Below are 138,228 nucleotides of genomic sequence, written 5' to 3'. Positions count from 1 at the left end.
CTCCTCTGGTAAGTAGCATTAGTTTCACTCCCTTTCTATTACTTTGCATTCTGCTGTATTTGATATAATTATGAGGGTCTTTTAAGAGACTTTTATTATAAAGTTTTTTTGGTTTTTTTTTTTGGTCTTATAAGGATTTGTCTAACATGCATTGCATGTGTTGAGATCAGAGTAGCCTATTAACTCATCATACACAGAATGATATGTATTTCATAAATATTATGAACATGAGGAAATGTGCAGAGAACTTGTTCTAAGCTTCTGGATTTTCTTTTCTTATGTCCTGGTCTGGGTCAGAAAAAGATGTAAAAGCACTACTTAATTTGTCTCTAATATTTTCTCTGTAGTTAGAGTACAGGGAGAAATACCTTCAGGGGCCCATTTCACAAAGCCCACTTTAAATAAGTTAGCATTCCTGACGTAAAATTTAACAAATGCAATAACAGTTCATTTGTTTTATGCTTAATTTCAACAATATTTTCTGTCAACTCAAACTTAGATTCTCAAACTATGATTAATTCTCATGAAATCATGATGTTTATGTCAAAAAGGCAAAGGCTAAACATTGGATAATTAAGTAATAAGGTGGTAAATACAAAAAGCCTCACATTAAACAAATGAACTGCTATTGCATTTGCTAGGTTTTATGTCAAGAATCCTAACTTAAATAAACGTGCCTTGTGAAATAAGCCCCTGAAAGCATTCCCCTCTGTAGTATTGCATGTTAAAGGAGAAAAGCACTACATTGTTTTATGCTGTTTTAAAGTCTTACATAGTGTGTACCTGTTTATCATCTATAAACGAAATTCAATCTGGGATGTAAAAGAAAGCAATGATTCTTATTTACTTTCTTCCCTAAATATGACATATAATGTTTATACCTACTACCTTGTTGCTCCACATATTTATAGTACGATAATAGAACCTATTCGACATTTCAGTGTAATTTTGCTAGACTATCTTGATCTTCAACCCCATTTTACCCCTAAATATTTACACAGCACTCGTAGTTTGTACTTCATACTGTTACGTCCCTAGGATGTATGTTTTGTTTTGCTTGCTTCTCTTTCGTTCTATCGCTCTCTCACTCTTGTTTATTAGGAACCTGCCTACTCATGCATGTGATTGGCTGGAGTCCTGTAATGATGCTTACTGTGATTGCATGAGGTACTTCTTTGACAGCTGCACCTGACGTCCTCGAGGCTTTCCTCCATGGTGGCTTGGGACGACTGTTTTTAGATCAGAACTGCAGCTCAGCAAGATGTTTGTTTTATGGCTAGTATATTGTCTGTCTTTGTCCGAAATGTATTAGCTCAGCTCTACCCCTTGTTCTCTGCCCAAGTACCTATACTGTTTAGCAGTAAGCTCATGATCTTCCTCTGTAACTTTCACTCTTATGCCGACCAGGGTGTAGGAGTGGCTGCCATTTTTTTTTTTACTTTTAAATGTTTTCTATTGTTTTTGATATAGTCTGGGAGTTAGGTAGATGGTGTGTATTTGTGTTTCTTTATTTTGGCATAGGTAAGTTAGTTCTCTAAATCCCTAGCTAGCCTGGTTATGTTTGTTGTGCATACTCACTCTGTGTTGTGCAAACAAAAGAATTAACATGGCTTGATGTGTTTAAATGTCAACTGGGTCTCTTTTGTCTTTTTTATGTTATGACCATCACAAACCCCTAGACAGGTCATAACAGTACTTAGCCAGTTAATGCCTAGAACATGTCAAGTCAGGTCACCTTCATTTCTATAGCACATTTAAAAGACAACAAGTGTCAGCCAAAGTGCTGCACAATAATATTAATTCAAAATAACCACTACTAACTAATCAAAACTACACAATCCATTCAACAAGGAAAATAACATGCACACAAAACTAATCAAATAAAAACTATAAAACAAAAGAAGAACTACACTGACAGGACACAGCAAACCAAGATAGAACAGATACTGAAAGCATATTCATTAAAAGGACTCGATTGCCTGAGAAAATAAATGGGTGTTTAAATTTGACTTGAAAAACGTCTGTGGTGGGGGATTCATTTATGAAAAGCTGAAGGTTGTTCCAGAGTTTTTGGGGCAGCTACAGAAAAGGCCCAGCCACCTTTGAACCTCAGCCCAAGATCGTGGAATGGCTAAGAGCAACTGGTTAGAAGATCATGGGGCTTGTGAGGTCAAATATAAACAGAGGAGGTCAGGGATATAGCTTGGAGCCAAGCCATGCAAAACTTTAAAAATAAATAATAAAACTTTAAATTCAATTCTGTATTTTACTGGTAACCAGTTCAATGACCCCGTAGTACCAGTCAGGAGCCTGTGGCTGCATTTTGGACCAGCTGTAGACATAACAAGCTTAACTGACAAGTTCCCAAATACAGCGAGTTGCAATAGTCAGTACGAGAGGAAATAAAGGCATGTTTCCAAGTCCTTAAAAGACATGTTGCTTTTCATTTTTGCTATACTCCTAAGTTGAAAGAAGTTGCCTCTCGCAACAGCATTTATTTGCCTCTCAAACTTAAGAACAAAATCAAATACCACCAAGATTTTTTTACATGGCTATCTACATAAGATAATAATGGCCCCAGATCATTAGCTATAGCTCTGGGCAGATCAACATTTCTGAAAATAATAATATCTGTTTTGTCTTGGTTTAGATTAAGAAAGTTCTTAGACATCTATCAGTTTATATCTCTCAGACAATCAAAAATGAGGCACAGAGAACCATTTTCACCTGGGTTAAGCAAGAGGTAGAGCAGTGGGTGAGAACAAAATAGGACCTAAGACAGGGCCCTGAGACACCCCACAAGTAATCGGCACTGAGGAGGAGGAAAAGTGAGGCAAACCTCTTCGGTGCAGTACTCTGGATGCCAACACCACACTTCAGAAAATAATGTGATTGACAGTGTCAAAGGATCTAAAAAAATTAAAATAGCACACTTTCCAAAGGTGTGCTCTAAAACCTGACTGAAATGTATCTTGGATATTATGTATGTCTGAAAATGAAGAAATTTGAAAAAAGGCAATCTTCTCCAAAACTTTTGACAAGAACGGTAACTTGAGGACCAATGGATCCAAGCCAGACATTTTTAAAATAACAGCACATTTTTAAGACATGATGTGGAAGTTGTAGGCCTCATACACATAACTAAATCAGTTTGATAAGACATTGATAAGACACAGGCTCAAATTCACTAAGGAAAACAGAACATGTAGGTGAATCAGAGGGGTCATGGGCCAAAGATGAGATATGTGATCTTATATTGTCAATTTTGTGGATAAAACATAATCTTCAATTTTGTAATGTAATGGTAATGTAATGGTAAAATGTAGTAGGTTATGTGTACTAAAAAGAAATTTATGACTACAAGAATGTTTGGCAGTTTTGCAAAGTATTTTGTCATAGCAGCTTTCACCATGCACTGACAGTTAGGTAGACATTCTCTGAAAATCTGTTGAGAAACTCTTTTTTCCATTTCCATTGGAGTGTCATTACTGAACCATGGCTGAGACCTTATTTTGGAGTAATTAAATCAATAACATCAGCACATGTAGAATTGAATAAAGCAGTCAGCTCATCAGCTCTAGTGCCTTGAAGAGGATTCTCAATAGTACAAACTAGGGGAGAATTTACATAGACAGCTGAAAACTGCATGAAAGAAGACAAACATGCATCTACTGTCTCTAAATTGCACACCGAGAAACCAAGTGACAAAACAAGGTCTAAAGTATGTCCATGCTCATGTGTGGGGCCAGTATCAGGCTCAGTCAGACTGAAAGAGTCAATAAGCTGTAAAAATTATTCTACTAAAGGCTTGAATGGACAGCTGACATGAATGTTAAAATCACTAAGAACTAAATAAAATAACTAATAAAAAGTAAGAAAAAAATCCTGAAAAAAAATTATTATTGCTTTTAGGGGTTCTGGACACTAGAACACAAAGCACAGAACATGACAACTCCACTTTACACAGCTGCACTTTAAAGCTTAAAAACTCTCCCACAGCTAACAAATAGCATTTAAAAATGATCTCTAAAAAATAGTTGCAAGGCCTCCCCCTTGGCCAGTGGTTCTATGTGTATTAAAAAGGTACAATCACTTGAAGAAAACTTAACAAGCAGGCTTGAATCCCCAGAAGTTAAAGAGAGTACTAAAGTCCACTACAGTAAAATTACTTAATGCATTACTTAACACAAACAAACACAAGAGAGCAGCAGCAGGCAGGCACGCCAGCATTAGCTCACCCAGAAGTGACAAGGAACAAAGTAATTTAAGTAATCTGTATTGGAAGATGTCATCAATCTACCCAAAATAAATATCTAATACTTTGGAGTTTGCACTGCACACTTACCAGGAGCCGCATTACAGAAACATCCTAATTTAAGGCAAGTTCAAGATAACTCGTGTTACAGAAGCAAATTTTATCTTAATTTAGGAAACATATCTTACTGTATCTCGAAGTTAGGAAATCGTAAACTACTCAAATAAAAGCACCACTTTTGCAGTATGAATAAATGTAAAGGCATTATGCTAGTTATTGCCTATCATAGTTGTCCAAACATGAAATTATCTTTTTATAAAATGTTCTGTAATGCTTTCTGATTTTTACGTGCTTTAAAAGTTGCTAAAATGATCAACTTTTTGAATCCAACATGACCAATTGCCAAACATTTGATAAAGATTTCCGATGGACTTCAGCTACTGTAAAGATTTTTATGTTTCTAAATAACACAGTTCTTTTTTTCCTTAAAAAAGACTATCCTTAATGTTCCACACTGATTTTCAGACTTTGAAACACATTTACTTCAAAACAAAGGGATGCAGTCTCACTTCCTGCTCTAAAATGCAGGGGTGTGGCTAAAACAAGGCTCAGCCTGCAGACCAAAACTCGATGATCATCAAAAAAATGATGATTTTGCATATATTTACATTATCGATATTTCTTTCAATACCTTGGATGTAAATAGATCATAACATAATCTTTGTAAATATCTAGGACCTGATTATGTAATATTTTGTTTAATAGCTTTTAATAGAACAATTTAGCACAAACATTTTGGCACAATCGCCTGTATATTAGTCCTCACGATTATCTGAGGTTTGATCATTTTATTACCAAATTATGATTTTAACATTGTCTCATTTATTGTAATTGTATGACTGTGTATTTTTATTGAATTTAATGAACAAAAAAAAAAAATAAAAAAATAAAAACAGTAAAATATTTCACAGAAAAGGGGTTTAACACTTTATGTTTAAGTGCCCTTATTACAATGTGAGTGTTACGACCCGTCTAGGGTAGGCCGCAACATAAAAGTGTCTCCCCCAACTTCCCATTACCAACCCGCCAGACCAATCACACTCAAACACGTATTACTAGTCTCATGAGTTTTATTATGGAAAGTGGTAGCTTAAGCTTCAGGGGTGGTTTCAGCCAAAAAAAAGAACAAAGAAAATTATACCTCCCCAATCAACTTACTTACCTATACAAAATAAAAGAAACAAAAATACAAAAACATAACCTACCTCCCTCAGCAAAAACAAAGACAAAGAAAACAAGGCTACACCCCCTACAGCTTCCAATCTAGATGTCTAAGTCTTCTTCCACCAAAGTGGGCAGTTTAACACAACACATTAGACTAGCAACTACACGGACAGTAGGCCCAACTACTCAGTGTTAGAACTTCCTGGTCTGGCTGGTCCGGCGACAACACCAAGGGAAGGAGGAGGAGCCTTGAGGAAACCGGTCACCAGGCTTATAAGCTCTTGCCCCGATCTCAGCACAGCCAATCAGCGCGCCCATTACACCTCCCTCAGCAGCAGCACCTGACGGCTATGATGGAAGAGCAGGAAGCTGATGAGAACGGAAGCTTGTGCAAGAGAGAAAAGAAAAAAAAGACATGTAAATAATAAGTCGTTGGACGTAACAGTGAGAAACAATGTAACTGTACTACTATTAACTACTGAATAAAAAGTAGATAGGATATGGAGTGTAAGTGTAGTCTCTACTCTGTTTAAGCATGACTAAACACAAAAGAAAACACAAAAGAAAAATTACATAGCGTAATTACTGGTTATGATAAGAGTCTAGGACAGATATTGTGGCCATATTAGAAGTATGACAATATACGGTAGATTTTATCCAATTAATAATGTGCTCTAATTCTTTGTGAGATTAATTTTGTTGTAACGAGACAGAACTGGCCAGACATGTGCAGTTAAGAGGTCAAAAGCCAGGAAGGTCCAAATACAAAAAAAAGATAAAACATAACAGGGACTGGAACCAGCAAACAGGGTACAAAAGAGGCAAGACAAAGGCAAAGTCGAAAATACAGATGCAAAGTCTGATACACAGTAAGGCAGTGACAACAAGAATGAACGCTCAGCAGCTCTAAACATAGAAACAATACCTCACACTGCTCTAGTCTAAAGCCTGGGCTTACAGTATATCCTAACTAGGTATGTTCACATGATATAGAGAACAAGTGAAATAGGTCTATATTCAGGTGAGGATGAGTACTGATTGGTGGATGGTGGTGGAGCCTCAATCACATTATCTCCCAGAGAGTTCTGGGAAATGGAGTTTATTAGAGAGTCTGAGCTGGAGGGATGCGTGACATTTGTCTGCACTTTGGTATATTAACTTTGGTACATGCATATATATGTTATTAGCTTTTGCTAATTTTATCATTGTTATTATTAAGAACACCCATGGTGAGAAATAAAATTCTAGAAATTCCTTGGCATAAATAAATGTATTTGTCTCACTTTACACTCTGCAAGCTGAGAATGACTTTTTTGGCACTGACAGTGTAACATGTTAATTACACTAGATATAATGCAGTATGTTAACAATTCATAATGTATAATAAACATGGCTATAAGGTGTAAATCATTTTGGTAACACTTTCTATGGATGTCACCTTTGTAAGCATTTATAAACACGTTATAATGCATTCGTAAGGCACTATAAACATGGTTATAAATATTTATAAAAATGAATCACACTGAATTACACTTTAAATGTTACATTACATCACAACAAACCAAGTACCCATCAGCCCTTCCCCTGAACTCCCTCTGACATCACACTTAGCATGAAGTCACTGTGGGTGAAGGCCTGGAGAGGGAGAGGTGAGATAGTCGAGTGCTGTCATTGTAATTTGTTCCCTCACTGGTTCTAACGTCAAGCACTAGAACCCTTCACTCTGTAATATCACTGCACTACAGTAATGCCAATTTCTGCTAGCATTCTATTGGATATGCAGTGTTAAGTTAGTGCCAAGCTAACGGTGGTGTACATTGACTTTCCCACATTGGGTAAAACACTGATGGCAGCTCTAGTTTAAACTCTGACATTTGAAGCCTGTAATGTGCTTTATTATGTATGTTTTAGTGTTTCAGTAAATCCTTCAGTAAATATTTCAACTTGAAGCCTCACTCTTAACACTGGAGGAGGCTTTAGTACAGTACGCTTCACTTTACTTAGAGTGGACAAATACGACTTAAGAGCTCTTATAATTTGTTATGAACAGTACTTATAATGCATTATGTTAACAATTCATAATGCATAATAGGCATGGCTATAACGTGTAATACATTTTTGTTATGTTTATGATGCCTTCTGAGTGCATTATAACGTCCTATGAATGTGTTTATAGATGCTTACAAACATGATGTTCATAGACAGTGTTACCAAAATTTCTTCTTACTAAAGGTTGGTGAATGAGGCCTATTGATTTTCTGAATGTAGTTAAACAGGTTTAAGCAGAACATACTTTGGTCGTCTTCTCCCACAGCAGGACAATCTTGGAATTTTCACAGCAGTCAGACAGATAAACCATAAGCAGTCAGACTGCTTTTAAACCATAAAATACCCTTTTCATCATCAGTGTTCACAAGATGGCACTATGGATCATCAGTGTCTTTTTTCCTATTAATTACAAATAGTACTGTTTGCATTGATGATATCGTGGAGTACAGAGTTTTATTTCTCATTTTGAAATGCCCACAAGATGGCACTATGGATCTCCAATGTCTTTCTTCCTATTACTTGCAAAATAGTACTGTTTGTATTAATAATATAGTGACCGTGCAAAAGGAGTGTCAGGAAAAGCCGTAATTTCTGTTTAACATCTTCTCTTTTATTAAAGAAACAACAGAAAAAGTCCCTGCCTACAGCCAAACTTGCAGGGGAGGTCACCAAAAGATTACATTACATTAACAATTTCATTACATACCATGCCCCAAAGCCCCATTCTCAGTACCAGAGCAAATGGCAGCCACCCCAGTATTATCTTCACTTACATTTGAGAATGTCGGCAAGTAAAATAAACATAAACCCATCAAACAGTCAAATCATTGTCAGGCCCTTTTTTCAGTTCTGTCATGTTAACATGAGTAAATGTGAGAAACAGAAGTTTGTGGTTGGCTCATGAGGCTTCCTGTACCAGTAAAAGATTGACAGCCACAAAATAAAGGGAACTCTGATTGGTCAAGAGCTTTTAAAACATGCACGGACTACGTGACTTGTGTGAAGCAGGGTGTTAACATGTTCTCAGCATTGTCTGTTTGAAAACGAGGTGGATGAATGCGTATCTGTCTTTACAGATGGATGATGTGTATGAAAAGAAAGGCATAGGTTTGTGGGCTCACTGATGCTTTTAAAATAGTAGATAATATAGTTATATCTGCATGGTAGATGGTGTGACCCCCTCCTATCACCATTATTGTGAAGTGGTCAGTTGGTGAATTTCTCTACAATGAACCACTCCGACCACTGTGAATGACTTGGTCATATCTTAATCGCTGAATTAGGTATACATTTTTAACCTACCATACAGCATGACATGATGTTTTCAAAGGCTGTGGCTCAATTGGAAAAGTATATGGCTTTAGAATGATTGAGGGCTGAGCACACTTCCTTCAATGCATATGAAATCTGTCCATCTTTTCAAAGAGCATCATTGTAAGCATGATGTTCAAGTATATCTATACTAGTACCAGATGGGCAGACACATGAGCTTGCTTAGATGTGGAAGCTCTGACAGGTCAAGAGTATTATGGTGTGCTTTGATGCATCTTCTCCAAAGCTCTCCTGAAGTCATTTGTGTTCCTCTCATCTTCTATGACTCTCACTCTCAGTCTGATCACCAGCAAGAGTACATGACCAGGAAGTGCCATGTTCACATACTAGGCCTTTGCATATATATGTGCTACCAGCCTATCATGAATAGTTGTTTCAATTGAAAGGCAAAAGTCTTCAAGTAGCAGACATGATGCTCAGTTCTCTTTATGTATTTTGTCATCCCCAGAATTATTCTCCAGACATCAGCAAATTTTGAAGAAAGCGTCCTCTTGGAAGGAGACAAGGTGTGTCTTACACAATGCTAAACTCTTTGATCTCTTAGCAAAACTGAAACTTCGTTTATCTGCTGTTCACATGGATCTATACTGAAACTGAAAGCTCACACTCAAATACATACATATGTAAACACAAATGCAACAAACACACATCAGCCATAACATTATGACCACCTTCTTGTTTCCATGGACCCTCACAGAGCAGGTGCTACTTGGGTGATGGATCATTCTCAGCACTGCAGTGACACTGACGTGGCAGCATGTTAGTGTGTGTTGTGCTGGTATGAGTGGATCAGACACAGCAGTGCTGCTGGAGTTTTTAAACACTGTGTCCACTCACTGTCCACTCTATTAGACACTCCTACCTTGTAAGTCCACCTTGTAGATGTAAAGCCAGAGACGATAGTTCATCTCTTGCTGTCCAGTTTGTGTCGGTCATCCTCTAGTCCTTCATCAGTGGTCACAGGACGCTGCCCACAGGACACTGTTGGCTGGATATTTTTGGTTGGTGGACTATTCTCAGTCCAGCAGTGACACTGAGGTATGTGAACACACCTAAATACGCCATACTTATTCCAACATTCTACTTTTTTCAATCCCTTCTTTCTGTTTTCTATAATCAAGTTTTGCAACAACCCCCTCCATATCACCTTCAAGTTCCTCCTTACCTTAATGCTGGTCTCTCTAACCTTCTGGTCTTCTAAACATGCCCCCACACCCCTATCCAATTAATGTTTAGACAGGCATGATTTTGAACTTGCCCTTCAGCTTTGACTTGGAGAAACAAAAGCATATCGTACAAACAATCAAAGTAATAGAGAACCAAATTGTGGTGTTGAATGTAATTTATTAATTACATTTTAATGTCCAGTGAACTGAAGTGTTATGAATGAGGCTGCAGCAGTTGTGCTTTCAGTTTTGTAGTTCAGGCAGTTTGAAGTCTGTGGTCATTTTCACTGCTAAAAGAATAACCACAAGCTCTCTGATGGGTTGAGAGCTCTGGGAGGGTACATTTCCGTGCACTATATTTAAACTCTACCAGAAGAACTGATCTTACTAGAGCTCTTAATTTTTCTGCTCACATATACAGTACATTCAGTTATACAGCTGAATTTTAACTCTAACTCTAAAACCAGCTGCAGACATGCAAAATCTGCACAACCAAAAGAAGATCTAGAGCTACAGGACAATGAGTAGGAGAATGGGTGACTATAGTGAGTAAATACAATTTTTAAATCATTATATATTTTAAAACTTATTTAAAATGTTCTCTCTAGGTGCAAAATCATGAATGGCTTTATTTGATAGCATTAAAATGTTAGATAATATCAGAGAAGTTCAGAACTATTAACAGTTAATATTAAAGGAGAAGGTGATGATTTTGTGTTGCAGACATTTACACCTTTTCCAATTGAGGTGTTTCCAAATGGTATTGTGTAGGAACACTATCAGTATATGAAAATGGTATTATAGACAAATTCACTGTAATGCTGGAGTTTTCTGTGACATTTCGTATTTAATACAAAGTAACTGTGCGTTAACATTTGCATATATATGTTGTTTTTGAACAATCTGTTGCGTAGCTTGTGTTTACTTCTTTTCAGTTCAAAAATCAATAAAGGTTGACCAGGGGTGTCCACAGTTTTGAGTTTAACTTTATCTTCTTAGTTAATAATACATAAGTAAGTATAATACTAATAGACATCATGTTAATATGAGGAAAAGGGAAATCAGATAAATGGATAAAGACTTTGAAAATGTAAAGATGCAGAATGTACTGTGTGACGGAGAAGACAGGGTACCTTCATTCAGTGTTACTTTCACTTTTGACTTGCCGATGATATCATCAGTCTGTAGTTCTCCTTATCTGTTGTGTTTGGTAAAGTCTTACTAGTCTTTATTTACAATACTTAGCCCCTTGTTTCTCAAGCTTTCTTAATAACATTTATTGTTTTTGGGCTTTATTCATCTTAAATCAGTTTACAGGTATGGATTTGTCTAAAATCTAAAAGCTTTGATTCTTAGCATGCTGAAGTGTCTGCTCTGATCTTGAATTTGAAAAGTCCTAATGAAGCTACACTCACACACATCCTACCATGTCTGGCCCTTTTACATTAAAAAAAAAACCCCAAAAAAAACCAAAAAAAAACTATTAACTATTAGCTGCTTGAAAAAGATTTGGTATACAGATTTGCTGGCACCCTTGGGAAATATATACAAAGTTACTTTTTTTAGTTTGATATTAAATTGAAATATGATCTCTAGAATACAGGCTAAGGAAAAAGTATCAACAAATGTCTTTTAACATTGTGAAAGAGTCAAATAGGGGAGGAGCTTACATTGTACAAATGGCATAATGCAGCTCCAGCTGAGAAAAGCTTTAAGCAGTTGCTACAAGACAGTGCATGATTCCTTAGTCAGTGGTGGTCTTATGGTGGTCTCTTTTATTGATGGATTGTGGGGAAGGAAGATATCCTGCAGTCTGTTACTGTCTGTAACAGTGTGTGGATGCAACATAGGTGTTTCTAATAAACTGCATCTGTCTGACAATGCTTTTGTGTGAAATCTCATTTAATTGTTCTGTCAAGTGATATTTGTTTATTTATTTATTTATTTATTTATTTATTCATTTTGCAGTGCGTTTGCTTGACAGTGAATTCAATGAAACATCATCTTTCTCTTCTGGTAAGTAGCACTACTTTCATACACTCCCTTTCTATTTGGGTGAATCAGCCACCCATTAGTGGTTGAAGCTGGTGTGGTGTGTTGAGCCAGTTAAGTTTGGCTTGGTCCACAAACGGTAAAAGAGTAAAAAATAGTAGCTGTAGCTGCCCTTGCTGGTCAAAGTTGGTATAGCATCCTAAGTGTTAGCTGTTTAGCTACCTGGGTTTTAACCTGGTCCCCAAAGGTGTAAGGGGAAAAAGACACCCCCTGCTGTTCAGAGGTGGTGTAACATGCAAAGAACCCTGCGCAGAATGTAAATAAAAAACGAATTCAATGATCTGCAAATCATGTAAACCATATTTTTCAAGGAAAATACTACAAAGACAAAATATCAAATGTTGAAACTGATTTTGAAAAATATATGCACGTTTTGAATTTGATGCAAACAACACGTTCCAAAAAAGTTGGGACGGGGGCCTGTTTACCACTTCATCACTTCTTCTTTTATCAACACTCTGTAAGTGTCTGGGAACTGAGGAGACACTGCTGTAGTGTTGAAAGTGATATATTTTCCCCTTCTGGTTTGATATAGGATTTCAGCTGCTCAATAGTTTGGGGCTCATTTGTTGTATTTTTGTATGTAATAATGTATTAAATGTTATCAGTGGGTGACAGTCTAGATTGCAGGCAGGCCAGTTTAGCACCTGGACTCTTTTAATACGGAGCAATGCTGCTGTAATACATGCAGAATGTGGTTTTATATTGTCTTGCTGAAATAATCAAGGCCTTCCCTGAAAAAGACGTCATCTGGATGGCAGCATATGTTGCCAAATTATGTATATATCGTTCAGCATTAATGGTGCCTTCACAGATGTGCACGTCACCCATGCCATGTGCACTAATGCCCTTTACCATCATGAATACTGGCTTTTGAACTGTGCACTGATAACAAGCTGGTAGGAGAGGTGAGCCTGGAACCAGAAGTTGTGAGTTCCACTCCCATGACTGACTAGGTATACCTGGTTGTGTTCTTGGGCAAAGCACTTATTCACAATTTCTCAATATTTTCTCTATTTTGATAAACCCACAGAATACCACTAAATTCAGTGTTCAATTTCAGTATGTAAATGTTCAGTACTTAAGAGATCATTAAATGTTTTTCATTTGGACAGTGGTCTATTACTATATCATACAATTTTCAGAGCTAAACATCTAATGAAAATTTTTTAAGGACTAATTATTTATGTCAAAACAGGCAATAAATGTTATTTCTTTCCTTTTTATGTATTTATTCTTATATGTTATTTGTACTCCTTTTTCAGCAGTCTTGGAAGGAGAAGATGAAATTGAGATTGATCTTGGCCATACTGGTAAGTCATGTTCTCTTATTAAATAGATAATATAATTATTAACACACACACACACACACACACACACACAAACCAAAGCTCTGGCAAAATTTCCACATCTATGGGTGTTTTTCCCTGGATTCTGGAGGTCCAGATGATGTATTAAAACATATGCAGCTTGCAGGCAGACTACATGTGCTGAATGGCAGTAGGTTTTAAGTTTTTCAAAATGTATGGACAGATGATCTTCATATATCAATATGACTGGTAGCAAGAGCCTTTGGCAAACACTAGCAAATACATTTTAGACCTCATAGAACACAAAGTACAGTTTAAAATAAACGTATGTGTTAAGTTGTCTTAAATGGTATTACCTCAAAATCAGAATTCAGACCATAAGATCTCAGTAATATCCAAGCCCCCCCCAAGACCATTGCCTGTTTGATTGTTTTTATTATGTGTTTACATGTTTCTTTCAGATTTAAAATGGATTTCTAATCTGACACTCGTGCTGGTGGGTAAGACCGGTGAGGGAAAAAGTGCAACAGGAAACACCATCCTGGGCAGGAAAATGTTTGAATCAAAGCCCTCTGCTGGAAGTGTGACTAGAGAAACTAAAAGAGTTGATGGGTTAGTGGTGGGTAGAAAGACTACAGTCATTGATACTCCTGGGTTTTTTGATAATGTAATGGATGACAAATCAATGAGGAAGGAAATGAAAAGGTGTCTTGAGATTATCCCAAAACCATACGGACTACATGCCATTCTGCTTGTTGTCAGCCTGACAGGGAGGTTCACTCAAGAGGACAATAATGCTGTGAAGTGGATCCAGAGTAATTTTGGAGAAGATTCTGTGAAATACACCATCATTCTGTTCACTCATGCCGATCAGCTAAATGGGACAAAGCTGAAAGATTACATACAGAGTTCACAAGCACTTACAGATGTGATTATAAGCTGTGGTGGCAGATATCATGCAGTAAACAACAGGAACATAACAGATCGTACACAGGTTACAGAGCTGCTGAAGATCATAGATAAAATGGTGCAGGACAATGGAGGACACCTGTACACCAATGACATGTTTAGCAAAGCCCAGAAAAAGATTGACCGCCATAAAAAGTTAGAAAAGGTAAAGGATGTAGCTCTAGCAGTGGGTACTGGAGTAGGAACAGCAGGAGCTATAGCTGGTGGGGTAGTGCTGGGTGTAACAGAACTAGTAGCACTACCAGCTGTGGTACTAGGAGCAGGTGCTGCAGTGGCTGTGGGATCAGGCATCAACTTGGCAGTGAAGAAGTTTAGGAGTAATAATGAAAATGAAGCAAAAAAAAGTAGATAAATGAGTAGGACTCAAATTAGAGAGTCTGAAACAACACAAAAAGAACACAAGTAAAGATTATAGACAGACGTTCAGTGATAAAATATAATATGGAGGTATATTGTTTATATTTACAGTCACAAATTGCAATGATATGAATTAAAAGGCCTTAAGCTGTACTAAGAATTCCCTGCTTAAGGATGTAGCTTTGTGAGGCTCCCGAGCAGTCCATCCATCCATCCATCCATCATCTAAACCGCTTATCCTTCTGGGTCGCGGTGGGGTGCTGGAGCCTATCCCAGCTGTCATTGGGCGGAAGGCAGGATACACCCTGGACAGGGCAGACAGACAGACATACACACTCACACCTAGGGGCAATTTAGCATGTCCAAGTGGCCTGGCTGCATGTCTTTGGACTGTGGGAGGAAACCGGAGTACCCGGAGGAAACCCACGCAGACACGGGGAGAACATGCAAACCCCACACAGAAATGACCCTGGTCGCCTGGCTGGGAATCGAACCCAGGCCATTCTTGCTGTGAGGCGACAGCGCTACCCACTGCGCCACCGTGCCGCCCCCTCCCGAACAGTGTAATCATCCGTCTAATCATTGGCCCTATCTTCAGGAGATCATGAGTTCAATCCCTGATGATGCTACAGCCATCCGTGGCCAGGAGTCCAAGAGCGCACAATTGGCCTTGTTCTCTGGGTGGGCAGGATGGCCCCCCCTTCTCCCCCCATCACCCAGCATGATGCTAGTCAGCGCAGACGTCTGCTAGCTGACGTAACAGAACTGGCAGTTTGCGTTCTTCTTCGAGTGCGTTCAGCTGTCCAATGACGTTTGGTTAGTGGCAGTTCGCGCTTCACAGGTATCAGAGGAAACCTGTGTTAGCCTTCACCCTCTTAGCACTGGTAGCATTGTGTGATTGTGGGAGTCTTAACTAGTAAATGGAATTGGACATGACTAAATTGGGGAGAAAATTGTGTGGGCGGGGGGGGTTTGTGTTGGGGGGGGTGATGTAGCTTTGTTTAAGTAGGTCTAGGCTGACAGGCATCTCGCATAGTTTGGCTTCACTGTAAATGTACCAGATACAATGTAAAGAATGTTATTCAAACATCTTAAAAACTTCAAATATCAATGGTTTAAGATAGAGCTGCCATAAATGTGACAATTAATGTACACAAGTTCTAGCTTGGTGCTAACATAACATTGTCCTGCACTAGATGAAAATTGCATATATGATTGTATGATATGCATGGCTGTTGAATGTTCATTACTTCTGAATTAATACAAAATTAATGTTTTCATTCAAAAAATAAATTAATTTGGACATGTCTTCCCATAATGTTAACATCAACATAAATGTTACATTAACATTAACATTAACTTTTTGATAATCATTATTTTCAACCTCTTGAAACCTCTGCAACCTCTTATCCTCTCAGCTCTGTCCACATTTACTTCTTTTCAGCAAGCAATTTAATAAAGAACATGTCGTTTATATATAATCGACTAGCTATTATTCAACAGTGCAGTCTTTTATTAATATGCTTACATGTCACATTTCCAAAAATGATGTGTGATTGTTGTAGTGTTTGATAAATAAAAATTATGTGTCAGTTTTATCTGTATGTGTAATTGATGTATTTTAAGACTCTTTCATTGAGGCAGTTCAATGAATCTGGCAGGAGTCTGAAAAGACAACTTCAAATGAATTACCTTTAGTATCTAATTAATATTCAAAGAAAGTTTGCAATCCATCAAAGTGGCTACATCTTAGCTAAAGCTAACACCACTTGCTATGCAGAACTCAATGCATTAATTACCAAGACAGCATCACAAATCAGCTGAGTTCTGTATTTATGTGCCATTACATTGCTTACATTAGCTACTGTTATTAAGGAGAGTGATTTGGAGAAGTGTAACACCGTGAGTGTGTGGAGAGAAATCAGACTTGTCAGACCCGTAAGATGAATTTGCTGTATTTTTTTCTACTTTTTTATTCTTGTCATTATTATTTTTTCTTTTTCTTTTCTTCCTAATTCCTACTTTTTTATTTGTATTATTATCAATTTTAAGTACCATGAAAGCTGTTTTGTGCACAATATATTCCAATAAAAATGAATTATGGCATGTATGTAGTCATTGAAACTGACTAGTGTTGTTCATTGTTCATCGTTGATCTTGTAACTTGTTACATTCAACATTACTTACTGTTTTTGCAAGATACACTACTACTTTATAAATGTTAATATTCTGGCTATTGTTGGCAGACGTGTTGGAATGACAACTGCACTGCTGTGGGGCTGTAGCATGATTTTATTTAAGGAATAGAACATAAGAGGGAGTGTGTTATCGCGAAATGACATCACTGCTGTGATTTGGTTGCAGTAGATCATCATAGCCGTGATGTTATAACGATAACACACTCCTCGAGTGTTCTATTGCTTTTATACAACAGTTAAATAAATAAACTAATAGATAAATAAACTGGGCTGTGAATGTGGCATTTAATATGTTTTAATGTTTGCAGTTCCTTCCGCCAAATTATAGTTCCTTAACAACCAGCTTGTTGCTACGTCAGAGTAACGAGCTCCGCCCACTCGCTGCACAGCTGGCAGTTCGTTCTCCAGCTCCTTACACTAAATTCCCAAACTGTCATCACCACTGAGCAGCTTTTCAGTCGGCAGCTGTGACAGAAAAACAGCTAAACAACCTGGAATCAGCCAGAAATGAACCCAATACCATTCGCCAAACGTGTAGTCTGATCTTCAGAGTCTGACCAAATCAGACTGAGCCATAAAACTGCCGCAATATCAAGTTTAGCTCAGTTTTGTCAGTTTTTGCCAGATCAGTATTAATGTTGTTTTGTTCCAGCCAGTCTGTAAAGCATCTTACAGCCGGTTTTGTTTGGCGAATGGTAGTGGGTTCATTTCTGGCTGATTCCAGGTTGTTTAGGTGTTCTTCTGTCACAGCTGCCGACTGAAAAGCTGCTCAGTGGTGATGACAGTTTGGGAATTTAGTGTCGTCTCATCTTCAGAGTCTGACCAAATCGGCTGTCGGTCAAATGTGATCTTGAAAGTGTCCATTTTCTGTTTGTGGCAAAGTAAGAAGTAAAAACGTTCAAATGGCTTGAGCGTCTCCTACAGCTGTCAACAGCTGCGTGGCCGGAACTAACTGTTGTATAAGTAAAACACATTTGGAAAACGTAACTACCCCCTCATTCCCATGGGGCCCACTTTTTCACAGACCATAGAGCTATATTGAATTGAAAGCTCTTACTTCACTACATACACATAAATCTGCAGTTTGTGTTTACATATCTAGTCTTCATGGCTCTCAGACTTACATTCAGTCTGAGGCTGCAGCAGTTGAGCTTTCAGTTTTGTATTTCAGGCAGTTTGAAGTCTGTGGTTAGCTTAACAGCTAAAAGAATAACCACAAGCTCTATGAAGTGTTGAGAGCTCTGGGGAGGGAACATTTCCATGCACTATATTTAAACTCTACCAGAAGAAGTGATCTTACTAGAGCTCTTATTTTTCCGCTCACATATACAGTACATACAGTTATAGAGCTGAATTTTAACTCTAACTCTAAAACCAGCTGCAGACATTCAAAATCTGCGAAACCGAAAGAAGATCTAGAGCTGCAGGACAGTGAGTAGGAGAATGGGTGACTATGGTGAGTAGATAACATTTTAAATCATTATATATCAAAAGCAGATTTAAAAATAGAACTTCTCAGTACATGTATACAGCTATACTGCACGCATTGCATTTTTGAATGCATTACTATGGGTGGTGTACTATTTTGACATACTCTTTAGTATGGTAGTATGTGGTTCTGTACGCAGCCTCAGTCTTCAACAAGATTAAATGTTCCTAACTTAACTGTAACACTGCATCAAGGAGGCCTTATAGACTTGAATGCAAATGTTTGAACACCCCAACTCAAACAACATGGTTTGTTGATTTTCTAAGTAAATATAAGTTAGCACATCCTCTACAGAGATCACACATAGATGTGGGAAATTTTACTGCACAATTTCTGTTTACTTGCTAAGTTTAAGATGGAGGAAAAAAAATATATAAGATGTAATCTGCACAGTACATGTTCTATATATATTTTCCAATATCTTAAACAACAGTTGCGCATTAATGTGCTCTTGTGCTATTAATGTGTTTTCTGTAGAGAATGTGTTAACTTTATTTTTTAAATGTACAGTCTGTATTAAAGTAAGGTAGGCCATATATAGAGATGAGCAGAACCAAGCTGCTGAAAGCAAAACTTGTTTGGTACTTTGAAACATTTGACACCCCATTCTACTACGCCCTCTGCTGAGCAAGATTAAAATTACCATACCAATTCCCATTGCTTATTTCAGTTTTCACCAAATGAGATCAGAATGCAATACCTAATATGAATTATTGAATAAGTACCGTACATTTTTCATAAATTAGTATCAATTTTTCTGAATAAAAATAATTAATTGTTTAGTGGCTACTTCATTTACTACTACATGTTATTCAAAACATTCCATAAATTCTTCAGTAACTACTAAAAATGATTCAGTAACTACTGTGAATTATTCAGTAAATACTATGAATTATTCAGTAAATAATACAGATTATTCAGGAACTGCTATGAATTATTCAGTAACTACTATGAATTATTCAGTAAATACTATGACTTGTTCAGTAACTACTATAAATTATTCAGTAAATACTATGAATTATTCAGGAACTGCTATGAATTATTCAATAAATACTATTAATTATTCAGGTACTACTATACATTTGTAGTAATTACTAGAATTATTTTGTAACTATTACAATTTACTCTGTAACTACTATGAATTATTCAGTAATGACTATGAACTATATAGTGATTACTATAAATTATTAAGGCTCTACTATGAGTTTGTCAGTAACTACTATAAAACCAATGTATGATTTCACAGACATCCATATCTGAGTTGTACCACACGTATACAGTAACACAGACATGCATACTTTTGCCCAGATTTCTGTACACCCTGTCACACAAACATGCAATCATTCTTACCTGTAGACATTCACCCAATTATACATTTGAAAGTAGAAAGTATTCAAAATGCAGAGTACCGCAGCTGGATAGGGGGTAGCAATGTTGAATTTAAATGAAATGTGATAAAATAAAATTGAATATGAAGGATGGAAGTACAATCCAGTATGCTTATTGTAATAATTGTTAATAAGTGTAATGACATGAGTAAAGAAACTTTCTTGAGTCTGGTTGTTTTCACCCTCATTTGGCTGAAGTGTCTGCCTTAGGAGAGGACTTTAAACAGGTTTCAGCCATGGTGCGATGAGTCAGTGATGATTTTTCCTGGACACTTCCTGTTTCTGGATATGTATGAACTCCAATGCCATCATAGTCTTGTTGAGGATGATGATGGCTGACAGTGGTGAAGGGTGTCTCCTAAAGTCCACCATCATCTCCATTCTTTTGAGTGTATTCAGCCCTAAGTTCTAGTGACTGCTTTAAGACAGTTAACTCAGCATCAGTCATTACCTTTCACTTGAGTTGTATTGGCTAACATGTTAGTTTATCAGGGGCATTTTAAACTGCTCTCACCAACTGAAATTTCTAACAATAAACAAATGATTCATTGGGTTCCAATGTGTTCTGGCCCTGGGATGGGAAATGCTGACAGGAACTTGATTCACTAACATTATTTTATAGCATTTTACCTGACATGATCATGTAATACTTAAGATGAAAACAATTCCAGATTTAATTTTATCTCTATTGGACCAGCTTGGTTATCTCATTACAGTAAATAATTAGGAGTAGGAAATAAAGAAGGTGAAAATGTCTAGATTTTAAAAATAGCTGTTAACTAACCATTCGCTGTGTTTCACTGTTATTCCCATGGTTCTCACTTTATATGTAATGGCTTTCATAGTGGTTTGATTATGTCTTAGAACCTAAGCAATAGTTTTGTAATATGTACTGATATATTTAAACTTTTACTCATCTCTTCTGAGCTTCTGTGCTTGAGTGCTGCCTACGTAGCCTATACATATTGCAAACATATATTTTTAATGGGAGCTATTAAAACAAGACATTGCTGGAACAAAAGATAAACTATGCCAGTGCCAGTACAGCCCAAAGTATTCTATCATTATTAATGTGGAATAGTTTGACACTTAATTTGTGTTAAACATTGAGCAGATCTTTCTCTTCTACATATAGCAAGACACTAGCATCTTCCACACCACTAGTTGATATTATTTTTTAAGTGCTGTCAAGTTGTATCTGACTCCTGGCGAGTATATGGATAGTGTTTACTTTACCTACTTACTGTAAGCAATGTATCAACAGTACATCTTCAAGATATTTACCTCATGTGCTCAGATGCTTCACTGCTGCTACTCCAGTGCTACTTTTGAGATGCCTTTTAATACAGAACCTGATTTTTGCAGATTAAAAAAACACATATCAGACCACAGCACTGCTTCAAATATAAGAGGGGGTAGTTAGAAGTTCTATGTTGCTTGGATGCATTAATGTATTAATTGCTGTCAAGTCATTTCTGACTCGTGAGGACCACATGGATAGTGTTTCTCCAGAATACCCTGTCTTCTGTTTGGGTCTTCAGGCTTCTCAGTGGCTGGTTCGTGATTCCTCTGATGGTATAAAACCATCTTGAAGCTGGTTGTCCTCTTGCCTGTTTACCTTCAACTCTTCCAAGCATAATGGTCTTTTCCAATTAACTGATTCTTCTCATATGTCCAAAGTAAGATATCTTCAGTTTGATTATCTGGGCTTCAAGAGGGAGGTGAAGCATGATTTGGCGTAGGATACTTTTGTTTGTTTTCCTTGTTGTCCAAGGTTCTCTTAGAAGTCTTCACCAACACCAAAGTTCAAAGTCATCTTTATTTTTCCTGTCATGTTTGTTTTAGTCCAGCTTTATATCTCTAAAGAACCACAGAGAAAGTCATAGCCTGGCCAGTTCTGATCTTCATTTGAAGTGACAAATCCTTGCATTTAAAGATCTTTTCAAGAGCCTTCATCCTTGCTTCGCTGAGCACCATCATATTTCTTGACACTGAGCTGAAGTCCTCTCTTTTCACTCTGTTTTTTAACCTTTCTAATAAAAGCCTTCGGATCGTCTAGATATTCCACTATAAATATTGTATCATCAACATAAGATAATAGATATTTCTTCCACTAATCCCGAATCCTTGATTGTCTTTTTCCAGTCCTGTTTATCCTATATGTTCTGCATACAGGTTGAACAGGTATGTATGGTGATAGTATGCAGCCTTGTCTAACTCCTTTGCCAATATGGAACTATTCTGCTTGTCCATTTTCTGTCCACACTGTGGCTTGATGATCTGTGTAGAAAATCCACATTAGAACAATGAGATACTCTGTTATTCCCATTTTCCTGAGGACATTCCATAATTTAACATGGTCAACACAGTCAAAGGCTTTGTTGTGTCAATGAAACACATGTTGACTCCCCTTCTTGAATTCCTTGGGTTTTTCAATGATCTAGTGTACATCTGCAATAATATGCCTTGCACCTCTGCTCTTCTTGAATCCTGCTCACATGTTTGGCACATTTAAGGCTCTAATCTGCATTGAATGTATTGAATTTTACTGGTGTGTAATCTTAAGGAAATTATGTGATAGTTGGCATTTTCTTTCTTGTCTCCTGTCTTTGGAATTGAGATATATACTGACCTTTTCCAATCTTTGGCCCATTGAGCTGTTTTCCATATATGTTGGCATAATTTTAACCAAGTCTTCTTCAGAATCTTGGCATATTTTCATTGAAATGTTAACAGTTCCAGTGGCTTTCTTCTTTTGCAATGATCTTAGAGCCTGACAACTTCCTCTTCTAGCACTAAAGGTTCTTTTGTGTAGCCAACATCAACAAAAGTGTTTTGGCAATTAATATCTTAATATCTTCTGTGTATTTCTTCCATCTTTGTTTGATTTTAATTATTCTGGGATGCTTTATCCATTGACATCTCTCAGATTGCCAAGTTGTGGCCGAAATTGAATTTTGATCTCTCATATCTACTGAAAAACAATCCTTGTTTTTCCATGTTTGTTCTCATTATGAATATCTTTACAGATATTATTGTAGTGTTTTTCTTTGTACTTCCTGGCAGCTTTCTGGAATTCACAGTTTAGCTCTCTTAAAAGATCTTTGTCCTTCCTGATTTCGGCTTCTCTCTCTTCTTCACTGTATCATCAGACATTTACTTTGATTTCTTTCTCAGTGATGTAGCAGCAGTGAATACATGCAGTAGATTATCAAGAGACTTTTAATTAACTGTGTAAGTAAAATTTGTTTATTATCTGTTGAATTCAGCTGTTTTTCACTTTATTTGGAGTCCAAGTTCAGATATGTAGATGTTTGATCTGAGAAGAACTGAACATTTAACAGGTTTAATACAGACCATCAACATCCTCAACAAGCTGTTATAAATATACTGCTCAGTATATCTGCAATTTCCCTTCAGGAGTTTCACTGGATTAGGATTTGGTTAAAGTCAGGGTTAGGGACTGACAAAGCATGCAACAGCAGAAGGCTTCCAGTCTGTAACTGTAACTGTCTGGAAGCTTTTGATTGAAATCTGATTTTGTTGCTCTTTTTATGTATTTGTTTGTTTTTTTTCTTTTCTTTCTTTCTTTCTTTCTTTCTTTCTTTCTTTCTTTCTTTCTTTTTTGCAGTGCCTTTGCTTGACAATCAATTCAGTCAAACATCATCTTTCTCTTCTGGTAAGTAGCACTAGTTTCACTCCATTTCTATTACATTCTTTTCTGTTGCACTTACAAGGTTCTTCTAAGGTCTTCTTTTATTAGAAGGGTCTTTTGTCTTATACATTTTTTCTAATATGCTCAGAGTAGCATATTAAGCAGATCATAGTAGCCTATTAAGTCACCATGCACAGAATGACATGCATTTCATAAAATGACATATCTGAACTTTTGTATTATTGTGCACATGAATAAATTTGCAGAGAACAGGTTGTGCCAGATTTAGGGATTTTCTTTTCTTGTGTCCTGGTCTTCATTTGTGTCTAACATTTTCTGTATTTTAAGTGTGAGAAAAACCTTCAGGGGCACAAGGCATGCTTAATTAAGTTAGAGTCCCTTACATGAAACTTAACAAATGCAACAGGAGTTAATTTGTTTTATGTGACTTTTTTGTATTTACCACATTATTACTTAATTATTCAATGTTTAGCATTTGCTTTTTTTGGCATAAACATCATGATTTCATGTGCATAAGGATTAGTCATAGGTTGGGAATCTAAGCCTGAGTCAACAGAGAATATTATTGAAATTAAGCATAAAACAAATAGATTACTTTAGCATTTGTGAAGTGTTATGTCACGAACCCTAGCTTAATAAATGTGCCTTGTTAAAAACAGGCCCTTGGAGGTATTTCTCTCAGTACTGTCAAATGTTTAAGCAGGAAAGTACTACACGGTTATATGGGTTTTAAAGTCTTAGATAGTGTGTACCTGTTTATTACCTACAAATGAAATTGAATCTGGGATGAAAATGAAATCAATACTGTGGTTTTACTGGCATTTTACAATTTTTTTCAAATTTATTTTCTTGCTCACATGTGACATTACAGTGAAATTTAACGAATGTTTATACTTATCACCTCGTTACTCCAAACATTTATGGCACAATTATAAGCTATTTTAGTCTCACTTTATTTCTAATAACTGTGTAGTTACATGTGAACAACATATGCAACAACAATGTAACTAATGATTGTCACTGTTACAGATGGAATACACAAGAACAGCCTATGTAACTACACATGTGTACACATATCTCAATAGTTGTTACAGCCTATTCTCTCTCATGTAATTACACAAGGGTAATAAATGTCATTACATGTGTAATAAGACTGGAATAGGGTTTTTTGTAGAAGCTGTTTTTTTTTTCCAGCAGTATGTAACAATTTACATTAAGGCATAATTGTATCTGCCAGCTTTCATAGCATTTAGCTAGCATATATGTTGCTAGTGCTGTGACACTGTAACCAGTTTCAGCTTTAAACCATTCTGTGATGTGACAGAACAGCAGATTTCCCCTTATCTTAACATTTGACTTTTATGACTTCAATTAAATGCGTTGAAAAGCAATGTCTTACCACTCCATTATTACACAGTACCTACATAACAACTACACAGGAACTGTCCACTTATTTTAAAGTGTAACTTTAACACTGCACTACAGGAAAGCTCTTATGTAGAAGACACGCATGTGTAATTACATGAGGCAAAATTGAAGTTGATACACTTGTAATTAAATAGGCTGTACCTCTGTAATCCATCTGTTGACTAAATCATCAGTACTTACATTGACTATATCATCAGTATTTACAGTGTTGTTGATTTGTAACTACACCATTATTACAGACACTTAATATAAAGTGGGACTGATATTTTACCGATGTTTGTCCCTTTTCTGGTTAATAGATAAAACCTATTTGACATTTCACTTTAATTTTGTTAGATTATCTTGATCTTCAACCCCATTTTACCTTTTAATAATTACACAGCACTTTGGAGTTTGTACTTCATACTTAGCCAGTTAATACCTAGAACATGTTTCACATGTCAAAGTAATTTACATTTACATTTACAGCATTTAGCAGACACTCTTATCTAGAGCTTAGCTAGCTACAAACAGGTTATAGAGAAAGTCCTGAGCTCAGATATTGCTAGAAACAAAAGCCCATGTTGATACCCAGAGAAAAAGAAACAGAATTAAACACAGTACAATACAATACATTTGAATAAGTACTTAACTTAGTGCTTACTTAAGTACCATAAATAAAGATGGGTCTTCAGTCTGCATTTGAAGACTGTGAGAGACTCTGTTCAGACAGCCAGGACAGAGAAAAGTCTTGTTGCTTGTTTAATTTAAGTAATCTGTATTTGAAGACATCATCATTTTACCCAAAAAATTATCTAATACTTTGGAATTCGCACCATATACTTACCCAGAGCTGTATTACAGGAACATACTGTGTTTCATCTGATCTGATCTAAGCATCTTATCTAAAGTTAGGAAACCCTAAACTACTCAATCAAGGTTGGTAATCAACTGTTATATCTATTACCAAGTAACCAACAATCACCACACAGCTGAAACATAATCGCGTAATCAAAATAACATTCAATTTGTAAATTATTTAGCTAGACAGATACAATAAATGTCAAAACAAAACTAAGCTCTGATGAATTGAACATTGGAAAAAGTTAAGAATGTTGTGACAGCGCTCCCTGCTGTTTAATATGACATCACCATATTTTAGCTTCCATTTCCCACATTTCCTGAGCCACCCTAACGTGATTCCTCCTAATAAACAGCTACGTGTACAACTGAGTCAACTAAATCACTCTCACAAGTGAATCCGCCACTTTCCAGTATGAATAAATATATAGGCATTATGCAAGTTATAGCCTATTACAGTTGCCTAAAATTAATAAAAATCTTTTTATTAAATATATTGTAATGGATGTTTCTGTAATACAACCCCTACTTATTACCCAGGAATTAGGGGGCTGTAAGAAAAGAAAGTGTTAACCATGTTACCCAGTATTGCAGCAAGAGACAAAACACAGTGGGACAAAGGAACAAAGCAATGGTCTACCTCTAAGGTTTGGTGTATCTTTTATAAACAGGAAGCAGACATAGGGGAACATGTAGTTCTGACAGAATTACAGGCTAGTCATGGAACAAAAAGATACACAAAAAAGAAAACAGCACATACATGCCATATGACATAACGACAAATAGGTCTAAACCTATTTCTAAACCTAGATCTAAAATCTTTGCATCATTTTATTATTTCTTGCTTATTATATCAAAAATTTGAATGATTGTGTTTTATGGAGATCATGAAATTTGGAATGGAATATGAATGTTTTTCAGATGTGTACACCTACTCTGTCACTAAGGGAAAAATGTATAGTATAGTATTTGGTGTATTACCCTATTTTTTATTACTCTATTATTTCTGCTGTAACTCAAAGGCCTATTGTAACTTTTTTACACAGATTTTTCAATTATTCAGACTATTAATGAGCTTAAAGCAAGTTTAAACATTATGGAAATTGTAAACATAGCAAAGTAATGGCAAGGCTGTAAGGCTGGAAAAACTTTAGGTAATTATTCTTACTTGGAATCGGAATAAAACAACAATAGAAGCATTTGAGCAACTTAATACTACGTTTGAATGCTTATAGTTTTATGAAAATTTAATGCTGATCAATCATCTTAAAGGGAAGTAAAATGAGCAGGTAGGTCCATTGATAAAGGCAACATTACTGAACTCAGTGGATGTTGGAACTTGTTAAGTAGTTCTATTCCTAAGTCAGTTATCAATTCCTAAACTGCTGAGTATTTTAAACTTTACTTTTTCTTGATCCACAGAATTTAACTTATTGTTTGATATGAGGATTGTTCTGGTGGGTAAGACGGGAGCAGGAAAGAGTGCAACAGGAAACACCATCCTGGGGAATAAGGTGTTTATATCATGTGTGTCAGCTGACTCAGTTACACATGTATGTAAGAAAGCTGAAAAGAAGTTTGGAAGCAAAACGATCACTGTGGTTGACACTCCAGGCCTCTATGGTTTGTTAGATGAAGACGCAGTGAGAAGAGCATTAGGGCAATGTGTGCATTTGTCTGTTCCTGGTCCTCATGCGTTCCTGCTGGTGATCAGACTGGGGAGGTTTACTGAAGAGGAGAAGAACGCTGTGAAATGGATTGAGGAGAACTTTGGAGAAGACGCTTTATGCTACACAATTGTTCTGTTTACTTGTATTGACCAGCTAGGTGGTCAAACTTTAGATAGGTTTGTTTCTGGAAGCCAAAGTCTCTTGAAGGTACTTGATAGCTGTGGTGGGAGATATCACGCAGTGAACAATAATGATAAGGGCAACAACAGCCAGGTCACAGAACTGCTGAAGAAGATACAGGAAATGTGGATGAGGAATAGGAGAACACATTACACTAATAGCATGTACCAGGCAGCCCAAAAAGATATTGAGAAGAAGAAGAAAAAAAAGAAAGCAGAGAATATTGTATTGGGTGTAGCATCTGCAGCAGGAACACTCGGGATTGCTGCAGGGGGAGTTGTGTTGGGAGTCACTGAAGTAGTGGTACTACCAGCTGTAGCAGTAGGAGTAGGAGCTGCTCTTGTAGTAGGATCAGGTGCATATTTGGGAGTTCAAAAGTCAAAAAAGCCCAAAGAAGCAGAAGAAACATTAGCAGACAAAACAGAAAACCTCACCAATTACCTGACTAAAATGAAAAGGCATTAAAACAGCTGACAAGGTTACGAGGTTTGTGTGGTGAATTAATTTTATTAAAACAATAGCAACAGATAAATAATAAACAAGTATTCAGTCTTCTCATTAAAAAAACAAAACAAAAAAAAAAACCAAAAAAAAAACATCATCACACTAAAAAACCTTCACCAAATGTTTCAGTACTGACTGTTTCGGGATTGGTAATTTCAGCTCATTTTGAGCAGAACTCAAAAATGCTAGCCAGGCCATGACTAGCAAACACAGCTTTGAACAGCTGTTCACATATAAATTTGTGTTTCGGTAGCGACATGAAAATTTGGGATGATGATTTTGAATATATTTAGATTATTACTATTTCTTTCACTGACTTAGATTTAAATAAATCATAACATAATCCTTGTAAATATCTAAGGTCTGAATATATGTTGTTTAATAGTTTTATAGATACATTTAATATAAATAAGTTGGCAAAATGGTTCATATTTCAGTGTTTCATGATTATTTGAAGTTTGATCTGTTCATTACCAAATTGTGACTTCAACATTGTCTCATCCACTGTAATTGTATGACTGTGTATATTTGTTGAATTTCATAAACAAAAAAAAAAATAAAAAAGTAGAATATATCACAGAAAAGGGGTTTAACATTTAGGTTTCAGTGTCCTTATTGCAGTAAAGAAACAATGTAATTATACTACTATTAACTATTGAATAAAAAGTAGTTGGGATTATGGCATGCAGTTACATTGTCCACCTAAAGGTCTGACTGAATTTCACAATATTAGTGTCATGATAAAATGTAAATAAATAAATAAATAAATAAATAAATAAATAAATAAATAAATAAGTATAGTCTCAACCATGCATTAGACTCACAATGTAGTGAGAACATTTACTTTTGTAAAAATTGTTGGCTCATTATGTCAAGATGGACAGCTGTTAAATTTGATACATGTAATTCTAACTCTAATTATTATTGTGAGATTAGCGATGTAACATGTACTGAGTGAGTTTTGCTCTACTCCATCTCATCTTCTAATGTATAAATTGCTCATATATACCAACCACCACCCGATTATGTGCACCTCCTCATATCTATAATCTATGTCCATTTTATCAGCTCCACTTTCCATATAAGGGCCCTTGTACACCACAAATTGTACAGTACAGTTACAGACTGTAGTCCATTTGTTTCTCTGCATACTTTGTTAGCCCCCATTACCCCGTTCTTCAAAGGTCAGGACCCCCACGGACCCTCACAGAGCAGGTACTATTTGGGTGGTGGATCATTCTCAGTGCTGCAGTAACACTGACATGGTGGTGGTGTGATTGGTGGTGTGTTGTGCTGGTCTGAGTGAATCAGACACAGCAGTGCTGCTGGAGGTTTTAAACACCTCATTGTCACTGCTGGACTGAGAATAGTCCACCTACCAAAACTATCCAGCCAACTGTCCTGTGACCACTGATGAAGGACTAGAGGATGACCAACACAAACTGTATTTGTAAAAGTACAAAGTGTACCTATATGGTAAGTGGACCTGATAAATAGTGTAGATACAAGAAGGTGTACTTAATGAAGTGGCCCGACAGGATGTATTCCTCAGCTGCCATTAGATAAAGCCAGAGACCCTCCCCCAGGGGAAGACAGCAGACCTTGGTCAAAACCTGTGTTGGGGTGCAAGCAGGGAGACCAGAGACTCAAGTGAGTGAAGTAGAGTAAATTGCTATTTTTTGAATGTAGATCTTAATTTAAAAAACTGACTGACCTTTTGTTTGTCTTCAACATATCTATCACATGGCCAAGCCATGATGCACCTAATGCAAAAAAAGGTTTTGTTAGAGAAGTAACAGACTATCATGTTGCGACAGTTAGGGATAACTGTCTGTTAGCTGAATTTGTGGTTTTTGTGTATGGGGGGGTCACCATCAGGGTGAAGCCAGGAGCTAGAGGTGACCTCCCCCTTCAGTTTGGTGTTTTGTATGTGCCTCTGTCTGCTGGTGTGTCCAAAAAAGAGCACTTGTCACAGCAGATAATGGCTACCCCTGTGTTTCTTCTTCTGCCGATGCTACACTGGTGTCAGAGCTGGAATAGCACCCACCTCCCCAGTGGTATGGAGGAGAATGGCGCTACTCACCGCTTACAGATATTTCTACTGCAACCAGCCTGCTCGCACACCGAGAGGGGCCCATCACACAACTGGAAGGTGACCGTCGTCCAGTTCAGTTCAGTCACCAGTGGTGGAGGCAGAGCCCCAATGCGCATGAGTGCCATTTGGGACATCATCACTGTTGCGATGGTCACTGGTGAGAGCGGAAGGGCTGGGATGAGCACCGCTGTTGCTGGTCCCCACCCCCAGCTGTGCAGGACTTGATGCGGTGCACTGTGGGGAGCTCTGTAGTATGCCAAAGGAGCCGTGGTGGTGAAGCCGTGGCTCCAGGAGAGGACTGGGACTATTCGCTGCAGAGGATTCTGCCCAGCATTTGTTCTGCCGGGACTCTGCGTGTCCTCCAACAAAGGAACTTGTTTATGTTGTTTAATGTTAATGTTATACGGTCACTGCCAGGGTGTAGCCGGTGGCTAGAAGTGACCTACCCCTCTAGTTCTGTATTTTGTATGTGCTTCTTTCTGCTAGTGTGTTCAATACAGAACACTTGTTACAGCAGATCATGATTTCTGTGGTTCTTCTTCTGCTGACACTACAGTATCTTTCATAGTTCAAAGTTTTGATCCTCATCTTCTCTTTCAACAACAGTCTCTGTAGCACAGTGACAGCAGGAATAACATTTGAGGCTAACGCTTCCAAGAATTCTTATTGACTTTTACGTGTTGTTGGAATTTGTTTGGCTGAATGAGCTATAGTTGAATGTTCCTTAAATGCAGGCAAACATTGTGTAATTTTAGAAATCTTCAGATAGGAGGATACAGACTCTCTACAGCGTATTCTACAAAGACAATTTGTTTTTCTGTATAATTTCTTTGTAATCAGCATTCTCAACTGGGTCTGTAATTTTGCAGTTTGAATCAGTATTATCACCTCACATGAATTCACTGAGTCAGCTCATTTGATAACTTAATCTTTCTAGATGTAAATGGCATTATACAAATTAAATATTTTCTCTCCAAAATTGTACCATCTGTTCTTCTTTTAAATGTTTACTTGCATATATATTTTTATTTGAAAGTCTTCTGCATTAATCTGGTACACTATTTCCTTGAATATTTCAATGATATCGGCAACTGAATTTAAAAAAAAAAAAAAACAAAAAAACAAACAAACAAAAAAAAAACATTCTGGTACATGTTCTGTAAAAAGTGGTTCATCAGATCTACTTAAAAAATACTTCTTGTGGTAACAAGTAAATTAACTAGTTTTATTCAGCGTAAATAAATGCATAGAATGAACAATTCTTTCAATCAAAGTCACTTTTTGCATTGAATAAAACTAGTTCAATTACTTGTTGCCACATGAAGTAATATTTTAAAGTAGATCTGGCAAGCCACTCTTTACAGTGTGGACACTTGTGGACCAAATGCCATGCAGCTGATGGCAGTCCAGAAAAATGAGATTTTCCTAGTTTTGTTTTGCTGCATTTTTGCTGTTACCCAGTTATACTTAAATCCAGAAAACAAAAAAAAGAAAGTTCTGTATCTAGACACAGTTTTATTAAGAGTCAAATGACTGCAAAAACTTAAGAAGTTTGTATTTGTTCCTGTGTGTGTGATCCAACAGGTCAACCATGTTCCTCAGATGTGAGGATTGTGCTGCTGGGTAAAACGGGATCAGGAAAGAGTTCAGCAGGAAACACCATCCTCGGCAGTGAGAAATTTGTAGAATATGTTTCTCCAGAATCTGTCACAGCACAGTGCAAGAAACATGTTGTTGAGAGAGAAGGAATGTGTATCTCAGTGATCGACACTCCTGGGATCTTTGACACCTCAATGACTAACGAAGAGCTGAAAACTGAAGTAGAGAAATGTATCAGTATGGATGGTCCTGGACCCTGTTTCTTCCTTCTGGTCATCAGTTTGGCCACTAGATTCTCAGAGGAAGACAGGAAAGCTATGAAGTGGATTCTGGAGAACTTTGGAGAATATAGTTCAGTCTACACCATCGTTCTGTTCACCCATGCTGATCAACTGAAGGGGTAAAAGAGTGGAGGATTACATTACAGAAAGTTCATCTATTCGTAAATTAATAAACAGCTGTGGTGGGAGATTTCATGTTTTAAATAATAAAGACAGGGCAAATAGCTCTCAGGTCACAAAGCTACTGGAGAAAATTGATCTGCTGTTGAAGAGGAATGGGAAGCATTCCTACAGCAAAGATCTCTACCAGCAGGCCCAGAAGGATCTCAGAGAGATGGAGGAGAGAAGGAGGAAAGAAGAAGAGGAAAAGTCTGGTATCACTGGGTGGATTAAAAGAGTAATGGAGAATCCAATGCAGTTTCTTGAAGATAGAGTATTTTCAGCTCTTGATGGAGTAGGTTTAGGAACTGCAGCTGCAGGGTTAGGAGGCCTAGTGCTAACAGGAACAGTAGGATATACCATCTTTTTAGGGGTAATAGCATTATATGCTGTCAAATTTTATCGACGTATGGGAAGACAGTGAAAGTGGTAATGCTAATGTCATCACTAAATGTATCATCATGTTGCACACTAGATGTGATGTGTTTCATTTATTCCAATGAGGCATTAATTCAGACATTTTTGTGAAGATTTATTTGTGAAGATATTGATTCAATGTATTTGTTTATGGTTCTAAGTTACAGTGTATATTTTTGTGTGTATAGTTTATTTTTGAGAATATGATAAAGTACGGATGACGATACAGACCATTCATCCTGTAAAATAATATTAAAAACTGTCACCACATCAAATTTAACCAATTAGTTTCTTTATGTTGTATATATATATTTTTTTTTGAGACTTACTGGGCTTTCACTTTCACTCCTTGTAATTTGAAAGCTTGTTGTTAATTTCTAAAGCAATAAAGATTTGAAAAAGGCTAGTTAAATTACAGTTGGCATATATGTCACATAAATGTCCATATGTGACAAAAATAAGCTCATATAAACTCCATATATGCTAATATATGTCATAGATTTTAAAAAGCATATATTGCCATATATCAGATTCCTGATTGGGTTGTCATGGTATTGTTGATTAAAAATGTTTGTTAAATCTGTTAAAATTGTTTGTGGACTGACTGCATGACCAAGAGACAGACTAGACCACCAGGAATTCTCATTACATCAATGTTCATGTGTGTTCATTTTAACAAAGAAACAAAGAAGAAACAAAGTCAAGAAACAAAAAGAGATGCAGTTGTTTTAATGCTATAACGACCAATCTGAGAAGAAATAATTGTACTTATTAGCTAAAAAGTGGCTTATGGCCTAATATTAAAATCACAAAATTCACAACATACTACAGAAAGTTACAAAATGACTATGATTATGACATGAATACCACTTCACAAATTATTTCTCTGTAAAAAGTACTTGAAATGTGACATTTGCTCTTCTGATTTATTACATTTTGTAATTTATTGTTTTTTTTTTAATAATACAATGCAATACGCTGACTGGTTATGTTGTTACAGAAAACTTGAAAAGCAAGAGGGAAAGAAGAGTGTTTTATTATGAACATAAGATTTAAAAATTAAGCTTACTATTACATTTGAAATGTAAGAACACAAACAAAAAAAGCATTTTAAATTTAAAAAATAATAGTATTAAAATATATTAAAGGAGTGTCTATTGCGAAAACAAACAAACAAAAAAAAACATATGGGTTGGTTTGCATATCCAGCCTCCAGATATGAAAGCATGTTTCTCAATTTGCAACTGACATATACAAATTACTTTTCTGTAAATCGCATCAACAATCATTTCACTGCTTTCCGGACCTTTTTGAATAACCTGTTCAGAGCACCTGATGCTTCTCCAGCACCTTTACTGACCACTCCAGCCACCTCCTCAGACTTGTCCGCCACTACTGATTTAGCTGCCTTAGCTGCTTCGGCTGTTACATTCACCACACTTTCTGCCACGCTGGTTACGGCCTTAAGAGCGTCCATCCTCTACTCTGTGACCTTTCTGATCTACTGCTCTTCTGATCAAAACCTAAGGAAAAATGCCATTAACATTAGCCAGTCATGAAAGTTATTACAAGAAACGTTTATTTATGTGCTGCCTGATGCCTGAGATATTATTTCATAATAATTTTTGAGAAGGTTTTGGCCTAAAACATGTTTTTAAAACCCATTCCTAGTGGAGGGGTACATGCAGGGAAGGGAGTTCTAAGCATTAATAGTAGGAAGAAAACTTATGTTGTATACTTTACCATCATCAATATTACATATTGTACGGTTTGTGTAGTGCATAAAATGTCTATATTTGTGTTGTAGTCATGGGAACTCCTGGTTCCTATCAGCACCACTGTAAAGAAATCTGAGTCTCTACAATCAACCATTTCACACCAAACCACTCTGAATGACTCTGTTTACACATGAATGACCCAATTATGACTGATTATGTTGAATTAATAAAAATTCTCTTCAATTCTAAGCCAGTTCTTTTATTTACACTGTTAATTAACTGTCATAGCATGACATGAAAATCATGCCCTTTTTGGCCACTGTTGACCCTCACAGAGCAGGTACTATTTGGGTGGTGGATCATTCTCAACACTGCAGTAACGCTGATGTGGTGGTGGTGTGTTAGTGTGTGTTGCGCTGGTCTGAGTGGATCAGACACAGCAGTGCTGCTGGAGTTTTTAAACACCTCAGTGTCACTGCTGGACTAAGAATAGTCCACCAACCAAAAATATCCAGCCAACAGTGTCCTGTGACCACTGACGAAGGACTAGAGGATGACCAACACAAACTGTGCAGCAGCAGATGAGCTATCGTCTCTGACTTTACATCTACAAGGTGGACTGACAAGGTAGGAGTGTCTAATAGAGTGGACAGTGAGTGGACACAGTGTTTAAAAACTCCAGCTGCATTGCTGTGTCTGATCCACTCACATCAGCACAACACACACTAACACACCACCACCACATCAGTGTTACTGCAGTGCTGAGAATGATCCACCACCCAAATAGTACCTGCTCTGTGAGGGTCCGTGGGGGTCCTGACCTTTGAAGAACAGTGTAAAAGGGGCTAACAAAGTATGCAGAGAAACAGATGGAATGGTTCTGAAGAGCCACTGAAAAGAAACTAGTGCAGCTAATTATGCTATTAACACAGCATAATAGCATAATAGCATAATAGCATAGCCAGAGTAACATCTATTTTTGGAGATGGCATTCAGCTGGAGCATTAAAAGACTGGAAGGATACTTCCTAGCATTTAAGTGTTATAGATTCTTTAAGAAAAGGTCTCCAGTGGACTAATTTAACTATAAGGAACTGAGTGATGGTTCTTGGGAAAACACACTAAGGATGTAGAATGTGATTGTTGTTAAAAGTGTTATATAAATATATTTATCTTACATTGATAGAACAGGAACCCTTTAAATCACGCTAACTAGATAGCATATGAATGCACTGTGTACATACATGTAAATGCTAGAACAAATTTAGAATGCTCACAGATGACAGTCTGTCTTCTGCAGTGTTGAGCTGGTTTCACCCACTGTGTATGTTGTGCAGTCCTGTCCAGATACAGTGTTTCCAAAGTGAAGAACAACTGTAGGGTAAGTTGTTGAAAGATATGTTAGCCATTTAAGTACTGGAGCACCTGCATCAACATTCACAAGTTTCACAAGTTTCTGACTTGCTAAACTCTAAGCTAAAACTATGGATGATGGTAGAAAACATACTGATCTACTCACCAATAACACAACCTGCAAAGTGACCTCCAAACACTCTTAATAATAAAAGGTTCCTCGATGATTCTTAGCTTAGATGTTCAGTTCTTTGTTTAGTTTAAACCCTTTGCATTGTGTGGAGGTTCTTCCAACTTTAAAAAGTTCCTCACACTCAAAGCTCAATAAAAATGTTTTAAATCCATCCATTAAAAGGTTCTCTAAGGAACCAAAAGTGGTTCCATGACATCACTCAAAAGAACTCTTTTTGAGTAAACATCATATTGCAAATCGCAAAGACAAGACTGCAGAAAAACAATTCAAATGTTGGAACCCATCATACATACCTGCTAGGATTAGTGGATATTGAGATGTCTGACCGCTACCTGTTTCCTCCCGGGGCAGCAAAGGAGATCTATTTAGTGCTAGCACTATTTATATATGCTCTGTGTAGTGGAGAGGGATAAAAGTACTCCAGCTGAACTCTTCACTTACAGCAAAACAGAAAAAAGTTCCAGAGAAGACCATTTAGATGGTCCAATTATCCTTATGAAGATAAGTTTCTCGAGAATGAAAACATGAAAATACCACTTATTTCTCAATCCAACATGTTGTTACAGAAACCCATAGCGAGACACAGTGATCAATATATCTGATCAATCTAAAATCTTTATTCTACAATGCCTTATGGGTGTTATTGAATGTACAATCATAAGCTACCACCATATTGCAACCAAACAGCATCAGGAAACATCAGGAGAATCACTTTACCCCCAGATAAAGAGCTGGTGAGCTGGGTCTGGTAAAAAGAACCCATGTTTTGTTTGAACCAGCCAAGACGTGATAGCAGTAGAGAATTTTCTTGTTAGGAAACATTTCAGCAAAATCTAGATAAACTCCTGCTGAAATGATCCTTTATAAAAACACAGTTCATAAAACCTGTTTGTGTTCTTTCCTTGGGACTTAAGATGTATTTGTGGGAACATTTTTAAAACTGCAAAAGAAGTATAAAATGCACATTATTTGCTGTATAAATATGGCATGCATTATTTACACAATATTTTAATATCTGCACTACTCCTATGACTTCCTGAGGCAGGGTTTCTGAATCTGTGGGCTGTGGACCACCGGTGGGCCATAAAGCACCCTCTAGTGCTCCGCAGGCCTGTACTCAGGGGGAGGCAGCAGTTCGTAGTGGGCCAGTAATGACACTTTAAGTCATGAAAACATAAGTAGAAAAAGTTTAACTTAATAATTAAAAAATTGAAGAATCAGACATTTCCAAATTATAACCACTATAAATATTAACAGAGACGTGTAAATAAGAGCATCACAGTCGCAGCTAATTAAACATCATCAGTTTGAAACTGCACAGCTGTAGGTGCAGGCAAGGTTTATTATTATTGTTGATCATGATAATGCTAATGCAAAAGCCCACTGAGCGCTAAAACCCTCAAACCTCAAGAGACTCTCCAGACCAAACAGTTACTCCTGTTGGATCCACAAGAGTGTTTCCAGTGAAACTGGGATGTTTTTGTCTTTGTTTTATTTTTTTTTGTTTAGTTTTTTTTTAACAATGCGCAAATTTTGTTTTCTGTGATTGAACTGAAATCTAAATGTTTCCAAGCTCTAGTTTACAGGTTTACAAAAAAGAAAACTTGAAAAGAGAAGTTGATTTTAGTTGTTCTGTGGCCTGCTATGCTTTGCAGTTACAAACAGGTGGGTCTTGGGGTGGAAATGGTTGAGAACCCCCATCCTAAAGCACATTATTGAGTAACCACAGTTACTCTTCCAGTCAAGTTGTGTGTTAAATTACAAGTGAAAAACTCCTTAACAAGCCATGGGCCTGCCAGTGGGTCCATAGTAAGAATAGCTCCTTTAGTTTGCATTGAAGTCCCAGTAGTGACTGACTAATTAGCCTTTGTATGTAATGAGCCTGGATTGTTAAGGGGTTCACACATCCTCTACAGAGAACACATTTGTGCACATTTTAATGCAAAATAACTGTTTATTTGCTGAATTTAACATAAAATAACAAATAAATAAAATATGGTCTGTGCAAAAGTTATGGTACATATATACTTTTTTTTTTTCAATAATATCTCAATTCAAACTGTTAGTGGAAGTTAGTGGAAAAATACTCATATTTAGGTTTGTTCCCTGTAGAGTATGTGTAAACTTTCTTCCACTTAGACAATCAACAAAACGTGTCACGTGACTGAGGGTGTGGAAAAATTTGGATACAACAGTGCATGGAAATCAATGCGAGCTGGCTAAATTATTCTAAACTGTAGGTTTGGCTCATTTAAGAGGTTAAAAGAGTGGTTGCTGATTGGAGCATTAGTTTATTATTTATTATAATATAATTTTATTATTTCTGCTATTTTACTTTAATATTTAGTTACTTTATTTTGTTTGCTCCCTCTCAGCAACTGCATTAGAAATTGTGAATTGTGAAGAATCGGCTCTTTCTAAGTAAATACCATAAACACAGCCCTGTTTGAAAGGGCTTTAACAGCTTGTTGCTTAGCACATCAAGAAGAATTCTAATCATGTTATGGCATCATGTTATCTTTCACAGTTCTGGTGAAAACTGCACTCATTCCTTTCATCTTATCATCATAACATATTCACCATCATTTTATTTTGACTGAATGTAAAAGAGCAGAACATTTGATAAGAATTGTAATCACCAGATGTTACGGTTCTAGTGCTCTGCTGTGCAGGTACAGGTGTGCTAAAGCTCTGGTTATACGTGATGCCCTGCGCAGCCACTATGCCTCAGTCAGAAATGTCTGGGCTTGTTCAGCATTGCAGCATTATGCAATTGCAGTTCTGCAGCATTATGCAATAACAATGGTGCTTATGAATTATGATTCAGACAGTGTGATATCATACTTTTTAAAGCATAGTTTATGTTTTCAGTAGTGCTGTTTTCAAAGTAGTTTCATCCATCATAAAAAAGCTAGGATCAAACTTTTAGTACTATTCAATTAGTTATAATCTGTATTTAGATACTTCTGAAATGGACACTGACAATTAAACATCCATAAGATGGCACTGTTGTTCTTAATGTTGTTTCTCCCACATCATTTGGCAGCTTAGTATATGTTTTGATGCATCACATTTATTATAAACTATTCAGGTTACATTTTCTACAGTTTAATTTAATATTTTAATGTAACTACCACTACTCTGCCAAGGAGAAGCCAATAGTGATAGTTAGAGCCCGAATAAAATAGTGATAGTTAGAACCTGGATAAAATTTCCCAATGAATTGATAAATAAACTCATTATTTTTAACTCTTTATTCTATATTACCCCCTTTTTTTTTAGGTGACTTACTTTTTAGTTTCTCAAACATATCTGAAGGAATATTTTTCAACACTCACAAAATTCATTTTTCTGGTTCTCAGGATGTTTATGATCTGCACTCTGAGGTGGTCAGTACACTGTTCTGAGAACACTTTATTAAACGTAAATGTGTGTTGTTTTTTTTTGTTAATATGCATACGAGTCAGTACTTTTCGACAAATACATGATAATACATGGATATATTCACTTTTACTGGATTGATTTTGGATGGAATTGATCCATCAGCATTTTTCCTTTCAGTTCTGCATTTTGAATTCAGTAATTCAGGTCAGTGTTTAGGTTCATGACCTGTAGTTTTGCTGACAGATGAAAATGTCAGCAATTTTACATCCTCCATCGAAGCAGTATTAAAGTTCAGCCAGAAATGTCTTCCTTGAACTCATAATTGCCTCATAGATTTATAATTTCGAAGCTAAAAAGCTTTCTACAGGAAAACCCTACATTCAGCAGCATAAGCTGTAACACAGGTAGCAGTAATTAGAGGTGATCTACAGCTACAGAACAATGAATGATTATGGTGAGTACATAACATAGTTAATCTTCCTGTATAATAAAAGTGGATAAAAATGAGTAAGTTATATGAAGTGTACTGTTCATATCAATGCAGCCAGTGTTGATTTCTATAGTTTCTTTCTAAGATTTTCATCTTATTTTGTTTTGCTTGTTCAACAAGTGAGTTTGGATTTTTTGCATTGTATTTTTGGAAATATAATTGACTATTATTAAAATATAATTGACTATCACCAACTGTCACTCAACAAATCTGACTTGTTTAATTATGAAAGTAAGAAAACCAGAATTTTTCAGACAGTGTACTGTAAATGCAGTGCTTTACTGAGGCATTCCTTGTAAATTCTAACCTAGTTATTATTGTATAATAACAAGAGTTTTTAACTCTAAATTGCAGATACATGTAATCGTAGATGTCAAGCAAGTACTTTTAGTCTGAGAAAGGTGGGAGCTTGGACCCCTATCATTGCCACTTGTGGCTATATTGTATTCATTTAATGCTTTTTATACTCTGGTCTCATTTTTTTTTTGTGAACGTCCTCAAATTGATTAGCCATTTTACTTACCTCTATGCTTGTTGGAGATGTTTAATGAAAGCCATGTCTCCAGTTTTTACATAAAAGCAAGTATTGCATGCATTATGTACTGTTTTTGCTCCTTGAAAAGGATATGGAAACATATTGTCCCTGTCCAAAGAAAACCATGTATCTCCATTTTTGTCAGTTTTCTCTACATAATTCTAACACAACTGTTGTCCTTCACATTGTCTGAAATGTCTTGATGAATGGACCAATAGAAATGCACTTGAAAAATCACGAAATAACTTTTAAAAAACACTTTTTTTCATACTAACATACATTAAAAGATAAGAGAGTTTCTGTCTTCTCCTGTAAAATTACTTTTTTGGAGATACTTGTTTTTCTTAGGACATATATAATACAGCTGAGAGCATATATTAGGGCAAAAGCATATAGTCACTTTGTAAGAAAGTTTTTTGTCCTCCACAATTTAAAAGTTGTTTTATATACTTCTGGATAAACAACCTCAGGTTTGATCCTGAATATTTGGCTTTTAATTTTGAAAGCTTGTTGTAACTATTATTCTGATTCCCTAATACAAAGCTTATTACAAGTTTACACTATTGTTAAATAACACTGCAATTTATGTGCACTGAAAACTGTGTTTCTTCTGTAAACAAATGTTTTTCCTGGTTCCTACTTAACCAAAAGTTGTTTTATTATTTTTTTTTCCCTTACAGTACGCCTCTATGATGCAGCAAATGACTCATCTGGTGAGTATGAAACACGATTGCTTCTATTGTCCTATTCAAGATTTTTTCTTCCTTTTCTTTATGAATAAATAGCTAACTGAAGGTGTATTTATATGTTCATATGTAATACAGTTACACTTAAATGAGCACATTGAAATTAGGAAAACCAATCCAACATTTCTTGATATATCCATATAAAATGTCATACGTAAAAGTACATCATTTTGCATTCATGCTTCCAGTAATACATATTAACTGGTCTTCAGTGGAGGTCATTGAAAGGAATTGGCTACTGACAAATCTTTTAGATTTAGACTTTTTTGACAATCCAGGCATGTGCACAGATAGATCCCAGGTGGGGATAGAGCCCCTGCCCCTTTGCCCACAGACTGTAAAATGTCCTGTTGATTGATATGTATTATAATTGAGTTCATATGGCCATTCCTCAAGATCTGTTTCAGCAAGGCTCCACTCAGGCATCACCACAGCACTATAACATGCTGATAATCATTTTAGGAAAGGGTCACATTTGAGAATTTGGTTATTTTGAACAACAATGTTGGCAGTAAATGGCGTTGCTAACTGGCTGCTTGCTATGTCTTCATTATGGCAAAAAACAGAGATTTATATGAGGCTCTGTGGAGCCCTTAAATTGAAGTATAACTAAATACTACATTGTGATTTAATATCATGGCAAGGAAGGTCATAGTGTTGCATGCTGGCAACTGAGGTTCAAATTAGATTAGAATAAGTGACCCTTATTAGTCCCACAATGGGGAAATTTTACCTCCGCATTTAACCCATCCATGCAGTAAAACACCACATACACACTAATGAATGCACACACACTAGGGGACAGTGAGTACACTTACCCGGAGTGGTGAGCAACCCTATCCACAGTGCCCGGGGAGCAGTTGGGGGTTAGGTGTCTTGCTCAGGGGCACTTTAATCACATACTGTCAGCTCAGGGGATCGAACCATTGACCTTCTGGTCACAGGGCTGGTTCCCTAACCTCCAGCCCATGACTGCCCCCAATCCCTGCATAGATTGTCCTATTGGTGTTTTTGGCTGTCTGTGAACAGTATATTAGTTTTATCTGAAACGTGATTAAATGGTCTCTTTTCATTGAGGGATTACAGTAAATTAAATTTAAGTTTTTATCCCCTTTTTTTTACCCTTGAGCACCTTCCACACAAAGTGTCTGTGGAGTGATGCTTGATAGATGTCTAGATGCATGTAAATACAGTGGACAGTGGACAACACAGCTGATTGGCTCACACTTTGTCTATTCTGTCTGATACAGTAGCTTTGTTTACCATGTGACCCCATAATCTCTTGTGGTTGATTTTATCAGATGCCATCATCATATCTACAGTAAACACTGGAGATGTGTGGGCATGCAGTGTTTTATCTCTTGCTTTCGAGATGTTTATTTTAGGCAAAATTCATACACTCATTCCTCAAAATCAGCCCATGCTCACAGTCACAGCAGATGCACCCGAAACAGATTATTCATTCTACTGTGCTGCACTAACAATGACCTAAACACTTCCCTTTCCGAGCAGGCCCAATATACTAGGGATGCATTCTGCCTGCAATCAGGAGGCTTAAGTCCCTTCGGCTTTACCCTCCGCCTGTACCTTCTTGGTCACCATGTGCAATAACTGCGTATTGTATGACTGACTGTTCATACAAATTTGTTCCAGCAAAGCTCATTGTTGCCCCAGAAGCTGTGTTAGTTTGTGTTGTGCAAGCTTCATTGCTCTTGGGTGCCCCCTCTGGTGTGGTATTGAACGGTCACAAATGCACAAGCAATGACAGTTTTAGAAATCTTGCTGATGAAACACTGACAATCTCTTGCATAATATTGCTATTTTGAACAACAATCAACAGAATTTTAGTATTTTAGAATTAGTATCAACCCAATAAAAGCCCAGGTTTATTACATTCTAAGGCTTATTATTCAGTAACTACAGGGACTTCAATGCAAAGTGGCTGAGCTCTTTTGGAATCACTGACTGCATGTTCATTTGATATTTGTTGGTTCACAGAACCTGAGTTGAGAATCATTCTTCTGGGAAAAGCTGGAGCAGGGAAGAGTACGACTGGGAACACCATCCTGGGTGAAAATGTATTCTTATCAGAGCCTTCACCTACACCAGTTACAGAAACGTGCAGAACCGAGAGTCGGGACTATGGCGGTAGGAGAATCAAGGTGATTGACACCCCTGGGACCTTTGGGTCAGCGAAGGGTAAAGAGATAAAAGTCTCAAATAAAAGACTGCATCCGTCAGTCACTTCCTGGCCCTCATGTGTTCCTGCTGGTCATTAGTCTCGCTGTGAGGTTCACAGAGGAGGAGAAGAACGCTGTGGAATGGATTAAGGATAACTTTGGAGAAGATGCCTCAGCCTACACTATCGTTCTCTTTACCAATGCTGACCAGTTGAAGGGCAAACCATTGGATGCCTTTATCGACAAAAGCAATTATCTTCAGAACCTGATTGACGACTGTGGTGGAAGATACCATGCGTTCAACAATGAAGATAGTTGGAACCGCAATCAGGTCACAGAGCTGCTGGAGAAGATAAATGCTATGGTGGAGGAAAACGGAGGAAAGCACTACACTAACGAGATGTTTCAAAAGATCCAAAGGAAGATCTGGATGAAGAAAATAGCCAAAGATGCTGCACTGGGAGCGGGAATGGTAGTAGGTGGAGCAGGAATAGTAGCAGGAGGTGTGTTTCTTGCTACAGAAGTTGCAGTAGTGCTGCCAGTTGCAGCAGTGGCTGCTGGAAGTGTAGCTGCAGTGGGAGCAGGGGCAAAGCTCATTCATGATAAAGTTACAAAAAAAGATACTTAACTAGGCATCATGCATAAAAACAGCAACGCTTGCCAAATATTGTGTGTTCAGGACATATCAGGTGAATATAAGGCATATCGCTGCTGTCGGAACAAAACCTCGTTTCATTTTTTCGGTTTTTGACATAACTTGAAATTGACTGTTACCATTTACATTGTGTGTAAATTTCAGAATAAATGGACCACAACAAACAGCCCAACATGACTTGGAAAAAATTCTGGTTCCATTGACTTACATTTAATGTAAAATGTTTTTTCCTTCTCCTGTAAAGTTATCGTTTTGGAGATACAAGGTTTTGTTCCAACAGCAGCGATATGCAATGCCCTACAGAATGAGCGAAACATTTTTGTTTTAATAATGTTGAAAACAAATTGTTGCAATTGTTTAAGTATTATTTGCAATTGTAATTATGTTCAATTCTAATATATATATATATATAATATATATATATATATATATATATATATATATATATATTACAGAAATCATTCATTATAATATCCTTAATTTTATTGTTCTTGAGTGTCTATGTGCTCAAGGTAATGGATTTAGATTTCTTTGCTGTTAAAAAAAAATGAAGGAAATATTTAACATTTTCTTCACACCTAATAATCACTGTACAGTCTATGAGCCAGATGTGCCTCCAAGTTACAGTACTGTGCAGAAGTCAGAAATCAAACTTCATGTACTTAATTTCTGATCAAAACAGCCAATAAATGCCAATCAGTACTTTTACGAAAGGTAAAAAGTCCTGTTAATTAACAGGCGTTATTGAGCAACCTGCTAAATAACTTCACTTTCAGTGCCAAGACAAATTCATTGGATATTTTTTGTCTATAAAGCAATGATTGGTCAGCTTCCTTCATATTTGTTTGCATTCATATCAACAAACAAGTCTTGGTACAATTTACATTCTAACAGGTACATTCAGCTGGATGTTCTGATAATACAGTCTGAATATGGTGAGGCAGCTTTTAGTTACAGTGCTACAGTGAATTATTTCCTTTAGTGGTTTTAAGATAAGTGATAAAGAACTGTATCATTCTATTTTTTCTGTTCTTGTTTTTAATCTGGTTTTGATTTTGTTTGGTGTGCTGCCTTCTTGGTCAGGGCTCACTTGTAAATGAGACTTTTGTTCTCAATTTGATTACCTTGGTTAAATAAAGGTAAAAGGAAAATTCACTGTAAAATTGCAGTCATTTAATTTCTTAGAAATGCTACCTTTTACTGTAATTCAACAGTTTCACTAGTTCAACTAGTTATTCTAACATTCATTTTGGCTCTTTCCTTGTTTCCAGTATCCTCATCTTTGACAGCGCTTTGTTTCCACGGGGTGTGGTTTTGTTGTAGCCCCATTTTGAAAATCACTTTCTCCTACATATCAGGCAAAAACAGTCAGCTAAACGGCCCCTTCCTGTCAAAGTAGGCAGTCATATGAAAAAAGTATACAGTCATATGAAAAGGTTTGGTCGCCCCTGGTAAAATGCCAAGTTTTGTTGATTTTCATAATGAAAATAAGTGAACACATCCTCTACTGGGAACAGATCTAAATTTTTCTGCTAATTTTACTGCACAATTTCAGAATTCAGACATTGGTAGACTGAATTCCTATCCTCTTCTTAGGTCCATACTGAGTGCTAAAACTCTGATAGGCAGGAAAACTGGCTTTTAAATAGTTTTAAATAGTTGTCAAACGTTTTGATGAATGGTGGTGGTCTGATCATCAACATGAAAAGAAGTGCTGGACCAAAACAGAATGGAGAATCAGAACAGATATCACATCAGGATACTGAGTGGAGTTTGGGGTTACTTGCTGATATGTCAATAAGTTCAACTGTTTCTGAGTCATGGAGAAGTATTGTCTGTAGAAGATGCTTTGACATATTTTCACTTAGAAAATCAATGAAACATGCCATCTGACTAGGGGTGCCAACACTTTTGCACACAATTGTGCCAGATCAAAGCCTTTTAGCACTGAATCACCATTATGAAGAGATACAGCATGAGATGAGCTCACAACTGGGCTATAACACTTCAGCAGCATTTCGGAATCACTGACTGCATGTTCATTTGATATTTGTTGGTTCACAGACCCTGAATTGAGAATCATTCTTCTGGGAAAAGCTGGAGCAGGGAAGAGTACGACTGGGAACACCATCCTGGGTGAAAATGTATTCTTATCAGAGCCTTCACCTACACCAGTTACAGAAATGTGCAGAACCGAGAGTCGGGACTATGGCGGTAGGAGAATCAAGGTGATTGACACCCCTGGGACCTTTGGGTCAGCGAAGGGTAAAGAGATAGCCTCACAAATAAAAGACTGCATCCGTCAGTCACTTCCTGGCCTTCATGTGTTCCTGCTGGTCATTAGTCTCGCTGTGAGGTTCACAGAGGAGGAGAAGAACGCTGTGGAATGGATTAAGGATAACTTTGGAGAAGATGCCTCGGCCTACACTATCGTTCTCTTTACCAATGCTGACCAGTTGAAGGGCAAACCGTTGGATGCCTTTATCGACAAAAGCAGTTATCTTCAGAACCTGATTGACGACTGTGGTGGAAGATACCATGCGTTCAACAATGAAGATAGTTGGAACCGCAGTCAGGTCACAGAGCTGCTGGAGAAGATAGATGCTATGGTGAGAATGAACGGAGGAAAGCACTACACTAACGAGATGTTTCAAAAGATCCAAAGGAAGATCTGGATGAAGAAAATAGCCAAAGATGCTGCACTGGGAGTGGGAATGGTAGTAGGTGGAGCAGGAATAGTAGCAGGAGGTGTGTTGCTTGCTACAGAAGTTGCAGTAGTGCTGCCAGTTGCAGCAGTGGCTGCTGGAAGTGTAGCTGCAGTGGGAGCAGGGGCAAAGCTCATTCATGATAAAGTTACAAAAAAAGACACTTAACTAGGCATCATGCATAAAAACAGCAACGCTTGCCAAATATTGTGTGTTCAGGAAATATCAGGTGAATATAAGGCATATCGCTGCTGTCAGAACAAAATCTCGTTTCATTTTTTCGGTTTTTGACATAACTTGAAAACGCCTGTTGCCATTTATATTGTGTGTAAATTTCAGAATAAATGGACCACAACAAACAGCCCAACATGACTTGGAAAAAATTCTGGTTCCATTGACTTACATTTAATGTAAAGTATGTTACTTCCTTCTCCTGTAAAGTTATCGTTTTGGAGATACAAGGTTTTGTTCCAACAGCAGCGATATGCAATGCCCTACAGAATGAGCGAAACATTTTTGTTTTAATAATGTTGAAAACAAATTGTTGCAATTGTTTAAGTATTATTTGCAATTGTAATTATGTTCAATTCTAATATATATATATATATAATATATATATATATATATATATATATATATATATATAACAGAAATCATTCATTATAATATCCTTAATTTTGTTGTTCTTGAGTGTCTATGTGCTCAAGTTAATGGATTTAGATTTCTTTGTTGTGAAAAAAAAAAAATGAAGGAAATATTTAACATTTTCTTCACACCTAATAATCACTGTACAGTCTATGAGCCAGATGTGCCTCCAAGTTACAGTACTGTGCAGAAGTCAGAAATCAAACTTCATGTACTTAATTTCTGATCAAAACAGCCAATAAATGCCAATCAGTACTTTTACAAAAGGTAAAAAGTCCTGTTAATTAACAGTTGTTATTGAGCAACCTGCTAAATAACTTCACTTTCAGTGCCAAGACAAATTCATTGGATATTTTTTGTCTATAAAGCAATGATTGGTCAGCTTCCTTCATATTTGTTTGCATTCATATCAACAAACAAGTCTTGGTACAATTTACATTCTAGCAGGTACATTCAGCTGGATGTTCTGATAATACAGTCTGAATATGGTGAGGCAGCTTTTAGTTACAGTGCTCCATCTGTATGGAATGATCTGCAAAAACATTTTAAATTGGAAGAATTATTTCCTTTAGTGGTTTTAAGATAAGTGATAAAGAACTGTATCATTCTATTTTTTCTGTTCTTGTTTTTAATCTGGTTTTGATTTTGTTTCTTTTGCTGGTGTTGTTTCTTCATTGATTATTTGGTGTGTGCTGCCTTCTTGGTCAGGGCTCACTGGTAAATGAGACTTTTAATCTCAATTTGATTACCTTGGTTAAATAAAGGTAAAAAATTCACTGTAAAATTGCAGTCATTTCATTTCTTAGAAATCCTACCTTTTACTGTAATTCAACAGTTTTACTAGTTCAACTAGTTATTCTAACATTCATTTTGGGTACATTAAATGTCACAAATTAGATACTTTGTGTCCCTCCACAGTGAAGTTATAATTTTTACTACTATTTATACCACAAACTCATAATTAAGACCTGGCTTGTTACTGATATCTTAATTGCTCTTTCCTTGTTTTTGTGTGCCCTCAAGTAAAGTAGGAAATATACATTCATTCGAAATGAACGTATAATCTAAATGATTTACATATTAAACCAAACAAGAATACAAATTCAGGTTTTACATTAAACTAAAACAAATCCCTCACACTTGCACAACTCATCCAATTGAAGGATCTTTAGGAATCCCAGAGTGGGTTTCAATAGTTTCGCTCCACAAAGAACCCCTTTGGCAGCTTAAAATTTCAGATAATAGTACGACACATTCTGTCAATATGTCATATTTCATTCTGTTGCTTATAAGAGGAACCGTCCATATAAGTCTCTGAATAAGCAGCCTGTGTTTTAGGCCTGACCAGTATGTCCACTTAAGTTTCTACTGTGATTCACAGTGAAGAGAGTGTAAGCTTCTCCAAATCATGAGTTTGTAGTATAATTACTATATTAGTAATGAATAGTGTCACTTCACTTGGAGGGACACAGAGAGCAGTAATTGATGGTTCAGTAAAATGTAGTAAGGAGTAATTAATGGTAAAAATGTAAAGACAGCTATAAGGACACAAGTACTAATTAGTTCTTGTGTTGCTTCTTTAAATGAGTAAATACACTTTTCAGTTCATTATTAGTGTAATATAGGCAGCAATTAGTGCACAGTTAAGGAGCAATTAAGCTATGAACTAAAAACAAAATAGACTAACACTGTACTCAAGTATGGATTACATACTAAGTAACTAAATGATAACCAATGCATAATAAATACTTTATGAATGTAAATACTGAGTAGTTAATAACTTGTTAACAAGATTATTAATCTTTAATTTGTGATACTGAATGTAGATCATACCCAGTATTTTACCATAATACTGACAGTAATAAACATTAAAATAAACTGTGAAATAATTGTGATCACTTGTTTTTTGGAATTTACATCATATTTCTGTACATAATAAACAGGAGTGTTAAAATACAGTGTGTGCATGTTTTATTTACATGCATTAAACCTTAAAAACAGAAATGAACCATTAAATTTAACAGTTCTTTGGCAGTGAAATTAGTTTTATTGCAAGGTATTGTTATAATTCAGTTTTCAACATTAGACAAAAAAACTGCAGAAGACATGTATTTAACAGAAAAGTGAACAAAACAAGTAAATGTAATATCACATTGTTCATTATTTAATGTGTTCACTATTTGGCTTTATTACAGATGTCCTTTTTCGCGACACTTGCTTTAAGTTTTTCAAAGACGTTTGCAGTGATATTTTCACATAGTTCCCAAAGTTCTGTCTTAGAACTTGTATCTATCTATCTATATATAATATTATTTCTATTTTTCATGAAAATAAATGTCATGAAATCTCAAACATATTCAGTGAGGAAATCATTACATCCTCATCACAGCTTTTTTGATTCATGCATTTCCACACACTGGTTTTAATCTGTCCAATAAGAACTGCAGTTCTGCAAACAGTTACCCTCTCTGCACAATGACAAGATATGATGATCACGGCATCACATCATTAAAGAACACTGTTAATAATTTTCAAGTATTTCGAAGCTAGTAAGCTAGTATCCTCATCTTTGACAGCGCTGTGTTTCCACGGGGTGTGGTTTTGTTGTAGCCCCATTTTGAAAATCGCTCTCTCTTACACATCACACAAAAACAGTAGCCTGTGGTTGATTATTTTGCATGTCAGCTAAACAGCCCCTTCCTGTTAAAGTAGGCAGTTCTTTGCCATGTTTAGAGACAACATGACTCACACTAAATAATTTATATTCCTTCATTCTATTTCTGTAAATTAACAACAGCAGTGTTCAAATACAGTATGCTTTATTTACCTAGTCCAACTCCATGGTTTTCATTTGTGTAAATGAATGTGAACAAGCCTGCATCCTGAAATGACCTGCATGCGCACATCCTAATCAATAACTTTACGTGAATGAACCACATGCATCATGAACAACAAACTTACTAAGCAGAAGAATGAATCTTCGTCACATACATAATTTGCTTTGATGAGCTCTCAGCTTTTCATTATTAGAGCAAGATGAAGATGAAGAAGGGTCAGATGCTTTTGCACTATTTCCTGGCACTAACTTCAGGTTCAGTGCTGCTTCAACAATAACAATGAATGATGGAGCATACATAGTGACAAAAAACGTGAACTCTGATTTGTGCGTTCTCATCGAGATCAGATGGAATTGGATTTGGATCCGATCCAGTACCACATATAAAAGCAGCTCAGATCTAATTTGAAAAGATTGGATTTGCGTATCAGCATAGCTGTGAAATTTGTGATATTAAGGCAAAAAAAAAAATTGTGGTTGACAAATCAGAGCTGTCTGAACATACAAATCGGATCTTTTTAAAACAGATGTGACCCACTTTGGCTACGTTCACATTACAAGTCTCATTGCTTGATTCTGATTTTTTGTTGAGGTCTGATCTTTAACACTGATGTAGGTAAGTGACTCAAACGTGACTCAAATCAATAATGTCGCATGAGTAAACCATGTGCTTCATGAACAACAAACTAACCAGTAGAACAAGTCTTCATCACAAAGATAACTTGCTCTCAGCTCTCTCATTGATTTTGCACCATTTTCTGGCACGAACTTCAGGTTATGCACTGCTGCCAGAGGAAATGCTGAACGATGGCGCATGCACAGAAATCACCCAGCTAAAAGAAAAAACAGATCTGTGTCACATGTTCACACTGGTGATGTGAACATAGCCTTTCATATGTAGTCCTAGATTGCATACATATTCGATTCATGGTCATGCGACCTTAATAAGAATGCCCTGAGCAGATTTTTATTTTTTTCTCCACTGTTCACCATTGCTCAGCATTAACACCAGTAAATGCTGGATCTGATCCTTTCTCTCCTTGACTTGCTCTAACACTGAATAGCTGAGAGCTGCTCAGAGCAAAATTATCTTTGTGACGAAGGCTTGTGCTGCTGATTAGTTCATGACAGACATCACATGCTTCATTCATGTGATGTTACTGATTAAGATGTGCACATGCAGCTTTTTTCAAGACACAGATTCAACCACATTAATGACAGATTTGTGTCGTTTACCTACATAAATGTAAACCATCAATTTAAAAAGATCTGATCTGAGCAAAAAAAATCAGCATTCAGCAATGAGGCTTGTAATTTGAACATAGCATGAAAGAAACGTTTCGGTGTATGTTTTACTGAAGTGTGTTATTCGTTACGGCCTCCAGACCTTCCACAACTCCTGCCACAACTTTCCTTGGAGTCTTCGCAATGCCTTTAATCCCAGCTGAAATTCCACTTGCGACTGGTGTAGTCAGCACATCTACATATGCCATGAATCTTTCTTCTTCCGTACAAGCGCTGTCTGCCTCAGTCCTTGTTTCGTCAATTCCTTCTTTAACTCCTTTGACAACGTCTACTGAGGTGTCCACCACTGCTTTCACGACCCCAATTGTACCTCCAGCAAATCCTGCTGCAGCAGCACCAATCGCCTTGTAGACATCATCTGTGTTTGCTGTGGAAACACATATTTGGCACAACATCAATAGTTAACTCATACATACCATACTAGCACATTAAAAATTATTTGTAGTACTCCAATTAACACGGTCTCAGAAAAAGAAGGTACCAAACTGTCACAGGGGTGGTAATCTTAAGGGTACCTCTTCAGTATGTTTAGTTAGGGAACATAATTGTACCATAATCCATTGAAATGATATATTTTAAATTTATTTAATTGACTCCACACACCTGGTCTTGTCTCTAGTCTTTTCATTTGATCATTCTGCTTTAAAATATTAGTTTATGAAAAGGTATAAATTCATATGTCTCTCCTGGAGAAACTTATTTAAGGTACACAGTTGGACTTAAAAACGTTTGTTGTACTTTTTAGGGTACATGCACATTGTTTGTACCTTGATGCACCTGCACAGTACCTGTTTTTCTGACAGTTTATAGTGTACAGTGTACAGTAATGGGCTTTAGGGACATAGAATAACAGTAAAAGCAAGTGGCAAACTTTGTTTTTCACTGTTGTTTTTTCACTGCATCACAGTGGTTAAAACTGGACTAGAGAGCACCAATATATCAACACTGTGTATACTCCATTTTTATCCATTTTAATTATCATCTGAACACAGCAGTAACTCCTTTACTGAACACTTTACAATGATTAGACCAGCAGAAATGCTCTAAATCTTTGGAATAAAACATCTTTACAATAACTTACATTTAAAAAATGGGGAACTTTTTGTCTTCCATTGTAAAATTACTGTTTTGGAGATACATGTTTTTTGCTCGGACAGTGACAATATGTAAACACCAAGCAAAGCTCTAGAAATGCAATTTGATAGAAATAGCATTGCTTCCAATAGGTTTTTAATTCTGTTTCATGCTGTTTCAACATGGTGTATACGTTAGGTTATGTCTTAAGTTTTGATTAGTCTATGTTATAGATTTTTTTTTTTTCTGTTAACACTGCAGTAATTTTAAAACATTATTGTGCATAGCCACATAGAACTGCAACTGTAATGAGTAGTAGTATGTAGTAGTAAATAGGCTCCCCCAAATCGGCTTTTCTGCTTATGGTATTAGAGTTTTAACTCATGTAAGGAGAATACATTACTCCTGAAACAGCCATTTAGTAGACTTCATATATTCAGCCACAAGATGGCGCTCCCCTGTGTTGCTACCACTTGAGAAACAGCAGCATCTGAGTGCTCTCATTAAGGTCAAAAGCAACTGAATTTGTATCCAATCTAGTGCCACATATGAAACGTGGCTCAGATCTGATTGACACCATATTTGCACATCCACACAGCTCTGAAATCTGTGCAGTTTCAGCCTAGTAATGTAAATGTAGCCAAAAAGAAACTTTTTGGTGTATGTTTCATTGAAATGTGTTACTTATCAATTACTGCTTCCACACCTTCCACAACTCCTTCCACAACTTTCCGTGGAGTCTTCGCGATGCCTTTAATCCCAGCTGAAACGCCACTGGCTACTGGTTTAGTCAGCACATCTACAAAAGCTAAGATCTTTTCCTCTTCTGTACAAGCTCTGTCCTTCTCGGCCATTGCTTCTTGAAATCCTTCTGAAAATCCTTTGGCGACCTCTACTGATGTGTCCACCAAGGCTTTTGCAGCCGCAGCAGTACCTCCAGCAACTGCTGCTGCAGTGCCACTGACAGCCTTGAAGAAATTATCCATGTTTGCTGTGGAGACACATATTTGGCACATTACAGATTGATAAACATACTCATGTTTGTAGATTTGAGTTATAGTTCCACTGCATGTAAACTTGCATACTACCATTCTGAATATTATTTGCAGTATTCATTTATATAGTGCATACAGTGCATTATTAACCCAGTGGGCTTTAGTGGGCATGAAATGAGTGGAAAACTTTTTGTTTTTCATTTATTTTTCACTGCTTCACTGCAGTTAAAACTGGGCTGGAGCGCTCCAATATATTGACAATTTTTAATTTTGGAAATCATTTCAGCAGCTGTCATCGTGTGAACACTTTGTAAAGATTGGACTGATAGAAATGCTCTAAAATCACTTGGAATAAAACATTTGCCAGAACGTGCTGTGTTGTCCAGGTTCTCTATGCTGATGCTACTTTGATGGAAAGTGTATATTTTTCCATAACATTTTCAATTTTACTTTAGTATGCTGCATATACATTAGTTTGTTACGTACTAACTTTTAAGTAGCCTATATTATTGATTTTGTTACGTTGCTATGTTAACGCTACAGTAATTTCAGCCACAAGGTGGCACTCTCCACTGTTGCTCCCATTTGAACAACAGCAGCAGAAATATTCTGAATGCTGTGGTGCTGCAGAAAAAAGGGTTGACTTTGTTCAAAATAACCTACTACATAATGCTTGCATACTGATTTTAATTTTTTTGTAAATGTCTTTAGAAAAGGCAGTTAACCAGCACCTGTTCAGTTGACATATTTCAAAGCAAAAGTGAAACTATTTTGTATTCAGATTGAGAGCCCCCACCTAAGATTTTATCACCACATCCCATACATCACCTGTTATCAGAATGTCTAGCCCCTTATTAGGGGTGCTCAAGAATTAAGAGTCAAAAGGGGAACCCATCCTTCTCTGGCTGACACACTGCAAAAAATGACATCTTGTCAAGTGAATTGATCGTAAATCTAGTCGATATACCTAATATTTCCCATTTTGAGGATGTTGTGCACTGATTATAAGATTATCTAGCTTCTTTCTAGCTTATACTGGCAGATAAATTTGCTGGTTTCAGGCACATTTCTTAACATAAGCCAAATTATCTTCCGATATAGTGAGATAATTTTACTAAATAAAATTATTTAAAACAAGTAAAACTGTCAAGAAAAAGAACATAAATAATTTAAAATTAAGGTTAAAACAACATCAACAGAAGAAATATTAGATTTATTGTCTAAATTCTTAAATATATGATGCTTAGGCCTGTTTTGCTTAAGTTTATCATTAGTGCCAATATTCTAATAATAATAATAATCTGCAGATGCCACATTTTGTAATATACTCAACAACAAATCATATTATTATTATTATTATTATTATTATTATTATTATTATTGTTGTTGTTGTTGTGTCAGCATATCAGAGTAAATTACATTTACAATCATTATGCATAAAATCTGATCAAGTGTAAAATATGAAAAACAAATATGTGCAGCCAGATGTTTCAAAACGTACCGCCCCCCCCCAAATTCAGCATGATATACACTAAAAGACGTTTGGATGTTTGGATACTCACTGCGCAGTACAGAGATGCCAGAACTGTTCCTGTGATGTAGACCCCACTGGAGTAAAGTCTTCTGGATGCTCACAGACACTGCATCCTTTTATATCTTTTACTGCCTTCCAAAACAAACATACACACATGACTTTTTTCCCGTAAACCCAGCCTGTTCTTGTAGGAGCTGTTTGCCACAGAAACTCACCCTGGAGAATGTGTTATGGGACCTTTTAGCTCCACCCCGTTGCCCGGCTTGGATTCACCTGTGTCTGATTTCCTTACCCCTGTGTATAATGCTCAGTGTGCCCTCTGTCGAGTCGTGCATGTTAATAACCTACAAGTCTAAGCCGCGTCTTCATGCACCTGTACTAAGACATACCATGCAAATGAAAAGATTTGTGTTTTTCAATATTCATATGTAGTCATTCCATGAATATTTGTTTGCCATCTCAGCCATACAAGCTTTCTTGTTTTGAAAAAAAAACATATTATGCCCTCATTTGTACTATGTAAAGCCATTTCCCTATGCCATTAAAAACTATTTTTAAAAGTTCCAAAAGTTGAGAGAGAGAGAGACTCGGCTGGAATTCTTCACGATGTAACAGCAAACTTCATAATTACACAAGCTGGCTATGAAATTTAATTCAGATCTATTTAAATGAAACAGGCCCACTGTATGTAGACACGCTTCATTGAGAGAGCTGATGTAACAATTTTATCTGGCTATGCACACAATGTTCATTATGTATGCATAAATACATAATGATTATCATTAACCAAAGTCAGATTTGAAAATTGAGCATGCAATCCATAAAAAACTCCACCACTCTGCTTAATCAGTGTGTGCGAAACAGGGCAAACTGTGATTGTATGGGAACATAAACAGTCCACAAAAGCAAGCTTTTTTCTTCTTTGTAAGATTTTATTTTCTTTGAAGGGTCGGATTTTGATTGGATCTAAAGTATGGCACTGCTGGGGGTTATTCATTCAAGTGGGAGTGATTATGGGAACCTCAACAAAGCTGAAGTTTAGCTTCTTCTTCACTAGCTTCTTGTGCTTATTTTGCCTTGCAGGAACAGGTGCCAGAATGTAACTGCTGCAGAATTTAAGGTATAAATAATTTACAGAAAATGTACGTAAGAAGGTGGCAAATGGAAAAAGCATAATTCATGGTCATGTAACTGCAGTAGTCAGTGTGTTTGTGCCAAATGTCTCTTAAATTCCATAAAGTTTCATCAGTTTCTATATAAACGTAGAGCCTGAAAGTATAAAAACAGTATAAAATATCTCTTCATTTTCATACATGGCAATTAAGAGTAACATACTTCACAGTCTCACAGTTGTTGTGAAATTGAAACAAATGTTACTTAACATTTTGAAATTCAGATCCACTGTTGCTGCTTAATGATGCAAGCTTAAAACGGAAGACAAAATCAAGCATTAAAACAGCAACACTGTGTGATCAGGCAAGCTATTTTATAAAATTACAGACGGAGGAATCTCAGATGAAGATTTCTACCAGATTGACCTTTTGACCTTGGTATAAAGCACAGACAGTAAGCCACTATAATCTATCATTTAGCTTCATAAACCAGTGCAGTTTTCCTGTTTACTTTGTGCCACAAACGTCTTATTTAAATTAGGTTTCTCTTGTCTTAATTGAATTATATGACATTAAAAAGCCAAGTATTCCAAAACAGTAGTAATCAGATGTCATTAACATAATAATCATTTGGATTAGGTTTAACAGATAATCAGTAGTCTGTACCAGAACACATATTTAAAGCAACCCTCCCAACTTTGTGTAAGACCTGTAATAGATGGCCCATCAGCGGGGAACTCTTTTTTCCCATAACACCCAGCCAGAAGCCTCTCCTTTCACTCCCATTTCCTGTGTGTGATAGTTTAGGATTCAAAGGTACAGAACAGCTGATGTACCCTACTGGTTGACCATGGTAATACACTTCACTCTGCAAGTCATTCGAACTGTCTCGACTTCTGACGAACCTCAATCTGATTTCTCTGTGCAAATAAACCCTTTTTTGACTCCTTGCACAGCTGCGTTTGCAAAACTATGCTACTTTTTTTTTCCTGCCTCTTCCTCTTTGTAATGTTCTTAAACTCTGTGTACACATCAAACAGGTAAACTATTCAAGACATTTAAATATAAAAACAACTGTTTTTATTTTCATAAAAAAAAACTTTTTCTTTCAGTTCTGTCAACATGAAAAATCCTGAGAAAGAGAAGTTGTGCTTACCACATGAGTCTTCCTGTACCAGTAACAGATGGATAGCCACAAACATGCGCAGTCTCTGATTGGTCAAGAGCTTTTAAAATATAAACAGACGATGTGACTTGCGTAAACCAGTATGTGAACACATTCTCACTATTGTCTGTTGGAGGACGAGGTGGAGGAACGCATATGTGTCTTCGCAGATGGATAATGTGTATTTTTTTTTTCAGAGCTGCTATGAGGGCAAAAGAGACTTAGAGCAAAGTCAGCAAAGTCACAACCACACAAGCAGGTGGATTTTTAAGACCTTCAAAGTAACAATTTAGCCTCCACTAAGCAGAAACATAAGCTTAGAAAATCCAGATCGTCCTTTTTTGGCAACTTGACCTCTGATCTTCACAATTTAAAATAAATGGACTGTTTGGACATGGCCAAATATTTCATGAGAAAAAGAAGAGCAACTTCATAAGGCTGAGTTGTGGTAAACCAACTGTAATTACAATGTATCTACTAATCATATTGTATGCAATTAACTCAGAGTTTCCTGGCCACTTTTGGTGATGAACAGCAGTATGCAACCAAATAAGAATCAGATGTCTGAAGCATTCAGTGTCTCTAAAAGCTATGTGTAAGAGTGTTTCAGCAAAATAGACACATTGCCAACACCGTTAATGCTGCTCTATGATGCAAGCTGAAAGCGGAAGGCAGAAAAATGTAAAATTCAGCCATAAGTAACAGCACTACTGTGTCATCAGGCAAGCAACTTTATTAAATTACGAATATATCTTTCTCAGTTTTTGAACAATGGGCACAAAAAATGTTAAAACTGTGAATTCCTCATTATAGGTAACTACAACAATCGGCTCTCATTAAGTTTTTGTGTGAAATGAATGATTTTTAAAGCTTGTAGGACATGGTGGTGATTTGTGCTGAGGGCCGAAACAATAAAAAGAATAGACTTTTTAGCAGATAAAACACAAATGATGGTCAAGCAGAGTTTTCAGAATGGCCTCTATTTATAATTACACCTTATGGGGGGTCTCTGATAAAGATTGACCTTTTGACTTTGGTATAAAGCACAGACATTAAGTCACATATAATCTGTCTTTTAGTTTAATAAAAGAATTCAATCTCCCTGTTTCCTTTTTGTTACAGCCACCTTATTTAAATGACTTTTCTTAATTAAATTCTATGACTTTTTTAACGAGTCAGACTTAGTCAGATGCATGCAGATAAAATGTGAAAAAGAGGCTTTACTAGTTTGTCCAAAATCCACAATCAAGTTTGAAGATAACAAAACAAAGATAAATCCAACGGAAATCCAAAAAGGGAAACAGGCAAGAGGGAGAGTTAAAAATACAGACAATGGGTTAAATACACATAAAGTAGAAAGCTGCTGCACAGTTTGTGTTGGTCATCCTCTAGTCCTTCATCAGTGGTCACAGGACGCTGCCCTCAGGACGCTGTTGGCTGGATATTTTTGGTTGGTGGACTATTCTCAGTCCAGCAGGCTGAGTTGTGGTCCTGCAGCACTGCTGTTTCTGATGCACTCGCACCAGCGCAACACACACTAACACACCATCACCACATCAGTGTTACTGCAGTGCTGAGAATGATCCACCACCCAAATAGTACCTGCTCTGTGAGGGTCCATTTGGTCCCTGACCACTGAAGAACAGGGTAAAAGGGGGCTAACAAAGTATCAGAGAAACAGATGGACTACAGTCTGTAACTGTAGAACTACAAAGTGCACCTATATAGTAAGTGGAGCTGATAAAATGGACAATGAGCGTAGAAACAAGGAGGTGCTCATAATGTTATGCCTGATTGGTGTATTTAGTCTTCCCCAGAATTATTCTGAAGACATCTGCAAATCTTGAAGAAAGTGTTCTCTTGGAAGGAGACAAGATGTGTCTTACACAATGCATAACCTACAGCATTGACTCTCTGACCTCTCAGCAAACCTCAAACTTCCGTATCTGCTGCTCACATAGATCTAGACTGAAACTGAAGCTCACACTCAAACACATACATGTATAGACAAATGTAACGAACACATGTATCTCTGACTTAAATGAACATATCCATGCAGCCTTATTTAAATGATAAATTCAAAGTGTCTGAGATGCAATATCTTCAAATGGAGTGAATAACTAACCATACCTAAAAACTTCTATCAAACATTCTGTTCATTTCAATGCCTTCCTTCTGTTTTCTATGATGAAGTTTTGCACACCACCCCCTCCCTATCATTTTCCTATTCTTTCTGACCTTAGTATTGGTCTCTCTGAGTTTCTAAACATTCCCCCACATCCCCATTCAATCAGTCCTCATAGTACATACACTATGTTTGGACGTAGAAGTATGATTTTGGATTTGCCCTGCAGAGTTCATTTGAAGAAAAAAAAAAAGCATAAATACATTTCAATGTAGAATTAACTGAAACGTTAACATCACTGAGGCTGCAGCAGTTGTGCTGTCAATCTTGTGGTTCAGTTTAGGCAACTTAAAGTTTGTGGTTATTTTCACAACTAAAACAATAACCACAAGCTCTCTGATTGGTTTAGAGCTCTTGGAAGGGTACATTTCCACACACTATGTAAACTCTATCAGAAGAACTGATCTTACTAGAGCTCCTAATTTCTCAGCTCACATATAAAGTTTTATACTGTAGCTGAATTCTAACTCTAAGTCTAAAACCAGCCACAGACATTCAAAATCTGCACAATCAAAAGAAGATCTAGAGCTACAGGACAATCAGAATGGGTGACTATAGTGAGTAGATACAGTTTTTAATTTGTTATATAGGGGTTGTGTTTACTTCTTTTCACTTCAAAAACTAGCAAAAAGATGGGTTAACCTGGGGTATCCAAACTTTTGCATACAACTATATATTCTTAGTTTATAATACACAAATAAGTATAATATTTACAAACATGTTGTTATGATGAGGAAAAGGAAATCAGATAAATGGACAAAGACTTTGAAAATGTGAAGATCCTGACAGAGAAGACCGGGTACCTTCCCTCGGTGTCACTTTTACTTTTTTAAAAATATTTTTTGATTATTTTCATTAATTTTATTATTATTTCATTTATTTGTTTTTATTTATTTTTTGCAGTGCCTTTACTTGACAATGAATCACCATCTTTCTCTTCTGGTAAGTAGCACTAATTTTATATGCTCCCTTTCTGTTACATTCTGAATGTTTGTATTATTGTGCACATGAGTAAATTTGTGCAGAAGAGGAGGTACTAGATTTCTGGACTTTTATTTCTTATATCCTGGTCTGGGTCAGAAAAAAAAATATAAGTGCTACTTAATTTGTCTCTAATATGTACTTGTCAAGGCACAGGGAGAAATATGTAATATATATATATATATATATATATATATATATATATATATATATATATATATATATTCTTTTTGCTTTCAAAAAGGGTAAGAGGGAAAAAAAATAGCTACCCCTGCTGGTCAAAGCTTGAGTATGCAAGCAATGCTAGAAATCTTGTTTGGCTGTTTTTGGCAAATAAAGGGCAAAGAAAATAAAGTGGAACTGAAACTTAGAAACGCATTTTCTAGGTTTTTGTTTGTTTGTTTTTTTTTCATCTTTCAGGACTTTTCAGGTCAGGTCTTTAGCAACACGTGGATATATTTTGGTCAGGAGATGTGTCTGCTGAATTTTAGAAGATTCCATGACAGAGTGGAGGGTTTTGATTGCTATCCATCTCCAAATCCACAAATAACTTCATTCATCTGGGTGGTGAACCTGTGTGGTTTTCAGAGACACCTATGTTTTAATATTAAAAATATATATATATATAAAACAAAGCAGGGGTCTGGTGGTAGGAGAGGTGAGCCTAGAAACAGAAGGTTGCAGGTTCAAATCCCATGGCTTGGCAAGGCCCTCAACCCCAAGACCAGCAGAGGAAGCTGAGGGCTTTAGCATTATGCTGACTCCCACTGAAGGACAGATTATTTATTTCCATTTTATTCAACTATCAGGACAAGTTTTATCAATTTTAATGACAAGCTTTTCTTGTGGTAAACAAAAATGCCCCCACAAAACACTAAGAACAAGAGATAGGTCCCTGCTTTACTCGTGAAATTTCCTCATTGGTTAAAGCAATAAATAAAGCTTGAATTGTTGCCGGGGGGACAAGAGAAAGAACTGGCTTACATGCAGGCAATAAATAAATGTACCTCTGCAATCAGAAATGCCAAATCAGATCATTATCTCAGCTTATTCACCAACTCTTTCAACATTTAACATTTCTGGAAGGCAGTAAATTCTCTCAATAACATCTACTCTGTTATTCCAACCAAAATTTTACTAGTCTTTATCTTCATATATAGTGGCCAATGCTCTCACTGCTATCAGCCCACAAAAACTACTGGTGAGGACGGATTGGACCCCTATTTCCTGTGTCTTACAACCCTGGTTATTTTAAAACATATTACATACATTTTTAACCTTTTTATTTTATCTTGTAGAATTCCCAGTAACTGGAAGACAGCTCATGTTATCCCGCTGCCTGAAGGAGGAGATTTGGCAGATCTAAATAACTATAGACCAATTTCAAAATTGTCATGGTTAGCTTGAATCTATAGTGAATAGCTAACTCAAATTATTTCTTCATAAAGATTCTGTCTTGTCAGTCTGGGTTTAGAGAAAAACAAAGTACCATCTTTGTGACCACATTAAAGTTTAATTGATCTCTACATGGCCTCTACAGGAGGAAGCACTGTGCTGACTTTTTAATTGGTCTAACAAAAGCTTTTAACACTGTCAACCACAGCCTTTTTTTGGGAAACTTACAAATGATTTGACAATAATGCAATGCATTGGGCCCAAAATGACCCCTCAGATGGAAAACAATGTGTGGTACTGGGTAACCATAATCAATATATATATATTGCTGTCTCCACCTCAGACTGCAAAGTTCACTTGTACGCAGATGAAACTATTTTGCTCATGCAGCAACAGAAAAACTCCAGTGCTCATTTAACGCCTTACAGAATGCTCTATATAAGCACATAATAGTTTTAAATACTGTTCCCCAAGTCTTCAAATATTGATTTTAATACTCTGAATATTACTACCCTGACAGGATCCAGCATTGAGTGAGTCACTGAGTATAAGTACCTCGGCCTATGGCTGGATGAGAAGCTTACATTTAAATATTCATATTAATAAGCTAGTCAGCAAGTACAGACAGAGGCTCTGGTTCCTGTATCAAAATAAATCCTGTCTGCTTATGCATATCAGAAAGAGAATCATGGAGGCAACCTTACTGTCAGTACAGAATTATGGTGATGTAGCTTAGAAATATGCATCTGCCAATACCCTCAAACCACTGGACTCAAGCTATCACTTTGCCCTGCGATTCATTACTGGTGACCCTTACAGCTCTCCTCACTGCAGACTGCATGATAAAGTTGATTGGCCCTCACTAGCAGCACAATGGGAAACACACTAACTTAATTTATTTATAAATCACTCTCCAGCCATATGCCAGCTTATATCTCATTTATGATCTCTATAAATAACAGTAAGTATCAGACCCACTCTAGTAGACTAGATCATCTGTCAGGTACCTAGAGTTTTTGCTAAACTAGGAGAATCTGCTTTTAGCTACAGAGCACCAGTAAGCTGGAATGTACTACAATAGTCTCTAAAACCTGGCTCATTGGTGTCACTCCATCATTTTAAACTTTTAGTCTCCAGCCACCTTAAGACAGCCTGTAAGTGTCTTGGTTCATCATATTCTCTTATTAAATAGATAATATAATTATTAGTACACACACAGAGAGAAGCTCTGGCAAATAGCATTTGCCACACTGATACATCTCCACATCTGTTTACTACTGGATAAAGAATACAAATTCTAATAGCTTCTCATTCAGATTACTACATGCTCTGAGAATTTTAATATGTTTGCTCTGAATAAAAAGGAAATACATTTCAAATTTTTTTTTTTTTCCCTGTATTCTGGAGGTCCAGATTCATTGGTATATTGAAATATATGCAGTACTTTATGGACTGAGTTACAACCTCTACATATACCACTTTTGTTTGGCCTTTTGCCTCTGTTGTATTTGATGTGCTGCCTGAGTTCTGAGCCATATTCTATGTGGTTTCCTGCATTTGACTCTTGCATTATTTACCTGGTTTTTTTTGGCTGTGATGTTGCCTGCCTCTTTCTGACCACTGCCTGTGATGATTAGCACCTGAACTAAACTTGTCTTGGTTATTTTGTCATGATTCTGTTGCTTAATTCCTAAGCGGGATCAAGGGGACCCCTTGGACCCCTGTAATTGCCACTTGCAACTATATGGTATTCATTTAATGCTTTTTGCATTCAGGTCTCATTGTTTTAATTAATGTCCTCAAATTGATTAGCCCTTTTACTTATTTTACTAGTTAAATATTCATACAATCAGTCCTCAAAATCAACTTATGCTTACAGTCACAGCAGAGGCATGCAAAATAGTTTATTCAGTCTACTGAGCTGCACTAACAATGACCTAAACACTTCCCTTTCCGAACTGGCCCAATATACTGGGATGCATTCTGCCTGCAATTAGGAGTCTCTTCCTGTTTGCCCTCAGCTTGTACCCTCTTGGTCAGCATTCACAATAACTGCGGTTTGTATGGCTGTACTTAAAGATTTGGGTTGCACAAGCTTCATTGCTCTTGGGTGCCCCTCTGGTCCAGTACCAAGCTGTCACAGATGCATTAGTAATGACGGTTTTGAAAAGCCCACTGACCAAACATTGACAATCTCTTGAATAATGTGGCTATTTTACGCAACAAAGTTGGCATTAAGTTGGCTAACAACCAGTAAAGCTAAGTTCATGTGGTCATTAAAAAAATCATGGCTATATGCCAGGCTCTGTGGAACCTTTAAGTAGCTCCATCCCTTGCTAGCTTTTAGTAATGACTTCATAGTGGGTAATGTTACAGCCTCGTATGTAGGGGATTGGGGTTCAAATCTCTGCTTTGGCAGTAATTTAGGTTTCCTTGTGGACATTTTAACACTATGTTTGGTTTCCTCTCATACATGATTACACTGCCTCTCTTAATAAGAGTCGTAGGATTTTTGCTGAATTTCTTTTTTAAATATAATTTTGGTTTCATTACAGAGTGCTTGCTTTCAGACGATAAAACAGATGTCTCATCTGCTGCCTAATACATATGAAATTTTTCTATGAATAAACTACTTGATATTTGCAGTAATGTAGACAGATAAAGCAGAAATTAGCTGGCAAAACTTTTACTAAATTAAACTAACACCACAGCAGTTTGCTGTACCTCATGCACAAACAACATACACAGTACACTATTTCAGATATTTAATACTTACAGTCAGCTTTATAATTATTGGAACTCTTGGCAGAAATGGGTAAAAAAGTAATAAAAAGTCAATTTAACACTTAAATACAACACTAAATAGAAATCTCCATTTTTTTTTTACATTTCTGCATTGGGTACTTTGTGCAATCCCTGTTTGGCACCATGAACCTTTTTACCCATATTCACCAAGGGTGCCAATAATTATGGAGCTGACTGTACGTAAGAGCTACCATAGTCTTATGAAGTATACTTCATATGGAAAGACATGTCCAGTCTACCCAAAAATAAATTTAGGTGCAGTGTCACTCATGATGAAACATGGAAGACTGTCATATACAGTCATATGAAAAGGTTTGGTCGCCCCTGGTAAAATGCTAAGTTTTGTTGATTTTCATAATGAAAATAAGTGAACACATCCTCTACTGGGAACAGATCTAAATTTTTCTGCTAATTTTACTGCACAATTTCAGAATTCAGACATTGGTAGACTGAATTCCTATCCTCTTCTTAGGTCCATACTGAGTGCTAAAACTCTGATAGGCAGGAAAACAGGCCTTTAAATAGTTTCCTTTTAGCCAAACTTTTTGATGAATGGTGGTGGTCTGATCATCAACATGAAAAGAAGTGCTGGACCAAAACAGAATGGAGAATCAGAACAGATATCACATCAGGATACTGAGTGGAGTTTGGGGTTACTTGCTGATATGTCAATAGGTTCAACTGTTTCTGAGTCATGGAGAAGTATTCTCTGTAGAAGATGCTTTGACATATTTTCACTTAGAAAATCAATGAAACATGCCATCTGACTAGGGGTGCCAACACTTCTGCACACAATTGTGCCAGATCAAAGCCTTTTAGCACTGAATCACCATTATGAAGAGTTACAGCATGAGATGAGCTCACAACTGGGCTATAACACTTCAGCAGCATTTCGGAATCACTGACTGCATGTTCATTTGATATTTGTTGGTTCACAGACCCTGAATTGAGAATCATTCTTCTGGGAAAAGCTGGAGCAGGGAAGAGTATGACTGGGAACACCATCCTGGGTGAAAATGTATTCTTATCAGAGCCTTCACCTACACCAGTTACAGAAATGTGCAGAACCGAGAGTCGGGACTACGGCGGTAGGAGAATCAAGGTGATTGACACCCCTGGGACCTTTGGGTCAATGGAGAAAAAAGAGATAGCCTCACAAATAAAAGACTGCATCCGTCAGTCACTTCCTGGCCCTCATGTGTTCCTGCTGGTCATCAGTCTCGCTGTGAGGTTCACAGAGGAGGAGAAGAACGCTGTGGAATGGATTAAGGATAACTTTGGAGAAGATGCCTCGGCCTACACTATCGTTCTCTTTACCAATGCTGACCAGTTGAAGGGCAAACCGTTGGATGCCTTTATCGACAAAAGCAGTTATCTTCAGAACCTGATTGACGACTGTGGTGGAAGATACCATGCGTTCAACAATGAAGATAGTTGGAACCGCAATCAGGTCACAGAGCTGCTGGAGAAGATAGACGCAATGGTGGAGGAGAACGGAGGAAAGCACTACACTAACGAGATGTTTCAAAAGATCCAAAGGAAGATCTGGATGAAGAAAATAGCCAAAGATGCTGCACTGGGAGTGGGAATGGTAGTAGGTGGAGCAGGAATAGTAGCAGGAGGTGTGTTTCTTGCTACAGAAGTTGCAGTAGTGCTGCCAGTTGCAGCAGTGGCTGCTGGAAGTGTAGCTGCAGTGGGAGCAGGGGCAAAGCTCATTCATGATAAAGTTACAAAAAAAGACACTTAACTAGGCATCATGCATAAAAACAGCAATGCTTGCCAAATATTGTGTGTTCAGGAAATATCAGGTGAATATAAGGCATATCGCTGCTGTCGGAACAAAACCTCGTCTTCATCTTTTCGGTTTTTGACATAACTTGAAAACGCCTGTTGCCATTTACATTGTGTGTAAATTTCAGAATAAATGGACCACAACAAACAGCCCAACATGACTTGAAAAAATTCTGGTTCCATTGATTTACATTTAATGCAAAGTATGTTATTTCCTTCTCCTGTAAAGTTATCATTTTGGAGATACGAGGTATTTTTTTTTCGACAGCAGCGATATGCAATGCCCTACAGAATGAGCAAAACATGTTTGTTTCAATATTTCAAATTGTTGCAATTGTTCTAATTATGTTATATATAGTCACTCAAGAACAATGAAATGAAGGATATTATAATGAATGATTTCTGTATATATATATATATATATATATTACAGAAATCATTCATTATAATATCCTTCAAACATTATGTCCTTAAGGTAATGGATTTAGATCTCTTTGTTGTTTGTCTCTTTGAAATGTTTAACATTTTCCTCACATCTAATCACTGTAGAGTCCATGAGACAGATGTGCCTCCAAGTTATAATACTGTGCAGAAGTCAGAAATCAAATTTCATGCACTCAATTTCTGGTCAAAACTGCCAATAAATGCCAACTATTCTTAAAAAAGGTAAAAAGTCCTGTTAATTAACAGGCGTTATTGAGCAACCTGCTAAATAATGTCACTTTCAGTGCCAAGACAAATTCATTGGGCAATTTTTGTCTATAAAAGCAATTATTGGTCAGCTTCCTTCATATTTGGCTGCATATCAACAAACAAGTCTTGGTACAATTTATGTTCTAATAGTTACATTCAGCTGGACGTTCTGATAGTACAGTCTGAATATGGTGAGGCAGCTTTTAGTCACAGTGCTCCTTCTGCAAGGAATGATCTGCACAAACATTTGAAATTGGAGGAATTTATTTCCTTCAGTGATTTTAAGATAATTGTTAAAGAACTGTGTCTTTCTGTTTTTCTGTTCTTGTTTTTAATCTGGTTTTGACTCGGATTTGATTTTGTTTGTTTTGCTGGTGTTGATTGTTTTGTGTGCTGCCTTCTTGGCCAGGGCTCACTTGTAAAAGAGACTTTTAATCTCAATGTGATTACCTTAACTGTAAAATTTGAAACGCTGCCTCTTACTGTAATGTAACAGTTTCACTAGTTCAACTAGATATTCTAACATACATTTGGGTGCATTAAAGTTCACAAATTATGTGTTAATTTGATGTAAATAAAATGAATGATTTTATATTAGATAACTGTACAGTAAACATTAACTATCACTAAGTTATTGATTAAATACTGAGTAATTAGTGATTAAGTAAATTGTTAACATTTAGCAGTTTTCAGTTAATTGATTAATTACTCATTAACTGTGTATTAACTGCTTCATATTGCGCTGATAATGAACCGATAAGTGTGTTTACTCACATAGAAAAGTAACATCAGAAGTAACCAGCACTTATGAGTGAGTCCTGTTAATTATCTGTTAATCTAATGATTTATTGTTATTAATGGATTTGTACTTTATGTCCCTACCAGTGAAGTTACGATTTTTACTACTAATTATACTACGAACTCATGATTAAGACTTGACTAGTTATTGACATCTTAATTTCTCTCTACTTGTTTTTGTGTCCCCTTGAGTAAAGTGGAAAATCTATATTTGAGATGAACGTATATTCTAAATGATTTACACTATAAACCAAACAGGAATAAAAACAATTCAGGTTTTATGTTAAACTAAAATAAATCCCTCACACTTCCATGTTTCATCCAATTGAAGGTTCTTTAGGGATCCCAGAGTGGGTTTCCTTGGTCTCACTCCAGAAAGAACCTTTGACACCTTAAAATTGACCGATTCCATCAATATGTCCATATTTCATTTTTTAGCTTATAAGAGGAACCATCTATATAAGCCTCTGAATAAGCAACGTTTGTTTTAGATGTGACCAATATGTCCATTTAAGCTTCTACTGTGATTAACAGTGAAGTGTGTACAGCCTTAATCATGAGTTTGTAGTATAATTAGCATATTAGAAATCAATAGTGTCACTTTACTTGGAGGGACACAGAAAGTAGTAATGAATGGCTCAGTAATGTGAAGTCAGGAGTAATTAATGGTGAAAATGCAAAGACAGCTGTAAGGAAAGTGAGGCAGGTGAATGTGTGGAGGTGAAGGAAACTGTCCAGAAAAGCTCAAGAACTGGTCTACACAAGACCTCAAAGTGCAGAAAAAAATATATCAATAAATCACTTGACAATTAATTAACTAATGAATTAATTAAATAACAGATGGTTAAAAGTACTAACTCATAAGTATGAATTAGTTCACTTTATCAGAACAGACTTATCAGTTCATTAGCAGTGTTATAAGCAGCAATAATGTACAGTTATTGAGTAATCAAGCTGTGAACCAATGACAAACTAGACTAAAAGTGTACTCAAATAAGAATTACTTAGTAAGTAACTAAATAATAATTAATACTTAAAAAACACTTTATTAATATAAATACTGAGTAGTTAATGACTTTTAACAAGATAATTAATCTTTAATTTGCAATCCTAAATCTGAAGTGTTTACCATAATTAGAACAGTAACAATCAATAAAGTAAATGCAAATGTTTGTGGAACAGAAATTAACCATTAAATTTTACAGTTCTTTGTGAGTGAAAATAGTTTTATTTCAAGATATTGTACTAATTCATTTTTCAGCATTAGTAAAAGAACAAAAGAAAACATACATTTACAGATAATTACACACAACAACTAAACATAATATCACAATTTTCATTATTTAACATTTTCACTCTTTGGCTTTATTACACCTTTCCTTTTTTGGGAAATAGTTTTTCAAAGAAATTTCTCCTCATCTCCAAATTCCCTCAAAGTCTTTTCATGATCCAAGAAATCTTGCACACATTCAGTGATGTTAAAATCAAGGGTAGAAGGAAATCATTGCATCCTCATCACAGCTTTTTCGATTTACAAACTTTCACATACAAGTCTTCCAGGCAAAGATATGATGATCATGACATCACATCATTAAAGAACACTGTTAATAATTTTTAAGTATTTCGAAGCTAGTAAGCCAGTATCCTCATCTTTGACAGCGCTTTGTTTCCACGGGGTGTGGTTTTGTTGTAGCCCCATTTTGAAAATCGCTCTCTCTTACACATCACACAAAAACAGTAGCCTGTGGTTGATTATTTTGCATGTCAGCTAAACAGCCCCTTCCTGTTAAAGTAGGCAGTTCTTTGCCATGTTTAGAGACAACATGACTCACACTAAATAATTTATATTCCTTCATTCTATTTCTGTAAATTAACAACAGCAGTGTTCAAATACAGTATGCTTTATTTACCTAGTCCAACTTCATGGTTTACATTTGTGTAACTCAAATCTGTGGTTAATGTGAACAAACCTGCATCCTGAAATGACCTGCATGCACACGTCCTAATCAATAACGTTACATGAATGAACCACATGCATCATGAACAACAAACTAAGCAGAAGAGCGAACCATTGCATACATTTCATACATAGAGGAAAAAAAAAAACACATGAATTCTGATTTGTGCGTTCTCATCGAGATCAGATGGAATTGGATTTGGATCCGATCCAGCCCTACATATAAAAGCAGCTCAGATCTAATTTGAAAATGTTGCATTTGCATATCAACATAGCTCGGAAATCTGTCACATTAAGGCAAAAAAATTTAATTGTGCTACTTCAGCTATGTTCACATAACGAGGTTGAAATAGCATAAATCAGATTTTTTTTTGCCTTAGTGGGTCACAAATCAGAGCTGTGTGAACAGGCAAATCTGATTTTTTTCAAAACAGATCTGAGCCACTTTGGCTATGATCACATTACAAGCCTCATTGCTTGATTCTGATTTTTTTGCTGAGGTCTGATCTTCAACATTGATGTGGGTAAGTGACTCAAATGTGGACTAACCTGTGTCCTGAAATTACCTGCATGCGCACATTCTAATCCATAATGTCATGTGTGTCATGAACAATAAACTAACCAGCAGAACAAGCCTTCATCGCAAAAAAACAAGCCTTCATCACATCAGCTGTTCATTATTAGATCAAGAAGAAGGCAAAAAAGGGTTGCATACATTGATTTTGCGGCATTTACTGACACTAACTTCAGGTTGCGCACTTCTGCCAGAGTAATTGCTGAGTGATGGTGCATGCACAGTGAAAAATCCCACATGAATTCCAATCTAGCCATTCTCATTGAGGCCACATGGCCACAAATATGTATCCTATGTCAAAGTGGCTGATATCTTGAAAAGATCAGATTTGTGAGTTCGTACAGCTCTGAAAACAGATCTGTGTCACATTAAGGCAAACTTATTTCTGCCACTTAAGTCTGGTAATGTGAACAGCCTTTCATATGTAGTCATAGATCAGATACATATCCGATTCATGGCTGTGTGACCTTGATGAAAATGTTCTGATCAGAATTCATGTTGTTTTTTGTTTTTTGTTTTTTTTTCCACACCATCATGTGTTAATGCCAGTATATTGGTGCATATGGCCACCAATATACCACCCAGGAGTGGTCGACTAACAAAGATCACACCAAGAGCAAGGCGTGTAATAGTCCGCAAGGTCACAAAGGAACCCAGGGTAACTTCTAAGCAACTAAAGGCCTCCCTCACAGTGGCTAATGTTAATGTTCATGTGTCCACCCTCAGTAGAACACTGAACAACAATGGTGTGCATGGCAGGGTTGCAAGGATAAAAGAGCAAAAAAAAAGAGCTTTGCTGCCCGTCTGCAGTTTGCTGAAGATCACATGGACGAGCCAGAAGGCTATTGGAACAATGTTTTGTGGATGGGTGAGACCAAAATAGATATTTTTGGTTTGAATGAGAAGCGTTATGTTTGGAGAAAGGAAAACTGCATTCCAGCATAAAAACCTTGTCCCATCTGTGAAACATGGTGGTGGTAGTATCATGGTTTGGGCCTGTTTTGCTGCATCTGGGCCAGGACAGCTTGCCATCATTGATGGAACAATGAACTCTGAATTATACCAGTAAATTTTAAAGGAAAATGTCAGAACATCTGTCTGTAAGTTAAAACTCAAGAGAATGTGGTTCATGCAGCAAGATAACAACCCTAAACACACAAGTTGTTCTACCAAAGAATGTTTAAAGAGGAATGAAGTTAATGTTTGGTATGGTCAAGTCAAAGTCCTGACCTTAATCCTATAGAAATGTGGTGGAAGGACTTGAAGCAGCAGTTCATGGGTGGAAACCCAGAGCTGAAGCTGTTTTGTATGAAGGGCTAAAACTCCACCAAGCCGATGTGCAGCACTAATCAACAGTTACCGGATACGTTTAGTTGCAGGTATTGCTGCACAAGGGGGTCACACCAGATACTGAAAGCAAAGGTTCACATACTTCTGCCACTCATAGGTATGCAATATTGGATTATTTCCTCATTCTAAAGGGTTCACAAACTGTCAAGCACCATTGTACCTAAATGAATGTAAACCATTGAGTTAGAAAGAGCAAATCTGAGCAAAATCAGCATTGAGTAATGAGGCGTGTAATTTGAACTTAGCAAGAAAGAAATTTTTTGGTGTATGTTTTATTACAGTGAGTTATTCATCGATTGCAGCCTCTATACCTTCCACAACTCCTGCCACAACTTTCCTTGGAGTCTGCGCAATAGTTTTAATCCCAGCTGAAACGCCACCGGCTAATGGTGTAGTCAGCGCATCTACAAACGCCATGGCTTTTTCTTCATCTGTACAAGCGCTGTCCGCCTCTGCCTTTGCTTTTTCAAATCCTTCTGCAACCCCCTTGACGATGTCTACTGAGGTGTCCACCACTGCTTTCACAACCCCAATCGTACCCCCAGCAACTCCGGCTGCAGCGGCACCAATCGCCTTGTAGACATCATCTGTGTTTGCTGTGGAAACACATATTTGGCACAACATGTTTGGAAGTGAGTCATACTTCGACTGCATCCATTTGTAGTACACCACTAAATACACTCTCAGAAAAAAATAAATAAGTAAATAAATTGAACTATATTGTCAGTGGGTTGGCAACCTTAAGGGTCTGTCTTCAGCATCTTTAGCTAGGACACATAACTGTACCATTGTCATGACTCCTGTAGGCTCTGAACTCTCTTTGGACTCCATCTCCCAGAATCCTCTGGGAGATCACATGATGCCAGCCTCACTCTCACGCTCCAACCAGCGCTCCAGTTCCCCAGAGTACTGATTGTTTGCACCTGTTCTTCCCTGATTAGTTTAGCTTAACGCCCGGGCTTGTAGTTAGTCTCTTTGCGAGGTATTGCTTCTTCTCACAGAGCTACTGAGCGTTTATTTCTGACTGTCTGTTCCTATTCTGACCTTTATGTCATGTGTTTTGACCTGCCTTTTGCCTGACCCCTTTTTGGATACTTTTGCTTGGTTTTACTGTTATTCGTATTACTTCCAATAAGTCTTGAATTCTTACTTCTGCATACATTAGGTTATGTCCTCAGTTTTAATTAGACGACATTACTGATTTGTCTGTTATGCTTTTTATGTAATTCTGCAGTAATTTTAAAACATTCTTGTGCATAGCCACATAAAACTGTAACTGTAAAGAATAGTAAGAAATAGTGTGCCCCCCCAAGAAATGTTTTCTTTTCCCTTTGGAATTGCATTCGAGAATGCATTACACCTGAAACAGCAATTTAGTAAACTTAGTGTATTCAGCCACAAGGTGGCGCTCCCCTCTGTTGCTACCACTTGAGAAACAGCAGCAGAAATACTTGAGATGCTGTGCAGCTGTTGAAGTGTGGTTCTATACTTGTAGTCCTGATATGACTTGGTACAATCTCATTCCAGGTGACCATGCAAAAGCCTTAAATTTGGCAGATAAAGTTTCATGCAATTTCTAGCACTGTACACTGTAAACTGAACATAATACATATAACAACAAAGGCTATGTTCACATTACAAGCCTCTTTGTTCAATTCAGATTTTCTGCTCAGATCAGATTTTTCTAACTCAATGACTTACATTTGTGTAAGTAACTCAAATCTGTAATTAATGTGGAATAACCCACATCAACAACATCGTGTGAATGAACCATGCATCACTAACTAACCAGCCAAATGAGCCTTTTGTGAAGATAAGTTGCTCTATAGAGCTCTCAGATCTGATTTGAAAAGCTCTGAAATGTGTGTCAATTAGTAAAATAATAAAAAAAAAAAATGTGCAATTTCAGCCTAGTAATGTAAACGTAGCCAAAAAGAAACTTTTTGGTGTATGTTTCATTGAAATGCATCACTTGTCAGTTACTGCTTCCACACCTTCCACAGCTCCTTCCACAACTTTCCTCGGAGTCTTCGCAATGCCTTTAATCCCAGATGAAACGCCACTGGCTACTGGTTTAGTCAGCAGATCTACAAATGCAAAGACTTTTTCTTCATCCGTACAAGCGCTGTCCACCTCAGCCATTGCTTCTTCAAACCCTTCTGAAAATCCTTTGGCGACGTCTACTGATGTGTCTGCCAAGGCTTTCGCAGCCGCAACAGTAACGCCAGCAACTGCTGCTGCAGTGCCACTGACAGCCTTGAAGAAATCATCCATGTTTGCTGTGGAGACACATATTTGGCACATTACTGATTGTTAAACATATTAATATTTGTAGATGAGAGATATACCTTCACTGCATCCAACATTATATACAACCATTCTAAATATTATTTGCAGTACATGTGTTAATATAGTGTGTACAGTGCATTATTAACAAAATAGGTGGGTTTTTTGTTTTTCATTTATTTTTCACTGGTTGAAATTGGGCTGGAGCGCTCCAATATATCATGACTGTTCAAAAAAGAAAAAAACTTAATCCCATTTTTTGGCTTTGTTTTGCCCAATAGAAATGCTCTAAAATCATATGCCACTTTCATTACTCAAAACCTGACCTTACCAAACATTACACAAACCCTAACCTTGATCTCAACCCAAAATTTAACCCTCACCCTCACCCTGGCCCTAATCTTAACCCTATCCTTAACCTCAACCCAATCATTCATCCAATTAGCCACTAAGAAAAGTAAATTTACAGCAGTTCATACACTATCCTTGTTCATACGAATGGATTTTTAATGTATTTAATAGCCAACTCGTAATGAAGTTTATTGTTGTGCCCAAACCTGCATACAAGAAATTCTGAAAACATTCAAGACTTACCAAAAAAAGAGGACATTAAAACTGAAAAAGATATAGTAAACTAGAATTAAGTATAATTCAAGTTCTTACCATTGCTAGCTTTTCTTTGTTTATTCATATAGACATATTCACAAGAAAATACTCACTAGCAGTTGATGGATGAGAAGTTAACACTGGTATGTTGTCAGAGCAGAGCAGAGGGAAGCTGTTATGTGCAGGGAGGCTTTAGAAAGGTTAGAGACTGTTAACCAGCCCCTGTTCAGTTCACATGTTTTAAAGCAAAAGTGAAACTCCACTCATTCAGATTGAAAGCCCCCACTCAAAAAAAAAATTATCACCACATCCTGTTACAGTTCACTTCACAGTTAACAGCATTTTTAATAAAGGTTTAACATAGCCTGTGGATCAGGGGTGTCAAACTCACCCACTAAAGGGGCCATATAAAAAATTCTGAACAGATCTGTGGGCCAGAGAAAACGAAAATTTCTTACTTACTTTTAACCTTGAAATATTACATGAATACTTGAAATATTCCAAATTTAAATGTCCCCAGGAGTTCAGTCTTTTAAACCTACCTATTTGCTTAAACTAGACACTTGGCATCTTTCTTTTTTTGCTGCAAGTTCATTAATACTTTCTGAGCTGCTGAGCTGACGTTCATGTTGGTCAAACTACAGCTGATCTGCATTTAGTGTGTTTGGTGATATGACTGGTGTGGAGTTGTGTAGAATTGAGATGTAACTGTCGTCCCATAGACTGTTGTTGGGGCAGGAGAGTTAGAGTGCACATTACGGAGTGCATGCTGGTGACTGTAGTGCAGCACGTTGTGCAACGGGCTAATTTTAATAGAAATTTTAATTAATTTTGCAGGCCGGATAGGATTGTGTCGTAGGCCTGATCTGGTCTGTGGGCCTTGTGTTTGACAGCTGGACTGTAGATGGTGGTTTGGGGTCAGTTTGATAAAGTGACAGCACTCACTGTAACTGGACTCATTTAGGCCACGTTCAATTTACAAGCCCCATTGCTCAAATCTGACTTTTTGCTCAGATCTGATCTCTCTAACATGATGATTCATGCTTGTTAATTAAGGGACTCAAATCTGTCATTAATGTGGATGACACTGGTAAACTGGTGTCCTGAAATGACCTGCATGCGCACATCCTATGTCACATGAAGGAATCACATGCGTCATGAACAGCAAATAAACTAATGAGCAGAACGAGCCTTCGCTGAGAAGATAATTAACTCTGATCAGCTCTCAGCTTCATTATTAGAGCGAGACGAAGGAGAAAAAGGTGAGATGTGTTGCTTTTCCACCATTTACAGGCTTTAACTTCTGTTTGGCACTGCTGCCATGGTAACGCTGAATGATGGCGCAAGCGCAGTGGAAAAAAGGCACATGAATTCCAATCTGAGTGTCACATTAAGGTTGCATGGCCACAAATTGGATATGTATCCAAACTAGGACCGGGGTCAGATTTGAAAAGATCAGATTTGTTTTTCCACACAGCCCTGAAAACATCAGATCTGAGTCACATTAGGGTAAAGAAATTGGATTTTTGCCACTTTATCCTGGTAATATGAATGTACCCTTGTTGATTGCCGTTTTTTTTTTTTCACTTATATTCATGCATTAACTTTTCTAAACTCCCTAATAGCAAAGTTAAAAAACCTAGAGAGGAAGGAGAATGTGAGCTGGAAAGTGACTGCACATGCAGGAAGCTCCATGATGGTTGAGCTGCTGGCTCAGAAGCCAGGCAAGCGATTACACCTGGTCAGGGCATGTATTGCAACAAGATAGGTAGTTTTTCAACTCGGCAAAGAAACACACAGACAATTAGTGACTGGACACAATGTATAGTGTTGATAGAGCAGCAAGCAGTGGACAAGCTATTACAGCCTAACCAATAAGGGACAGTCAGAAGGTAACAAAGACATGAGGGCCTCCTGAGATCTCAGAACCACTGTAAGTGTGTAGAAGCAGTGGGGTGACAGCACCAAAGTCTCTGTTTACCTTAATATTCTACGTCCTTGAACACTTTTTCTTAAAAAGCTCTACCCTGTCATCAGCATAGCAGTGCTCAATGAATGCCAAGTCTACTCCTAACAGTTCCCTGTGGTAACTTATATAATGCAAGAGGTCCTAAAACACAACCTTGTGGGACACCATATTGCATAGTATTGTACGTGCAGACAATTCACTCTTTGTCTTACCTATTTATAATGGCATCAAAGGTCAATGATAAGTCAATGGTGTGGTTGCAACAATGAGTGGACCACAAAATATTGAGTGAAGCCAACAGAGACTATGATAGATGCAAATGCTTCTCTCATTGGATCCTGGGCTTAATCCAAATGAATATGAAAATGTTATACAATTAGAGAGGAATGCTGCCACTTTAAGCTCTTACAGAGAGAGAGAGAGATGTCCTGACAAAGAAACATGATCTTTTGTGTCTCCATTTGAACATGTCTCTCTGTAAGTGCTGAAATTGTGACGCCGAAGTTCTAAAGAGAAAAATAATATTAATTATACTTACAATGTGGCAACAGTTCTTTTTGCAGATGAAAGCTTTCTTTTTACCACAGTCTATCTACTATATTCACTACTGATGAATGCATTACCACTAATAACTATGTAGTCACACATTAATATTGCATGTTTATGTTATTGATGCATTGTTAATGTGTAACTACATAGTTATCAGACACAATAGAACGACAATGGGAGAGTGCCCTTCAAAACAGACTATTAAACCAGACTCAGTGTGATATAAACTAGCTGGTTAGCTGATGGTGAAATGTGTGTATTTAGAGTTTAGAGCTGAAATAAAAATCTGTTCATTTTGATAGGCCAGACACTTCTGGAAAGTTCTGTGTTTACAACTTAATGTGGTAAATGAATAAAACTGTACGTTTCCAAACATGTGACTTTGATGGTCATGTGCAGCAATTGCTGCAATGTTGTTTCACCTGCAGCTTACAGACACATTATGTTCGATACAGCTTCAAAAATCAGCCTTTTATTATGGAAAAACCTTCATTCTGATGGGCAGAACACACTGAAGCTGAAACTGATATTGTCCATTAAAAACTCAACATGACTTGAGAACATCTCTGCTGGAATCTCACACACACATACAGACATACCCCACTGTCTTGTCTGCTGCTTTGTTGTTTAACTTCCTGTTTATTGTTTTGTTTGGCGAGACACAAGTCATGCTTATTTTCATTATAAATGCCTCAGTTGAGCTAGTCTTTCAAGTCCAACGCTGACTAATTTCAGTAGTTTGTCTGAAACTGAGAATCAAGCAAAACACGTAGACCACCCACGCAAACAGAACCTTTATACACACTTTCGGTTTAGAGTAAGTTGAGGGTTTTCCAGTTCTAGCTTGTTTTCTTACTTTCACCTGCATAAAATTAGATTTGTACAGAATGAACATCTAAAACTCTTTTTAATTATATTTTAGTTTTAGTCTTTATTCAAATTTATTTTTTTCTGCTGTTTTGGTAAAAATACATAATCCATTATAACAACAAGACTGAATAAAACAACATAACTAAAGTTAAATTTAATTAAAAACTCACTTTAGATAGAACTCACATTTTAGCCAAAATGCTTTATAGATTTCAGATAGTATCCAGATTTGTGTGCAGACAAGCTCTGAGAACAAAAAAAAAATCGTGATAAAGGGATACAGAGGTCAATCGAGTGAGTGAACAAAATCATACTCTGGCCAATCAGTTTGATGTAATACTCTTTGCTGAAGAACTGAGAAGCTTGAAGTTTGACGAAAATGCTTTGCTGCAAATATTGTTTGAGCTTTTTCTATAAACTATAGACTATAAACACACCTTTTATAGTCAAGCAGTGGGTCTGGAATCTCAGTGTGAAAAGACAATCTAATTTGTGAAAATAATCGATGTGGATAATTATCTAAATGTATAGATTATTGAAGTGTTCTGTTTTATGAAGTGTCTTTAAGACGTGGCAGTGTGTTCTAAGTGTTATTATTATTATTATTATTATTATTAGTAGTAGTAGTAGTAGTAGTAGTAATAGTAGTAATAGTAGTAGTAGTATTGCTATAAGATATGTTAGAGGTAAAACACCTCTTGCTGTGGTCTGCTTGTGAGCACGCTGCGCCACATGGTGACCCTTTTTCAACCTTTCAGTTTATGCTGAGCTGATGCTCTTACAGTAAAAGCAGAAGCTTCTTGCTTTCACTTGTTGCTGTCTGTAATATGACAGTTTTTTATTACTCGTTTAATAATGAGCCACATTGGATTTAGTTTGATTATTCTGGTATACAGTCACATTTGGGCTCAGGGCTCTGGATGTGCTGTATGTATGTCCACTTTTAAGTCAGAATTATGTTTTACAAACCGTTACAACACATACAGACCTAAAAAAGACAGATAGTGATAGATGTCTGAAGTGTTTCCTTCAGCTTCACTTTGGCTTAAGAGCCACACAAATTCCACTAAACAGTGCCCTCTAGTGGATGTTGAAGGACACTGCTAGATAAACTTTCAGTCTTTCAGATAAAGGCTGTGGTCATAAGCAGTGACATGGAAATTAGAGTAATTTGAAAATATGCCACTATAATCATTATTGTAATGTACCTTTTGTGTCTTTTTCAGGATGAGGCAAAAAACAAAAAAAAACTCTCTGATCTTCAAACAGTAAACTTTTTTGTTCTTCAAATGTCCAATGTCTCTCTCTCACTCTTGCTCTCCCACTGTCTCTCTGTTCAGTTGTCAATAGCTAATTGTGACCACAGCTGTTATCTGTAAGACTGAAAGTTTGTCTAGCAGTGTCTTTTGACATCCACTAGAGGGTTTAGTGGAATTTATGTGGCTCTTAAACCAACCTGAAGCTGAAAGAAACACTTCAGAAATTTCACTTGCAGTCTTGATTGTGATTTCAGTAAAATCACTTTCCTGTTTTAATGTGTCTGATCTGAGATTAGGGACAGTTTTAGACAACTTTTTTAAGTAACAATATAATCATCCACTAGTATTCATCATCAATCATCCACTCCACTAATATTAATTTCCACTTAAATAAGTGATTTATTTTCTTGTTTCTTGGCCTTCATTTTTTTCAGTGTGCTGAATTTTGAACTGAATAAAAATGAATGAAAATTTATTTCATTTACATCTTTGCTTTGTCAAGTTTAATCTCACTTCATTTGATTTATAAACCAGCATTTTCTACTTACTTCAAACCTCTTAGCACTAATCACAGCTTATTTCTAGACTGGAAATTTTACTTGCCCAGTAAAATGATTTTGCTGCATGGACAAATCATTTCACTCATTTTACATCATTTTCACCTCAAATACAGTTGATTTCTTGTGTTTTAGTTCGCCTTTTTAACAATACATCACTTGGTCATTTCACTGGTCCAGCTGTATTTTTAATACCTTATTTAATAAAGGCAATGGATCATAGTTCATACATAAATGCAATACAACTAGTGTTCTACTTTTATTACATTGAATATTTTTCATAACAGGGCAGCAAACTGAACAATAAAAACAGTAACAATCATTAAAATCATACAAACAGATGGAAATGTATGTGAAAAGAAGTAACACTTTATTTTTGTGAAAGTACATTCAATTTTGCTAAATTAACAACAGCAAAGCTAAAATACAGCATATGTGTGGTTTATGTACATGCATGTAAACTTTTTTTGTCTCTAATAACTGTGTCGTTACACATAAATAACATATGCAACAACATTGTAACTACTGATGATTTAGCCATACATATGTGTATGAACTTCATCTTTGCCACATGTAATTACACAACTGTATCTTTTTTGATACACTGCAGATCAGAAATCTTTTCCAGCAGTAAATGGAAGTATGTTTTACATAACATTACATTATTATGTTATGTACTGTGGAATAACTGTGTTGTAACAAGGCAATCTAATCACATCCCATTGATTAATACTATTCTGTAATTACACTGTCCCTAGATTACAACTGCACAGGGACTTTCCTGTAGTGCAGTGTTAAAGTTACACTTCAAAGTAAGTGGACATTCCTGTGTAGTTGCTATGTAGGTACTGTGTAATAATGGAGTGGTAATATAGACGTTGCTTTGGGGGAAATGCAACACATTTAATTAATGTTATAAAAGTCACATTTTAAGACAAGGGGATGTCTGCTGTTCTGACACATTACAGAATGGTTTAAAGCTGAAACTGGTTATGGTGTTCTAGCATTAGCAACATAAATGCTAGCTAAATGTTAGGAAAGCTGTCAGATACAGTGTAGGTAATGTTTTAATGTAAGTTATTACATACTTTCTTTTACCGCTAGAAAAAAAGGCTGCTGTTCCAGTTTGATTACAAATGTAATTACATTTATTTTATTACCCTTGTGTAATTACATGCACATCTATAATTACATAATGTCTACTTCTGTAATCCATCTGTAAAAGTGACTAAATCATTAGTAGTTACATTGCTGTTGCATACATTGTTCATATGTAACTACACAGTTATTAGAAACACAATATAAAGTGGGACCAAAGTGTGTGTGTTTTACAGCATATGCAATGGAAATTACACAAAACTGACTCAAAGACTATACATTTTAAGTAGTCTAGAATGTTTTTTATTCAGCATATTGTCTTCAATATGTTAAACAACAACAAATAGAAGCACTTTGGTGTATGTTTTATTAAAAAGTGTTACTTTTTAATTACTGCATCCAATGCCTGCTGAACTCCTGCCACAACTGTCCCTGCGCAAAAAGCCTGTTAGCCCAGCTGTAACTGCTTTGTCCACCCCGCCAACTCCACCTTCTGCAACTCCTTTGGTGATGGCTACTGAGGTGTCCGCAACAGCTTTCACAACCCCAGCAGTGCCCTCAACAACTCCTACTGCAGCATCACCGATCATCTTGAAGAAATCCATGTTTGCTGTGGAGACACATATTTGGCACATCATGATACTGAAACCTACTTGTGTTTGTCGATGAGAGTTAGACGTGCACCATAACCAGTATTGCATACTAGCATCCTAAATTCCCCTTATGTGGTATGCACAGGGCTGCATTATCCAGTGGGCTTTAGGAACATGGAGTAATTGTAAAAGCAAGTGGGCAATTCTATTTTTTCTTTTGTTTTTCACTGCATTGCAGGGGTTAAAATGGGGTTGGACCCCATCAGTATATCGCTGTTGTTCGAAGATAACCTCATATCTCCATTTTTGGCATTTTTCAATTTTTTACATAATTTGGAAATACTTGCTACCCTTTATATTGTATGTAAATTTCATGATGAATGGACTAAAAGAAATGAACCAAAATGACTTGGAAAAAACTCCACTGACTTACATTAAAAGTAAAGTATTTTTTTTTTTCTTTCATCTGTAAAGTTACCATTTTGGAGATACAATGTTTTCTCCCAACAACAGCGACATGCAAAGAACAAGCAGAACTGGAAATCAATTTGATGGAAAATTAATGTTTTCAATTCTTACTGATGTTTCATGCTGTCTCAACTTGCTGCATGCATTATGTTTGTTGGGGTGAGTTTGGCTCCAGGCTGTTTAGGTGTGTAAAACATAAGACATTTTTACACACATATGATTTGTGTGATATTTAGGTCATTATAACATGCAACTTTATAATCTTGAAAAGACTTCTCTCTGCTTTCATCCTGCCTGTAGAAGTGTGAGAAACACTGATGGTTCATGCAACAGGGTGGAGGGGAAAACATAATTCCCAATTTGTGGAAGTTTAAATTGCTTACCACAAGGAAAAAAGACATTAGTAAATTTAAAGATAACATAAGAGGGTTAACAGATAAAAGGTAACAGATAAGAGGTCTGACCACCCTGTTGTAGGTGAGACAGAAAGACAGAGAATATTAAAAGAGAAAATACATTGTAAACTAGAATTAAGTATAATGTTCTTTCTTACCGTTGCTGGCTTTGATTGCCCAAAGTCTAATTCAACTTGTGTGTCCAAGCAGTTATTTTGTCCACGCTCGAGATCTATAAACCAAACAAAAAAGAACACATTACATTTACATGATTCTAAAATAAGTCACCAAACTTTCAGTATTCATCTGTATTTTAGTGAAAGATTCAAACTTGGTCTAATAGCTTATTCAAAAGAAATACTTACTTGTAGCAGTTGATGTATGAGTAGTCAAAACTGGTGGGCTATCAGAGCACTAGTGCATCTCATGAGCAAGAAGAGGGTAACATTTATATACAGGGAGGGTGTAGAAGAGACACAGTTTAAGCAAAAGTGAAACTGTTTTCATTCAGATTAAGCCCCCCCACCCAAAAAGATCTTATCACCACATCCTGTTACAGTTCACTCAGATAATGGTGTTTATAGTAAAGGTTTAATATAGCTAATGTTTCTAATGCAATAAAAGCAGTAACACTTTACTTGAAGGGTTTCTTCGTAACACGTTCATAACGTCATACATAAACACTTCATAACATGTTCATAAATGTTTAAATCCACATTTATAAAGCAAGCATGTTTTGCATTATATTAATATGGACTGCTATGTAATGTTATGTATATAAGACACTTTTTTCAAAATAAAAGCCCTCTTTTTTATTTAAAAAAAAGCTACAATATTTTCAATAGAGTGTCTCATTTCTGGACAGCCAAGATAAAAATGACCTCACTTTACCCATTTGGTCATTCAGTGCTTTGACACTTTGGCATGTTTCATCTATACATTCAACTTCTTTTTGTGGTGGGACTCACTGCATGATGGAATTTTTACAGGCCAACGATACACATCCATTCCCTGTAGATGCTGGATAGCCACATGAATGTAAGTATACTACTATGCATTGCAATTTTAAGATCCACATAACACACATTTCATTCAGGTTAACATGGCTTTTTCACTTTTCAGTTAAAGGCAAAAGAAGAATTGATGAATCACTGAGAAGAAGCTGAAATTAGAGGTCATTTTTATTTTGGCTGTCCAGAAATAAGGCATTGTAGTTTGTGTGTGTGTGTGTTCACTAGTGTGTATGTGGTGTTTCACTGTATGGATGGGTTAAATGCGGAGGTCTAATTCCGACATGTTCAGACACAGTTGGCTAAAAGGTTAATTTCAATATAAAACATATGCTTTGTAAAGGTGGATTTAAACATTCGTTAACATGTTACGAAGTGTTTATGTAAGATGTTATGAATGTGTTATGTAAACACCCTTCAAGTAAAGTGTTACCACAAAAGCAATAAGAAGAAAAAAGTGAAGAATTGACTAATAGATCTAAAATGGTGAATACTGAGTAATAGTAAAGAAAGGTGCCTGTCATTGGACATCCAGTAAAAATCAATGACTACTGTTAGAAGCGTATAATGCCAACACGTTAGAACAGGTATAGGGTGAGGCAGTGACCAATGCCTAGGATTAAATAGTTCTAGTTGGAGTTTGTGCAGATTTCAGGAGGGTGAGTGGGGCATACAGCTAAGAACCAAATGAAGCAGAACCAACCTTTTTGCTACATTATGTGGCCAAAAGTGTGTGAAAACCTTTCCTAATTATAGAATTCAGGTGTTTCAGTCAAACTGATTGCTATCAGGTGTATAAAATCAAGCACATAGCCTTGCAGTCTCCATAGACAACACTGGCAGTAGAATGGGTCCAACTGAAGAGCTCAGTGACCTTAAATGTGGCATTGTTGTAGGATACCACCTCTGCCACAAGTCAGCGTGTGAAATTTCTGCCCTGCTAGATCTGCCCCGGCCAACTGTGAGTGCTATTGTTGTGAATTTGAAGCATCTAGGAGCAACAACAGCTCCGGCATGAAGCAACAGACCACACAAACTGAAAGTGTGTAGTGCATAAAAATCAATCTTCTGTTGCATCACTTATTATAGATTTCAGACTACATCAGAAAGCAACATCAGCACAAGAACTGTGCATCAGGAGCTTCATGAAATTGGTAAAAATGTGTTCTCTGGAGTGATGCATCATGCTTCACTTTCTGGCAGTCTAATGGACGAATCTGGGTTTGGTGGATGTCAGAAGAACGCCACCTACCAGAATGCATAGTATCAACAGTAAAGTTTGGTGGAGGAAGAATAATGAGCTGGGGTTGTTTTTGCCCCTCAGTTCCAGTCAAGGGTGTTAATGCTACAGCATACAAAAACATTTTAGACAATTCTATGCTTCTAACTTTGTGGCAACAGTTTGGGGAAGAAGCTTTCCTGTTCCAGCTTGACTGAGCCCCAGTGCACAAAGCGAGCTCTGAAAAGACATGGCTGGGTGAGTTTGTTGTGGAGGAACTCTAGTGGCCTACACAGAGCCCTGACCTCAACTTCACAAATTTGGGATGAACTGGAACACTGATGGTGAGCCAGGCCTTTTCATCCAACATCAGTGCCTGACCTCACTAAAGCTTTTCTGACTGAATGGGCACAAATTCCCACAGACGCTTCTAACTGGGTCTAATGTAGTTTATTCACAAGAAAATAACTGACTTGTAGGTTGTCAGAGCACTCAGTGCATCTTGTGAGAAAGCAGAGAGATGCTGTTATGTGCATGGAGGCTTTAAATAAGTAAGAGGCCACTCATTTATTTTTTGGGGGAAAACCAGCTGCTGCTCTGATGATCTAATGAACTATTTTAAAGCAAAAGTGAAACAATTTTTCTTCAAGCTGAAAGTCTAAAAATATTAATTTTAGTCCCACACCAAACCATAGTTGGGGATTAACATGGCCTGTTGATTGGATAGTGCATTTTTAATTTTACATTATTTTTTTCACTAAAATAATCCCTATATTAATCTTTATACATGCCCACTGTGTATTGGTGTTCAACATTTTTTTATTTTTATTTTTTTCTGGTTCCTTTATGTTTAACACTGAACCTTCCCAACTGACCATAAGTAGAAGAACCAGCTTTTTCAATACACTATATGGCCAATGTGGACACATATCCTAATTATGGATATCAGGGCTGCATTCAGCCCAGACAAAATGTAGCAAAATGTTTATTTAAATGGAAATGGTGGTGCATTGAACACTCTGTTGTCCTACATAAGTGTTGCAACTATGGCAACTGAGAAGGCTATTCTTGGCATTCATTTCAAAGAATTTTCAGAGCCTAATTAAAAAAAATGAACAATACTTACAAATAATTCATCGGTGTTGTTGGAAGAAAACCTTGTTTCTCCAAAATGGTCACTTTACAGAAGTAGGAAAAATATGGAACTAGAATTTTTTGAAAGTCATTTTGGGCCATTTCTTTTGGTCCAATCATCATGAAATTTGCACACAATGTAAAGGACATTAGTAGTAGTTTCAAATTATGACAAAAACTGGAAAATGACAAAAATGGAGATATGAGGTTTTTTGCCTGTTGTACACCGTTTCGCACCATTTTGATGACTTGTTGCAGAAAGTTGCAAATGCAATGTAAATACCCTCATGATGTAGGTAATTACACTTGTCTATGTAATTACATGTGTAATTACATAATAGAAAATGTGCCGTAACAACACAAGATACATGTGTGTGGCTACATAAGCTGCACTTCTATTATCCATCTGTAACAGTGAACACATCACTGGTACTTACATTGTTAATGCATGTTTTGTTAATGTGTAATAACACAGTTATTAGAGACACTAATGTAATTTGGGAACAAAAGCTTTGTTGGGTTTTTCCCTTTTGGTTTAAAACATGACTTGTGGAATTTATACATGTAGCTACAAAATGTAACTGTATATATTTCAAACTATGTCGCTACTCATCAATTAGAAATTAGGTAACAGTAGTTACATTGTTCTTTACACTGTGTTAATGATAAGAATCATCACTTTTTTTCATATACTCATTAAAGTGAAACACATGATTTGAGCCTGTTGAATTACAACAGAACATTTGTTTATTTGAGATAACGTGTGATACAATATTCAGGAAATTTCCAATAGCTCTAAGTTTCAACAGAGAATGGCACACAGGATCAACATCAACACAGTTCCAATGGTCACTGCTCCAGTTAGCCTGGCTAGAATGTCCTCCCTGGCTCTTCTGGCTGCCCAGCCTGCTACAATTGCTACTACTAGTGCTGCTACTGTAGCTCCAGCAGCTGCTGCCACCCCACCAGCAGCTACTGCCTCCACACCAAACATGTCCACTGCCACAGATGCAGCATAACCTCCAGCCCAGCGCAGGATCCAGACCAGCAGGGCGGCGCTCACGAAGCCAGAAAAGCTGCAGAGGTAGCTGAACAGCTTTTTCATCACTACAGTATCTTTGAAAATCCCCAGCATCACTGACTCGGCCACCACCAGTTGCAGGATCACCATGACTATGGCTCCCAGTGCCCCAGCGCTTCTTACCGCCATGGCTTCCCCCTCTGTTCTGCTTGTGCTGTCCACCCAGAGCTCTGTCTCACCTGTAGATATGGATGTCCCATCCGGCTTAGAGACCTCGTCCACTAGACATCTTGCCATGGCAATTGCCTTGTACATTAAAAGCCCTGCATTGCACGTTCCCATGGCTACCGCCTCCGCTGGTTCTTTCACCATGGTGGCTACTGCTAAAGTCAGCAGTGCAGTCACAGTGGCTATAGCAGGTTTTTGTGGTCTTCCTGAGTTTTCTGGTGATCCTCTGATAACACAATAAGAGCAACAACACAACAAGAGCAATATGAATATAAAATTATCAACTGATTAAAACTGAATATTGAATAAAGGAAAGAAATGAACCCATCAATGGACAGAAGCATTTAGATTTACCAATGAAAACCAATGACTACTGTTAAAACGTTAATATGAATAGGTATCGTGCATGGAAGGTGAACAATGTCTAGGACTGAATAGTTCTAGTTAGAGGCAGTGCAGCCATCAGGGGAGTGAGTGGGGCATGCAGGTCAGGATTTCTACACAGTAGAAGAGTAAATGGACATGCAGGTAGCCAAGTGGCAGTCAAACTGGTCTGGACAGCGAACGAGCAGGGGCACCTGATCAGGGCAGATCTTGTGACAGTGTCAGACCACACAGGATAGGCAGTTGTTCAATGTGGCAAAGAAACACACAGACAGTTGGTTCTGTTTGAAGTGACTGGACACAATATATTGTAAATAGAGTGCAAAGACTTGACTAAACAAGTAGGTTTTTGGCCTAGACTTAAAACCTGAGGCTGTGAGCAGAATTCATGGTTTCATAGTTGGCAAAGCACCCACCTTCCCCACACCATCACACTACCACTACCATGTTTCACTGCAGATAAGATGTTCTTAATGTGAAACGTTGTCTTATCATAACAATATAACAAATACTTGATATGCTTATTTTTACTGTAACAGCTGAAATCAAGCCAGTCTCTCAAGCCAAGCATCTGTCTATCTTCAGTAGTTCATCTGAGGCTACAATCAAAGTAAAACATCGACCACACACACTAACAATAAACAGGACCTTTTTCAGACCTTCAGTTTGTGGAAAGTTGAGGGTTTTCCCGTTCAGGCTTGTTTTACTTTTACTTTCACTATTCCATTAGAAACAACGTTCTGCCTGCCAGCTGAATATGAAACACTGTAGACCAACAACTCTACCACAGTGGACACAGACTGGACCACAAGAACCACCGAATGACTCAACTAAATTTAGTATGACAAGGAAAAATACCAAAACAAAGGGGACTTGTTCTGATTTGTGTAAACTTTATATACTTATATTTAGAATGAACATGTAACTGTAAATTTTTTGGTTTACATGCAATTAACAAACCTTATTCATAATTGTATTTACATTTTCTGCTGTTTTGGTAAAAATCTAACCCAAAGATTGAAGCAAATTATATAAATGAGATGAATAAAAACTCACTTTTTAGCCAGGGTTTGACTAATTTAAAAAAAAAAAAAGCCTTCAGATTTGCCCAGGAAAGTTCACAGAAAACATCCAAATAGAAATGTAACATTTCATGGACATTAATGGGTTAAGAGTGAGTCATAAAGGTTGACTGAGTAGGACCACTGAACAAAATCATACTCTGGTCAACCAGAAACTAATCTAAAACTCAAAATCACACATCCACACCTAAAACTATATTTAAAGTGTTGCTTTCAGTTTCAGTTTGACTGAAGATAAATTCTGCTAAACAGCGCCCTCTAAAGGATATGAAAGGAAACTCCTGGAAATAATTTGGTATGAATAAATAATAATAATAATGTCGTCTTGATCTTTACAGTAAAATGATATTTGTTCATATATTGAATGTAAAAAGTCCATCTTACTGTTTCACAGGCTTTAGTGTTCTCTTACTAACACTCCTATTTCACCTCAGCTTGTCTTGTAAATAAACTGATTATTTGTGTTTGGGGAGCAGGAAAAACACTACATCAGGCTGGACAGGGGTCCTGCAGGACCACCACTGGGATCCACTATACTATGGATAAAGGGACTAGCAGCGCTGCTAGTCTCAGCGCAACACACACTAACACACCACCACCACGTCAGTGTGACTGCAGTGCTGAGAACCACCCACCACCAAAATAATTCCTGCTCTATGGGGGTCCTGACCGTTGAATATCAGGGTAAGAAAGTATGCAGAGAAACAGATGGACGACATTCTGTATCTGTAGAACTACAGAGTGAAACTATATGGTCAGTGGAGCTGATAAAATGGACAATGAGTGTAGAAACAAGGAGGTGATTTAAAAAAAAGTGGCCAGTCAGCGTATATATCCAAGATAGAGCTATTGTCCACAAGATGGCGCTGAGAAATCTTTGTGGTTTTCTGGTGAGACCAATACATAAATGTAAGTGGAAAATTAGGCCTTTTTTTTTTACCTTAATTTGGTTTCACTTCAAAGCCTTAAAAGAATGAAGTGCAAAAGATTAAAACAGAGACTATTTAAAATATTCTTTTCCCTGTTTTCATTACATTTCATTTAGTTCAATTTTTTAGATTTGCTAAACTTGACTTGATTTTTCAGTCAAAAGTAATAACATGCAGCATATTGTAATGTCATAAAATCACAATGCAGAGCATATTACAAATCTTTAAAAACCACAATTGCTGTTGTTTAATGCCCTTATGGAGCTTACATCGGTCACAGTAATCCGTAGGCCATCTTACATCTGCCTGTTATTTTGCTGCACTGTGTGGTTAGTAAAGCAGACCTACTCCCCAAATGTAAATATTTGGCTTGCCTGCAAGTAAAACCTGTAACACCAAGCAAGCATCTGAGTGAGAGTTATCTCAGTGCATTAGTCCTGATCTTGCAACAGTTGTTTAAAGCACTATGTTTATGCCCACTTCTGATTAAGAGTTAATATGACTACATTTCCCAGCGGCCTACACTCCAAACTCTTTCGTAGCAGCATTTGTAGTGAATTAATTCCATACATCTTATTATAAATCATACAAATGTTTTATAACTTAAACCACATTTATTTTTGAGTGTAGCAATGGATCATTATTACTTTGCTCTGAACATATTTAGTGATTAAATCAACAACAAATAAATTTAAAATACACAAAGAGGAGGGAATTTTTGTTAATGCTGCAAAAATACAGGCATGGACCTCAGTGTTCACCACGCCATTTTAGCCTGATTCACACAAAAGCCTCATTCACTCCATTACAATCTATGGGTGCAGCTCCGGTTTTGCACCACCACCAGCTACCCATCACCCAACACACCTGATCAGCTCATTTTCAAGCCCTTTATGAGCTGGATCAGGTGTTTTGGAGCAGGGAGTATATCAGTTTAAGTACATGCTTCTCTATTATATTTAAAGCATATGGTCATATACAAAAGTTTGGCCACCCCCAGTGGAAATAAAATGTTTTGCTGATTTTTGACGTGAAAATAACACATTTTCTGCTATTTTACTCCACTGTTTCTTCCTGAGGTTAACATAAAACATAAAATATAGACATAACTTTTGCCCAGACCACTTTTTTTTTTAATACAGTATGTTATATTAGGCAAATTAACAGTAATTGTGCATTAAAATATGCAGAAGTGTGTTACTTATTTTTACTTAGAAAATCAACAAAAGGTAATTTGTCCTGGGGTGCAAACTTTTGCATACAGCTGTATAAATTGATATAATTGAGATAAATTGAATTTAAAAAAGCAAAATATTGTATGAATACATATTTATGTGTTATAGACTCACTAATATTTAATATAATACAGTTGTTTGAATGACAAAAAGAAAATTCTATGATCTTCAAAAGCCATGGTTGCAGTTTGCTCAAAATGTCCCCAAAATCCAAAACACATCCCTCCCAAAAAAGAGAAAAAAATCCTATTTTTAAGGTAATATCGTTCCTAAGACAGTTTTAAATGACTAAACCAAAAAAAAACACACACACAAAAAAAAACAAAAAAAACAAAAACATTAAAGTATATCTACCAGATCGATGCATGTATCTTTGAGGGTTAACAATAAAAAATAACAGTAGGAGTAGTAATAATATTAATAACACATAATGTAATGACAATGATTCTACACTACCCTCGGTCCTCTGACGTCCTGAGAGCTCTCTGTCCACTTTGAAATCAGAAGGCTCTGAGTTCCACAGTGTTTTATTAAGTTTGTCATTTCTTCTTTGCTGGATCACTCTGTGTATCTCTGTGGAAAGAACGACTGCATACTGACACCTGCTGGCTGAGTTAGAGCATTGACACAGTAAATCAGAACCAGCAGATGCTGTACTGATGCTTACAAAAGTCAGAAACCACCCTTTGGTTATTTCATTTCCAGTCAAAATGGCCATTAAGTATGATTTATTGATTTTTCAGGAGACATTTCTATGGATACTAGACATAAGGTAATCAACTTGCATAAGGAAGGACAAAGTCAAAGAAAAATTGGAGTTTCCAAAAGTTTCCAAAACTGGAGTTCAAAAAATGATTAGAAGCGACAGAGAAAATGGGCCTCCTAACAACCACCTGGAAGAGCTGGTAGACTCCAAAACTGCCCCCATCAGATAAACAGCACTTAAAGCTTTCATCTTTGAGAGAGAGGAGAAAATCAAGCTGCTTCAGATCTGAAAACATCCACAGGTGTTTCTGTCCATCATTCCACTGTGAGAAGACGACTCAGCGCTGTGGGTCTGAAAGGATGTGTAGCTGTCAAGAAGAACCTCACTGAGAAAAGGAGACGGACACATCAAACAAAAAAGCTGAACAATGGACTGACCACCCCAGAGTCCAGACCTCAACACCACTGAATGTGTTCTTTTTCCCCAATTAATTACCAGCTTCTAGCTTGATAAGACTTGAATAAAAGCATTTAAATGCTCTTATAAATGTTTAATTCACTCTAATTACTTCTCGATAATGTATGAAGTCAGTTTGTTAGTAGTAATTCGCTTCATAAGACTTAATAAGGGCAATAATGGACACCTAAAATATTGCACAAAATATGATGAAATATAAACCCAAAAAAACCCAATTAACACTTAATATTCTTGCAATGAGTAGCTAATTAATTAGTAAGTACTGCCTTGATAAAGCTTAATAAGACCTAAAGTGGTAAAAATGTTTAATTCATCTTGTTTCCCGCTTAATAAAAAGGTAATGTGCTGCCTGATTACCAACTAGTGGCTTGATATAGTTTTGTAATACCATACAAATACCATCTAGAATACTGTAGCAAAGAATATGTGTAATAAACAAATAAAGGATCTCTGGAAACTTACTCTAGTTACTGTTTAATAAAGCAGTAATAAGCAACCAGTCAATTATCAACTACTGCCTTGTTAAGGTTTAACAAGAGCATTAAAAGTGATCTGGAAAATGCTTATTTCACCCTCATTGCTGCTTAATAAAGTAGTAATAAGTAGCCAATTAATTACCAACCATTAGCTTATTAAAGCTTACTAAACACATTACAAGTGTACTGAAGAATGTTTAATTCACTGTTGTTATTACTTAATAAAGCAGTAATAAGCAACTAGTCAATTATCAACTACTGCCTTAGTAAGGTTTAATAATTAAAAAAAAATAATTGAAATTGCACTGGAGACTAGTTAGTTAACTCTTGTTATTGCTTAATAATGTAGTAATAAGCAGCCAGTTACTTAATGACTACTGGCCTGTTGAGGCCTAATAAGGAACATGAAATGTCCTCGTGTAAAACGCTTGATTCACTCTAGTAACTGTGTAATAATGTAGTAACGGGCAGTCAATTACTTAATACCAATTAGCCAAATGAGTTACCAGCTATTGGCTTCATAAGACTAAATAAGGGCACAATAATGAACACCTAGAATGTTCTTCTAAAGATTATAATGTACTGTTAAGATTTATTAAGCGCATTCTGCTAAAGCAAATGAAGCACACAGACACTCTTCAGACAGACAGACAGACAGAGCCTCATCTCCGTCCTCACTGTCCCAACACAGAGTCCATTCACCCGCCAGCACTGCCAAACATCAGCCTTGACTGCAGAGAACAGACGCTTCTGACAGGTAATGCTGCTCTGTGTATCACTGTAATGTGTTTATGTTCTCTCTGTAGTGCCTGTGATTCATTCTGTCATTGGAGTTTCCAATGGGGAATGGATATAGATCTGAAATTCAAATGTAAAACATAGTCTGTTGTACTGAACAACATCACAGTGCTGACTGTAACAACACTGACAGAATTACTACTGAGTACTGGATTGATAATGATTAATAAGATTATTAAAAGTACTTTTGAAAGTGTTTAACTCACAGTAGTTACCCAAGGTTAAAACATAGTCTGTTCTGTTGAAGAACATCAGCAAAGCTTTAACACCACTGAAACACTAATATCTGAGTTTTTCTAAAATATAGAGAATTTCAATAGAATATTACAAATATTTCATTTATGTTGTTATTTTATTTAATCTTTAAAATCATTTCAAATTAAGCGTTAAATTGTTTTCACATTTAAAAAAAAAAAAAATCTTCAGCTTGCTTTTCATGCACATGACTAAAAATTGCTAAAATTAAACTTCAAAATTAAGAGTTTTTGTTGTATAATTTAAGAATAGACCAAGGAATTTATCAACATCACACTTATCAACTTCCTGCACTTTATTATTATGTTTTAACTTAATTTTTAGGGCTTCAAACTTCATGACCACCCCAATGATAGAATTACCCAATAACTTCAATGGGAATGAAAGGGTAACTTCTGTGGATTATAAATGTTGGTCTTGCGATATAGTTGTAATGTTTAGAGCATTTGAATTTTTGGCTGATAGAATGTGGCCCAATTCCATTTCACCCCTCACCTTTACTACTTAGCCCTTAGCCCTCTGTTTTGCACATTCACTTCTAGGGTCATGGTGTCCTGATTTCTGTTGAGCTTGAGGGGTAGGGTGAAGTGTTAGGGCTACATGGCCCTCCAAATGGAAGTTTTTCAGAGACTCACTCATAACAGAGTGATATGAGAAAAAAAAGAAAAACCAGCAAGATGGCTGAACAAGAGACCAAAGAAACCCACAAGTGTGAGAATTGTCTCCATTAAAAAATATGAGAACCACTGTATTATCTTAGTTTAATGTCATTTCAATGTATTATTGTCATTTTCTTCATAACAAGCATAAAAAAATTGCTAGTAGTATGCTGATGTCTTGGTACCTATCTTGCTAAATTTCCCATTCCCGTTAAATGGTGCTGCAATTACATTTTGGCACATCAGGCATCAAAACTGTGGCACTATTTAAGGTGGAATGGGATCATTCGAATGAGAAACTTCAGCTTCATACCACCAAAGAATTAGTGGTGGGAGATAAAAAAATAACTGAAAGCATATGATGCCGTAAATGTAACTGAAGCCCAGCAGTGATGTTGCTGAACTTTACCCTCCTCTGCTATTACTGCAGATGGGCAGCATCGCCTACAGAGCAGTGCTAGTAGCTGTAATGTGAACATGAAGTAATGTTCTTTTTATTTGAGGGTCCCATTTCATGGAGAAGATTTCAACCACTCAGTTCCAAGGGGCAAGATGACACTCGAAAACAAGGGATAGGGTTAAAAATAAGAAATTGGATTGGGCTTATGAATAGGTGGAGTGTGAGGAGGTTCAGGTGTCTTCTGGAACTACTTTGTTGATACTGCATTCATTTTTCTTGTCGACATGGTCCATAGTTTTGAAAAGAAGGGAATTTTATGTCCACAGTTCTGTCACTTCTCCCTCTGTCCAGTTTCTATATGTTCTACTGGAGTGGAGATAGGAAAACCATCCAGAACAGCACTGTGATTGACTACAGCCTGGCATGTTCTTCCCCTGAAAGAGGAGAAACATCTAACAGGTGTGTACATCCATGTTGTTACCATGGTGCCCAGTGTTCTTCAGGTGCTGGACCACACAGTTTTCTTCTTAACGCTGCTGTTCTTATACTCCACAGCTTTGTCATTGCTCAACACAGCTGTGGTAATGTCATTTCTTGCATTGATTATATAAATATCACTCTTTTAAGGACTATCAGTACTCAGGAAGTTTTTAAGCTAGTTTTGCGAGACTAGGTACTATGTCGTAACTAGACACTAGAATATACATCTGTGGACAACTGGTTAAATTTTAGTGCTGGATTGTGTTGAAATCCACCACAAACAAGCTTACACCCCCTCTAAAACCCACCCCAAATTAGTCTAGTCTGTGCTGTAATGTCCAGAATACAATCATTAACACAAGCAGCAAAGCTAGCGAAATGTTATTGTTATTGGAACTGCACATGCAACACACATCTACATGCATCTACACATCTACATCAGGTTGTGGCACTGTGACCGCACTACTAGACTACTGAACTGTGCGCCAGGAGCGTCATGTTATGGGTTTCCATGGACGAGCAGCTGCATGCAAGCCTTACATCACCAAGCACAATGCCAAGCATCTGATGGATTGGTGTAAAGCAAGCCACCACTGGACATCTGGAGCAGTGGAAACACATTCGGTGGAGTGATGATTCACACTTCTCTATCTGTCAGTCTGATGGACGAGTCTGGGTTTGGCGAATGCCAGGAGAACGTTACCTGCCTGACTGCACTGTGCCAGCTGTAAAGTTTGGTGGAGGAGGGATGATGATATGGGGCTGTTTTTTCAGGGGTTGGTTTAGAACCCTTAGTTCCAGTGAAGGGAAATCTTAATGCTTCAGCACCAAGACATTTTGGACAATTCCGTGCTTCCAACTTCATGGGAACAGTTTGGGGAAGAACCTTTTCTGTTCCGGCATGACTGAACCCAGTGCACAAAGCAATGTCCATAAAGGCCTGGCTGGGTGAGTTTGGTGTGGAACAACTTGACTGGCCCTAACAGGCCCTTTCATCCAACATCAGTGTTTGACCTCACAAATGCTTTTCTGGATAAACGGGCGCAAATTCCCACAGACACTCCAAAATCTTGTAGAAAGCTTCCCAGAAGAGTGGAAGCTGTTAGAGTTACAAAGGGGGACCATAGGCATATTAATGCCTATGGATTTAGCATGGGATTCATAATAGCTCCTGTAGGTGTAATGTGTAGGTGTCACAATACTTTTGTCCAAATAGTGTATGTTTACCAAAGTTGTGCGAGAAAAAAACAATTCACAAGCTGAAGTATTAAAAGTGGTTAAAACAGTTTGTTGACATTATCTCCAAATAATTTTTCACAGCCTTGACACAACAAACACTCCTTTTTTCCAGATTGCACTCGATACACTAGAGATAATTTTGGGGTCACTGTTCTCTAAAGTATTTTCTTCTACCACTAAATACTGCAAATAAAGCATTTCTTCTATTTTTGACCAGATTCTATCAGATCTACTGGACGGAAGTTTGGCTGCTCAGTCTACAGACAAAACAGTCTTGCAAGTGCTACTACAAACTCACCCATGGCAACCACTGGTCTCCAGGTGCTGGGTCTGTTGCTGTCGCTTACGGGTTGGGCGGGCGGGGCCCTGGTGTGCGCCGCCCCCTGGTGGCGGGTGTCTGCATTCGTCGGGGATGAGCTGGTGGTGTCCGAGGTGCTGTGGGAGGGTCTTTGGATGACCTGCCTGTCACAGTGGGGGAAGGTCCAATACAAAGTCTACGATTCTGGCCTGGCTCTTTCAGGGTCTGCCCAACTGTGCCGCGGCCTGACCGTCCTGTCCCTCCTCCTTTGCCTGCTGGCCTTACCGTTGGCTGTGGCCGGCCTAAAGTGCACCCACTGCCTGGGCGACCAGCAGGAGCCCAAGGCCAGGCTGGTGCGAGCGGCTGCCGTACTCTTTGTCTTGGCTGCTGTGGTCTTCCTTCTTCCCATCACCTGGACTGCGTACGTGGTCATCAGAGACTTCTATGACCCCAACGTCGCGCCACCACTCAAACGTGAACTAGGCCCTGCGGATGGGTCATGGCAGTGTTGATGCTTGTGGGCGGGGCTGTGCTCTACATGGGCTCCACCTCTGTCAGTGCTCCACCTATTGTTTCCAGCTCTGGGAAGAATAATCCACAGCCTGTGACGACGGAGGACAAAACAGCCAAGGCTTACGTGTGAAGGAGGTTAGCATGAACTCCTGACATTGGACCATTAGGATTAAACTGATAGTTTAGCCAAAAAAGGCTCATTTACATAATTTCCCCTTTAATATAGTCGATCAGTCAAGACACGTTTGATGTCTGAGGTTTGCTTCTTTAGTTTTAGAACTGGAGCTAAAAGGTTAATGTAGCTAACAAGCAATGAAAGCTTGTAACCCACCAGTTAGCATCATGCAAACTGCAAACTTGCTTCAAACTGAGTAGAGTTAAGTACTTTCTAATAGACTTGCTTATGTAGTTTCAGACACTATGAAATATTGATAGCTATAAACATAGATTTAGGTATTTTAGCAGAGCTAAACACAGTACAAATCTTAAGCCACTTAATTTTCTGTACTTTTATCCATGTTTAAAGATAATATTTTGTCAGTCTACAGTTAGTCTACAGTTTTAAGCTTAAGGGGAAATTTGTGTATGTTTGATTTTTTAAAAACAGCTGTCACTTTAAAATGAAAAAAAAAAAGACCAAAAACAGTCTTTTAATGATTGTTAGGAGCATCAAATGTTTAGTTCTGGCTTTATTTATAGGGATCCAGGTCTAGGTTAATTAAACCTTTGGTTGTTTCAATATGTGATGTTTGGATTTAAAACACTTACCAATGAAAATGTGTTTCTATCTATTTACTTAAACTATTTATGTAAACTTCCACTGTACAGTTCAAATAATGTGTAATTAGTATTATTAGTGGGGAACCATGACTATTACAGCCCTCAGTTCAGGCCATAAACATCAGAACTTGGTCCAAAAACAGTTAGTTTCTGCTTGCACACCTATGGGATTTCTAATAGTAAATTAGCAATAGGCAAAAGCTGGTGTGCAAGAATGTTTTTTGGAACTTTCTAGATTAAAATGGATATTTAAAGCTTTTAAAAGACATTTAACAGACTGAAACTTGGTCTTCACAGTTAGTGATGTACCTAGAACTTTCAAAAGGCCTAGAACAGTGGTCACCAACCCTGGTGCAGGAGATCGAACTTCCTGTCGAGTCTAGTGCCAACCACAGCCTGTCACACCTACTCCAGCTAATTGACTCCGTCAGAAGTCCTTCATTGGCTGGATCAGAAGTATTAATGTTAAGTAAAGTGGGCACAACATGCAAGTTGGGACTCAACTCTATAGGAAAGTAGATCTCCATGAGGAGGGTCGGTGACCACCTGTTGTATACTGAAGAGTGAATGGTTGATTCCACCATCAGTTCCTAGTTAATCTAACATGTAAGGCCTCCAGCCCAGCTCGTATCTCCATTTTTGTCATTTCTCAGTTTTTGACATAATTTGAAAGAACATGTTGCCCTTGACATTGTGTGCAATTTCACAATGAATGGACCCAAGGAAATGGCCCAAAATTACTTGGACAAATATTCCATTGACTTACATTAAAAGTAAAGTATGTTTTCTCCTTCTCCTGTAAAGTTACCATTTTGGAGATACAAGATTTTGTTCAGACAGCAGCAATACAGACATATATATATATATATATATATATATATATATATATATATATATATATATATATATATATTCGCCTAACATGCGACTAATTTGCAAGTACAAATAAATAGTTGCCTTAAATCAGAATTATTTTGTACAAACTGTTAGCAGACATACAGACCTAAAAAAGACAGATATAGATAGATGTCTGAAGTGTTTCCTTCAGCTTCACTTTGGTTTAATAGCCACACAAATTCCACTAAACAGTGCCCTCTAGTGGATGTCAAAAGACACTGCTAGATAAACTTTCAGATAAAGGCTGTGGTCATAATAATGATAATTATTATTTTGTTCTTCAATTGCCCAATGTCTTCCCCTCTCTCTCTCTCTCTCTCTCTCTCTCTCTCTCTCTCTCTCTCTCTATCTCTCTCTCTCTCTCTCTCTCTCTCTCTCTCTCTCTCTCTCTGACCACAGCTGTTGCCTGTAAGAATGAAAGTTTATCTGACAGTGTCCTTTGACATCCACTAGAGGGCACTGTTTAGTGAAATTTGTGTGGCTATTAAACCAATGTGAAGCTGAAATAAACACTTCAGAAATTTCCCTTGCAGTCCTGGTTGTGATTTCAAGAAAATCAGTTTCCTGTTTTAAGGTGTCTGTTCTGAGATTAGGGACTAGTTTTAGCCAACTTTTAAGTAACAGTATAATCATACGCTACTGGTATTAATTTCCTCTTAAATGAGTGGTTTTCTTGTTCCTTCACCTTAATTTTTTCAGTTCGCTAAAATTTAGAATTAAATAAAAGTAAATTAAAAAGAATATTTCATTTACATCTGTGCTGTTGCAAGTTTGATCTCAAGTCATTTGATTTATAAACCAGCATTTTCTATTTACTTCAAACCTCTTCACACTAATCACAGCTTATTTCTAGCCTGGAAATTGTATTTGCCCAGTAAAATAATTTTGTTGCATGCTCAAATACAGTGTTGATTTCTTGTATTTTAGCTCACCTTTTTAGCAGGACATCACTCGGCCATTTCACTCATTCAGCTGTATTTTTAACACCATATTTAATAAATGTAATGGATCATAGTTCATACATAAATGCAAAACTAGTGTTCTACTTTTATTACATTGAATATTTTTCATTACAGGACAGTAAACTGAACAATAAACACAGTAACAATCATTAAAATCGATGGAAATGTATGTATGTGAAAAGAAGTAACACTTTATTTTTGTGACTTTACATTCAGTTTCTCTGAATTAACAACAGCAAAGCTAAAATACAGAATGTGTGGTTTATTTATGTTTTTTTCAAAAATGCTATTAATCAATGTGATATGATTAGGTAACAAGGTAACCTAATCACATCCCATTGATTAATACCATTCTGTAATTACACTGTACCTTTATGACAACTACACAGGAACTTTCCTGTAGTGAGGTGTTAAAGTTACACTTTAAGTGGACAGTTCCTGTGTAATTGATATGTAGGTACTGTGTAATAATGGAGTGGTAATATAGACATTGCTTTGGAGGTCATGCAATACATTTAATTAATGTTATAAAGCTACGTGTTAATATAAGGGGGCAACTGGTTACAGTGTCACAGCACTAGCAACATAAATGCTAGCTAAATGTTAGGAAAGCCTGCAGATACAGTGTAAGTAATGTCTTCATGTAAGTTATTACATACTTCCTTTTACTGCTGGGGAAAAAAAACAACAACAACAAAAAAAACTTCGGAAAAAGCTGTTGTTGCAGTCTGATTACAAGTGTAATTACATTTGTGTTATTACCCTTATGTATTTACATGAGAGAGAATAGGCTATTACAGCTATTAAGATACACTTGTGTAATTGCATGAGGCAAAATATAAGTTGATGCACAAGTGTAATTACAAAAAGTGCACTTCTGTAATCCATCTGTAACAGTGACTAAATCAGTAGTAGTTACATTGCTTTTGCATACATTGTTCATATGTAACTACACAGTTATTAGAGGCACTTAAAATAAAGTGGGACCAAGGTGTTTTTTTTTACAGCATATGCAATGGAAAGAATGGGAAGAAAATTGACTCAAAGACTATACATTAAATGTAGTGTAGAATGTTTTTTTTTATTTTTTTTATTCAACATATTGTCTTTAACTTGTTAAACAACAACAAAAAGAAGTTTTGGTGTATGTTTTATTAAAAAGTGTTACTTTTTAATTACTGCATCCACTGCTTGCTGAGCTCCTGCCACAACTGTCCCTGGAGTCTGCAAAATGCCTGTTACCCCAGCTGTGACTGCTCTGTTCACCTGGGCAACTCCATCTTCTGCAACTCCTTTAGCGGTGGCTACTGAGGTGTCCGCCACAGCTTTCACAGCCCCAGCAGTGCCCTCAACAACTCCTACTGCAGCATCACTGATCCCCTTGAAGAAATTCATGTTTGCTGTGGAGACACATATTTGGCACAACATTGATACTGAAACCTACTCGTGTTTGTAGATGAGAGCTATACGTCCCCTGCATCCAGTATTGCATACTAGCATCCTAAATTCCCTTTGTCTGGTATCCAAAGTGTTGCATTACCCAGTGGGCTTTAGGAACATGGAATAACTGTAAAAACAAGTGGGCAATTCTATTTTTTCTTTTGTTTTTCACTGCATTGCAGGGGTTAAAATGGGGTTGGATCCCATCAGTATATCGCTGTTGTCGGAAGTAAACCTGGCATTTTTGGCATTTTTCAGTTTTTGACATAATTTGGAAATACTTGCTCCCCTTTATATTGTGCGTAAATTTCACGATGAATGGACTAAAAGAAATGGACCAAGATGACTTGGAAAAAACGTTGGTTCCATTGACTTACATTAAAAGTAAAGTAGGTTTTTTCCTTCTTCTGTAAAGTTACCATTTTGGTTTTCTTCGGACAACAACGAAATGCAAAGAACAAGCAGAACTGGAAATCAATTTAATGCAGAATTAATGTTTTCAATTCTTACTGATGTTTCATGCTGTTTCAACTCACTGCATGCATTATGTTTGTTAGAGTGAGTTTGACTCCAGGCTGTTTATGATTTTGTGTGATATTGAGGTCACTGTAACATGCAACTTTATAATCTTCAAAACACTTCTCTATGCTTTAGGGCCCTAACCTAACATAATCATCATGCTTGTAGAAGTGTGAGAAACACTGATGGTTCACGCAACAGAGTGGAGGGAAAAAACATAATTCCCAATTTGTGGAAGTTTAAATTGCTCAAGTTAAATTAACCTCAAGGATAAAAATTTGAAGAGGGTTAACATATAAAAGGTAACAGATAAGAGGTCTGACCACCCTGTTGTAGGTGAGACAGAAAGACAGAGAATATTAAAAGAGAAAATACATTGTAAACTAGAATTAAGTATAATGTTCTTTCTTACCGTTGCTGGCTTTGATTGCCCAAAGTCTAATTCAACTTGTGTGTCCAAGCAGTTATTTTGTCCACGCTCGAGATCTATAAACCAAACAAAAAAGAACACATTACATTTACATGATTCTAAAATAAGTCACCAAACTTTCAGTATTCATCTGTATTTTAGTGAAAGATTCAAACTTGGTCTAATAGCTTATTCAAAAGAAATACTTACTTGTAGCAGTTGATGTATGAGAAGTCAAAACTGGTGGGCTCTCAGAGCACTAGTGCATCTCATGAGCAAGAAGTGGGTAACATTTATATACAGGGAGGGTGTAGAAGAGACAGAGTTTAAGCAAAAGTGAAACTGTTTTCATTCAGATTAAGCCCCCCCACCCAAAAAGATCTTATCACCACATCCTGTTACAGTTCACTCAGATAACGGTGTTTATAGTAAAGGTTTAATATAGCCTGTTGTTTAGATAGTGGTTTGAGATCGGTTTAGTCAAGTGACTGCATTCACTGTAATAAGGCTCATTTATTGAGAGGAATGAAGAGCCAAAAGGGGAACCCATCCTCCGGTTGACATTGGATAGCAAAAACGAATGTAACAAAAGCGGTAAAACCTTACTTGAAGGGTGTCTACATAACACGTTCATAGCATCTTACGTAAACACTTAATTACATGTTCATGATTGTTTAAATCCACATTTTTAAGACATGTATGTTTTACATTATATTAATATGGACTACTATGTAATTTTACTAAGATACATTGTTTTCAAAATAAAAGTCCACGTTTTTATTTAAAAAAATAAATAAATAAATAAAATAAATAAATAAATAAATAAAAAACAAACAAAACTACAATATTTTAAATAGAACACCTCATTTCTGGACAGCCAAAATAAAAATGACCTCACTTTACCCCATTTGGCCATTCAGTGCTTTGACATGTCACTTTGGTATGTTTTGTCTATACTTTCAGCTTCTTTTCAATTATTTGTTTCTCAAGCATTTGTTGATGGAATTTTACAGGCCCATGATATTCATCCATTCCCTGTAGATGCTGGATAGCCACATGGATGTAAATAGACTACTTCCCATTGCAATTTTGAGATTCCACATAACACGCATTTCAGTCAGGTTAACATGGCTTAAAATCACTTTTCAGTTAAAGGCAAAACAGAATTTATGAATCACTGGGATAACAGTGCAGAAGAAGCTGAAATTAGAGGTCATTTTCTATGTTGGCTGTCCAGAAATGAGGCATTTTACTGTAAATAATCTAGTTTTTTCAAATTTAGAAATGAGGACTTTCATTCTGAAAAATATCTCCTGGTAAAACATTATAGTAGTCCATAACAATATAATATAAAACATGTAGTCTTTATAAATGTGGATTTAAACATTCATTAACATGTTCTGAAGTGTTTATGTATGTGTTATGAATGTGTTATATAGACACCCTTCAAGGAAAGTGTTACTGCAAAAGCAATAAGAAGAAAAAAGTAAAAAAAAAAATGACTAATAGATCTAAAATGGTGAACTACTACTGAGGAATAGGAAAGAAAGGTCCCTGTCATTGGACAGATGTGTGGACATCATCTAGTAAAAATCAATGACTACTGTTAGAGGCCTATAATTCCAACACGTTAGTACAGGTATAGGGTGAGGCAAGTGACCAATGCCTAGGATTAAATAGTTCTATTTGGAGTTCGTGCAGATTTCAGGAGGGTGAGTGGGGACATACAGCTAAGACGCTTTCCTGTTCCAGCTTGACTGAGCCCCAGTGCACAAAGCGAGCTCTATAAAGACATGGCTTAATGAGTTTGCTGTGGAGGAACTACAATGGCCTGCACAGAGCCCTGACCTCAACCCCGCTGGTCAAATTTGGGATGAACTGGAATGGCGATTGTTAGCCAGGTCTTGGCATCCAACATCAGTGCCTGACCTCACAAATGATCTTTTGTCTGAATGGGCACAAATTCCCACAGACACTTTTAACTTGGTCTAATATAGTTTATTCACAAGAAAATAGCTGACTTGTAAGTTGTCAGAGCACTTAATGCATCTCATTAGAAAGCAGAGACAAGCTGTTATCTGCATGGGAGACTTTAAAAGAGTAAGAGGCTATTCATTTATTTTTGGGGGGGGGGAACCAGCTGCTGATCTGATGACCTATTTTAAAGCAAATATTAAACTTTCATCTGTCAGACTGAAAGTCTAAAAATACACAGTTGAGGATTAACATGGCCTGTTGATTGGATAGTGTATTATTCAATTGTTGACTGATATTTTTATCACTTAATAAATCCCTATATTAATCTTTATACATGCTTACTAGTGTGTATGGGTGTGCAACACACTGTGTTTACTATTTATTTATGGTTCCTTTATGTTTTACACTGAACCTTTCCAACTGACCATAAATAGAAGAACCAGCTTTTTCAATACACTATATGGCCAATGTGGACACATATCCTAATTATGGATATCAGGGCTGCATTCAGCAAGACAAAACGTAGCAAAATGTTTATTTAAATGGAAATGGTGGTGCATTGAACACTCTGTGGCCAACATAAGTGTTGCAAGTATGGTAACTGAGAAGGCCATTCTTGGAATTTGTTTCAAAAAATGTTCAGAGCTTAATTTAAAAAAATGAACAATACTTACAACAAATATATCTTCTAACATCATTAATTGTTGTGTACATTAAGCTGCAGTGGCCACGTTTGTAAAGGACTTGATTAGAATCCATTGTGTGCACTGTCTTTCTAATACAGCAGGGTTTATATACACAATGCTGCTGATTGGGTGACACCTCTGACACATTCATCAATGAGGGAAAACTTCTCTCAGTGCCTGTTGGACACCGTTTCGCACCATTTTGATGACTTGTCATTGAAACCTAGAAACCATAGCGAATGGTGCGCAACAATTTGAGACTGAAAGAGTTTCAACCACACCTACTGCTAGCAGGTGTATGAAATCAAGCACAGTCATGCAACCTTCATAGGCAAACACTGGCAGTAGAATGGATCGCTCTGAAGAGCTCAGTGTATTTAAATGTCATACGATGCTACTTTTGGCAAACGCACCATAAAACTATTGATAGTCAACTGCTGTTTCACCAGAGAGTTAATAGTTGAAGAATCCATAGATAATCTGTAAGGCACTCTCAGTAAGTATCTCAAGCAGTTTTTGGTTTGGTTCATGGGTTTCAATAGCTTCACTTCATTTGGTGATCTGCAACACAAATGGCCTCATATACAGCCATGCACTCCTTCGAAATAAAAGGGAAATAGCTTTGAAAACAGTGGTTGGTATAGTGTAGTGGGTAAAGCCTCTGCCTTCTATGCTGTACACTGGGGTTCAGTCACCCCCCTGGACAAACACCCTACACTATACCAGTAAGAGTCCTTGGGCAAGACTCCTAACACTACCTTTGCCTACCTGTGTAAAATGAATCAATCAAAATCTGTGAATCAAATTGTAAGTTGCTCTGGATAAGAGCAAAATAAGAGCAAAATGCTGTAAATGAAATGTTGTTTTTAAGGAATTTAACAGGAACATTTTTAATAAAAAACATAAGCACATATGTGGCTACATAAGCTGCACTTTAATTATCCATTTGTAACAGTGAACACATCACTGCTAGTTACACTGTTAATGCATGTTTTGTTAATGTGTAATAACACAGTTATTAGAGACACTAATGTAATTTGGGAACAAAAAGTTTGTTGGGTTTTTCCCTTTTGGTTTGAAATCTGACTTGTGGAATTTATACATGTAGCTGCAAAATGTAACTATATATTATGAAATATGTTGCTACTCAACAGTTAAAAATAAGGTAATAGTAGTTACATTGTTCTTTACACTATATAAATGATAAGAATCAATGTTTTTTTTTTATATACTCATTAAAGTGAAACACATGACTTGAGCCTTTTTTATTCCAACAGAAAGTTTGTTTATTTGATATAATGTGTGACAAAATATTCAATAATGGAAAGAGTCAGTTTGTAAGTAGTAATTGGCTTCAGGAGATTTAATAAGGACAATCATGGACACCTAAACACATACAAGTTGGAAAATGCTTACTTCAGTCCAATTACTGCTTAATATAGTTGCAATGAGTAGCTAATTAATTAGCAATTGCTAGCTTGATAAAGCTTAATAAGAACTAAAGTGCTAAAAATGTTTCATTTACCTTGTTTACTGCTTAATAATGCAGTAATATGCTGCCTGATTACCAACTAGTGGCTTGATATGGCTATAATGCCATAAGAATGCCATCTAGAATGCTGTAGAAAAAAATATAATGTGTAATAAACAAATGATGGTGCTATGGAAATTTACCCTAGTTGTTGTATAATAAGCAACCAGTTAATGATCAACTACTGCCTTGTTAAGGTTTAACAAGAGCATTAAAAGTGATCTGGAAAATGCTTATTTCACCCTCATTGCTGCTTAATAATGTAGTAATAAGCAGCCAACTAATTACCAACTACTAGCTTATTAAAGCTTACTAAACACATTACAAGTGCACTAAAGAATGTTTAATTCACTGTTGTTATTACTTAATAAAGCAGTAATAAGCAACAAGTCAATTATCAACTACTGCCTTGTTAAGGTGTAATAATTAAAAAAAAAAGTGCTCTGGAGACTATTTAATTAACTCTTGTCATTGCTTAATAAAGTAGTAATAAGCAGCCAATTAATTATCAATTACTGCCTTGTTAAGGTTTGAAAATAAAAAAAAAGACAGTGTTCTGTTGACTGGTTATTTAACTCTTGTTATTGCTTAATAATGTAGTAATAAGCAGCCAGTTACTTAACGACTACTGGCCTGTTAAGGCCTAACAAAAGCATTAAATGTCCTTGTGTAAAATGCTTGATTCACTCTAGTACCTGTGTAATAATGTAGTAATGGGCAGTCAGTTACTTAATAGCAATTAGCCAAATGAGTTACCAGCTATTGGCTTCATAAGACTTAATAAGGGCACAATAATGAACACCTAGAATGTTCTTCTAAAGATTATAATGTACTGTTAAGATTTAATATGCGCATTCCAATGGCATTGTGATGTATAATGTCCCCTGACCGAACTTTACTTGAACCCTGCTAAATAATCTGTCATGGCTGATGTCATAGCGCTGTTGTTGGAACAAAACCTCCAAATCTCCAAAATGGTAACTTTACAGGAGAACGAAAAAACTTACATTACTTTTAATGTAAGTCAGTGGAACCAGAGTTTTTTCCAAGTCATTTTGGGCCGTTTCTTTTAGTCCATTCATCATGAGATTTATACTCAATGTAAAGGCCAATGGGTATTTTCAAAATATGGCAAAAACTGAAAAACAATAAGATGAAGACACAAGGTTTTGTTCCGGCAGCAGCGATACGCTCGCATGAGTTGTCATGACAGCTTATGTTCAGTAATATAACAGTGTTGTGCTACATTACTGTTAATCTTCATGCTAAATCTAAAACTGTTCTCTACTTAGTTGTCATTAAATCAAAGATTATGGAATCTTGACAGTTGCTGGTGATGGTGGCATAACACTCTTATATTACTGAACAAAATGTAATAAAGTGAGTGAAGTGTTACAGATTCTTGGATGAAATTTCTATAGTGTAATTCTTTTTTGTGTGTACGTGGTATGCATGTATGTGTGTGTGTGTGTGTGTTTGTGTGTGCATGTGTCTGTGTGTGTGTGTTATGCATGTCTGTGTGTGTTTGTACACATGTGTGTGAGATGTTATCACTCAGCGCAGTGCTGCTTCACTCCTACGTGTATGAACAATGAGGCTGTTTCTGCTAAAGCAAATGAAGCACACAGACACTCTTCAGACAGACAGACAGACAGAGCCTCATCTCCGTCCTCACTGTCCCAACACAGAGTCCATTCACCCGCCAGCACTGCCAAACATCAGCCGTGACTGCAGAGAACAGACACTTCTGACAGGTAATGCTGCTCTGTGTATCACTGTAACGTGTTTATGTTCTCTCTGTAGTGCCTGTGATTCATTCTGTCATTGGAGTTTCCAATGGGGAATGGATATAGATCTGAAATTCAAATGTAAAACATAGTCTGTTGTACTGAACAACATCACAGTGCTGACTGTAACAACACTGACAGAATTACTACTGAGTACTGGATTGATAATGATTAATAAGATTATTAAAAGTACCTTTGAAAATGTTTAACTTACAGTAGTTACCCAAGTGTAATACGAATGCTCTTCTGGATGAATGGACAAAAATTCCCACAGAGACTCTCCAAAATCTTGTAGAAAGCTTCCCAGAAGAGTGGAAGCTGTTACAGCTGCAAATATTAATGCCTATGGATTTAGAATGGGATTCCTAAAATCTCCTGCAGGTGTGATGTGTAGGTGTCCCAATACTTTTGTCCATGTAGTGTATGTTTACCAAAGTTGTGCAAGAAGAAACATTTCACAAGCGGACGTATTTATAGAAACCAGTTTGTTGACATTATCCATATCATTGTTCACTGAATTGGCCAGACATTAGCTTGCTAGCATTGCGTCATTGCTTTCTAATAGTGCTGTTAATCTCATTGCTATTGTTTTTGTAGCTGTGACACTGTGGATAAATATCTTCTGTCTACAGACTTGGTGTGATCTTCTCTAAAGACGTGGAAACATCTCACAGCTGCATCTACAAATATGTTTTAAGGTTTTCTGTCAAAATGAGATTAGCATGCTAGCATTGTGTTATTGTTCCATAACAGCTGTTACTCTCCAAATATTTTTTCACAACCTTGACACAACAAACACTCCTTTTGTCCAGATTGTACTAGATACACTAGAGATAATTACACCCTTCACTGGAACTAAGGGTTCTAGGCCAACCCCTGAAAAATTAACCCCATAGCATCATCCCTCCTCCACCAAACCGGCACAATGCAGTTAGGCAGGTAACATTCTCCTGGCAGTCGTATTTGCTGGTCATGATCTTTGGGCCCTCAGACAGCACCGCATTAAAAACGGACATGATTCTGTAGTGGAAATCACTGCATGGGCTCAGAAACATTTCTGAAAACCACTGTCTTTGAACACAGTTCATAAGTGCGTCCACAAGTGCAAGTTAAAACTTTAAAATGCAAAGAAGAAACCAAATATAAACAGGATCCAGAAATGCTGCCACCTTCTCTGGGCCTGAGCTCATTTAAAATGAACTGAGGGGAAGTAGAAAAGTGTCCCATGGTCTGCTGAATTAACACTTGAATTTCTTTTTGGAAATCATGGACACTGTGTCCTCTGAGCAAAAGACTCAGCTTGTTATCAGGGTACAGTTCAAAAGTCAGCATCTGTGATGGTATGGGGTGAATTAGTGCGCATGGCATGGGTGACAGGCACATCTGTGAAGGCACCATTAATGCTTAGTGATATATACATATTTTGGCAACACGTGCTGCCATCCAGACAACGTCTTTTTTAGGGAAGGCTTTGCTTATTTTAGCAAGACAATTTCAAACCACATTCTGCATGTATTACAGCAGCATTGCTCTGTTTTAAAAGAGTCCGGGCACTAAACTGACCTGCCTGCAGTCCAGATCTATCACCCACTGATAACATTTAACGAATTATTAAATAAAACATATGACAAAGGAGACCCCAAACTGTTGAGCAGCTGAAATTCTGTATCAAATAACTATGGGAAAACATTTCACCTTCAAAACTACAGCAGTGTCTCCTCAGTTCCCAAACGCTTACAGAGTGCTGTTAAAAGAGGGGGTAATGAAACACAGTGGTAAACATGCCTCCATCCCAACTTTTTTGGAATGTGCTGTTGGCATAAAATTCAAAATGGGCATATATTTTTTCAAAAAAACAGTTTCAACATTTGTTATGTTGTCTTCATAATATTTTCCTTTAAAATTATAGTTTATATGATTTGCATTTCATTGCATTCTATTTTTATTTACATTCTGGAAATGGGGTTGTATTTTCTTCTACCACTCTCATACTGCAAATAAAGCATTTCTTCTATTTTTATCTAGATTCCATCAGATACTGGAGAGAAGTTTGGCCTCTCTGTCTACAGACAAAAACAACTTGCTACTACAAACCCACCCATGGCAACCACTGGTCTCCAGGTGCTGGGTCTGTTGCTGTCACTTATGGGTTGGGCAGGCGGGGCCCTGGTGTGCGCCGCCCCCTGGTGGCGGGTGTCTGCATTCGTCGGGGATGAGCTGGTGGTGTCCGAGGTGCTGTGGGAAGGTCTTTGGATGACCTGCCTGTCACAGTGGGGCAAGGTCCAGTGTAAAGTCTACGACTCTGGCCTGGCTCTTTCAGGCTCTGCCCAACTGTGCCGCGGCCTGACCGTCCTGTCCCTCCTCCTTTGCCTGCTGGCCTTACCGTTGGCTGTGGCCGGCCTAAAGTGCACCCACTGCCTGGGCGACCAGCAGGAGCCCAAGGCCAGGCTGGTGCGAGCGGCTGCCGTACTCTTTGTCTTTGCTGCTGTGGTCTTCCTTCTTCCCATCACCTGGACTGCATACGTGGTCATCAGAGACTTCTATGACCCTAATGTCGCGGCACCACTCAAACGTGAACTAGGCCCTGCAATCTATCTCGGATGGGTCATGGCAGTGTTGATGCTTGTGGGCGGGGCTGTGCTCTACATGGGCTCCACCTCTGTCAGTGCTCCACCCGTTGTTTCCAGCTCTGGGAAGAATAATCCACAGCCTGTGACGACGGAGGACAAAACAGCCAAGGCTTATGTGTGAAGGAGTTTAGCGTGAACTCCTGACATTGGACCATTAGGATTAAACTGATAGTTTAGCCAAAAAAGGCTCATTTACATAATTTCCCCTTTAATATAATCGATCAGTCAAGACACGTTTGATGTCTGAGGTTTGCTTCTTTAGTTTTAGAGCCGGAGCTACAAGGCTAATGTAGCTAACAAGCAATGAAAGCTTATAACCCACGAATTAGCGTCATGCAAACTCCATACTTGCTTCAAACTGAGTAGAGTTAAGTACTTTCTAATAGACTTGCTTATGTGGTTTCGGAAACTATGACACACTGTTATCTCTAAACCTGGATTAAGGTACATTAGCAGAGCTAAACACAGTACAAATCTTAAGTCACTTAATCTTCTGTACTTTTATCCATGTTTAAAGATAACAGTTTGTCAAAGTTTTCAGGGTAAAGGGAAATTTGTGTAAGTTTGATTTTTTAAAACAACTATCACTTTAAAATGGAAAAAAAGACCAAAAACAGTCTTTTAATGATTGTTAGGAGCCTCAAATGTTTAGTTATGACTTTATTTACAGGGATCCAGGTCTAGGTTAATTAAACCTTTGGTTGTTTCAATATGTGAGATTTGGATTTAAAACCACTTACCAATGAAAATGTGTTTCAGTCTATTTGCTCAAACTACTTATCTATGTAAAATTCTACCGTATAGTACAAACAATGTGTATTTAGTGTTATTAGTGGGGAACCATGACTATTACAGCCCTCATTTCAGGCCATAAACATCAAAACTTTGTCAAAAAACAGTTAGTTTCTGCTTGCACACCTATGGGATTTCTAATAGTATATTAGCAATAGGCAAAAGCTGAGGGTTTCCCCATAGATTGGTATATAGTGTCTGGATCTGCTGATTGTTACATATGGTTGTATGCAAAAGTATGGCCACCCCTGATCTCTGATCAAATGACATGTTGTTGTTGATTTTGTAAGTGAAAATAAGTCTAATATAAGCCTTATTTAAACTTTTTCAGTTTTTGACAGAATTTGAAAATGCCTCTTGGCCTTTACATTGTGTGCAAATTTCACAATGAATGCAGCAAAGGAAACAGCCCAAAATACTTGGACAAACATTCTGGTTCCATCGACTTACTTTAAAAGTAAAGTAGGTTTTTTCCTTCTCCTGTAAAGTTACAATTTTGGAGATACAAGGTTTTGTTCAGACAGCAGTGATGAGCCTTAAGTTGTTGTGTGCATTTATGCATTTTCCTCTACTATATATATGGTGTTTTTCTGTATGTAATAAACATGTATCTTCATAGACTCAGCACTTATTTATTTCATGTTGTGGACTGTTTTAAATATGCGGTCATTGTCAAATGTTTATTTATGAGACATACGACACATTTTCAGCATTCTGTGCATTTACAAACTGCCAGAAAAAAACCTTGGTCACTTTGTGGGTTGAGCACACATGGCACGTGTGTGTGTTTATGTATATAAGAGTGTGTGTGGGGGGTGCAGCAGTCTGGACACAATACACAATACACACCACACAGTGCAGGGACAATACAGTGAGTGTGCAGTGGGCTTTATAAAGCAGTGATGTCAGAATTATGGAAAAGAATGTAAATTATGGCTCATACACTCTGACCCTCTTCATAACATGCCCACGAACACGGTCACCATGGATATGCAGGGTGAGGGCAGGTTTAACAGTGACCTTCATTTAGACCGATTACAAAACTCTGCCAGCTGTTGTTTGTTTTTACCAACTTTATTTTTGACAGAAAGCAAAATGCAATAGAACTTACAGTGTGGTTAATTCAACATTGCAGTACTGCATTTGTCCACATGGTGGCAGCAGGAACTGCATATAAAATTCAGAAGACGCGTGTAGGATCACTGGTGGTTTTGGACAGTAAATAAAATGTGTATGTTTGTGTTGTAGTCATGGTGACCCCTGGTTCCTATCACCACCACTGTAAAGAAATCTAAACCATTTCACACCAAACCGCTCTGAACCACTCTGTTTACAACTCAACCACCTTTAATCTCTCAAAGTATCAGCTTGTAATTTTTTTGGATAATTTTATAGCATATTTTTTAGTATCTACTATGTATTTTTTAGTAACTGGTATAAATTACATTTACATTTACAGCATTTAGCAGACGCTCTTATCAGAGTGACTTACAAAAAGTGCTTTGTCTATCCAGAGTATCTTTGCTAGTTACCAATAGGTTAGAGAGAAAGCCAGTCCTGAGCTCAGATACTGCTAGAATCAGAAAGTCATTGACACCTAGAGAAAAATATCTACTAAAAATATTCAGAAAATACTGTGAATTATTGAGTTACTACTATAAACTATACCATAATTGCTGTAGATTATACAATATCAACTTTAAACTATGAACACACAGATATAAATTATTCAGTAAGCACTAAAAATTATTCAGCATGTATTATTCAGTAACTATTATAAATTATTCAGTAACTAGTATAAATTATTCAGTATAAATTATTCAGTAGCTACTATAAATTAATCAATAACTACTAAAATTATTCAGTATAAATTATTCAGTAACTACTATAAATTATTCAGTATAAAATATTCAATAACTACTAAAATTATTCAATATAAATTATTCAGTATAAATTATTCAATAACTACTAAAATTATTCAGTATAAATTATTCAGTAACTACTATAAATTATGCAGTATAAATTATTCAATAACTACTAAATTTATTTCATATAAATTATTCAATATAACTTATTCAGTAACTACTATAAATTATTCTGTAACTACTATAAATTATTCAGTAACTACTATAAATTATTGAGTACAATTTACTGAGTAGCTATAATGAATTATGCTGTTGTTATATGAAGCTTGCGTACATGTTCTAGTTCTGAGAGTGAGGATTTGAAGTGTGGGCCCCCATATAGACCCTTACTGTACATTCACAGAAGTGTTCCTGTTAATTTAGTTATGCTGATGTAATTTTGTCCTTTATTATAGAAAAAGTCACAGTGCTGAGTTCATTCTGAGCACTGAGCCGGTGTTTCACTGTCAACACTGCGGATCCTAATGTGTACTGCAGCTTTAATGTGTACTGCAGCTACCTCTATAGGTCTCTCTCTCTCTCTCTCTCTCTATCTATCTCTCTCTCTCTCTCTCTCAGACTCACACATTCCTCAGTGTGTAGTAAATCCACTGTCAGATGTGTGGACAGTGTATATATGTAGGTCACGCTGCCCTCAGGACGAAGCGGCGCCTCAGTGCTGTTTAAATCAGAGAGATGCGGAGAAGCTAATCAGTAACTGCTCAGACATCAACTGATAAACAATAGTTGTGCAACTCTTTTGTGTTAAAAGAGCCACGCTGAGAAAATGTTGGCGTGGGGCCACTTAAAGTGACACAGCACAATTTCAGCTCAGTCTGAGTACCACAGCAGGGCTACTGTCCCTTTAAGAGACAGCACAGAGAGAGAGAGAGAGAGAGAGAGAGAGAGAGAGAGAGAGAGAGAGAGAGAGAGAAGTGATATTGTGACAGCAGTGGATCAAGATGTTTGCACGCACGCGGAACAAACTTTTGTTTTTTTCTTTCCACACGTTTTCCGACAGGCCCCGCCCTCCTGCGCTCTGATTGGACAGTAGCGCTATTGGAGGACAAACATGAGGGGCAGTAGCGGCCATAAGATCAAAGCAGCATCACAGACGAAGTGAGAGATTCACCAAGTCGGATTTATCATTAGCCAGATAACTAAAGCCAAATGCCCAATAGAAAGGAAGCTAAAGGACCACCTCACTGGCCACTTTATTAGAAACAACCACCTTGTGTTTAGACTAACTGGCCACTTTATTAGAAACAACCACCTTGAGTTTAGACTAACTGGCCACTTTAATAGAAACACCTATCTTGTACTTCCACTACTCACTGGCCACTTTATTGGAAACACCTTCATTGTGCTTCCACTCACTGGCCACTTTATTAGAAACACATACCTTGTGCTTCCACTCACTGGCCACTTTATTAGAAACACCTTCATTGTGCTTCCACTCACTGGCCACTTTATTAAAAACACCTTCATTGTGCTTCCACTCACTGGCCACTTTATTAGAAACACATACCTTGTGCTTCCACTCACTGACCAGTTTATTAGAAACACCTGTATAGCCTCCGCCCCATTCATCACTGCTCATATCTGCTGACCAGTGATGTTTCTGGGTGGTGGTCACCCGTCAGTACACAGCAGCCACACTGACCACTGTGTCAGGTAAAGCGGCGTCACCGCTCGTCAGCATGAAGCAGCAGCAGTGCAGGAAGAGGCGGAGCTCTGCCTGAATGCGGGTGTGTAATTAAATAGCGCCCCTCAATGAGCTGTTCAGTGTGTAACGCGGTCCGGGGCGGACAGAGAGGCAGATCCTGAGTTTGGGGCAGTTATTGGCCGCCGGTGAACTTCGGACACGCGCGCATACGCAATACGAGTAACGGAGTGGCGCGTGTGCACCGGAACCGTAGTCGACGAGGCTTCGCCAATCCCCGACGAGGCTGAGGATTAACGAGGAGCTCCACATCTCTCTCTCTCAGTCTCTCTCTGTCTCTCCCTCACTCTCTCTCAGTCTCTCTCTCTGTCTCTCGCCCTGCTCGCCGTGTCTCCAGCTGCACAGAGAGCGGAAGTCATGACGGAGAAGCGGATCTCGCGCTGGTATTTCGGCGGTCTGGCGTCATGCGGAGCCGCGTGCTGCACGCACCCGCTGGACCTCGTGAAGGTGAGGAATGGAGGAGGATGCTAGCACGAGACTGAAGTTGGCTTCTCCGTTCCACCTTAAAAGCCTGAGGCGCCAGAATGTAGCTGCTGCTGCATTTAAGGTGGAACGGACAATTAGAATAAGACGCCAGTTTAAGCCTTGCACGCACCACCTTTACGCCTCTGTACTTGCGACGTTATGTTACTGACTCGGTTCGTCATTAACCCACCAATCGGACTGCACGTCATCAAATAGCCTGAACTGAACTGAATTGAATTGAATTGTGCCGGCGGTGCTGCACGTGACGCTGGCTGCTTCCTGCTCATTGTATTGATGTGACTCTGCGGGTCAAACCGACTGGACTCCCTGGTCACTTTATCTGAAACACCTCCCGTTCAGCTCCACCTTGTACAATCAGAGACCACAGCTTGTCTGTTGATGCACAGTTTCTTAGTCATTCTCTAGTCCGTCATCAGTGGTCAGTTTCTGGGTGGTGGACCACTCTCAACCTAACAGCTGTGTAACTGCTGTGCTCAGAGAGGTCGGGGTCAGGTTGTGTGCACCAACAGATGTGCTACAATCTGTAGATAAATAAATATGTGGCTTAAATAATAAAGTGGCCAGTGAGTGGAAGTACAAGATGGGTGTTTCAAATAAAGTGGCCAATGAGTGGAAGTAAAGGGAGGTGTTTCCAATAAAGTGGCCAGTGAGTGGAAGCAGAAGGTAGTTGTTTCTAATAAAGTGGCCAGTGAGTGGAAGTAGAAGGTAGTTGTTTCCAATAAAATGGCCAGTGAGTGGAAGTAAAGGGAGATGTTTCCAATAAAGTGGCCAGTGAGTGGAAGTACAAGATGGGTGTTTCCAACAAAGTGTCCAGTGAGTGGAAGTACAAGACGAGCGTTTCTAATAAAGTGGCCAGTGAGTGGAAGTATAAGTGCATGATGAGCGCATTCAACAGGGAGTGAATAACCTATGGACTCTACTGCTACTCATGTCAGGGTGGTTTCACGATTGACTGGGCTTAAGTGGGCATGAGTGATCTTAATCAGCACGAGGCCTTGCAGGCTGTTCTATTAAATGTCTTTGGCGTTTCATACAAGGGCTACAAAATATGTTTTCTGTCCATAATTGTTGCAATATGAGCCTTTGCAGTTGTTCTATTGCCAGTGCTTGAAATATGATAGCCTATTTGTAGATTCTTATTGCAAGTAAACTTCTTTGATTAAAAATAGTTTGAAAACTTATTACTATTTCTAAAAGAAATCGAACTGATATCAGTATCAGATGATACTGTTGGTTTCAGTATCGTTATCAATACTGGAAAAGTAAAATTGGTAATGTGCCATAATCTCTAATACCATAATTTATACAATACACTGCCAAGGTAACTCCCACGTACACATTGTGTATGCATCTCTGGTCTATTTGTGACTGTGTTTGAGGCATGTGCCCTGTTATATACGCCTGGTATTTGTATGGGTATGTGTCTGTGTGCACGGCTGTGTAACTGTCATGTGCTGTTCAGGCCAATTTCATACCCAGGTGCTATGTAGGTGCACTCCAGTGGTCACCAGCACTGGTCCTGGAGATCTACCTCCCTGCAGAGTCTAATTCCAGCCACAGTTTTCCACACTTTAGCTGCAACCTAATTTGTAACACATAGGAATGAAGGAAAAATATGGACCGTTTGGGCAGCCGTGAAGACCTGGTTGGGAACTGTTGTTCTAGATAATGTTCTCAGTAATCTGTGATTGGCAAAGGCAGGAAAACTGAACTTAAGTTCTTCAGAAAAAAGCCCAATCACTTGAGTGTGGGTGTGTCCATTGCATAGGCTCCGCCCCACATGATATGTTTTTTCTGAGGGTTGATAAGCTGGAATAGACACAAAGTACAAGTAATGTAAAAAATACTATCAACAACTGAATACAAATTATCTTTATTAAGCATTCAATAGCTCAGATAACTATGTTGTGTTGAAATTTATCATGATAACGATGAATATCACCATAATGCCCACCCCTAGTTTCACGTCTTTAGGATAAGTTTATCTCCGGTCCGTTTACTGTGTGTTTAGCGTTTATTCTCTCTTTGCTAATGTGCTAAACCAGGTTACCTGGGAGCAGGGTGAAGGACACTCTAAGCTACTTTAGGACTTTGCTCGAGGATGGCAGTGTTCTGGCTTCGAGTCAAACACTAACTCAGGCTTGAGCCACTTCATTTGCTCATAGAGGACTTGTTAGCAAACCCATTGAGCTCTGAACCCCAGATCTGACCACACCTGAGGTAGTCATAGGTCTACTGTCCTTTAATTACCTGGCTCAGGTGTGCCGGGAGCTGGAAGAGTCGCCGAATGCAGACCAGCTCCCAGGCCCTGGAGACTTTAATGACATGTTATTGTAATGCCATTCAAACGAATTAAGCTCCTGTTGCTCTCAAGTGTCCCTGGAGTTTGTTTCTTTAGGTTTGCACTGGAATCGCAAAGCTAATATAGTTAAAAAGTTATGGGAGCTGATATCCCACCAATTAGAATCGTCTAAATCATCACTGTTACTCATTTTGCGGTTGAATGAAGGCAGATAGCTAGTGCAGCTGCCCAAAAGTGGAGAGAACGGATTACTGAAGCAGCAGAAATGATTCCAGAAAATCAGGAAAAAAGGCCACAAGCCTAAAACTAAAGTTAGCAAGATAGCTAACTGGCTAATCTAGCACAGGTGTCACAACATGCATGTAAATGTTCATTTTTTTCCAATGCAGGTTGATGAGATGATACTCTGCATTGATTTATTCCTTATATTCCTGAAAGTGATACATCAACACCTCCGCTGCACTGCTATTAGAACTGGGAATAAGGCTGGTTTGGTTGGCCTACCTTGGCTTTGAAATGGCAAGGTATCTCAGTCAATGGGCAAAGAGTGGCAGATCAAACAAATACATCAGATACATTTACTCAGTTTTGAAGATGTCACCCAAATCTGTCAGTGATCAGAACGAGAAGAACACACAAAGCTAAAGTTAGCCAGCTTCTTATTCAGATTTTCTGCTCCATTTAAGGTGGAATGGGGAATTTTATTAAGAAACTGGAAATAGGAAGCCAGTTTAAGCCTTGTGGAGAAAACACGAGTCTCAGCAGCTACTACTTCCCACATGTATACAAGCAGCTGATACATGCTGATTCTGAATGGGCAAAACAAGTAACTCGCTCTGTGGGAGTGTTAATGGGCTACCAGTTTGCACCTCTCTTTGGTTGTACAGTCCAAGGTCAGTTAGTTTAATATCGAGATGAAGCCTTATAGTTTACATTTTTATGTTTACATTTATGTACATATTGCACTTTTGCTAATATTTTTAAATTTATTTTACGTCTCCTAAGAAACTGACTGCCAGTTATGTCTCCAGTTCCCTTTTGGGAATTGTCCAAAAATAATAAATGTTGACGTTATGTTACCATTTCATTTCAAAACAGACAATACTTATCATATCATGAAATTTGTGTATCGGTACGTCCCTCTAGATGCCTCAGTTTGGTTCCCTTTCTCTGGCTGAAAGGGTAGAAATGTATCTCTGGTGTCCATTTTGGGCTGAACAAATATATAATTGCTGTTTTTTTACACAATTTGTTACACTAACGCTAAGCTTGGTTGTGTTTGTTAGCCTGTAGAAGTGGCTACGCTAGCAGCTGGGACTGCTTGTGTACTGTGTAACACTTATAAAGCTAAGGCATACAGTGCTACACTACAGAATGCTAAATAACATGGCAAATAACATGCTAAACTGTAGTGTTAGGCTGGAGTAGACATGTCAAATAGACTAGCACACTGTTACTTATAAACCTGAACAAAAACTCATTAGCATGGACAGTAAAAGCTGTTTTTCTGTCCTGTCCATCTTTATAGAAAACAGTATGTCACACAGTGTGAGGAACCACATAGGTAAGTTTATTAGGGATTACTGAACAACTCCACACCAACTGAGGTGAATGTGTGACGATTTAGTCATGCAGTTAGCATGATGCTAAATGGGGTTCACAAGTTTCCATTATCTGTTAGCTAAATTAGCCTCATAGCTCCATAGACACCAACCACATCTTAACAGTTTATCTACATTCGAAAATAGATACATTTAATGTTTGTACATTAGAAAATGTTTGTACAAATCCACTGTATGGTAATTCTTCCTGAAATTCACTGCAAAGTAAATCCATCATGTGGTCATTTCTTCAGGAGGTATAACAGTGTTTTTTTTAGGAGCAGTAATGAGGGTCTTGTAGTTTTTTGTAAATGTGGTCTAAATTACATGGCTTGTATGAGTCCTAGTCTTAACATAGGCCTCAGCCTCCCACCCACACACTGTAATTAGAGCGTTTTAGGGCCTGTGGAGAACACTGCTGATTTCTACTGCTGTTAAAGTTATTTAAAGGTCAGAGGGTCAACACATGCATGCGAAAGTGTGTTTGTGTGTTGACATGGTTGAAAGTCAGTGTCACACACACACACACAGTGCGAGTGTCCAAGGTCTGTTTAGGAATGTGTGTGAGGCAAGTGCCCCATTATATAGGCCTGGTATTTGTATGTGTACGTGGCTGTGTGCATGGCTGTACATGCCTGTGCACATGACCTTGAATTAGAGGATGACTTTGGATGAGGCATCCCATCTGATTTACTCTCCTGATCAAATGATCTGGCCAGATCTTAATGGAACATGTTTACTGAATTCCTCCAGCCTGGCTAATTCAGAATTTTCAACTGTTAATATGTGATAAGTTGTTCAAGTAAAAGTTGTTAATGAGATGTGATCATGTTGAGGTTGTGGCTAGAGCAAAACGTGACTGTACTTTTTTTTTAGGTAAAAATCTGGTGCACACCAGATGCTATCAGGTATTTTTTATTTTTTTTTACCTAAAGAAAAGAAAAACACACACAACATCTCTTTTACCTAAAGATACAAACAAAAAACATCAGATTTATCCACTCGGGAAAGGGGTCTGAAGCACAACCCACATTACAAAATTACAAAATGTTGTGTGCAATTACACATTTCCACCAGAGAGGTCCCCAAATCCCCAAAACTTACATAGTGTAGCTTTAAGTCGCCAAGACAAAGGGTTAAAGGCCCCTATAGAAGTGGTTAGTAGTAGTTGTTGGATAAAGGTAGGTGATTTCTTGCAGGAATTGAGTTTGTACAGTACTGTGCAAAAGCCAGAGACCACATTTCATGAATTTAATTTCCAGTCAAAAAAGTCATTAAACAATTTCTATTGAGGGGGAACACATTCAGACACTTTTTGGTATTTAATGTACTTCCAGTGCAGTATACACTGCAAATTTACACCTTTGTACCTATAAATACGAATAAAGGAATATGTGTTCACATGAACTAGCATGTTTCAAAATGAAATTGATAGGGGGAAAAAGTATTCAGACTGCAGAAATTAGTACGTTGTTGCAATACCATTGTTTTCAATTGCAGCTTCGGGATGTCTACAGTAGGACGTAATGAGCTGGTGCATCTCTCCATTCATGTGTTCTTCAATGATGTGTAATTCTCCAGTGCTGTTTGCAGAGAAGCAGTTTCATATTATGATGCTCCCACCTTCATACTTCACTGTAGGCGTTCTTGGGATCAAACATGCAGCCTTTCTTTCTCCAAACAAGATGAGCTGAATTGTTGCCAAAGTGTTTTTGTTTTTCTGACCAGAGTACATTGTTCCGCAAGAGTTCTCATTCATCTAAATGTTTGTGAGCACATTTTAAACATGCTTATCTGTGTTGACGATAAGAACAGATAAGACAGGGCATCTTGCCCTGATAGAGATTTTCTTGTTTGTGCTATAAAAACAAAACCGTCTGCTGTAACAGTTTGGTTCCTTCAATCTTGTGTAGGTTCATGCACAGATATGAATTAGGCTTACAGTATATGTACATTGTTGGACATTGTTCTCAAATTTAAATTTAGGGCATTATATGCCATCAAAGATGTTATTTATTATGGCCGAAGTCAGTTATTTGCCAGCTTCTTGTTCAAATCTTCATGTTCCACCTTAAATGGTGCAGCAGTTTCTAAGGCCTGAGGCACCAGAATTTAACTGGAGTGACATTTAAGGTGGAACAGGAAATTTAGCTAGCTAGCCCCCGAGACATTAGCATACTCTTAGCAATTTTTTAAGCTTGTTATGAAGAAAATGATCCTAATACATTGAAACGACGTTAAACTAAGATAATACAGTGGTTACTGTCACTTTTAACAGAGAAAATATTCACTTTTGTGGGTTTCTTTGGTCTCTTGTTCAGCCATCTTGCCGGTTTTTCTTTTTTTCCTCCTAACACTCTGTTTGGAGTCTTTGAAAAACCTCAGTTTGGAGGGCCATGTAGCCCTAATCACTTCACCCTACCCCTCTATCTCAACAAAAATTGGGACACCCTACGCCTAGACGTGAACGGAAATAGGGCTACGTTGTAGGGGCGAGGGGTGAAATGGAATTGGGCCCAAATGTGAAAAAATTATCAAAGTTTTCAAATTTCAAGAGCTGCAATTCTAATTAGATCCTACATTATTTAATTTTTAAGTGGGAAACATGTAACCTAACAATACAGAGCTTGTAAACTGGCAGTTTGCCACACTAAATTCAGCATTCAAACTATAAGTGTGAGATTAATTTATAGCAAATATTCACATGTATATCACAATCACAATTATGGTCAGAAAAATCAAAGAGATATTTTCCTCAAAATGCTCAGACCTGATTTATGGCTCCCAGTTTTCCCAGTATTGAAATACTAAAGTTACTGTTTGGGTGATTGTTGTGGAAAATTAGAGTTTCCTTCCAAAATAGTGTATATTCATTTGTAACAGTTTTGAATATAACAAGTCTTTGAAAACAGTAATAGCTGACACCATAAAGGAAAACACATTTTATTCCTCTGATAAAGGTGAAATTACTCGTATCACTGATATTCCTAATGTAGCATGGAAAAAAAGAACATTTCTTAAAAGTGGTCTATAATTGTATAGTTTTGGAACCAAACCCTTCACCTACAGGCCAACAATTCAGTGAAACAAACATCAATACACGTCAGTGTGAGAGTATTCATGTGTGAAATCCAGTTCAGTGCAGTTCTGTGGACTTTGAGAGCGCTGGCGTAATGCCCACCCATGACGGACCCTGTACCACAGGGTCTCATCTATAAAGATTATAAAGAGGTCAACACATTCATGCTAACACTAGTATACAAACCACAGTGCTTTAAAGGCCTAGTAGACCAGAGCCTGTTATTAATCCTAGTGCTTTGTTCAGATTGCCTTCACTTCCTCATTGTAAGGCCTCCCAGAGAGCCAGTGTGTTATGTATAAAAATAAGTGTAAAAATTCAGAAACCAAGATTTGTATTTTTGCTTCATACTTCTATTTTCGGTTGGACCTAATTGATGTATCCATGCTCCACCCACAAATGCCTAGATTGGTGGATAGGTTGGCTTTAGAACTGTTAAAGAGGATCCATAGTCTCCAGGACAAGAACGTGAGGGTTAAACTTGTCTCAGTGGTGTTTTGGCTCTTCAGGAATGCAGTTTTGACATCGCCGTCATTATCACTTTCAGCTATCACTAACCAGGCTGACCTTAGCACAATGATGCTTTGGACCACCTGTGTGTAGTGATTTGTCTACAGCCTGATGCTCAGAGGAGTCAGAGTGAGTCAGAGTGATCTGCTTCTGAAGCTCTGTTTGTAAATATTGAAGTGGCTGATGTTGAAGACGAGCTTTTCAGTCTCATAATCCACCAACTACTGAACTGGTTAGTTGAAAATAGATTAAAACAGAGCTGAGCAAGCTTTGTTAACCTTCATTCCTGATGTGACTCTGACTTTTAGGTACAGATGGATCCTAAATAACTTTAACAATTTGTCAAAAAGTCAAATTTAGTTTGTATTTTGGCTACGTTACACCAAATGTAGTCAATCAGACGAGACCTCTTTAGCATCTGAAGTTTGCTTCTTTTTACACTGGAACTACGAGGCTAATGTAGCTAAGAGGAATTGAAACTGAATATGTATTGTACTCAATGACGTTCTTGTAGACAGTGTGTTCTTGCAGACAGGCTGGAGTCTCTCAGACAGTGAGAGAGTGTAATGAATACACAGGGGGAAAAGGCAGTGGCTCATTACTTAAACAGCAGTGTAATTAGAGACTGAGAGCAGTGCTTTGTTGGGTTTATAAAAGCTCAGAAGTCAGTTAGGTTCTATTCAGTTACAGTTCTTTGGGCAATGATTCAGGGATTGATAAAATCTCAAATTTAGCATCAGTCAGATGTCTCATTTAGCACCAACCATGTCCCATTCAACACCTGTTTTGTCTCCTTCAACACCTACTTTCTCATTCCAAACCAACCATGTCCCATTCCACATCTGTCATGTCCCATTCCACACTACCTTGTCAAATTCCACAGGTACCATGTCCCATTACACACCTACCTTGTCCCATTCCACAGGTACCATGTCCCAATACACACCTACCTTGTCAAATTCCACAGGTATCATGTCCCATTCCACGCTACCTTGTCAAATTCCACAGGTACCATGTCCCATTACACACCTACCTTGTCTCATTCCACAGGTGCCTTGTCCCCGTCTACACATACCATGTCGCATTCCACACCAACCCTGGCCCACTGCTCACCAACCATGTCCCATTCCCCACCAACCATGAACTATTCCACTCCAACCATATCCCATTCCACCGCCATCATATCCCATTCCACACTAACCATGTCTTGTTTCTCACTTACCGTGTCCCATTCCACACTTACCGTGTCCCATTCCACACTTACCGTGTCCCATTCCACACTTGCCGTGTCCCATTCCACACTTGCCATGTCCCATTCCACACTTACCATGACCCATTTCCCACCAATCATTTCGTTTCTCACCTACCATGTCCCATTCCCCACCAACCATGTCCCACTGCCCACCAACCATGTCCCATTCCACATCAGCCATGTCCTATTCCACACCTGCATATCCCATTCCACACCAAAAGTTGGCAGTTTTTCAATGTAAATGTGCTGCTCAGCCATGTTGTGTGTTGCTCATGGACAGCAACCAAAAGAATAACGCTTGAGAGAATCTGAAAAGGCGTTGCCTGAACGCCCCCTGTACTCTCTTAGACAGGCTGTTTAACCTGCTCTTTTCGTTATTAGCTCACTCAGAGCCCGTTTATGACCCTCAGGCTGTGAGGCAGATTAGTGTGTGAATCTGCACAAACTCGCTTCTACTCACATCCCAAAACACCATCTGCCCTTCCACTCTAGTGTCTCCTAACCAGCTCCTGTATTACCTGCACACTTCTAGCTATTCCCCAGCTGATAATGAAGCTCTTACTGAGCTGGATCAGGAATGTTCAAGCAGGGAACAAGTGAAACTGTGCAGGTCTGCAGGAGATACACCGACTACATTTGCAACTGCACAATAGCATGAATAGGTTCTTAGTTTGTCTAGAAATGGACCGGAACCAAGATATTTACAAGACAGCTCCATTATAATTCTGTATACATGCATGCTTTATAATATGAATGCTTTATAATGCTTTATAATGATGCACCCAAATTCCACTGATTTTATTATTCCTTCCGTGTCATTCAGAGTGGTTTGGTGTGAAATGGTTGATTGTAGAGACTCAGATGTCTTTACAGTGGTGGTGATAGGAACCAGGGGTACCAGGGAACCACCAGTGAACCTACATGAGTCTTCTGAGTTTTATATGTAACATTAATGATGATAAAATAGTGAAAAATCTGAAAAATAAGTTTTCTTTGGGGACTGTTTTGCCTCACTACACCCTGCATGTATCCCTCCATGAATGTGTGTATAAGTACATTGAGATCAGAGGTTGTTCTCTGATCTACACTGTAGTCTTACTGTGACTGTAACTCTATAGAGTGAGTGATATTCCAGCTAATAGACTGATAGAGAAAGAGCAGACTTTGTTCTCATTAGTAGCATTAACTGATAGTAATAGATCAGAGAGAGAGAGAGAGAGAGATAAAGAGAGGGGAGGTGAGAAAGCGGGAGAAAGAGAGAGAGGGGGCAGAGGAGAGAGGGGAGAAAAAAGAGCGAGAATGGGAGAAAGAAAGGAGATAGATATGTAAGAGAGAGACCATGGGGGAAATAAAGAGGAGTGAGAGAGACATAGAAGAGAGAAACCATGGGAGAAAGAAAGTAGAAAGCAGGACAATGGGGAAAGAAAGAGAATAGGAGAAAGAAAAGAGGTAGAATGAAAGAATATGAGAAAGAAAAGAGAATGTAGAGAAAGAAAGGAGAGAGAAAAACTGAAGAAAGAGAGATGCAATGGGAGAAAAGAAAGAACGAGAGAGAGAGAGAGAGAGAGAGAGAGAGAGCAAATGGGGAAAGAAAGATAGAGCAGAAAGAAATGAGAGAAACAGAGCATGGAGAGAAAAGGAGAGAATGGGAGAAAGAAAGGAGAGAGAAAAACAAAAAATAGAGAGACAATGAGAAAAGAAAAAAGAGATAGAGGAGAAAGAAAGGAAGGAAAAATAGAATGGAAAGAAATAGCGAATGGAGAGACAATAGGGAAAAAAAGGAAAGATAGAAGAAGGAGAATAGGAGAAAGCAAGGAGAGAGAAAAAAGCAGAAGAGAGAGAGTTTAAGAGAACTGAGTCACCCGTGTGTTGGGTGACTACGTGATTACGTTTGAGATATGAAAACTGTGTAAAATTTATTTATTTATTTATTTATTTATTTATTTATGCCAATCTGTCACTTCAAAGAACACAAGCTTTCCTATTCAGCCCTATTCAGCAGTATTTCTGTCCCTCATTCATTAAGACTCTCTCTCTCTCTCTCTCTCTCTCTCTCTCTCTCTCTCTCTCTCTCTCTCTTTTTCGTTGGTCAGGATGATTCAGGAGTTCGTGTTCTGTCTTTCACAAATCACTGTGTATAACTGTGTATAACTGTGTGTTTGTTTATGTGTACATTCCTCTGCGTGCGTGTGTGTGTGTGTGTGTGTGTGTGTGTGTGTGTGCGTACACACGGTGAGATGTGAAGTGGATAAGGAAGTGCAGATACAGGCTGACTCAGCACTAATGTCCCCTTACACATCAGTGAGTTTATTCAGGAGGGCTTGAGGGGCCTGGGGGTGGTGGGGTGGGGGGGTGATGGTGATGCAGATGGTTATGATGGTGATTTTTATTATAGTGTTGAATGTGATGAAAGTGGCATGGATCATAATGATTATAGACACAGTAATGAGATTATGGTGATGATGGCGATGATGATGATGATCATAGTGATGATGGTAATAGATGCCTGTGATGCTCATGTTGTTTGTGATGGTGATACAGATGGTTATGATGGTGATTTTTATTATAGTGTTGAATGGGATGAAAGTGGTATGGATCATAATGATTATAGACACAGTAGTGAGATTATGGTGATGATGGCGATGATGATGATGGTGGTAATGATGATGCCTGTGATGCTCATGTTTGTGATGGTGATGCAGATGGTTATGATTGTGATTATTTTAATGATTATTGTAATGATGGTTGAGATGGTGATGTTGACGCTTATGATGGTGATTCTCATTATAGTGTTGAATGTAATGAAAGTGGTGAAGATCATAGTGAGAATAGAAACAGTTATGATATGATCATGGTGATGATGATGGTTATAGTGATGGTGATTATTTTGAAGATTATGGTAATGATGTTTGTGATAGTGATGTTGACAGTTATGATGGTGATTTTATTAGAGTGTTGATTGTGATGAAAATGGTAGGGATTATGATGATAATAGAAACAGTAATAAGGTTATGGTGATGATGGAAATGATGATAGTGTTGATTCTAGTGATTATGGTAATGAAGATGCTTGTGATGGTCATGATATAGATGGTGATGTTGAAGGTTATGATGGTGATTATTGTGATTATGGTCATGGTGGTGATGATGATCAAGAAGGTGATAATGTTTGTGAAGATAATACTGTTAGTAAAGATGGTGATGATTTTATTATAGTGATGGTGGTGATGGAAATGATAGTTTGGATGATGGTGATCATTACAGTAATGATGATGGCTGTGATTTGTGATTACAGTGATGATGGTAGAAGTCATGACAATAATTGGCGATAATGGTAAAAAATATAGTGGTGATTATGATCATGATTGTGGCAATACTGATAAATCTGATTACGGTGGTGGTGATGATAGTTAACCTCTTGAATGGAACCTCAGTGATTCCTCACTCCTATATGAGTCAGTCAGTTTGATTTGAATTGTATCCATAGATTTGCTGAATAAAGCCTTAGGATGTAATAAGAGTTTAAGATGATGATGGTGATGATGATCTTCCAGGTGCACCTGCAAACACAACAGGAGGTAAAGATGAGGATGGTTGGCATGGCGATGCATGTGGTGAAGAATGACGGCGTGCTGGCTCTCTACAACGGCCTCAGCGCCTCTCTGTGCAGACAGGTGAGTGTGTACCTCTGGATTCAGGTAAAAGGATATCAGTTTGTAGATAAAATTGATTAATTGTAGTATTATTATTTTTATTATTATTAATCTCTCTCTCATACGCACAATACTTAGATAATATCCTGCTATCGCTGATAGCAGTTGAGCAATTTAAAACATCAAAGTCGCAGACCATAAAGCCATGAATGTTGATGGCCAGTGCCTCATGATTATGGTTCCTCAGCTCCGGTGTCCATTATCATTATTATTATTACAGTCTTTATTATTATCATTAGTCCTTCCTCCTTGATCTGGAATAGAGAGAGAGCTTGAACTCTTGCGAGGAGAGGGTTGAAAACTGAGGGTTTGAGCTCCAGCCCCCTCTAGTGGCCGTATTTGCACGTTGCATATGAGAGAAATCACTGGTCAAACTTTAAGTGTCTCTTATAACTGTGTAGTTACATGTGAACAACATATGCTGCAACAATGTAACTACTAATAATTTTTGTCAGTGTTACAGATGGATTATAGAAGTCCACCTTATGTGATTACACATGTATATCAACTTCAGTTTCACCTCATGTAATTACACAAGGGTAATAACACAAATGTAATTACATTTGTAATCAGACTGGAACAGCATTTTTTTTCCAGCAGTAAAAGGAAGTATCTAATAACATACATTGACATTACCTACACTGTATCTGCCAGCTTTCCTAACATTTAGCTAGCATTTATGTTGCTAGTGCTGTGACACTGTAACCAGTTTCAGCTTGTTATGTGATTAGGTGACCTTGTTACAACACAGTTATTCCACAGTAATTATGTAAAACATAAATGTATTGTTATGTAATTGTAAACATACTTCCTTTAACTGCTGGAAACGACTTCTGATCTGCAGTGTTTCAAAAAGATACACTTGTGTAATTACATGAGGCAAAACTGAAGTTGATACACATGTAATTACATAGGTTGTAGTTCTGTAATCCATCTCTAACATTGGCTAAATCATCAGTAGTTACAGTGTTGTTGCATATGTTATCCATGCGTAACTACCTGTTATTAGCGACACAATATAAAGTGGGACCAAATCACTTGGTAAAGTTGGACACCATGATCAGCAACATATGTGTTATAGATGATGTATCAATACCAAATACAAATACTGCTCAAATACAGTATTGGTATCAGCCATAGAGAATAACGATACCGTGAAGCTGTTTGCATGCTTACCTGTTCACAGACTAAAGCAAGCAATATGTCAGCAGGGTGGGATTGTTTTACATTTCAGACTCTCTCTCTCTCTCTCTCTCTCTCTCTCTCTCCCTCCCTCTCTCTTTCTCTTTCTCCATAGATGTCGTACTCTCTCACCAGGTTTGCCATCTATGAAACTGTCCGAGATATGATGGGCAGTCAGGGGCCCATGCCCTTCTACCAAAAGGTGCTGCTGGGAGCGTTTGGAGGTAACATGCATGCACGTACACTTACACGATGGTTATAGTGGTTATACATTTTCTTTTTTTAAAGGGGGGTGGGGGGTGGAGGTGGGACCTGCTGCCATCAGAGATCTGTGAGAGAGAATCCTTCCTCTCCCCCAAACAGAGCAGGGCAAAAGCTCACAGTCATTATTCAGCTCATTCAGAGATGTAGTATTTAATAAAATAATAAAATAGATATATTACTTTATTATTAGTTTTTCCAATTCAAAACATCAAACACACTGACCATAAAGCCATAGACGCTGACGGTCAGTGCTTCATGTTTATGGTTCCTCAGCTCTGGTGTCAAAGTCCTCAGCTCAGTTTACTCAGTTTACTACACTCCAATTCAGACCATTATTATTATTAGCAGAGGGTTTAAAACTGAGAGTTTGGTTCACCAGGGATAGTTGTTGTATGAGTGCCCCCTCTAGTGGCTGTATTTGTAATTGCATGAGAGAAATCTCGTCGTAAAGTTGGACAGTTTTTATGGGCCGATCAGAACTTAGATAACTTTAATTTTTGCATATTCAGATTTTATTCTTCAATAGGTTTTGATTTTGGGTGGAAAAAAAAGGTAAATGTGTTTATCAGTTAATAACGTTAGCAACCAAGCCAAAGAGCCAATCAGCTTTCATTTAATTTACATCTGAAACTGATTTTGAACATACATTGATTTCTGTGAACTGTGGTAACTGCTATGAGAGCTTGGCGAGCATCAACAAATTACATTGCAAATGGCAATGACCGGGGTCCAAGCACTGTTCGCCTTAATATTGCCTTTAGAATGATGGCCAAAGTTTTTAATGGTCTTCATTTATAATAGATGTGGAGTCTCAGAAAATGTTTTCTAAAATCCCATACATATTGGCCTTTTGGTATGGTACGCAACACATTTTTTAACAAATAAGTCACTTTTTGGAATTCGAATATTTGAAGGTGATTTGTTTTTGTAGAACTGAACTCAACAAAATATTCCCCTTTTACTCTAATATTTTAGTCTCAGAATATACAACAGTTTTAAACAGTAGTAAAACCATTACAGTTTTCTCCAAGAAACATTGTCTTTGATTTGTGTACTGTTACCTTATTCACTGTTCATTTCTTTCCATGTCTGATCTGAAGGGTTCACTGGAGGATTCATTGGGACACCAGCGGACATGGTTAACGTCAGGTGCGCTAACATAACTGCATGTACTTATGCTTGTCTTCACTAAGTCAGCCTGCTTCTGATCCATTTATTAAATGCCTGGAATTGTGTGCAGCAAGCCGTCGGCAGTATTGCACAGTTAACAGTACATATTAGGGTCATATACTGTATATTGTGCATATTTGTGAACTCATGAGTTATTGTTGTTGTTTAGGATGCAGAATGACATGAAGCTGCCCCCCGAACTCAGGAGAAAGTAAGCTTGTCCTCTACACTCTGTAGCCATTGCCTGCCTTTGAGTTTCGCAGCACTGTCACAAGCCACACATCTGCCTCTCATTGTTTTTCTCACTTAACATGGCCAAGAACCGCTTACCTTATCTAGAAAGGGCCTTTGATTGATATGCAAACTGACTGATCACAGAGTGTTTTTGCACAATTTTCAAAATATGCAACAAGAACTGAACTATGTGAAGCCAACATGTGAGGATTTCCTACTTACTACTCACTAAAAACCTTTTTTTCAAATCCAACACTGTACATCTGTACGTAGAGCAGGAAACTCCCTCCCATTTGACTGACAAACAATGGTGCACAGACGTCCATAATAATAATTATAAACAACTTCCCTTTAAAAGGCCTTAGTAAGTTGAATTTTCACATTAGAATTCAATGTTTTACATTTAAAATTTTATTTATTAGAATAAAAACTACAACGCCTTGCCATAAAAAACACAAACCACGTGCCAAAGCTTCAGGGAAGGTTGGCGACTGTCTCCATCATCCCAGTCCATCTTTAGATGGGCCTTTTATACAATTTTACTTGAGAGATTTGATTTTTACTCCATTATATTTCATTATACAGATCACCAGGAAAAATCCTGTATGTATTTACTTTGTAAATAAAGGTTCTGTTTTTAAATGCTTAATTATCTGAACTGAGTTAATGTTTGTATCTGTTTTTGTCAGCTACAAACATGCACTGGATGGACTGTTCAGAGTGTGGCAAGAGGGTGAGTGCAGCTTCTCTTGTGTTCTGACTGTGTCTGCATGATTTCTTTAATGGACCAGAGTTGTGCTCCCCTGATGTAAACAGTAGCTGGAATTTTCAAATTATGGAAAAAAAAAAATTGGAAATAAAGGTTTTGTTCTGATTGCTACATTATGCTTCTTGACGTCATGATTTATAATAAGGTTCATGACTGCAACTCCTGGAAGTTGTAATCCAGTCTTACACTCATATTAAACTTGATCACAACTGATTTGGGATAACTGCTGTTTGGGGAACACAACAGAAAAATGGAATAGAATTGAGTTCAGTTGACCTAAATTAAACTGACCTAAATGGAATATAACTGAACCAAAAGGAACGGAATTGATTAGAAAGGAATTAATTGGAAAGCAGTGGAATTGAGTTTAGTTGAATTGAGTTAAACTAAACTGAAAGGAATGTAATTAGACTGAATGGAAGGGAATAGACTTGAATGAACTGAAATGCAATGGAATTGATTTTAGGAGAGTTCGGTTAAACTGATCTGAATGGATTGTGGTTGAAAGGAATGTTATTGAACTGAATGGAATGTAAGTGAATTGAAAGGAATAAATTGGAATGGGCTGGAATGTGGTTTAATTGAATTAGGTTAAACTGAACTGAATGGAATGTAATTGAATGGAATAGAATTGAATGAATTGGAATGCAATGGAATTGATTTTAGGTGAATTTGGTTAAACTGAACCAAATGGAATGTGATTGAATGGAACGTAATTGAACTGAATGGAATGCAAATGGAATGGATTGGGAAAGAATAGAATGGAATATAAACCTGTTTGGGGGAAAAAGCTGTAGACAAATAAAACAGACTTAAATTGAAAAGCTGATTTTTTGTCTTTCTCTCTGCCAGAGGGAACCAGGAAGTTGTTCTCCGGAGCCACCATGGCGTCCAGTCGAGGAGCTCTGGTCACTGTAGGACAGGTGAGACGTTTGATGCATTATATAGGATTATTCCCTATTGAGATCAAGCATAAGGAAATATACATGAATACAAGATGCCTGATAACGTAACTATTGAACCTCTCTCTCTCTGTCTGTAGCTGGCGTGCTATGACCAGGCCAAGCAGCTCGTCCTGAGCACAGGAATGATGGGAGATAACATTTTAACTCACTTCCTGTCCAGCTTCATTGCTGTGAGTGTTGCTTAATCAGCAACTCGTCTGATTGGATAGTTCTCATAAATGTGTCTGCTTTAGATCACGTTTAATCATTTAGCAGCAGAACTGTATCATACAGTGAAAATATGCTTATTATTCGTATCATAAATCCGATCTGTTGAATCTTAAGAGTGAAGCTTTTTTAAACTAAAGCTAAACAGTAGAAAGCAGTAAATCAGTCAGGTCCTCAAAACACTTTCATTTCTGCTCCCTTTCTACTTTATGGATGCAGAAATAATGTTTAATCTGAATATGATTATGGGCTTGAATTCTGTAAATGAAAGTGGTACAGTTGTGCCCTCTAGCGGTTACGCTTGTGTATTACACCTTAGTGGTGGTGATAGTATTACACCAAGAATGTTTACATGGTACATGTATTTCATGTTTTCGCTCCTTCTCTCTCTCTTTAAGGGAGGATGTGCTACGTTTCTCTGTCAGCCACTGGATGTGCTGAAGACACGACTAATGAACTCTAAAGGAGAGTATAGAGTGAGTGTCTCTCTCTTTTTCTCTCATCCTTTCTTTTAACCATCTCTTTTAAAGTGCTCCTACTTAATGGACCACACGAGCCACATTTACATGCAGCCTAATAATTCCTTAATAATCTGACTAATAGCTCAATTGGAATAGAATACGTCCATGTAAACACTTCAATCTGACTAGCCCAGTTGAGGCTGTTCGGAATACAGTTTCTATCTGATTGATCCGATTGGGTAATCCTGTAAATAATCCGTTAAATAGAAGAATAATATCGCCTGTATCTGATTACATTCCCTATCGGAAAGTTCAAGTACGTTCTGATCATGTGCGGCGCGTCATAGTGAAAGTTTATAACGGGTAAACTGGTCTGCAGAGGAGGCGAAGTTTATGCTCTGATCTTTAAAAGACGGCGGTGGGACGGACGTCCAGCTTATGTGTCTCGGAACACGACGTCTTCCTCTCGGCCTTCTTTAATAAGGACATGTGAAGTACGTTTTCCTGAGTCTGACATCATTTTAAAGTCAATTAAAAACACAAGCACTGCTCACTGCTGCTCATCTCACTCTGACTGGACTCACGTGATGCTTGTTGTCATGGTAACGTCTACACTAAGTGGTTCTCTATGCATGCATGTAATTCTGGATCAGATTACTTGTAGTGAGCATGTAAACAGAGATTTTTCATCAGATTGTTGAGTAGAGTGAGCGATAAACACCTCAGGCTTCATCTATAATTGGAATGTATTAAATAGAATTGGCAAAAATCTCTGCATGTAAACAGAGACAATGACAACTGCTGATTATTTACATGTTTAGAAGTGCAGGACCTGTTGTAACTTTCATGGAGCCAGATTTCCAACTATCAGCAGCAAGATTATCAGCTTTAATTAGTGTGGCTAAGAACCAGACCACTGGACTGACCTGCAAAGCGGTCAATCACAAACTCTTCTTTTTGTGTAACATGTAGGTCCAGGCAATTAACAAACAGCAAAAACACACCTGCTGGAAACAAAGCAGTATGTCAGGAGACAGGATGGTGGGTTCAACCGACAAGGGGGACCACCAACAGCGCTGCCTTTTTATATTATTTCTACCTTTTGTTTAATAAACTATTGAGATAATCCTCAAAGATCAGACACCCAGATGTTCAGTTTTATGAACATCTCTCGTTATCACTGATTAGCATAGCTGTTTTTCTTTTCAAAGACAGTCTTGCTGTATTTTTTAGCAGGCATGGTTGCCAGATCCAGCACCAACCTCCAGCCCAAAGTTTGAACTCCTGCAGGTTATAAATCTCACAAAAAAAAGAAAATATTGATGGCATTTTAAGAGATCTAAAGAAGGTTTCAAGGGGGTCATTATAGTTTGGACGAGGAGGATGGCGTCCCCTCGCATTTCCCCTCAAATCGAGCCCTGGCTGGCAGTATATAGCTACAACTTAATTATTTAAATATTTTATAACTGAACAATTAATGTTTCAAATAAACCCCTGGGTTACTTTTAAAAACGTGGTGTTGTGAAAAAAAACCTTAGTGTTTGTCTCATTTTAAAGAGGTAATTATTGGAGGAAAAGCAGCTGTTTTCTGCTGGCCGGCATTTAGCTTGATAAAGATTTGTTTTCCAGATGGATAAAGTCTGCCATCCAGAATTGCACATACTGACATGCAAACAGCCAATTAGAATGCAATTGATAAAATCCTGATAGTTGAGGCCATCGGCTGTAGACCTATTGTGCCTCTGCCTCGCCTCATATGTGTGTTTGTGTCTGTAGGGAGTGCTGCATTGTCTTACAGAGACTGCCAAACTAGGACCACTGGCCTTCTACAAGGTAAATACACACATTTATTATAATGCCTTTATGCTTAAGGTTGATATCATATTTATTATGTATGCATTGTTTTTAACATGTGATGTAATTATCATAGAGTTGTGTTGTTACACTTGGTCAATTGGTATAATAAAGCAAGCAGCTGGTTGCTAAGAGCATAGCAGTCAATATAAAGACTAGCTTAAGAACACACATATCTCTCCATAGATCATAGATCCATAGAGAGGCAGTTTTTTTTTATTTTTTTATTTTTTTTTATTTTTAATTTAGCTTTTTAGAGCTGGGCGATATGGTAAAAATAGTAATATCACAATGCTTAAAGAAATGTTCTTAATACACGATATGTCACAATATTTATTTTTCTGTGGTCTAATAACTTGTAACAAACTTGGATGCTAGAAAGATACTTTCAAAAATTGAGTGCTGATTTATGTTGAACACTTTACATACTGCACCACACTAAATCCAGTTTAACAGGACTAATTATGCCTCTTTGTAATGAAACATTTAATAGGTCAGTGCTGAAGTGCTGCTGATACCTGTGATACTCAGAAAAGCATAGTGTGACATATTTTGATGTCATTTTTAACAATAACAATAAATATTGTCATATTGCCCAGCCCAAGCCTGTATAATCGACAATGTTGTCCTAACAAGTTTTAAGTGTAGAAATGTAACCTAATAACATAGAGCTGGCGAGCCTCTTGTAGATATGCTTGACCAATCAGAAGCAACCAAACACCCATGTGCTGTGACATCACAGCTACAGCTAACTGGCTGTCTGGTACTCTACGTTAAGCGTTCAAGCCTCAAGCAGGAAAAAGTGAATGTGCTGGCCAGAAGATTAAAGAGCCCAGGACCTTAATTTATAGAAATCACTATAGAAATCGCCCACATTTGCCATCCCCACATAGATCTACATCTACATATATACACCTAAATTGTCACAAAACAGGACTTTTCCCACACCTAGACTTCTGTTCCCTCCAGTGTGGATTATACAGTGTTTTCTGCTTATTATTTGAAATGTGCTGAAATTTCCTGTTAACAGCTAATCTTCCAATCGATCGCAGGGTTTAGTTCCGGCTGGGATCCGACTGGTTCCTCACACGGTCTTGACCTTTGTGTTCCTGGAGCAGCTGAGGAAATATTTTGGAATCAGAGTGGTCAGTTGAGTCTGCACTGTGGATGTCTGACCTTGTGACCTCTTACTGCCAACATTTCACCGCCAAGCTGCAACCTGGACTGAGCTGGAACTGAGAACGTGCCATATTACAGCTGTACATACAGTCACGACACGCACAGCTGAAACCGAGCTGTCTTACAGCTCCGTTAATACAAACACTCACCCACATTCGCTACTACATACATAGATATAGATAGATCGATAAATCCTCTACCATTGACCCCTGATTGGACACATCTGGTGTTAACGCCACTTTTGATTTTAATTTCCACATACTGTAACTGTAAATAACCTCCATTTCCTCCTAAACTGTTTTTACCTTTAAAAGTCTACAATTACTATTGTCATTTTGCTGTAGGCCGCTATATTAATGCAATTGCATAACTACATAGTAGTTATTCACGATTTGCATTCAGTTTACTGAAGTCCGAATTTCTGTTTCTGTGGTAAAAAAAAGACAAAAAAAATGTGAATAAGATTTTTTTTTTCCATCCAAAAAGTAAGACTGTATTCACAACAGTAACTTCATCAAGTTGAACCTTACAACTGCAAATTTTACGGATTGAAAGTAGAGAATCTGCAGTTTTTTTCCAAATTTCTTCACTAAAAGATGCGGTGGTGCTTCACAGGTCTCAGAGAAAGCCTGTGTTAGCCTTCACCCTCCTAGCGCTGGTGGTATCACATGACTGAGCGAGTCCTAACTAGTGGGTGGAGCTGGATATGACCAAATTGGGGAGGAAAATGTGGAAAAATCCCCCCCCCCCACAAAAAAAAAAACTTTGCTTGTTTCAATGAGCAACGTGTCAGAAACAATTTGTGGAAAACTACAGCCAGTGATAATTGAGACTTCTAAGAGTGGCAATACAGTGTTTTTCTAGAGGGAACAAGATCACACCTGAGATTTCCTTCATCAATCACATAAACATTCCCCCGCAAAACTCCCACTGTGGGACCTCCATACAAATCCATTCATCACATTCACATCCTGCATTCCACGCTGCTGATTCTTCACTATGAAGAAGTGCACACTAGCTGAAAGCAAAGGGAGCTGGGTGGCAGTGTAGACACGGCTGATTTGGGACAAGGCCAGGAGTTTTTACAATGCTTTTTAGGTTGTAGACTATAGATTATATACTGTAGGTAGTTAGTTAGAGCAGTAGACGAAAATGTAGATGAAAAACTAGATAATTCTAACTAATTTCAAGAAATTTAAGACTTTATTTTTTTTATTTTTATTTTTTTTTTAGGGACGAATGTTTGAGTGCCTTGATGAAACTGTGTACGTTAATCTGATTCTCTTCACAGTTGGGGTCAGTTCAAAGTCCAGCATGCTCCTTTTATTCAAATTCTCACCAGTAGCCCATTATCCAGGCTTTTTTCCCCTCCAACATCATTTCCTCTAGCTAATAAATTGAGTTCTTGAGCTGCTCCTGGTGAAATTGCATGGACCCCAGCAGTCCTTATGGTGCTCTATATTGTGCGCACACGTATACACATAACAGCTGGCAGCCCCGTCATTTTAAGGTACTTTATTTTGCATAACGTGTATTTACTGGAATTACTTGTTGGCTGGATTCAATCTGCCATTTAATAGAGTCCAGGTCCATAAAAAGAATTGGGTCTATGCAGATGCCAGTTTGTATGTGGGGAAAATAGTATATAATCATGAAAGGAAATTGAATGTAGTTTGTATAAGATGCACACTGACACGTTTGGACTGATGTTTTTTGCTTCTATACAGACTCATTTGCTGTATTTTCTGGGAAACAATGATGTATATCATGCAAAATGGGACACAAACACATTTCCGTGCTGTCTGTTAAGTTTGATTAGCCGAGCTGTATTTCCACTGTAATGAAATGGCTTTGCGGTCAGTGGGGTGGGCGATATGGCAAAATATGAGACATTTTCACAGTAAGACATTTTCGCAATACACAACATGAATCAAAATATTTAGTTTTTCTGAGAATCAACAAGTTGAAAGTCTAAATGAA

General features: G+C 37.4%; 5 protein-coding genes, 2 long non-coding RNA genes and 2 pseudogenes across 8 annotated transcripts in view; 7 read left to right on the top strand and 2 right to left on the bottom strand.

The window, feature by feature from the left end:
* Positions 1–1,698, top strand: part of LOC118803214 (NACHT, LRR and PYD domains-containing protein 12-like) — a 19,012-nt gene extending 17,314 nt beyond the window's left edge. Inside the window, exons 12-13 of the mRNA XM_036563745.1 lie at positions 1–8; positions 1,102–1,698. The exon at positions 1–8 is cut by the window's left edge and continues 40 nt beyond it. The gene's annotated coding sequence lies outside the window, so the exon portion shown is untranslated. The remainder of the gene's footprint in view (positions 9–1,101) is intronic.
* Positions 1,699–10,518: 8,820 nt separating this feature from the next.
* LOC118803216 (GTPase IMAP family member 9-like) lies at positions 10,519–14,738 on the top strand. The gene is made up of 4 exons (XM_036563747.1): positions 10,519–10,571; positions 11,995–12,042; positions 13,347–13,391; positions 13,850–14,738. Exons 1-4 carry the CDS (start codon positions 10,547–10,549, stop codon positions 14,707–14,709), a joined length of 978 nt encoding a protein of 325 aa, XP_036419640.1. The 5' UTR covers positions 10,519–10,546; the 3' UTR covers positions 14,710–14,738.
* Positions 14,739–18,344: 3,606 nt separating this feature from the next.
* On the top strand, positions 18,345–34,197 carry LOC118803205 (annotated as a pseudogene).
* Positions 34,198–39,628: 5,431 nt separating this feature from the next.
* LOC118803215 (GTPase IMAP family member 8-like) lies at positions 39,629–66,597 on the top strand. The gene is made up of 4 exons (XM_036563746.1): positions 39,629–39,739; positions 40,991–41,023; positions 45,956–46,523; positions 65,553–66,597. The coding sequence occupies exons 1-4, from the start codon at positions 39,727–39,729 to the stop codon at positions 66,373–66,375; spliced, it is 1,437 nt and encodes a 478-aa protein (XP_036419639.1). The 5' UTR covers positions 39,629–39,726; the 3' UTR covers positions 66,376–66,597.
* A 14,706-nt stretch (positions 66,598–81,303) lies between these two features.
* On the bottom strand, positions 81,304–82,866 carry LOC118803217. Its single transcript, XR_005006837.1, has 3 exons — positions 82,807–82,866; positions 82,600–82,673; positions 81,304–81,595 (listed from the first exon to the last, which is right to left on the bottom strand). It is a non-coding gene; the product is annotated as an uncharacterized LOC118803217 (long non-coding RNA).
* A 10,168-nt stretch (positions 82,867–93,034) lies between these two features.
* LOC118803206 (claudin-6) lies at positions 93,035–110,906 on the top strand. Of its 2 annotated transcripts, none has more exons than XM_036563738.1 (2): positions 93,035–93,099; positions 109,998–110,906. In XM_036563738.1, exon 2 carries the CDS (start codon positions 110,073–110,075, stop codon positions 110,721–110,723), a length of 651 nt encoding a protein of 216 aa, XP_036419631.1. In that variant the 5' UTR covers positions 93,035–93,099; positions 109,998–110,072; the 3' UTR covers positions 110,724–110,906. The 2 variants fall into 2 exon arrangements, with proteins under 2 accessions (XP_036419631.1, XP_036419630.1); XM_036563737.1 differs by lacking the exon at positions 93,035–93,099 and adding an exon at positions 107,710–107,939.
* On the top strand, positions 96,474–97,114 carry LOC118803204 (annotated as a pseudogene).
* LOC118803207 lies at positions 100,757–102,343 on the bottom strand. The gene is made up of 3 exons (XR_005006835.1): positions 102,202–102,343; positions 101,995–102,068; positions 100,757–101,023 (listed from the first exon to the last, which is right to left on the bottom strand). It is a non-coding gene; the product is annotated as an uncharacterized LOC118803207 (long non-coding RNA).
* A 4,472-nt stretch (positions 110,907–115,378) lies between the features above and the next one.
* On the top strand, positions 115,379–136,673 carry LOC118803198 (solute carrier family 25 member 10). Its single transcript, XM_036563729.1, has 11 exons — positions 115,379–115,468; positions 127,805–127,924; positions 129,261–129,369; positions 130,510–130,558; positions 130,749–130,790; positions 131,503–131,546; positions 132,435–132,505; positions 132,625–132,717; positions 133,153–133,230; positions 134,992–135,048; positions 136,122–136,673. The coding sequence occupies exons 1-11, from the start codon at positions 115,379–115,381 to the stop codon at positions 136,221–136,223; spliced, it is 855 nt and encodes a 284-aa protein (XP_036419622.1). The 3' UTR covers positions 136,224–136,673.
* Positions 136,674–138,228: the final 1,555 nt, after the last annotated feature.

Source organism: Colossoma macropomum, unplaced genomic scaffold (assembly GCF_904425465.1).
Source record: "Colossoma macropomum unplaced genomic scaffold, Colossoma_macropomum, whole genome shotgun sequence".
Classification (NCBI taxonomy): Eukaryota; Metazoa; Chordata; class Actinopteri; order Characiformes; family Serrasalmidae; genus Colossoma; species Colossoma macropomum.
The sequence above is the reverse complement of the archived record's forward strand: the minus strand, read 5'-3'. Positions and strand labels throughout refer to the sequence as shown.

Excerpts from the sequence above, each read along its gene's own strand:
- LOC118803215 (XM_036563746.1), top strand. Across the intron at positions 41,024-45,955 it reads TGCAGCAAATGACTCATCTG|ACCCTGAATTGAGAATCATT; the intron begins GTGAGTATGAAA and ends GTTGGTTCACAG. Across the intron at positions 46,524-65,552 it reads AGAATGAACGGAGGAAAGCA|TTGTTGGTTCACAGACCCTG; the intron begins CTACACTAACGA and ends TTCATTTGATAT.
- LOC118803216 (XM_036563747.1), top strand. The coding sequence starts at position 10,547 with ATGAGTAGGAGAATGGGTGACTATA. Across the intron at positions 10,572-11,994 it reads TAGGAGAATGGGTGACTATA|TGCGTTTGCTTGACAGTGAA; the intron begins GTGAGTAAATAC and ends TTCATTTTGCAG. Across the intron at positions 12,043-13,346 it reads AACATCATCTTTCTCTTCTG|TCTTGGAAGGAGAAGATGAA; the intron begins GTAAGTAGCACT and ends CTTTTTCAGCAG.
- LOC118803198 (XM_036563729.1), top strand. The coding sequence starts at position 115,379 with ATGACGGAGAAGCGGATCTCGCGCTGGTATTTCGGCGGTCTGGCGTCA. Across the intron at positions 129,370-130,509 it reads GCTGCTGGGAGCGTTTGGAG|GGTTCACTGGAGGATTCATT; the intron begins GTAACATGCATG and ends TCTGATCTGAAG. Across the intron at positions 130,559-130,748 it reads GCGGACATGGTTAACGTCAG|GATGCAGAATGACATGAAGC; the intron begins GTGCGCTAACAT and ends GTTGTTGTTTAG.
- LOC118803206 (XM_036563738.1), top strand. The coding sequence starts at position 110,073 with ATGGCAACCACTGGTCTCCAGGTGCTGGGTCTGTTGCTGTCACTTATG.